The sequence below is a fragment of the Sebastes fasciatus genome, chromosome 4, assembly GCF_043250625.1.
Source record: "Sebastes fasciatus isolate fSebFas1 chromosome 4, fSebFas1.pri, whole genome shotgun sequence".
NCBI classification, from domain to species: domain Eukaryota; kingdom Metazoa; phylum Chordata; class Actinopteri; order Perciformes; family Sebastidae; genus Sebastes; species Sebastes fasciatus.
The window spans coordinates 14,095,785-14,224,033 of NC_133798.1; the positions used below are offsets into that span (position 1 = coordinate 14,095,785).

The 128,249-nt window shown below is 39.5% G+C and overlaps 6 protein-coding genes across 18 annotated transcripts in view; 3 read left to right on the top strand and 3 right to left on the bottom strand.

Moving 5' to 3' along the window:
• The first annotated feature begins 7,562 nt into the window (after positions 1–7,562).
• Positions 7,563–22,066, top strand: ano10b (anoctamin 10b). Of its 3 annotated transcripts, none has more exons than XM_074632149.1 (16): positions 7,563–7,696; positions 7,801–7,874; positions 10,065–10,330; positions 11,141–11,329; positions 11,511–11,648; positions 13,068–13,184; positions 13,379–13,495; positions 16,084–16,422; positions 16,529–16,711; positions 16,955–17,010; positions 17,341–17,415; positions 17,856–18,020; positions 18,097–18,288; positions 18,388–18,525; positions 18,709–18,825; positions 18,911–22,066. In XM_074632149.1, exons 3-16 carry the CDS (start codon positions 10,072–10,074, stop codon positions 18,932–18,934), a joined length of 2,109 nt encoding a protein of 702 aa, XP_074488250.1. In that variant the 5' UTR covers positions 7,563–7,696; positions 7,801–7,874; positions 10,065–10,071; the 3' UTR covers positions 18,935–22,066. The 3 variants fall into 3 exon arrangements, with proteins under 3 accessions (XP_074488250.1, XP_074488249.1, XP_074488251.1); XM_074632148.1 differs by having other exon boundaries at positions 7,569–7,700; positions 7,808–7,874; XM_074632150.1 differs by having other exon boundaries at positions 7,586–7,696; positions 7,808–7,874.
• Positions 22,067–24,131: 2,065 nt separating this feature from the next.
• snrkb (SNF related kinase b) lies at positions 24,132–43,661 on the bottom strand. The gene is made up of 5 exons (XM_074632145.1): positions 43,426–43,661; positions 41,200–41,613; positions 40,292–40,686; positions 31,349–31,490; positions 24,132–28,664 (listed from the first exon to the last, which is right to left on the bottom strand). Exons 2-5 carry the CDS (start codon positions 41,433–41,435, stop codon positions 27,551–27,553), a joined length of 1,887 nt encoding a protein of 628 aa, XP_074488246.1. The 5' UTR covers positions 41,436–41,613; positions 43,426–43,661; the 3' UTR covers positions 24,132–27,550.
• Positions 43,662–46,129: 2,468 nt separating this feature from the next.
• Positions 46,130–59,854, bottom strand: LOC141765884 (putative E3 ubiquitin-protein ligase HERC3). The gene is made up of 23 exons (XM_074632146.1): positions 59,532–59,854; positions 59,312–59,429; positions 58,877–58,953; positions 57,620–57,841; positions 57,436–57,527; positions 56,453–56,583; positions 54,995–55,119; positions 54,658–54,734; positions 53,626–53,744; positions 53,478–53,537; positions 53,286–53,391; positions 52,967–53,162; positions 52,336–52,484; positions 52,074–52,190; positions 51,855–51,953; positions 50,879–51,031; positions 50,597–50,737; positions 50,283–50,452; positions 49,824–49,887; positions 49,006–49,076; positions 48,713–48,896; positions 48,507–48,603; positions 46,130–47,030 (listed from the first exon to the last, which is right to left on the bottom strand). The coding sequence occupies exons 1-23, from the start codon at positions 59,752–59,754 to the stop codon at positions 46,810–46,812; spliced, it is 3,012 nt and encodes a 1,003-aa protein (XP_074488247.1). The 5' UTR covers positions 59,755–59,854; the 3' UTR covers positions 46,130–46,809.
• Positions 59,855–60,818: 964 nt separating this feature from the next.
• On the bottom strand, positions 60,819–68,821 carry LOC141765892 (DEP domain-containing protein 7-like). 2 transcript variants are annotated; one of them, XM_074632163.1, is made up of 12 exons: positions 68,623–68,821; positions 67,758–67,937; positions 67,432–67,576; positions 67,222–67,317; positions 66,838–67,022; positions 65,540–65,741; positions 65,123–65,274; positions 64,136–64,327; positions 63,845–64,011; positions 63,578–63,703; positions 61,972–62,047; positions 60,819–61,278 (listed from the first exon to the last, which is right to left on the bottom strand). In XM_074632163.1, exons 1-12 carry the CDS (start codon positions 68,687–68,689, stop codon positions 61,067–61,069), a joined length of 1,800 nt encoding a protein of 599 aa, XP_074488264.1. In that variant the 5' UTR covers positions 68,690–68,821; the 3' UTR covers positions 60,819–61,066. The 2 variants fall into 2 exon arrangements, with proteins under 2 accessions (XP_074488264.1, XP_074488265.1); XM_074632164.1 differs by having other exon boundaries at positions 63,845–63,987; positions 68,623–68,819.
• On the top strand, positions 68,671–97,217 carry ccdc73 (coiled-coil domain containing 73). 4 transcript variants are annotated; one of them, XM_074632159.1, is made up of 21 exons: positions 68,671–68,808; positions 73,035–73,124; positions 74,279–74,419; positions 77,014–77,085; positions 77,899–77,970; positions 78,067–78,102; positions 78,282–78,356; positions 80,783–80,821; positions 83,192–83,327; positions 85,852–85,931; positions 86,796–86,918; positions 87,046–87,105; positions 87,377–87,481; positions 89,068–89,178; positions 89,356–89,496; positions 90,371–90,590; positions 90,765–92,308; positions 92,837–92,936; positions 93,119–93,258; positions 95,145–95,215; positions 96,891–97,217. In XM_074632159.1, the coding sequence occupies exons 2-21, from the start codon at positions 73,080–73,082 to the stop codon at positions 97,066–97,068; spliced, it is 3,489 nt and encodes a 1,162-aa protein (XP_074488260.1). In that variant the 5' UTR covers positions 68,671–68,808; positions 73,035–73,079; the 3' UTR covers positions 97,069–97,217. The 4 variants fall into 4 exon arrangements, with proteins under 4 accessions (XP_074488260.1, XP_074488262.1, XP_074488261.1 ...); XM_074632160.1 differs by lacking the exon at positions 68,671–68,808 and adding an exon at positions 70,321–70,541 and having other exon boundaries at positions 89,080–89,178; XM_074632158.1 differs by lacking the exon at positions 68,671–68,808 and adding an exon at positions 70,324–70,541.
• A 26,464-nt stretch (positions 97,218–123,681) lies between these two features.
• The window catches only part of wt1a (WT1 transcription factor a), a 31,600-nt gene continuing 27,032 nt past the window's right edge, over positions 123,682–128,249 (top strand). For 4 of the 7 annotated variants that reach the window (XM_074632165.1, XM_074632166.1, XM_074632169.1 and 1 more), the window contains exon 1: positions 123,682–124,618. In XM_074632165.1, coding sequence (XP_074488266.1) covers positions 124,156–124,618 — 463 coding nt within the window. In that variant the 5' untranslated portion in view covers positions 123,682–124,155. The remainder of the gene's footprint in view (positions 124,619–128,249) is intronic. The other 3 variants (XM_074632168.1, XM_074632171.1, XM_074632170.1) reach the window with 2 other exon arrangements.

Here is a 128,249-nt window from a genome sequence, read left to right on the forward strand (position 1 = left end):
AGTACAATACCGCCAGTACAAAAAAATACACCCTCCACAATATAAAATATAAACTCTATACAAAGTGCAATCCAACAATCTTAGTATACAGAGAAACACCGTCCAAAACAGTATACAGTATCGGGTGGGCTACAGCTTATTTACCTCTCATTTAGAAGTCTAATTGCCGTCGGCACAAAAGATGTAGATGGAGAGGATGTGATTTATTTATTTTATTTTATTTAACCTTTATTTAACCAGGTTAGTCCCATTGAGATGAAGAACCTCTTTTCCAAGGGAGAGCTGGCCAAGATGGTCAGCAGCAAGAACACAAAGTTGCAGACACAGACACAAATAGAGATAAAATGCAATTCACAAACACTAAAAGCACTAAAATTTGTGTTAAAAGAGAACTATCTAAAGACAAATGGGGGGACAAAAAGGGAACTTTTCTGGGAGTCAGCTGTACAACAAGGGGGCTAAAAACATTGGCACGCCATAGAGTCTGCTTCTAAAGCCTTCATTTTTAGATTTAAAAATATTTAATGATACCAGCTCCTTGATTTTGGATGTAATTGAATAATGTGGGCTACCGATTAAAAGGCAAGGCAAGGCAGCTTTCAGCAACAGGGCAATTCAAAGTGCTTTACATAAACATTCAAGAACATTGTGACAAAGTGCAAAAAGAACAATAAGACATAATTAAAACAGTTATAAAAACATAAAAACATTAAAGATTAGAAAATAAAAACAAGCTAAAAATAAAAGCTAGGATAGAAGCTAAAATAGAGTATAACACACAAGAGTAAAAGCTCTAGTGCAGTATTAGATCATTAATATTGGTTTAATAAAAGACAGCAACAGCAAACAGGAAAGTTTTAAGCTTTGATTTAAAAGAACTCAGAGTTGGAGATGTCCTGCAGTTTTTTGGGAGCTTGTTCCAGATATTTGGTGCATAAAAACTTTACGCACCAAAAACTTAAAAAAAAACTAAAAACTTTACTTATTGCTAAGGCTTTCGTGCTCTGTAACCCATACGTGTACTATTTAAACTGCCTGTGTACTCATTATTGATACAGAATTATGCTTTGTTGGATTAGGTGGCATATGTAATCTAAACTTGTTTTTTTTAAATTGCAACATTTTCAGACAGTCCTGGAAGGCAGCATGTTGACCATCATGCTTTGCTGTTACCATGGATACAGAGTAGTGCCGACGTCACAGGCTTCATTAGCACAGCAGGTGAGTTGATGCTCCTGTCATAATCCCTTAATTACTACATTTCATAACTGTTTCATCTCAAGTTGTCTTTGTTTCATCAGGCTGCTGACACAATAATACATTACAAGTAGTCTAGGCCTAAAAGTATGAGTGAGTAAGTGTGACAACCTGTATAACCACATTCTGACCGTAATACACCTGTTAGGGCAGGTGACACCTCTATCATAATGCCTGAGCTGTGTGCTGTCAAAACAGTCTCTTGAGTATTGCACAAATAAATGTCAAGTTATGTAACCCGTAAAACACAATGCACAAATAAATGCAGAGTGATTTGTAGCCTATATCTTTAAATCTCTATCTTTACCTGTAAATCTCGATCTGTGCCTCTTATAAATATATAACATCATTTGTACATTCAAGATTCAAGATTCAAGAGTTTTATTTACCATTTGCACCTAATATAAGTACATCGGAATTCTGACCAGTTTACACCGAGTCAGCTTTAAGAAAAGAAAAAAGGTAGAAAAGGCACAAGGTAATTACAGTACAAAATAAGTAGCACATTCAACTCAACACTATAAATAAATCAATTATTAAAATATAAAACATCCTCAGTGTAGTCAATAAATAAACTAAACTACCCTCTGCATATGAACGATACCCCCAGAATACAAATATACAGTATATATATATATATATGCTCCATGACCATGTTAAAAGAACTTGTAGCTCTCAGAAAAATATTTAAAAAAAGAAATAATTAATATAAACTGGAAAAACAAAGTTCGGAAACTTGTGTTTGATGGATTATCTCTCTGTTGTTACAATGCTAATTGTCATTGTATTTTACATCGTTGGAAAGCCTGTTTATTTACCTTCGCAATAATGTCCAACTTGTAAGGATCATGCATTTGTGGGATGAGCAGCACAGCTGATTATGTGGGTAGCACCCAAGAAAAATTTGCCAAAATGCTCCGTCAATGGTAAACAGTGTATTCTCCTCTTGTTGTGAGTTGTTTGGTGGATTGGATGATTGAACTCTCTATCAGTAACAAGGAACAAACAAGACATATTGGCTATTTTACACTTTATTCATTTAATACAATATGTCAGGAGCCTCAGTAGCGGTGGAAGATCCATACAACAGCCTGGCACCTCCTCCTCATGCTGGTCACCAACCTGGTCACACGTTGCTGTGGGATGGCGTTCCATTCCTCAACCAGGATTCGTTGCAGGTCAGCCAGCATGGTTGTGTTGGTCACTCTAACACGTACAGCACGCCCAAGCTGATCCTACAAGTGTTGAATTGGGTTGAGGTCTGGACTCTTGGCAGGCCGTTCCATTCTCTCTACTCCCACATTGTGGAGGTAGTCTGTGATAACCCTGGCTCTGTGGGGGCGAGCGTTGTCATCTTGGAGGATGAAGTCAGATCCCAGATTGTGGAGATATGGGATCGCCACTGGCTGCAGAATCTCATCCTGATATCTCACTGCATTGAGATGGCCTTCAATGATGACAAGCCTTGTTTTGCCAGTGAGGGAGATGCCGCCCCACACCATGACACTGCCCCCACCAAAAGCTGTTACTCCATCGGTGCAACAATCAGCATAGCGTTCTCCACGTCGTCTCCATACTTTGACCCTGCCATCCAACTTTCGCAGACAGAACCTGGACTCATCACTGAACATGACATTCCCCCACATGTTCAGGTTCCATTGTCTGTGTTGTCGACACCAGCGCAAACGGGTCTGACGGTGAAGGGCAGTCATTGCAGGCTTCCTGGTAGCCTTATGACAATATACTGTTTACCATTGGCAGAGCATTTTGGCAAATTTTTCTTGGGCGCTACCGACATAATCAGCTGTGCTGCTCATCCCACAAATGCATGATCCTTACAAGTTGGACATCATTGCGAAGGTAAATAAACAGGCTTTCCAACCATGTAAAATACAATGCCAATTAGCATTGTAACAACAGAGAAATAATCCACCAAACACAAGTTTCCAAACTTTGTTTTTCCAGTATATTTCAGACAATTACACAGTGGAAGGCAGCATATTGCACAGCATTACAGTCCATTCAGTTCAGGTGTACTGTTTGTCAATAATGGTATGGAGGTGAGGTGTGGCGTATTTGTGTCCCTCTTTAACGTCCTTTGCCACCAGTCTTATTGTAGCTGGGAAGAAGCTGTTGTGAAACCGTTTAGTGCTCTGTGAGTGGAGATGCTCTCTGGCCTGTGGTGCCTCAGGTTGTATCCTGATTCCCTCCACCTGAACAGAGAGTGAGCTGGGTAGAGTCTGTCCTTCAGGATGCTCTGTGTACATACATCAACTTAGTATTGTTCGAAGGAAATCCTTTTAGACTCACAAATGTATTTCTTTTGAAAAATACTAAGTTGATGTACAAATGATGATATACGAGTTGTAAATTAGAGGCACAGATAGCCTATAGATAGAGATTTACAGATACAAATAACTCTGCATTTATTTGTGTTAGTTACATAACTTGGCATTTGTTTGTGAATACTGATGAGATTGTTTTGACACCATAATGGCATGGTAAATCAGTCTCAAAAGGATCCACAGGGATCCGTTGAAATTCACAACTACGTTTCCATTTCAAAATGCCAAATTGATGATTTTCAAATGAATATAAGGGTTGTGAATGTCATTAAGCCACACTAATGGGGATATTTTAGTAAAAATATGACAATGTATTTGTATAACTGTTGTATTTATTTACAAATGATGATATACGAGTTGTAAATTAGAGGACAGATACAGATTTACAGATACAAATCACTCTGCATTTATTTGTGCATTTTATTTTACAAGTAATGTAACTTGACATTTCTTTGAGAATACTTATTGACTGTTTTGACACCATAAGCTGTATCTCAACACAGAATAGCAATGGCAATTTTACTTTACAAAGAGAAAGCAAAATGTTTTTCCCCCAAAAAATATAATTAGCTCTTCGATTTCAAGAGCTTCCTCACTAACATCTGTATGTATATGTATTTTCATGTATTTCCTCTGTAAATCAAGCAGAATTATTATGCATGATGCCATTTTTTTGAGTAAATGTCGTTTTACTTGCACAATACTTGCTTGGAATTAGTATGTATGAAATTGGATGGTGATTGGTGATGGTGAAATGTGACCCATATCATGACGTTTGTGGCCTGTTGTTTGCTATGTTGTGGAGATGTAGTCTTGCAAATATTACTGTGAAAAACGTTTTAACCTCAACTCACTTGAACTCATTCACAAGAAAGAGGACTTACATTTTCAGCTGTCTATTGATTTTTGACCAAAAGACAAATCTCCCTGCCATGATGTCTGCGTAAATGAGTGGGGGATAGAAGGAGTCGACACTTGGACTGTTTTCCAACATTTACTTGCTCCTGCAGAAGACAATAAAACTCATTAGTTGTCTTCTGGTCATTTTTTTTCTGCACCTCTGCACCTTCAGCAATGCAAAACAACACTGTGTGGGGCTCATTTTACTCTACAGATACATTAAAATGGCATTAAAGTATGTATTTACCTCAAATTGACCTACAGTGAATTATAACAAAAAATCTCCTCAAAAGCATGAGAAACAGTATAGAACATGAAAACAGTGACATCTGGTGGGCAAAGTAAAAAGGCACAAGTGGCTGGATGACTGAACAGAAACAGACATTTCTCAAAGAAACACCTGCAGAAGACAATAAAACTCATTAATTTTCTTCTGGTCTCTGCAACATGCAAAATAACAGATTTAACATTACATTGCATACATTAAAACATCCTCTGAACTCATATTAAACTGTCAAAAACAAAAACATACAGCTGGCTAAGATAATAGCATCACCAGTAAACTTTAAATACCAAAGGTTACAACTCAAACGGCTCAATTTTCAAAGTAAATAACAAAATAGCAATGCAAAACAACACTGTGGGACGGACGGGAGGAGCTACGGAAACACAGGAGGTACAGAGGACTCAAAGTGAACAAAAGGTAATTTTCAAAGGAAACATAACAGTTGACAAGAATAACTCATTGAGATAAAATTCACAAATACTCAACAGAATTAAATAAAAAATTTAATTCTCAAATATAAAGTGCAAATCTACGAAAAAAATAAATAAACTATCTGAGATTTCGAGAATAAAGTCATATTATTACAAGAATAAAGTCATAGGTTAACGAGAAAAAAAGGTCGTAATATTATAAGAATGAAGTCAAAGGTTTACGAGAAAAAAAATCGTAACATTATGAGAATAAAGTCAGAAGTTTAAGAAAAAAGTCATAATATTATAAAGTAGTAATTTTACGTGTTATTTTAGAGGGGAGATAGAGCAGCGTGCCGGAGCATCTTGTAAAGTTATACTCTAGTATAGGTTTCACAAATAACGAAATAATTCATCTTTTGGCATCATCAGCACCACATTATCATAAGTATCAAGTATCACTACTAGGCTTAAATAAGGGCAAAAAAATGGGTTTTGAGTTCAGAGTTAAAGATCTCCACAGAATCAGACTGTCTGATGTCCATAGGGAGGTTATTCCAGAGGAAGTGTTGCTTCCCAACCAGGGATGGCAGTGTCTCTAGCATTCAAACATTTGATTGCATTTGCATTAGCATGCAAGCATGGCAATTTAGATAAATATAGTTAAATGATTCCTATGTAAATGTAGGCCAGAGGTGGTTAACATTTAACTAGGACAGAAAACATGATGAAAAGAAGAGCATACTTGTTCTCTGCAGCTATATTCACATGTACGTGATCCCTTGACTTCCCCTCTAGTTGTTTTGACAAAAACATCATAGAGAGGCAAAGTCCTGCGCCTTCCATTGGACCACCATCGGACCATATTAAAGAAATAATATGAACGGTAGTCAACGGTGAGAGACAATATTGAACCAACCAAAATTAAAAGTTGTTTTGTCATCATGTGAGCTGTACTGGTCAAAATGTTTGGGTGTTTTGTCATCATGGCAGTCAACTCTGGAAATGTTTCTTACATACAAATTTCTGTTTTGTTCTACTTTTTGTGAACTGCTTACTGTACGATACCACAATGTCTGCCTAGCTGAATGCTGTTGTGTATCACACTGAGCTTTTTAGATTCCCATTTCAACAGCAGGTAAAAGTTTACTGGGAAAAGTCAATACTGTCGTACCTACACAGAAAAAGGAAATGCACATTTGTATGTATACAGTAAAATTATTCGTGTAGAAATGTGTTACATATACTCGAACAGAAAATTCTCTTTTGATCTTTCATGTAAAGTCATATACTGTGGACAGAAATTTTGCCACAAAATGACATTAATGCCCAAAAAACAATAACAACCCTGCAACAATGAAACAACTTTGTTATTTCAGTTAAAAAACAACAATTTGTACCTCCTCGTCATAGATATTTATGGAATATATATGTATGTCTGACAGATTTTGATAATTGAATGAATTATTATTATTATTATTATTATTTTGCATGTGATGGCTGAAATGATGAATGAATGTTTAGAAGTTGTGAAGAGGACGACAGTTTCACTGAGAGTCAACTCAGTTTTGATCAATAAGTCGTGTAAGTGGTTCTCTCTTACACTAACTCTTTTGCTCATGTGCTAAAACACGTGCAATTTGCTTGAATGAATGAGAAATTTTAATCTGTTGTGAACGACAAACTAATTGTTCAGAGATTTTAAATTACTATTTTGAAAATAATGATTCTCATGAGCCAAAGTGAATGAGAAAAACTGTAAATTGATATGGATTTTTTTTTTTAGGTGGGCCTCTCTTTTAGGTGGCTAAAATACGTCTTGCTGCTGGCCCCGTCCACACCAGTACGTTGCTTTGCTCCAATCGCAGCACTCCTGTCTGTTTCTCCAAACTGGGGACCGTCATCAACTGTAGGTAATACACTGACTATAGATAAGTACATCGTACAACCCCACTTCAAAACACCCAAACTATCCCTTTAAGAAATTAAATATGCATATAAGCAATGGTTAGAAAACATAATGCTGTAGGCTAATATATTTTTTTCCTGTTGTTCCTGATATGATAATCATGGCATGACCTCATACATTCCTCTCCCAACCCCACAGGTTGGGAACCACCATATGTGGTAGTATGTGGTACAGTGTAATTTGTCTAAGTGTCACACATTAGATGTGCTTTTTATTTATTTAAAGGTCAACAGTGCTCTAATCTGGTTTACTTGACAGCAGGCAGATTGTCAAAGGTTTCAAACCAAGGTGTAGTTGCCCCGGAGCATCTGGAGGTGTTGTTAGTAGCAGAGACGGTGGAGCAGTAGGACCCGGCAGCTGCAGCAGTAAAACAGAGAGCAGGAAGCAGGGAGGAGCCTGCATATAAACCAAACAACCCTCCACACCCTGCAGTCTCTGGAAGTTCCTCCGCATTCCTGCCATATACACAGACACACAGACACTCACATACTCACAGAGAAAGCTGGGAGGCAGCACACGCTGAGGCTGGGTAAGTGTGTGCAGAGAGTGAGAGTGTGTTGTTTCTGGTTTCTTTTCAGGAAAACTGACTAGATGTTGTTGTCTTCATGCTTATGGGTGTGTGTGTGTGTTCAGACAGGAGTTTGGAGGGGGTGTGGGCCTGCTGTAGGACCAGAGACCAGAACCTCATCATCAACGTCCCCTGCCAGGTGTTGTATTTCCTGACTCATCCTTTTTCACCCTACATGTCTCTCTCTCTTTCTCTCTGCTACTGCCTGTTTAAACATGACAATCACATTAGGAGGGACCGTATCACTTTCACTTCTGTCTTCCTGTGTCTCTGTCAGTCTTATCCTGTCTTCCATGTGTTTCTCTGTATGCATGTGTATCTGTGTATCTATTTATATCTGTGTAAGCCCAGTTAAAAAAACAGAGGAAGTTCTTTTATCTGCTCTTAGTGCAGAAATAACCACCATTTCCCCCTGAGAAACTGAAACATTTCGTGTAGATTCACATCTGAAGGGTGCAGCAAGTAACTGATTTTACAGCCAGAGTGCGAATGACAAAGTACAATGTGCAGATTACATGAAAATGATGCCTGAAATTGCTGCCTTTTAAGTCTCCCATGCAAACCCAGGAGCTCTATTACCAGTCTAATGTTGTTATAATGTAATAGCTGGTGATGCAAATGCAGAAATTACAATTATAACTGCCAAGATATGACTGCACTCAAATATGTAAATGATGGATTGTAAAAAAAAGTCTGTTGCAGCATCTTAGAAAGGAGGTTACAAAGGTTTGGTGTTTGGTGGGACACTAACAGAGTCCTTAACAGGTTATCTACCTCTCTAGCTCTGACTAACAAAACAGTTTTTATTGCTTGGTGACTTTTATTCTGTTCGTTAAAAGATTATAGAGAAGTTATGACCGTGAATTTAACTAATATCTGCATGCTAACATGCTGATGTTAAGAAGGTTTAATGTTAATGACCATGACTCCATCTTAGGTTAGCATGTTAGCATTCTAACATTTGTTAAAGGGGACCTGTTATGCTTATTTTCAGTTTCATACTTGTATTCAGGGTTTCTACTAGAACATGTTTACATGCTTTATGTTAATAAAAAATGCTTTATTTTTCTCATACCGGCTTTGCTGCAGCACCTCTTTTCACCCTCTGTCTGAAACGCTGTGTTTGGCTCCTGCCTCTCGAAAAGCCCAGTCTGCCCTGATTGGTCAGTTGGACCACTGTTGTGATTGGTCAACTGAACCGAACTCTTCGGACTCCGCTCCAGCTCCGCTCTAACTAGCTTTGTTTGAAGGCCTGTCAAACTAGCCGCTGGGCAAAATGTGTTACTTGGTGACATCACCAAGGTTACGGTAGAAAAGGCAGGACTTCAAGCAAGATGTTTCAGGTAGTTCAGGAGCAGTGTTTCTGTGGGGGAGAGTAACTCCCTTTGGCGTGGACTTTGGGCTTTGTAACTTAACAGACTTTTTACATGCACAAAAAACTATATAACACACTAAATAAAAGGGAAAAGCACAAAAGCATAACAGGTCCCCTTTAATTAGCACTTAACACAAAGTACGGCTGAATTTTACTTGTCTGTAAATGTCATTAGTTTTGTAGGTATTTGGTCACAAACAGTATTAGGCTGATGATGATGCTAGATGAGTAGTTAAAGAACCACGGCCATTTTCAAAATTTATACACGTTATTCCTATGGTCTAAAACAGTCCAAAAAATATTAGTAAACATGAACAACTCTCCCAAATCCCAAAACTAGAGTGGTAAAACTCAAACTTGTGATGTCATTGTGTATAAATTGTGAAATTACTCTATTGACAATGAATAGGGAAAGATGTTCTAGATGACACTGAGAGCACCCAGGAAAATTATCTGAGTATATGGGAACTATTTTCAGTTTCACAACTGAGAACACTACAACAGAATAAAGCTCATTTGGGTATAAAAAAGAAAACAAACATTTTGTGGGTCCACGAAATCAGTCTCCCATTCATTGTCTATGGAGCAGCTCCACACTTTATACCCCATGACATCACAAGTTTGAGACTTGCTTCTCAGGTTTCTGGCTTTCAGAGAGAGCAGCTCATGTTCACTAATATTGATTGAACTTTCCTAGGCCATGGAAATAACTGGTGGCGCTAGATGTAAAGTCAGACTCTAAAGTCATTAGAATTCATCCTCTGGGGACCATGACGATAGTGCGTCAAAAAATGGAAAACAAGCACAAGTGCAGCAGTGTAACAAGAGGAGAAACCCTCACAATTCTTTTTCCAGTTTCATATGGACATGAAATGATGATGTGATGATGAAAAACTATGAACATAACAGATGGAAACCACAAACTAAAACTGTTTTGTTAACATCTCTCCTCAGTCTCAGCATGAGTAAGGCAGACGGTGATGAAGGTGGCGGTGGCAGCAGTGAAACAGCCCAGCAGCCGGAGGATAAGACTCCAGCGGAGGGGCTCCTGAGCAAACTGAGTGCTGCCACCATCGGACCAGGCTGGACTAAAGTCAATTGCCCCTGCTGTGTGTCGGAGCGGGTCGAGCCGCTGGTTCTGGTGAAGCTCGGAGAGAAAGTTCGCCCTGAGACAAAAAGGTGGCTCATCAAAGTGATCGGAGCTCCTCAGAAAGATGGAGGTGAGGGCTCGAACGACAGTGATGAGCTGCAGGAGTCTTGCAGAGCTCACTAATCTGTCTGCATTGATTGCAACGTTGATACACATCAAACCTTTCTCTCTCTCACTCTCTCTCTGACTGGAAGTCTGTTACTGAAAAGGAGAGTCATTGCCTGGAAGGTCTCTAGCATTTATACATTTGATTGCATTTGCATTAGCATGCCAGTTGGCAATTTAGATCAATATAGTTAAATGATTCATATGTAAATGTAGGCCAGAGATGGTTAACATTTACAGTTACTAGGTTCAAGGTTCTTTATTTATCATTTGTCAATTCCAGCAAAGTCATTGGCAATGAAAATCTTTGGTCTCAGGTTCCTTCAACAGTGCTCAGGCATGAAGTAGTGCAGTTCAAATAAATATAAACATAAGTAAATATAAAATAGTAATGTAAATGTTAATTTATAATTTTGTTAACAGTATTTCAGATGGGAAAACTGATAAACAGGATGTAGCATGTATATGCATTATGAGAAGTAATATGTAAACAGAGGTGTAGACAGTAATGTAGTATGTATAGAGAAGTGGTAAATATGAATATATTAGGGCTGTCAATCGATTAAAATATTTCATCGCAAATTAAAAAAATGTATCTGTTCAAAATGTACCTTAAAGGGAGAAAAGTATTTAATACTCTTATCAACATGGGAGTGGGCAAATATGGTTGCTTTATGCAAATGTATGTATATTGTTTATTATTGGAAACAAATCGGTTACAAATTACAAAATAAGAGTTTCCATACTACCTCTTTCCTCCACTCTCTCACCCCAGGTGCTGGTTTATTGGCCCATCCGGGCGAGGATGCCATTGGTGACATCATTGTGGTCTCTGTCCCACGCTGTACGTTACTTAAAGCCACTGAAGAGCTGGGTCTATGTAAGACTTACCGCAGCGGGGACAATATTAGCGGGGACATGGAGGCCTTCTCCTACCACGACAGAGACAACTTTAAAGATTCAGGTACAGCACTAGAGGAGTTCTGGTCTGTGTGAATGGATATCTATTATTTACTGTGGTCTTTAAAGCTGCAGTGGGTAGAATTGGAGCAAATATTAAAAACTGTATTTTTCGTTATTGTGTGTTTGTATTAATGCATCACTGGCTATATTTATGTATCTGTGTCTATCCATGTGTGTGACAGACAACATGGAGGTATTCCTGACCCTGGCGGAGCGGCAGTACATAGTGAAGTATGAACTGGATGGTCTGCGGGCGCAGAGAGACCTGAGGATACCCGGCCTGTCTGACAGCTACACACTGCATCACCGTGACAACATCTGTGAGTGCTCTCACTGTGTGTTCATATCAGTATTGGGGAGACATGAGGCACACACTGCAGAAATATCCATCAAGATAAATACTTTATTGGGAGGATTTCTGTTTTTGTTTTTTTATTATTTGTTACTTAGTTCAATCATTTCAATAAATGCCTCGGGACAAAGATGGAAATACACATATACATACACTGGACAGCTGAAGATCAACACTTGTTAAAGGTCCCATATTGTAAAAAGTGAGATTTTCACGTCTTTATTATTATAAAGCAGGTTTAAGTGCTATATAAATATTTGTGATGTCACAACTATACAATATTTATACCATTTCACAGTTTTAAACGTAAACATTCTAAATGTGTCCCAGATTATTTCCGGTTGCAGTGTATGTGAATGACATCAGCTGACAGGAAGCTGACATGGACCCAAGCTGTTGTCTAGCAACGCAATTCTGTTGAAATTTACCAAAACCAGTGGGCTACCTCCGGGTGTGAAAAGTGAAGCCAAGGAGAAAGTGGCTTAAACTTTCATTCTTTCTAATAGCCAGCAGGGGGCGACTCCTCTGGTTGCAAAAATAAGTCTGATTGTATAGAAGTCTATGAGAAAATGAGCCTACTTCTCACTTGATTTATTACCTCAGTAAACATTGTAAACATGAGTTTATGGTCTCAATCGCTATTTTCAAGTCTTCTTCAATACAGCATGATGTTCATTTAGTAAATTATGGTCCCTTGGTATCTTCTGGTTGCAAAAAAACAACATGGCGATGGCCAAATACCAAGATGGCGACGGCCAAAAAGCTGAACTCGAGGCCTCAAAACGTCAGTCCACAAACCAGTGGGTGACGTCACGGTGACTACGTCCACTTCTCATATACAGTCCAGGGCTAAAACGATGCGTTTCAGACAAAGGGCAAACACAGGCATATTCAGGCTGACAGTATGAGGAAAACAAAGTTGTTTTTTTAACATTACATTATGTAAACATGTTCGAGTAGAAACACAAAATACAAAATGAGCACGATATGGGACCTTTAAGTTATTGCAGTACACTCATCTCCTCACATTGTAGTCGCCCATCAAGTTCATATATTGTGTTTAGAGCAATCTAATCATCACTTAGGGTTTTGTGTTTTGGCCGTATTGACAGCCATGTTGTAAATATTAGCTGTTGACTGCTGTGTCCACATTCAGCCAGTATCCAGATGTACTATGTGTCTCTATGTCTTGCTGGCCTCAGCTGTTCTTCTCCTCACATCCGATCAAGAAATTGCTTCAGTCAGCATCGGCCTCAGTGTGTGAGACGTACTGTATAAGTGTGTGCATGTAACCGTATATAGTGTCCCTCTGTCATCCGTGATCTCAGGTCACTCTGGGTTGTGAGTGTTGTCTTTGTAGTGTGTGTAAAAGTGCATGCCATTGCAGGGCAGAAGCTTGTGTCAGCTGGTGTTATTGTGGACTCGTTTCCCCTCCACAACCCGGACCAACTGAAGGATCTCAGTGAGGCCTGGTACTCTGGGAATCAGCTGGCTCAGCCGCTGGGTGGGTGGAAATACAACACACACACACACACACACACACACACACTACCACATGATGCTTGTACACACAAACACATACACACATGCGATTAGAATTCACAATAGATGGCTGTGTGGTAGTTTCTATTTCCTGCCTGTGAGACAGTTAAACCATGCATTCACTTATACCAGTCACCTGTCTGCTGCTTCATCCAGATGCAGTCAATGGGTATTTTGGAAGCTCTGTGGCTTTCTACTTCAGCTTCCTCGATTTCTACACGTGGTCTCTGCTCCCACCAGCGATACTGGGCCTGGCCATCACATACTTCTCAGGTAAGTGTGCAGATTTATCATTTATTTTTGTGAACATACAGTCTATGGCATTTATGATTTAGTCCTCAAGAACACAATTTTACCATTAAAATTTAGACATATTAATTTCTTGTGCCAGCACAAGCTACTAGAGTGGCTTAAGCAGAAATCCATTCACACCTTGATACGTATCTTAAAGCTGCACAAAGCCATTTTTTATGTTAACAGCAAATATTACAATGAGCAGTTGTTTGAGCTTGAAATGACTCTGGCCGGTGTGTGATGCTTTACACCAAAAGATAACAAAGTGACAAGAAAGGATTGAATACTAAAAGTCTGCCAGGCTAATGGCCCTGTGAGGCTATCATGCTCATAGAAAGAGAGATGCCTTGCTAATCTTATCAATGGAAGCCAAGAATGGTTGTTGCAATTATTTTATTTAATCCTGTTATCTTTAAAACTATATAACAAGCTAATTATCTTGGGAAAACAACCTTTTGTTTTTTTAAAGATAATTATTCTGTATTACCAGAAAACTTAAACAACTTTCTTATCATGAGATAACAAGGTAATTAACTCATGATCTTGAGAAAATTAATAAAATAAAAGTATTGCAGCCCTTGTCTTCCATACCTATCTACGACGGCGCATTAGGGCCATTGTAGGGGAAAAAACAGAATTACGGAGCTGGTGGAGGGCGGTGACATTCTGTGAAAAAACTTGCATTCCGTTGTTTTTCTGATTTTTTTCTTGTAAATTTATGACTTTATAATCTCGAAAATGTGTCAGTTTTTTTTCTTGTAAATTTGCCACTTTAATCTCAGAGTATATCAACGTTTTTTTTCCTCACAAATTTACAACTGAAATCTCTGAAATCTCTGAGTTTTTTCTCAGAACATGTGCCGTCCTCAACTTCTCCTGGGAAAACATGTATTTTTGCCTCAGGGTTTAACAGAGTAAAGACTATTTTGTTAAGTGTTTGCATGTTAAAGCATGTTTACATGCCTATAGTTGGGTGAGTGTAAGGCAGCAAGGAAAAGGACCCAAATGCAGGCAGACCAGGCAGACAGGGAGAGTTAAGGGGTTTATTAATAAAATTAACGTATGTGAGCGTACTGGCATGGGTAGATAAGAAGCCAAACGGAAGTTACAGAGACCACATTTAAACAAGAATTCAGGATTCAGGACACAGGCTCAGATGCCTCGAAAGCAAGGCACAAAACAACATTGAAACTGGGGAAGTGGGAATGTGGCTGGACGGAGGGACAGAGAGGCAGAATGTGACAGTTATACTCTTAATATGCATATGAAAACATTAATTATTGTGTGTTAACATGATAACAGCAGATAGCTTTAAGCGTGCACATTTTTTGCATGCTAATTTGTAAGAATGCACAAACAGCGAGGTGTAGACTAGTTTGAGCGTATTTACAAGTCCATAAAAATTAAAACATGTCGCACAACTGTAGTTAATTAGTTCACTACGTGTTCAAAACAACATTACCATCATGTTTTTAAAATAGATTTTTGCACAATACTATATTTACTTCTGATGGTTACAGATATTTACAAGCATGGTAACATGCAAAAATGTAAAACAATTACACATAACATGCAAACTGTTAGCATATACTGTATGTTTATATTAGGGCTGTCAATTAAATTAAATGTTGATTAAATATTTCATTTCGATTAATCTCATGATGGTCCATAGTTAATCACACATTTGTATCTGTTCAAAATGTACCTTAAAGGGAGATTTGACAAGTATTTAAAACCCTTATCAACATGGGAGTGGACAAATATGCTTGCTTCATGTAAATGTATGTATATATTTATTATTAGAAATCAATTAACAACACAAAACGATGACAAATATTGTCCAGAAACCCTCACAGGTACTGCATTTAGCATAAAAAATATGCTCAAATCATAACATGGCAAACTGCAGCCCAACAGGCAACAACAGCTGTCAGTGTGTCAGTGTGCTGACTTGACTATGACTTGCCCCAAACTGCATGTGATTATCATAAAGTGGGCATATCTGTAAAGGGGAGACTCGTGGGTATCCATAGAACCCACAAGTTGAGGTCAGAGGTCAGAGGTCAAGGGACCCCTTTGAAAATGGCCATGACAGTTTTTCCTCGCCAAAATTTAGCACAAGTTTGGAGCGTTATTTAGCCTCCTTTGTGACGAGCTAGTATGACATAAGGTTTTATTAGTTGCATATGATGCCAGTATCTTCACTCTAGCTTTAAAACTGAGCCCGCTACAAGCTAAAAATCGCAGGTTAGATTAATGCATTAATGAAATTAGTGGCGTTAACTTTGACAGCCCTACTTTATATGTTAACTTTAGAGTAGTAACAATCTGGCATGCAAATTGTTAGGGGTTAGTGAATCCAGCTTTCTCTGGACAGAGGGCTTCTCATTGGTGTTTGGTGTTTACAACACAGTCTCTCATTCTTTACGCTTCAGTTTGATTCAGTGGTGTTCCAGTTATTGAGGATGGGACGCTCAGCACTATTTTGTAATTTAGGCTGACAGGTGATGTGTTTTAACTTGAGTGCAGCTGCAAGTTGGACACTAAGTTCTTCTTGCCCATCACAGGTGAGGTTCAGAAGGAGATGGAGGAGTCAGTCTCGGCCTCACCGGTCACAGATGTAGAAGAGGACTCAGGACCAACCGTCGGCGGTCACATGATCCAGGCGGTCTTCAGCATGCTTTGGTCCACGGTGGTTATGGAGATGTGGAAGCGTCGGAGCTCCACCCTGTCCTACCGCTGGGGTACCCTGCACCTCGCCGAGCGCTTTGCAGAGCCCCGACCCGGTTTCCACGGCGACGTCGGGGTCAACCCTGTGACGGGTCGCATGGAGCCTCTCTTTCCTGAATGGCAGAGAGACCTGCGCATGGCACTGGTGTCGGTCCCGGTGGTGGGGCTCTTTCTAGGTACAACTTGAATTTTAAATGTGAATTGAATGAACTCATCAGTGCACGTTACTGAGCTGAAAGGTACCACGATATTCCTCATGTGTCCTTCTGTCTCCTCCTGCAGGGTTGGTGCTACTGGGTATGCTGGGCTTCTACTGGGGGGAGGCCCAGGTGCAACAGCTACACACAGACTGGGACTCCCTGCTGTCTCAGACTTTGATCTACATGCCCTCAGTGCTTCACATCCTCTACACTAATGTGCTATCAACTCTTTACAGGACGGTGGCACAGTCTCTGACTGAATATGGTGAGTGAGACGGAGGGGATGCCATGGGGTGAATGATGAATTTATGAATACAGTGGGCATGATATTTGTCTTATTCTGATGATGGTAAGCATTGAAGAATTTGCAGCAAAGATGCAGTCAGGTTGACACAAAGAGAAAAGAGAATGAAAAATAGTCATTCAGCTGATCAGGTTGCAATCCAACCAATAGTATTGTTCATAATGCTTATGATTAGCAAATGATTTATCTTATATTTCCCTTTAGAGAACCACAGAGAGCAGTCTGCCTTCGAGAACCATCTGACAGCCAAAATCTTGGTGGTAAGTTCCTCTTCTCTCCTCTCCTCTCCCCTCCTCTCCTCTCCTCTCCTCTCCTCCTCTCCTTTCCTCTCCTCTCCTCTCCTCTCCTCTCCTCTCCTCTCCTCTCCTCTCCCCTCCTCTCCTCTCCTCTCCTCCTCTCCTCTCCTCTCCTCTCCTCTCCTCTCCTCTCCTCTCCTCTCCTCTCCTCTCCTCTCCCCTCCTCTCCTCTCCTCTCCTCCTCTCCTTTCCTCTCCTCTCCTCTCCTCTCCTCTCCTCTCCTCTCCTCTCCTCTCCTCTGCTCTCATTAGCTCTTCCTTCCTCTTAACCAGGCGCTTGTCTCTCTTCCCCCAGTTCACCTTCTTCAACTACTTTGCAGTGCTCTTCCACATCGCCTTCTTCAAGCAGGACGTGCCTTTGCTTCGTAAGGTAACTGCTAAGCTCTACAAATCTCACATTGATCTCAGTAAAGTGGTGCGTCTTCAAGCAGTGTCTTCAAGCAGTGTTATATATATATATGTAGATAAGATGTAGGCGGATATGAAAGATATATATACAGTATATATAGTGTGTATTTGTGTATGTGTAGGCAAGGTATATTGTATATATACCGTGACTACAAATCTTTGATTGGGCAATTGTTTCTCTAACCAGTGGAAATAGCTGTCAGTGAGCTCAACGCCAGGCATATTTGGGTCGCTTGATAAATCTGAGTTGTGGGCGGTAATTCAGAGAATTCAGAGCAGTACTCTTCATAAACTGATCTTCAGGTGTAAAATCGGTAGAGTGTGACCAAATAAGTCAGTGAACAAAATAAATAAGCTTCCTGAGTGGCAATGAGTTCACATATTCTGTTTGTCTGTCCAAAGCGTCTCGCGTCTTTGCTGATAGTGACCCAGCTGATCAACCAGATGACAGAGGTGGTCATACCCTTCCTGGTGGACCGGTTCATCAGCGCCCCCCGTAGGACAGAGAGTGAAGACGACCCACCGGAGGACAAATTTAGGAACCAAGGCACCCTGCCTGTTTTCCCTGTGAGTGTTCAGATATCAAAACAGGGATTAGAGAACTCTCTGGCAGTGTATGACACAGCTTCTTGTTTTGTCTCAGGGCTTGTTTGCAGAGTACATCGAGCTCCTGGTGCAGTTTGGGTATTTGAGTCTTTTCTCCTGCGTGTATCCTCTGACGGCCGTGCTGCTGCTCATCAATAACCTAACGGAGATCCGATCGGACGCCTACAAGATTTGCAAACTCTTCCGGAAACCCTTCTGCCCCCCTGTGGCCAACATGGGCGTGTGGCAGGTCAGCAGAAAGCACAACGCACAATAGAAATGAGACGCACCCAGCATGTGTCACGCTCAGTTGTGAATGAACAGCTCACGTCATTGTCTTGTGTTTCAGATTGCTTTCGAGGTCCTGAGTTTTGTCTCTGTCGTGTCCAACTGCTGGCTGCTGCTGCTGTCCCCATGGTTACAAGAGCTGTGTAAGGGGGGCGGGATGAACAGCACAAACGTCCTGCTGTTGGCTGTTTTGGTGGAGGTAATGTCTACCATACACGAGGAGACTTTGAAAAGACTTTTAAAAGACTGCAGTCTGACACCCTCTCACATCTAAAGACAATGTTTCTTAAGCCGCAGAGATTTTATATTATATAATATTTTGCAAAGACTGGGGATAACAATAATTACACCCTGACCTGTTTACCTCTGTGTGTGTTTGCAGCATGTGCTGATCTTGGTTAAGATGGTTATGGCGGTACTGATCCCTGATGAACCGGACTGGATCCGGAAAAAGAGAGAGCATATTGAGTACACGTCCATGCAGGCCCTGAGAGAGCAGGTTAACCCTCCACCATACATTTCATTATTTAGCATTTTGGTGTTCTCCTTCATCTGTGTGACAACTTTTCTCTCTTCTCTTCCAGAAACTGCATTCTGAGGAGTCTTGATTGCGTTGAGGTGTTGCTTCATGTAGTCCTGTGCTGGGCTGCTATAACCAGAAGAATAGTACCAACCTCAGTGTTGTGTGGACCCACAGAGGAGAAGAGGGTCCACAATGCATACTGCTGTGCCCCTAATACCACCCCTGTACACTTTAGTGTAACATGGTGCTTCTGCAATGTACACCATTTAAAATGCACACTCATATTACATGTGCAGTGCAAGTGGAATTGAAACAGCTGCTAAATTATAATTTTTTTTAAAAATATTAGACTGCAAATGGAATGTATTGGTTATGTGTGCAGATGTTATGATAACGGAAGTTCTCACAGGGTTTGTTCAGATTTAATGAGGGAAAACTGAAGTGCTCTTTAAACTCACTCTGGCTACAGCATGTACAGTCAATATTTAAAGTAGTAAGGGACAGACAGGACAGAGTATTTGATGTGACAGGCAGGGTCAAAGGCAGAAAGTGACAGTATACTTGACAAAACATTTTTTTTGCCTGGAGTCAGGAGCGTTTTTGCTCAGATTACCTAGTGATAAACTACAGTTAGTGATCAGGATTCATAATTAGAGGACAGTATCATCACTGGAGGGATTAGGCTATAAGATAAGATAAAATGACAAAACTGCTGTGCAGCAGTTGCATTACAAAGTGGGAAGAGTGCAAGTATAAAAATCTTTAAGTCTATAAGACAAAAAGCAACACATAAATGAAAGTCAGTCTTTAAAGCTACTTTTAAAGTGCTCTATTTGATAGTCAGAGCATTAATATAGCAGCAAACAACTATTGTCTATGTAAAGATATAGAGCAGTAATGTCTACCTGAGCAGAGAGTGAAGCCACTCTCCCTATGTGTGTGTTGCAATCCGAGCTTCTCTGTGCTTTGTTGACATAGCCGGGCCGGCCGTGCGTGCCTTCTAGTGCATCTTCTGCACTTCTCTCATACGTCGGTTACAGCTGATAACGCCGTCCCAGCCAACAGTGTCATCGTTGAAGCATAGCGCCCAGCCACCGGTTCCCCCTCAGGGGAACACTGTTAGTTCCATCAGCACTGTTACCATTGTTGGCACTGTTAGCTGCGTGCTGCCGGCTCAGCTGTTGCCATGTTGAGAGGCAATAGATATGCTCTGAATTTCACTTTTAGCACCTTTAAAGGTGCTAAATTCGATATCCAGAGCATTAATATAGCAGCAAAACACAATTTGCTATGTAAAGACATGGACGAGTAATGTCTACCTGAGCAGAGGATGAAGTCACTCTCTGTGTGTGTGTTGTAATGTGAGCTTCTCCTTGCTTTGTTGACATAGCCGGGCCGGCCGCGCTTGCCTTTTAGTGCATGTGAACGTGCCCCACTGGTTAGCTCATGGCCGCCGCTCTGCACTTCTCTCATATGTCGGTTACAGCTGATACGATGTCCTGACCGACGGCATCGTCGTGGAAGCGTAGCGCCCACCCTCCGGTTCCCGCTCAGATAAACACTGTTAGCTCTGTCAGTACTTTCGCTGTTGTTTGCGCTGTTAGCATTGTTTCGCCTGCGCCATGTTGAGAGCCATTGAGAGGCAATAGAAATGCTCCCAATCCCGTATTTAGCACCTTTAATCAATATTTTTGTGAAAGGGTTGGCTCGTAATAATGAAACCACAGAGAATTATCACCCAATATTGCAGTTCCGCTCAGCCCAACAGAGAATTTTAGCTCATTGTTTTGGTTTTCTGGCCTGCAACTTTACTGTTTTGATTGACTCTCACAGCTCTCATCAGCCAAAATCCAGCTGTTTTCAGTAAAACAGCTCTGATAAACCCACTGTATGCTACTAAACAGCAGACAGACAAAATTAGAGACTAGCTGGTGAACATAATGGAGCATTTAGCAGCTAAAGGGCCAGGTATTTCCCAGAGGAGCTGGTGGAGACCAAAAACAGAGCTAAAAGGGGAGTGAATATTGGATATCAGGTGGACAGAAACACAGCTCGAAATGAATGCTAATACTGCTCCGTAACTGCTGGATGCTTTGACGAGCAACTGTTTGCTTACAATTTAGCTATGTCAACTTTATATACATGTGTATAGTAGGCCATATGTTAATGTTGTGTTTACAGTTTGTCTATGGCTCCATCAAGTGGAGAAGCTTAAACTTGCAGTCTATATTTTCAGTAAAAGTATGGTACCAGGTGAGTTTAGTTCTCAGTCAGTATTGAAAAAAGTCAAATACTGAGTCTTTATAGAGGGAGGTAAAGACTTTTACAGTGGAGTATTTTATTTTTATAATGGGTTTCTCTGTTTATGTGCTAAATTCCCTTTCTTGCCTGAATTGATATTTCAAAACGTGTAAGAAATCATGAGCAACACAGATTTGCCTCTGGTTGAGTAGTTAGGAGAAAATGTTGCACTTGTACCGTCCGTTGATGGTACTGCCCTCTCCTTAAACAATCACATTATGGTTATAGGACACATCTGTACCACAAGATGAGTACAGTAAACTATCTACCAAGATTTGATTTGCATTGAAAGCGATGAGGAGCTACCAAAGAACCGTTATGTGCTTTGTTTTTAGAAATGTATAATTTTTTATGTGTGGATTTCAGTCACTTGCCAATCTGTTGTGTGCCTCTAAGAAAGACTGCTCGAGGTCACTGTGCTGCAACAACTAATACACACTTGACATTCATACTATTAGTGTTCATGTTCACTGCTGGCAGATTTGACTTATTACAATGAATGTGCAGATTAATCCCCGGGAAGTCCACCATTTCTTCCGTACATGCTTGACTGTGGTGTATTGTTTACTACATAAGTTATTGATTTTAGGAGTTAGTATTCTTTCCAGCCACCAGTAGGCACTATATACTTTCCATATTATTCCACATGCAGCTTTTCACCAGCCCTGGTGGCTGTAGAAAGACTGTCTCAGTAAAGATGCAGAGGGGTGGTGAGACTTCCTCATGCGGCTGTACATGTGCACTGCTAATCATAAACCTGTGTGTTTGTGTGTGTGCGTGTGCTCTGTTCTGAAGGGTTGCGATGAGTTAGTGAAGATAAACTTTTAGATAATCTGGTCCCATGATCAGGATTTCAGGTCAGAAACAGAGGTGGCAATGTTTGCTGGTTGTCCTGCAATAAACTCACAGAAGGAAACTGGTTGTTTGCCGTGTCTACTCTTTATGAAAAGTTAGTCGGTGGAAGGAATCAACCCTTACAACCCTGTTTACTCCACTGCATTTATTTGACAGCTGCACTTACTGGTTTCTAGAGCTGAAATGATTAATGGATGCATCACTTAGTTGATCAACAGAGAGTTAATCAGCAATTAAATATATATATAAAATAATAATTTATTATTTTTAAATGTATATTTATTTACGCATTTACGCATTTAGGTATTTATTTATATTTGCACAATTTTACCTTTGCATTTCACCCCTTATTTATTTCCCCAAACATATTTATTTCTGTATTATTTTTATTCTATGTATTCTTAAATAAATAAGGGATGAAATGCAAAGGGAAAATTGTGCATAAATAAATAAATAAATTCATAAATACACAAATATAAATGACGACTACTTATAATAATAGAAGTAATAGTAGCAGTAATAATAATAGAAATATGACGACTAATAATAATTACAGCAGTAATAGTAGCAGTAATAATAATAGAAATGAGGGTGATAATAATGATAGTAGCAGGACCACGATACAGGTGTAACCCCGTTCCATGGATACCTGCGAAATGAGAAATGACAAAGCAAGTTAGTAACATGCATGAATGGGACATGAATTCATACAGATGGAGAGAACGAGAGAGGAGCTCAGTGTGTCATAGGAAGTCCCTCGGCGGTCTAGGCCTATAGTACCAAAACTAGGGGCTGGTTCAAGGCAGACTGAGCCAACCTTGGGCCAGCCCTAACTATAAGTGACAAGTTGTACTCGAAGACTACAACCGATGGCCAGTTAGCACGTACGTTCTGCGTGAGACGAAATAACCCTCCACACCAGCAGGCGGCGGTAGTCTGTGTTTGTCATTCGAAAAGGGAAACCGGAAGACTGAGGACTGCGGATACACAATCCGTTGTTATGATACGTACATGAAACAAAGCGAAGTTTGTCGACCATTTTCACATCACTCTCACTCACCACTTAGCTTCATTCCAGATGGCCATGTCGTGGTGAAAACCCAGGTACTTCAATTCTGATACTCTCTCCATCAGTTTCCCATACAATGTTAGCCTCTGTGCATCAAGCTTCCTCTTCTTTGTAAATATGTATTTTATGTATTGCATTCCCGATGTTCTCTATGGCACATTTCTTCCCCTCATCCAAATGGCCCCATCATCTGATCTAATGCATTCGTCTAAATTTGCAAAAATGTCATTTGTCATGATGTTGAACCAGATAGGACTGATTGCATTCCCCTGACGGATGCCATTTTCTGTTTTGTAGACCTTACATAACTCAGCTCCAACCTTGACTCTAAATTTCCGACCTGTTAAAAATCCATTATCCAGTTCTAAAGCCTCCCTCTCATACCCATTTTACTTACCTTAATAAGCAACCCTTCCCTTCAGTCATGCCTTTTCGATATCAAAGCACACTACTGTCATCAGTCCTTTCATTTTCAGTCTTTTCAGCATCACTAGAGCATAAATTGTGGGTTTTCCATTACAAAACCCAGTCTGACAACTACTCAATAAGCCTCTTTGTTCAACAACATGTGAAACTATAATCCTCTGAGAAGTCAAAGCGATGGGCCTGTGGCTACCACGGTTAGCAGGTTCTTTCCCTGGTTTGGCATATCCCATGTTCTTGACCAAACAGAGTTGTTAAGATTAGCTCCACCTCGACCAACTACGACATTTAAATTCTGCTTACATGTTATTGCATTTACAAAATAATCCAATAACATAACGTGTACACTAATATAATACTGAAGAGCCATTCTGCTGCATAATGAATTTTGATAAAGTACATTTAGGCCTAGCTGATAATACTTGTGTACTTTTACATAAGTACCATTTCACTTGATATTGTGCTTTAGCGGTACACAGTCTCAAACATATGCAGCTGGGGGTCTGGGTTTGGTAATTCAGCCTCATCCAGAAGTTGATATTTAGTGTCCTGTGTGTTTGAGAGAAACAACACTGTACAGTATCACTGTCCACATTCTCTACAAAATCAGCACACTGCACACATTCATCCTGTTGATTTAATCCATTTTTAATAAATAAATACAGAAAAATAAGTTCATGGCTCCATGGAGACGTGGTCCTAGTTACAATACAGGTCAGTAGACACATGGAGGAGAGACAGGCTGCAATCACACAGGTACAAATGATGAGATTTTTATCCCTCTTCTGCACAGATTTTATGCTTCAATGGCTGATGAAATATGAGTGATAATCAGATTTCACATGACATCCGCTCTTTATATAGACGAGGACCGTCCGATCACAGGTCGCACGCTAAAAATCCAATTAGTTGTACCCATGAAGCACCCTTGTTCAGCTTTGGCCTTCTTTAACTTTACAAAATATTTCACTTCTTGTCTCAGCTTCAAAAGAGGAAAAATACAGTGTGTTTGAGAAAATATAGAAACACACAGAGGCATTCTATGGTAAAATGATACCATACGGAGGGATATGGTAGACGGAACCTGCCAAAATTCAAAATAAGGTAATAAACCAATAAATAAATGTAATTAAATGTAGCAAAACTAATTGTGAAAATAAATGTAGCCATTCATTGATTGATAAAATGTGACGACTTGATAATTCTGTTTTAATTTGCTTCTTTATTTATCTATGCTTATATTAATTGTCTTATTTATTTACTCTTCTGTTTAACTTTCCCTTTTATTTATGTTTTTATTTGTATTTTTGAATTTATTTATTTATTTTTGCATTTATCATTTTATTTATTTTAGATGTTTTTATTTATTCATGTATTAATGCAGTCATGTATTTACTTTATCTGCACAATTCTGCCTTTGCATTTCACCCCTTATTCCCCAAAGGGAAAATCATGCTGAAATAAATAAATAAATGCATAAATACACAAATTTAAAAAATAAATATAAATAAAAATAAATGCAAAAATAAATAAATACATTTAAAAATGTATAAAAATAAATACATAAGTAAATAAGGGAATTAATATAAAGATAAATGAATAAAGAGGCAAATCAAATTAAAACAGAAATATAAATTTATGTCACATTTTTATCATTTAATAATTTAATAATATTTTTTTATATTATTGTTGCTGCATTTAATGACATGTTTATTTATTTATCGAGTCATTCGTTTATTTATTTTGGCAGGTTCCGTCCTCCATAGAGACTCCTCAGCCACACAATAACATATCACATCATTCGCTCTAAATGACCACCAAATCTATCCATCAGTCCAAAGATACTGCTTGTAGAAAGCTACCAGCTACAGTAGTCGTATTGTGTGCAATTCATCATTCAGTGGGTTACCTCAAGGTACTTACAGTTACACAAGAACAATGTCCTGTCAGATCCAAGACACATGGAGGTATATTGGTGATAAATAACAGTAATAACATGCACAAAGTCACATATCTCTTCAGAGAATTAATATCTTTGTCACGTTATAAAAACAAATCCAAGAAATTTCCTATCTGAACATCCAAAATAAAACGGTCATGATCAAATATTATTCAACTGTTCAGTATGAATACAAAGTTCAAATACAACGGAAGACCTGCATCCCGATCAATGATCCTATCAATAGTATTATACAGTATGTTAGGACAAGCCATTTTATCAATTAGACTTTAGGGTTAAGAGAGAAGAAAATCATATCATCATCTCAGTCTGAGGCATATATTACACAGTATCATATCATATCATATCATAACAGTCGTTCTTTAATAGAGCTTATATTAAGAGCTTATAAACCAACGAGAGAAGCAGGCTGTGCAAAGGGAAGAGGAAATGAGTGCTACTCTGTAGCAGAAGCTGGTTCAAACTTTAGTCTAATTCATATATTATAAAATATGAAATCGTGGATCTACTGAGTGCCAGACCATTCAGACTTTTAGAGCTTTTTACAGTCGGACCCCAAAATGACACAGAGGCCATGTACAGTATGAAATCCATTTCATCATCGTAGGCACCTTTTAAACAAACCAAACAGACTATAGCTTATTCAGTAAAACTGTTGCAGTCTATCTCTTGTTGTCGTCATCCTTCCTGTAGGTCCAGTATTGTCTGAGGAGGTCAAATCTCCAGCAACACTTGTAGTATATAGAACAACTTTATTGTAATGGTGTGTTCACACCAAGAGCGAAGCAAACTTTTGGCATGGCGCAATTACATACAAAGTCAATGCAAAGAGGCGAACAGACGCAAATTCGTGCAACGCGAACATGCAAAATTTGCCTCATTTGCATGAGTTGAAATATTTCAACTTGAGCAAGAAATTTGCTGACGCTGTGTCGCGAAACCCTCAGTGTTGAGATTCTCCTCCGGTCGTCACTGACGTGGACGAAAAAAATTGGAGGAAATAAATATTGCTGCTCTCTGTGGGCACATAGAGCTACAATAGTTCATCATATTTGGAAAGAGACCGGACGAAACTCTGTGTATAAATTTATGTGTGTAAACCGCAGACTGTTTATGGTAGAAACAACAATGTCGCTCCCGTATTTATGCCTACATGACTTTATCTTGAGTGTTGATGGAGCAGCTACAAAGCCTGGCACTGATCGATCCGATCTCCATTCAGAAAACAAGCATTTTACAAGTCGTTTGCTTGTCGTCTTGCGGACAGACCTGACAAAGCATGAATTCAGACAAATCGGCATCATTATGTTGTCATATCAGCATCCTTTTGATATGTGTATTGAAATTAAATCACATCACAATGTGTATATTTTGGGTTCATTCCGCAGTATCGACGTGTGGCTCGCTAGATACAGTCAGTGCAATGGCACTGAATGTGAATACAGCTCACCGCCGGGTGGTTTTCTGACATATCTGGGACTTCCACAACATATACAGAGCAGCAACCGTGCTTATTTCTCCCATGGTTGATGGTGGAAATGACGGAAAGAAAAGTTGTTGGTATCTATGGCGACAACGCGTCTAGCGCAAATGAACACAAATGATACCGGCGGTCCAACTTGCGCGAGTAAATGCAAAAATTGGCTTCGCTCTTGGTTTGAACACAGCGTTAGACCAACACATTTCGGCCTGTGGCCTTCATCAGGGTCATCACTCATTGGTGCAGTATTGGTCCTAAGCTACAGATTGGACACAGTCTAGTCATTGTAATTCTATGGTTGCTCCTCGTAACAGCAGCAAATGCATGAGGTTCTACTAAGTCCGACTACTGTGCTGTACACCACCTCTAGCTTAACACAATGTTTATTACATGAGCCAATGCTAGAGCCGAGTGTTGTAGGTATGAAGCTGTACACGTCCCGTCCTGCACGCCTGGTGTTTGCTGCTCTCCTGCCTCGAGGTCTCTGCAGCAGAAAGGCTCAGCATGGAGCTCGGCAGTTTGCCACTTCACAAGGTGAAGCCAGCCACCTGCCCACTGCTAACCAGTCTGCATATCCCAAGTGAGCGAGCAGCACATCACAGGCTGGTTTCACTTATAGCACATGGCAGCAGTTGTACTGAGCCAGCGGCAGGATCTTGGGCTTGTTGTGCGTCGGTATGTTGAAGGCCAGAGCTTTCTCACACAGAGGGAACTGAAAGAGTCTCTCGCGCAGCTTTAAGCTGTGTCGTTTCCCCTGCTCCGCCCTGGGAGCAGCCTCGTCCCGGGTCCCTGATGCATTGTGGGGTTGAGATCTGTCTGTTAAGAGGTCATCTCTTCCCCCCTCCTCTGTTTTTTCGTCTTGTTCTCCTGCTCTTCCTGTTTTTTGCGCCTCCTTCTCGTTCAGGATGAGTCTGGAGGAGGACGCAGGGATGGAGGGCACAGAGGATGCAGGGAGGAGAGGAAGAGGTTTGTTGGTGTTGTTGTTAGGTTCTGTCTCCTCGTCCTGTCCTTCCTCTGGGCTTGTGGTGTATGACTGCCCCCTACAGCACGGTACCCCCAAACCAGGCAGAGACGATGGCGGGGCTTGAGGTGTCTGACTGACCGGCTTGTCTCCATGACTGACTGGCTGGTCTGAAATCACACACTCACTGTCTTCTTTCTTTATTTCCATCTCCATCTCTTCCTGCTCCTCCTCTTCCTCCTCCATTATCTCCACTAAGCTTCCTAATTCTTCTTTTTGCTCTTCTTCCCTGCACTCATGATCATCTGCACCATCAAGCATTTCCTCAGCTTCTTTTTCTGGCTCTGTTTCTAACAAAGACGACAAACCTTCACCCTCTTTAGCCAAACTGCCCTCCTCCTTCTCCTCCTCCTCTTCTTCTTCTTCTTCTTCTTCTTCTTCTTCTTCCTCACAGATCTGCTGTAGCGCAGGCAGGTTCTTGGTGACCGGAGGCTCTTCGGCCGGAGGTGGACGGAGGGTGAAGCTGATGCTGGGCTGCCAGGGGCCGGGGAAAGGCTGTTGAGGCGGGGGCCTTGCGGCGAGCAGATCCCCACACTCGGGTACTCCTGAGCGGGGAGAGCTGGGAGAGAGGGCCCCTGAGAGCCAGTGTGGCGGGGCCTCCGGGGTGAGCAGCGCGTCGTCCAGCCCCTGCAGCCAGTCGTGAGCTTCGATCTCCTCGAGTGAGGCGCGGCAAGACGGGTCCTTCTTGAGCATCCTGGAGATCAGGCTGACGGGGGAAAGACAGAGAGGTTTATTGTTTCATTGAAAGGATATAAGCTGCTGTTTGCATCACATTTTGGTTTCAGTCATTACAGAAATTGAATTGACACAGAGAATAATCTGATTTATAGCTGATCTAAATCAGATCTCCACACATCTTAACATCTTACTGAAATTGCTTAAAACCTGCATGAGCTTCTAATGTCCAAAAGGTTGTTCTGTTCTATTCTGCTCCTTTTCTGAAATCAAATACACCATCATGTGACCTGGGGCTAAGTCATATGACAAGTGCTGGTTCAGATGTTCCAGGACGTGCAGATTATCGAACAAACAACTTTGTTGAGGGTATTTCTGCTGGTTGCCTTCTAGAGAACAGGAAATCAGTGTGTGTGTGTTTTGGTTGGAGGTGTGAGGAGTGAAAGTGAAGCGAGAAAACACACGAGTACATGTGAATTGTATTTCGTTCCAGGGATGAGTCTGTGTGCCTCTGACAAAGATTGAAATACGGTTTAAGGAGACGATAGCAAATATTTGATGGACACTCACTGTTTAAAAGCAAAGAAAGTATTCACTGTTTGAGCAAGAACTGTATATACAGCAGGGTGCAGAAGCCTCTGAAATAACTAGGACACTAACAGTATCCACTGAAACGCACACTGATGAGATGATTTCACGGTCAGCAGTTTCTTAACACGGGGTGATCAACCATGTCTATTCCACAGCAGAAAAATCTCAGAATAATGAATAATCAGTCCACAATCAAGAACAGAAAACTTGCAAAGATAACCCAGTCTTTGTATTTTACATATAACTCTTCTTGTTTTCTGAAGCTGTGATCAGAGAGGAACCTTAATCATGTAAACTATTGTTATGGTCTAACACTAGGCTGTGGTGGAAAAGTAAAAATGTCTTAATATCTTTTCCTAACCACTTTTCCTGGACCTCAATGGAAAACGTCACGAGTTCAACGAAAGATGTGAAGGAGAATTCAAAAGGACTTAGGAAAAGACAACTGCGGTGTTAAGAGAATCCGACTGCACTTCACTAGGCTCTGTAATTATGATGCGCCGACGGCAGATGTTATTGACGTGGGTCTGCCGTGGTGAAACTACAATGTTCTGAAGATGGACTACAAAAGGCGCATGTTCGCCCTTAAATAGCTCTTTCAGTGACAGGCTGCTTCACCCGCGGTGTGTGAAAGAGAGATAACGCAGCTTCTTCCTTCCTGCTGCTGTAACACTTTACATCAGCATATAATAAAGGATTATTTTATCTTGAACATGTACAACCCGGTGAAAAATATTACTTCATTACCAAGGTTGGAATTGAAATAAAAAAGTAATATAGGCTACCAGTCACAAAAGTTAATATGATAAATATTAAGTTAATTGTTTGAGTTATGGGGAAGGGGTAGGACCATGTAAGTGTATAGGACTTCTTCCTACTCCTATTCGGACACAACATTTATGTTGATTATTTGTTTATTGACAGTTTGCTATATGTTTACTGTTCATTTTATTAGTTATTCTTGTTTCATTTTTTACTTATTTGTTACATGTTTGAAATAAATAGGGCTGTCAAAGTTAATGTGTTAACTCCAAAAAAAATGTAATGCCACTAATTTCTTTAACGCATTAAGGCAACTTGCACATTTTAGGTTGTAGGGGGCTCAAATTTAAAGCTAGAGTGAAGATACTGGCATCATATGAAACTACAAAACCTAAGGAATCCATTGGTACCATGTCATACCAGCTTGTCGTGAAGAGGCTAAATAGTGTTCCAACTTACGCTAAATTTTGGCGAGGAAAAACTGGCATGGCCATTTTCAAAGGGGTCCCTTGACCTCTGACTTCAAGATATGTGAATGAAAATGGGTTCTATGGGTACCCACGAGTCTCCCCTTTACAGACATGCCCACTTACAATAATCACATGCAGTTTAGGGCAAGTCATAGTCAAGTCAGCACACTGACACACTGACAGCTGTTGTTGCCTGTTGGGCTGCAGTTTGCCATGTTATGATCTGAGCATATTTTTTATGCTAAATGCAGTACCTGTGAGGGTTTCTGGACATTATTTGTCAATGTTTTGTGTTGTTAATTGATTTCCAATAATAAATATATACATACATTTGCATGAAGCAATCATATTTGTCCACTCCCATGTTGATAAGAGTATTAAATACTTGACAAATCTCCCTTTAAGGTACATTTTGAACAGATAAAAAATGTGTGATTAATTTGCAATTAATCGTGATTAAATATTTGAATCGATTGACAGCCCTAAAATAAATAAAAATAAAGAGCAACGAAATGGTTCACTCATATTTATCAATATGAATCCGAATTACTATATGACTGTATGAAAATAATTGTTAAATCTATGCAAGACAGGCCTATCGTTTGTTTTCATGAACAGCCGAATGGTGCGTCGCTTTGAATGTTGCAGCTGCAAGGAATTGTGGGACGACATTATCTCCTTTCCTTTCATAAGGATGGTCCAGTGTATCCTATGCTAAAGGAGATGAGAAAGGAAGCATTGAAGCACCTTTCATTAGCATTTAGAGAATTCGACCAGCTCTTATCATGGCTGCTACTTAAGTACTTCCGGGTCATTTCACTTCGTCAGGGAACTTTCCTAAGCAAAAAAAGAGTTTTCGACCACAGCCCTGGTGTCATTTATCGGTACTCACTCTCTGCAGTCGTCTGAAACGTGTTTGGGGACGCAGTAGCGACAGTCCAGAATCATGACCAGAGTCTCACTGTCGTTGGTTTCCTGGAAGGGAGGGACTCCACACACCAGCATGTACAGGATCACCCCAAGAGACCAGATATCTGGAACACACACACACACACGCACACATGCACACATGCACACACGCACACACACACACACACACACACACACACACACACACACACACACACACACACACACACAGAGAAAAGCAAAAAAATTAGCCTTAAATAGCAAATCATGTCAGGCCTTAAAAAAGCCCACAATCCCTCAGCTATCAGATCATATTTAGAATTCTGTGAGCCTCGTAGTTCATAAAGGATATTTAAAAATAAATGTCCCTTTTGAATTTGTCTTGAAAACACCCCTGTACTTATTTTCTAAAGCAGCCCACAGATGAGGTGAACATCTGATTCTGTCCTACAAATCTACAAAAAAAGGATCAACTCTGGGTCACGGTATAAATATCAGAATTATTTATACTCTCTGTTTTTCCCATGCCTCCTCCACATCCTCGACAGAGAGGTCAGAGGTCAGGGTAAGCAACAGGGCGGCGTTCCTGCCGAGTGGTACATAAGGTTACATTAGGGCATTCCTCAATGAAGTGGGAAAATATGAGAGGAAAGTGCATGAGTAACAGCTGAATGACCAATTTTAAAGTATGAGGCCAAAGCTGCAGACAGCTGGGCTTGACCCCTGACTCAAACACACACACAATGACACTCACACACACAGGCTTCCTGCTGCTGACCGACAGTGCTGACTATGTGTTCTTTTTCCCGTCTCCACCCTTTCCTTCCTCCTCTCCCCCCCCTCCCTCTATCGTCCTCATGCACATGCAGTGAGAGGAGATCCATGCAAACTCAGAACAGCCTGAACCAGGAGAGAACAGTGTGGCGACCGCTTCAAGGAAACACACACACACACACACACACACACACACACACACACACACACACACACACATGCAGGAGGAAAGGGAGCTGAGGGCTGAAGGCCATTACAAACAGAGGGTCTGTTGTGGTGTTGTGCTATTCTGAGAATGATCTTGCTTTCCCTCTTTTTTTCTGTCTCTACTTGTGTTTCTCCCAAACACTGGGAATAGGAACACTGCACATGCTGTTCACATTGTGTGTTACCGCTGATGTAACGCTAGAAATAAAGCCAGATCACATATCTAAGAAATGCCGGCTCTGCTAATATCACATTTGTTCTGCGAGTCAGTTAAAGGACATTTCCAGTTATATTTTTTACTTTTTCCTCCCAGTTTTTGCTATCTTAACCTTTCATCAGTTTAGTCATTATCACCGTAAAGTTTCACAAGGACCACTGCACTCCATGTATAAAAACTAGGGCTGATTAAAATGTTCAAGCAAGATTAATCAGACGATTGTCTTTAGTTAATTGTGATTACTCGCAAATTAATCACACATTTTGTATCTGTTCAAAATGTACCTTAAAAGGGAGATTTGTCAAGTATTTAATACCATTATAAAGTGGGTAAATATGCTGTTTTACGCAAATGTAGGTATACATTTATTATGCATGACAAATATTGTCCAGAAACCCTCACAGGTACTACATATAGCATACAAAATATGCTCAATCATAACATGGCAAACTGCAGCCCAACAGGCAACAACAGCTGTCAGTGTGTCAGTGTGCTGACTTGACTATGACTTGCCCCAAACTGCATGTGATTATCATAAAGTGGGCATGTCTGCAAAAGGGAGACTTGTGGGTACCCATAGAACCCATTTTCATTCACATATCTTGAGCTCAGAGATCAAGGGACCCCTTTGAAAATGGTCATGCCAGTTTTCCCTCGCCAAAATTTAGCCTTAGTGTGGAGCGTCATTTGGCCTCCTTCACGACAAGCTAGTATGACATGGTTGGTACCAATGGATTCACTAGGTTTTCTAGTTTCATATGATGCCAGAGACTTCCCTCTAGCTGAGTCCGCTACAACCGAAGAAAGATCGATATTGCAAGTTATGTTAATGCATTAACTCTGACAACCCTAATTTTCACTTCGTCTAAATACTTTGCTTTATGAGCAAATACCTGCAGAACTAATAACAATCCATCAGTCTTAGCTGTACTTGATGTTTAAGCTAACATGGTAAACTGAGATGGAGAACATGGTAAATATGACACCTGTTAAACATGAGCATGTTAGCATGCTGACGTTAGCATTTATCTCAAAGCACCACTGTGCCTCAGTACAGCCTCACAGAGCTGCCGGCATGGCAACATTGTGAGCATACCTAATCATTTCTTACATTTATTATTAGACTGCTGACAAAAGTGGAAATCATGCTATTTTTGCCACATGAATCTACTTTTTAAAAAAAGTTGATATCAACTTCCTTTTCTGAGAATATACATACCGAGCATTCGATATGATAAGAATGTGCATCATTGCTTGCGCAATCAACTTGCCAATTAGTTCACACATAACACATGTAATTGTGCAATATGCACATGTTTTAGAATACAAATAATCATTGGATTACAGTGATCTGGACACTTTACAGTGAGATTAATGAGCAATAATAAACAGTTGTACTTGTTTCAGCAAAAACTTGATAAATGCCAGATGATGTCCAACACCTTGCCTTTGTAAATTAACTTTTTCATTAGAAAAAAATTTCATTTTTTTTTTTTCATTTTCCAAAGCAGATTAGAGAGACCGATTTAAAAACTCTTCTCATTCAGAACACAATAACAATCCAAACACTGTGGTTCATTCTCACGTACCAGTCCCATGTGTGATAAGCCATTGTCCCTCATTATACTCATGATGGTCCAAACAACGGCCCTCAGTCCTCGGCATACAATATACACTCACGTGCACGCCCACGGGAACGCTCATTTCAGTCTAGAGAAGTGTTATGCAAACAGGGAGGAGAAGCTACTGAGTGCTGGGAGTGGACTTTTCTCTGCTCGCTGGGGAATATCACACATTCTCACCGTGCATTAGTGGCCTGCTGACAGCACAAACATCAACTCCACTCACACACTATAAACCAGATGTTGAGATACAGAAGCTTGTGCAGAGAGTTCAGCAGTACAGCAAAGAGGAGCGGAGTGACTGATCCCTGTTCTGTGTTTGGCTCCTTGGCTCTTTTTAAGGGCTGCCTCTTTGAAGTGCGCATTCCATGACCAAATACGTCATGAGGGGTCAACAAAGTCAGCCCCGTTCCAAAGGGACCTCCTAGTTCAGACAAAAAAATGAAGCCCTTTTTTGCCCACATTTGGAGGACAAAACTGCAGTATCCCAGCATTCATTGCATGGCTGTAGCTAAATTAAATGGTGCATTCAGGTCATCAGTCACTGATAAACATAATGTATGATATGAACTGGACCAATTATGAAGCTATTTTTTCTCATGATCTTGATTATTCTGACATGATTATCTTCTAACTGTGATATAATGATCCTGATAAAGCTGGGAAGCAGATGATTGTAAACATTTATTGTTTTCTTTAACTGATATAGGGATCATAGTATGAGTTTATGTAGTCACTTTATGAAGTCCCACTCTGGTCTGTCTAAGATTGCATTTTTTAAAAATTGGAAATCAAATGAGCTTCATGGATAATATAAGACATGTTGCATGTTCTTAAAATATGTGCACGCTCTCTTAAAACAGCAATTATAATCTTGCAAGATTTGACCACTGCAAGAGTTGATTTTAAAGGTCTTATTAATAACACTTTTATGTAGACAAATAAAAAAAAAATAAAAAAAACACCTTTTCCTGAAAAAAATAAATATGATTGTGAATAATCATTTAAAAAATGTTGGCAGGTCAAAAATGAATGTTTTGTTTATCTCTGTGGAAGATATCTGACATTTGGTTCCCATTTCTAACAAGGCTTGTGAACCAAAAAGTAAAACGACGTTGGTATCACGTGGTATCTCTGAGTCGTCAGTTAGTGTGGAAAAAACAGATAAATAGCTGAGATTGATGGTAACTGCCTGGCAACGACTTGTTGTGAAGTAAATGCAAAGGAACGGGGGAGGGAGAATGCAACATCTAGTGGCTGAATGTTATTAATAGCACCTTTAAAGGGTACTCTAGAAATTTAGAGTCACATCAAAGCAGGAGACTTGCGAGAGACAGATTCAAAGCTGATTCTGAATTTTAGTTTCTAGTGTGGGTTTAGTTCCAATATACTGGATGCTACATTTCCCATAACGCAACTCAGTTGCATCTATTGTTAGACTGTCCCTGATGACATCATCAGGGTTATTTTCTTAAAATTTTGAAATCTCCTCCATAGCCGCAGAAGACGTTACACAACTGTTTTTTTTCACAGGCTGAGTGATACTCTCCATGACAGGTCAACTGATCCTCTTATGTAAAATTGGTGGAGTGCCCCTTTAAAAAAATATGGGACAGACTTTGTTATGAACTGACTAAATGCAACATAGTTTTAGATTAAGCAGCAGATTTTGTGATAGTTTGTAGTTGGAATCAATGAGGTGGACAATTGGTGTCCACTTCCTTTACAAACTCACTCGCACATACTGTTCCCAAATGAATCATTTATCATTCGTGTTATGCAATTTCCCCCATAGTGATCACTGTTTTTGTATTTTGTTGCTAAAATGGATGATTTATATTTCTAACACGTCTAGGGGGTGTGCTGGTGCTGAGATTTGCGAGCTTTGGAAAAGTCCTTGTTGATATAAACACTCCAGCAGTCTTCAGGTTGATATGAAAACACTGACAAAAAAGGTTTTGTCTGAAAAACCTCTCTGGCGTTTGATGTCCTGTTCCCAGCTGGGCGACAAGCAACCATCACCCTCCACCAGTGGTGAAACTTTGTTACAGTAAGTATTTTTGGGAGTACTGTACATATTTTTGTTAACTTTCACATTTACTCCACTACATTTCCTAAATAAAATGTATAGTTTTACTCCGATACATTTCCCCTGAGCATCTTCGTTACTATTGCATGTCAGATGCAGGTGTAATGTAGCCTCCCTTTTCAAGGTGGTGTACATGTTAAGAGGAATAAACTTTATAAATCTCAAAATTCGGACTGCTTGCTTTTTTATTAACAGCATTTACTTGTACCTTACTTTCAATACTTAAGTACATTTAATATCAGAAAATTACTTTTGATACTTAAATAAGTACAGTAAATATCAGACACTTTGAGGCTTTTACTCAAGTAATGTTCTAATAGGTTACTTTAACTTCTAATAAAGTAATTTTCTGGTGAGATATTTGTACTTTTTCTCAAGTGTGGCTTTCGGGTACTTCATCCACCACTGCCCTCCACCCTGGGGCAGAGAGATGAGTATATACGATGTGACAGCCAGCCAAAGAGGAGGCATGGAAAGTCATTATTCTAAATGAAACTTTTTGCTGTGGTTCAATACATCACACTTTGTGGACACTGGACGGCATACCAGAGAGCTCTAACCCAACTCGATCTCAGATTTAATTAATGTGGCTGACTTACTTTCAGTCATCTTCTTCATCTTGTAAATGCTCTTTAAAGAATGGGACTATCACCAAAACCAGCCATCTACTGTTAGTTCGTTCTCCCATCGAACTACATTTTTGCTGCACATATAAAAGTGATGTTACATGTGATGGTTACAAACTATCCTAACCATAACTATTCGAGGTCATTGCCTAAACTTAACTATTCGAGATCAATGCCTAACCTTAACTATCTCGCGAGAGTTTCCCAACTTTGCGGGCACCCTTCTAGCCACTACCAAAAAAAAGGTGCTTTTTCAGGGACGACAGGGCTGGAAAAAAGAACAGTAGCGTGAAGTGTCCTGGGGCGGCACGTCAACAAGCGCTTACGTGCGCCTTGTCGCCTCCGGTGTGGGGAGTGTACATAGAAAACAATAGGGGAGGCTGTTATGACACGCGCCGGTGTGCGATAGCCTTTAAAGTCTGTGACGTGAAGCCTAATATTAACACTTAGACCTCAAAAACACACTTGCGCGCACAGTGAGATATTATGTAACTGTAGGCCGTGTTTAACGAGACCTAATTGACCCTCGTGTCTCTCCTCCACATCATATGACTATCATCAAACACACACACACACACACACACACTCTAACAGAGCACACATATACTGCAAAGACTCCCAGCAGCGAAGGAACCACAGTGAATTAAACTGCAGTCTGTTTATAGACAGAAATATCAAAGAGACACAGGGAACAGTCTGTGTGTGTGTGTTTGTGTGTGTGTGTGTGTGTAGAGACGGGTTTATGAGTCACCTTACTAAGCTGAGATCAATAAGGGACATCTCTTCCTCTGTGCAGCTCAGGATTATCACTCATACACATTATTGGTGTGTGTGTGTGTGTGTCTGTGGGTGAAGTGATGATATAATCGTGGAATCCACAGGTTGAATCGTGTTAAAATAGAACAAAAAAGTGCACTTGAGTTGAGGTGAAGCAGGAAACAGTCTTGGAGGATGTTAATAATAACACACACGGATGGATTTAAAGGGACGCCCTTCGTGTGGACGCTTTTAGAAACAGGAACTAACATGAAAAAGAGGAACTAATGCAATAGATAAGTCATGTTGAAGTTATGGATGCATGTGAGCAGTGTTTCTTCATCACCACTCTGTCCTTTTCACGCTCTTGGTTAACGAAGAACACCATCCCACCCAAGGCTATTATAAGCAGTCAACGACATAAGTCAAAATGAGGAAAAGGAAACTCAAGACTTTTAGTTTCTTAAATCACTTTCAGCAATTTTTTGATGTATCATGACTCTACAAGTATTGTGATTTATTGCAATTTTTGTTGACTTATTTAACACTAGACCATGGGAAAAAGTTGAATAATACACTTCTATGGACTTTTACTTTGGAAAATATCTAAATTAATGCATAGACTCAAATGAAGCAAATATATTGATTCTGGCATTAAAAAATGAATTGATTTCAAAGAGATTTTTTTCCTATCCCTAGTTGGGATACATTTGTATTCAGTGCAGATGCTTTTGTTGTCGCCAGAATAAATAGCGCACAAACCCTGCCAAAATCCATCATAGTCCAGCTTAGCAGATAAGACCACCAACCTCCCTGAAGTGGACATGCTGTGCGTCCCCCCCAGGAGACAGGGGACCAAACCCGTCAGTTTTCCTTCTGTTCCTATAATGTCAGATTGTACAATCTACCGGCCGGCCTCCCCTCTAATGTCACACAGATCCTAGCAGTGCAGACCAACCTTCCTACTATGGATGAACAGTGATAAACAGTGATGCATAGCACATTCCGTTTCTGCTATCTATCTCTGTCTTTCTCTCTCTCACACACACACGCACGCACGCACACACACACACACACACACACACAAATGCTTGCTATGCAGTGTGAGAGACCAGTGGTGAGCTGCAGTGTTTGGCTCCGCTGCAGAACGTGCCCGGTTGGCTCAGGACTGGCTGGCTTGCTTAGACTGACCCAGATACACACACTAATCCTTTATGGACATTGCACACACACATACTGTACAAACACACACACAGATCCGCAGATACACACAGTCAGACACAAACAAATACAAGCATATAAATATAGACGGGAACACAGAGCAGGAACACACACACACACTAAGATACAAGAAAATACAAAGGAATACACACACAGAGTCAAGGGGACAAATGTGGCCACACAAATCCTCTCACACACACACACACACACACACACACACACACACACACACACACACACACACACACACACACACACACAAGCTCATGCAAACAGGCACTATTAGAAAGATTACAGCCCTTCAGATGAATTTGGCATATGGACTGTTTATCATGGTATCAGTTTGTTGTTTTTGTTTCACAGTTCATTCACAGCAAATTACACTTAAACATTTTAACTGTACCTCATCTTCATCTGCTGATAGTGTCGTATGGTCGAAAGCTCCAGAACGGCTACTAAATGGACCTTTAAGTAAGACGTCTTTGTCAACTGCTCTATCTGAGGTCAAGTTCTTAAAGTACTCAGAAACAAAAAGAAAATTCAAATATTTACTAGTCCAACTGGGCAAACTCTGATGGTGGGATCTGATGAGGATTGTGGCATATGATAGAAAGCTCCGGATCAGCTACTAAAGGGCCCTCGAGGTAAGATTGCTCTGTTCAGGGTGGAAAATAATTGAATTACATCAGTTAAGCTTAAATGGATTTGAATTAAGATTTTAGATTTAGACAGATTTTCATCCATACTTCCTCGATAGCAATATTTTAAATGCTGATCTCAGAACAGAATGACTATTGTTTTCCATACAGCCTCTGGCCAGAGTCTGAAATGAACTTTTTTCACTGCCTGCCACTGTGGCCTCTCTATTATATATTTAATATTGATGTGAAAACATCTCCATCAAACAACTGAACATAACTTAATTTTGCAACATTACATTTGAACACATTATGATAACGTTAGAATTTACTTTTGCCCCATTTTCACTGAACAGAGTTTGACCATAATATAACTCAATGGCACCGCCGTTATGTTACTAGCTTTGTTTTTTAACCGAGCAGGACTGTGCTGCCCACCGGCTGCTTACAGGTAACGTTACTAACTCTCCAAGGAGATGCCAAGGAATTGGACAACTAGGAACTGGTTCTCAACAGAAACTGATTCTCTATTCCCATCCCTAGCATCCAAAGTGATGAATGGCCTGGCGATTTTATCCACCACTGCCAACAATTTACCCACATTTGGCAGGTGCTAAATTCATACCCTGACAATGGCTACGATTTGAATGTATGCAAGTGTGTTATGTCCGCATCAGCAACACAAGTAATGTGTGTAACTAGAAGCCTGCACATATTCAGTTTCAACACTCCCAAGATGCAAAAAAAAAAAAAGTCAACGTTTTTCTGTTTCTTACCCACAGCTGGAGCATCATATTCTTCTCCCAGCAGAATCTCTGGAGCGGAGTACGCCAGCGACCCGCAGCTGGTGGCCAACATCGTTCCGGGTTGGAATAAGTTGCTGAACCCAAAGTCTGTCAGCTTCACCGCCCCCTGCTGGGGAAAGAACACCACGTTCTCTGGCTTCAGGTCACGGTGCACCACGTGGAGCCGATGGCAGTACGCCACGGCGTGCACGATCTGGGCGAAATGACGCTTGGCGATACCCTCGGCCACACCTCCCTCGTGGCGGAGGATGTAGTCGTAGAGGTCGCCCCCTTCGGCCAGCTCCATGACCAGGTAGAGGGTGGTGGGCGTGTCGATGACCTCGTAGAGGCGGACCACGTTGGGATGCTGCACCAGCCTCATGCATCTGAAAATAATAAGTAATGTCGGTGAGATAATTGTCGGGGTAATTCAAGGAGAATATTAGCTTTTAATAGAGTTTTAAATAAGGATGCTTTGAGGTAACTCCGTCAGAGCACCTTACCACCACCTTATTTTCTTTTTTTGTTCCATATTTGGCTCAGATACAATTCAGATGGTCCAGTCTAAAATCAGTATGTCTGTCTGAAATCCCATTAAAACTGACCTAAAACAAATAACTGCAAAAATGCTCACACTTTTGTTCTTCAATCAGTTGTAACCTTTTTTCTAAACTTAAATGTCTTGTTCGTAACATTTTTATGTAGATATATATATATATTTTTAAAAAATACATCTACAGAGCTTTTAGAAAGGTGCCAAATAAAAGTATGGCTTTTCCTGAAAAAAAATATAGTGTAGTAAAAATATAATATTCAACATCTAGTGGCTGAATGTTATCAATGTTATCAATAGCACCTTTAAACTTTTCTTTCAACCTTAATGTTTCAGTGTTCTTTACCTCACTTCCTGTAAGAGGTGGCTTGTTGCCATAACATCAAGTTTTGTCTTGTCAATCATCTTGACAGCAACCAGTTGCCTGGTGCTGACATGACGAGCCAGCTTGACCACGGCGAAGTGGCCCCTGCCCAACGTCCGACCAAGATGGTACAGTCCGCTGAGATCAGAGCGCCCGGGGCTGCTCCTGGGCTCGAGATGTCCATCCTGGGCTGAGGGTATCTCTCCAGAGGAGTCCATGTTTGAAACAAAGGGGGGATTCAGAGGCAGGGGGAGGGACTGAACTGGAGGGCTTCCGGAAAAGATGGAGAGAGGGACAAAAAGGAAATAGGAGACGGAAAATAGTTGTGTCAAGGTGTCGGGGACAGAGGGAGGAGGGGGTGCAGGGCAGCAAAGTTCCTCACTGATGGGGAGTTGCCTGCAGGACAAAGAAAAGACAACACAATGAGACAAAATGATGATGATTTTGGCCTTGGCCCAAAGGGAAAAGAGCTTAGATGAGGTCAGCTGCTGCTAATGCCTCATCCTTTCAAGCACTAGACCAGATTGATATTTTACATCTTTTAACAAAAGCAGAGGAGACAGAAAGTTTAAATTAAGTAGTAGTAATGTATAAGATTATACATTATGCCATTATACATTATTCAATCATCTAAATCTGCATCCACTTTTAAAAAACTTTTCAAAACACATTTTTTTAGGATAGCATTCTTATAAGATCCCGATGTTTAATGTCTGTATATGTATATGTGTTCTTATGTGCCTATGTGTGGTGAAGCATGTGTACAGAGCATGTGTGTATGGGTATATATATGTATGTATACATCTGTTTGTGTATGCATGTATATATTCATACACATTAATGTACTGAATATATATTAAGGCTGTCAAAGTTAACGCGATAATAACGCATTAATGCAACTTGCAATTTTTATACTGGCATCATATGAAACTAGATAACCTAATGAATCCATTGGTACCAATCATGTCATACTAGCTTGTTGCGGAGGAGGCTAAATAACGCTCCAAACTTACGCTAAATTTTGGCGAAGAAGAAATAGCATGGCCATTTTCATTTACCTGTGAAGGTTTCTGGACAATATTTGTCATTGTGTTGTTAATTGATTTCCAATAATAAATATATACATTTGTTTGCATAAAGCAAGCATATTTATCCACACCCATGTTGATAAGAGTATTAAATAATTGACAAATCTCTCTTGGAGGTTCATTTAAAAAGATAAAAAAATGTGTGATTAATTTGTGATTAATCGCGATTAACTATGGATAATCATGCGATTAAATATTTTAATCGATTGGCAGCCCAAATATACTGTATATATATAAATATTTTTTATCACCTTTTTCTACAAATGTTCTACTTTATTATTATTGATATGTTCTGTTTTAACAGTTACCTTAGTCTTTACTTTATCTATCTGCTTTTATTGTCTTGTGAAGCACTTTGCAACATCTGTTTTGAAAAGTTCTCTATAAATACATTTATTATTATTATTATTTATTATTATTAGTACAATGGGAGCAGTTGAGGGTAAAATATTATTTTATTGTCTGTGATGTTGAGGGCTGTGTTTGGCTCTATCTCAAATAACACCCATCCAGCACAAATGGCAAATCAATACTGTAACAGGAAACCATAATGTATGTGTGTGTGTGTGTGTGTGTGTGTGTTTGTAAGTGTGTGTGCGTGTGTTTGTGTGTATATGTGTGTGTGTCATTAGTTTGGCTAAGAGGGTCAGAAGGTGGCATTAGACTTGATGATGTCATCATCAGACCTCCCCCAGGGGTAACAAGTTCATCATCATCTTCATCACCATGGTGATCATCAACTGTCAACTTCACTGCTGTTATCTGTTATCCTCGTCATCCTCATCACTTCTTCATCACTACATATGGCTGCATCACTGTGCAGCCCCTCTCTCTCACAGCTGCAGCAGGCCTCACCGTGTTAATAAGCTGTATACAGTAGTTATCAGACTCTAAACACTAAACACTGCGTAGTTAGATGCTGCTGCTGCTCTTGAGAGGGAAAGGCCAGTTTGTTCTCTACTTGGCCTCAACTGCAGTCCCGAGTTAGGCTCATGTAGTCCTCCTCCTGCTGCTCAACAACCTCCAGAACAACCCGACACACCGACAAGCTGCCGGAGAGAGAGACACCGACACACCGACAAGCTGCCGGAGAGACGGTGATGAGAAACACTCAACTTACCATCGTTGTGTAAATATCCCGCAGCCGTTAGTCAGCCGTTAGTCAGCTAACGGTTCTTAACGTCCGCTCCGCAGCCTCCTCGCACTCCGGTGAACTCAGACGTAGAAACCGACCGCGCCGCCTGCTCGCTCTCTTTCATAATACTCCATGTTCGCGGTCCATGTGTGAACATACTTTTCTCTCATGACCAACCGACTCGACTCATCCCACCGTCTCTGAGAGCTGAGTGTGTGTGTGTGACCGCGCTCCGCATATAGATAGAGAGGGGACTAGTGATGTGTTGGTTACGAACGAGCTGGTTCATTGAGCCGGCTCTTTAAAGTGAACAATAATGGTACGTGTCCACAGGCTCCGTGCATTCCACGCTCCCCATTCATTGTCTATGTAAGCAGCCGTGCATTGCATTCTGGTAGCGTGGCGTCGCGATTCAAGAAATGGAGCGTCACGACGCCCGCTCCTCATTTGCATAAAGTTGAGGTATAGTCTACTTTATGCAATCACGGGCGTCCAACGCGACTCGCCGCCTCTCGAAACTCCAGAGAATCTTTTAAAATAAAAGTTGTCGATCGAAAATAAAGACAGATTTAGAAACTGCATGGCTTATTTCTCGCCTCAAATGTTTTCAGAAACACATTTCGGTGAACTATTTTCGTGAAATTAGAGAAGAGCCTCCATACTGGTTCCGATTTGAAAGCTGGGAGCAGCAGCCAACGGAGGGAAAGAGTTCGTCCAATCAGGTGGGGGGAGCTCGTGTCTAGTGACAGCCCACCAAGCGTCCAATGCTGGCGATAAAAAACGCCCCTGTGGACACGTACCATGACTATGACTGAATGTTGAGTTAATGACGTCCGTGCGACCAATCAAGGTGATAACAGACAAAGATCTTAGCATCAAGCAGGGAGGGGCGGGTGTGCGCGGCGCACTGACGGTCTACAGGTACAGAGCAGGAGGGAGAGGAGGAGAGAAAGAGAGAGAGGAGTGAGGTGCATGAATAGCAGAAAAGATGAGTGACAGTCGGAAACGAGGCAGCATGTCAAATTATGGTATTCTGGAAATTATAAGATTTAGTATAATTATATTGAATAATTTAAGTGATATATATGTGCACACATACTAATCATAGGTCAAAACTGTGCTAAATTTGGCTGAATTAAAAAAGGCAGAAGTGGTTAAATGAAGAACCGTTTAGGAGCCGAAAGAGCCGGCTCCTCTTGGTGAGCTGAGCCAAATGATCTGGCTCACTAAAAAGAGCCGTAATTCCCATCACTAGTAGAGGACGGAACAGCTCGTGCGCGCGTCTCTCCTTCTGACGTCAATGCGATACCGGCTCGCTCCCGCGGAAGAGCAGCCAGCGTGAACGCGCCTCTTGCTGCTGCTGGTACGCAGTGGAGAGGAAAAGCTCTGAATGAAAGCTTCGGAAGTCCAAGACATTATATAACAAACTGACTAATGCGTGTTTTTGTCTAAACAGCAGGGAGGCACAATGAGCTGTGTCATAACAAACATAATAACGGACATTCCTGAGATAATTACTTTATTCATTTGGCAGGAATTCAAGGCCACGATGGAAATATGGACCTAAAGAAAAAAAAAGTTGCCTCTATTTATATACCCCTATTTGTTCTTAGACATTGGAATGTCCTGAGAACAATTCACATAGCATTCCTTTACTATCTCTAGGGGGCCAGAGCGTGTCAAATAGACTATAGGAAATAAGCCTACTATTTATTATTGAAGGTTAAAGGAATAAATACACATACTTGTAAAGGGACATACAGACAGCAGCAACAACATATATAAACAAAAAAACGGAAACATAAGAAAAAGAAAAGTACTACCCGTTGTAGTAGTGCAGTGTCAAGAGAAGTTCATATTCATATACATTCATATTCATATACATTCAACCAACCTCATGTATATATATATATACATACAGTACATACATATCTCTATATCTACACGCGCATTCATATACATATCCACTTAGACACATTCGCTTACACAATTATCTATTCTATTATACAGACAAAAAAAGGGACATATTTACATCCCTTTAGTTCACCTTTATCGACAAATTAATTATTTATTAATTTAGTTTAACTCCAATCCTCACCCTGGCTCAAAGTATCCCACCCACGCTCAAAAATGATATTCTGTTCTTTATTTCTAAATATTTATTCATGTTGAATAATTTCTATAATAAGCCTACTATTTAGGTATATTGGTGACCTCATCATGTAGCCTAAATGTAAGTTTTTTTTCTGTCTGCTATTAGCCTGTTTCCAAGTCCATTTATTTGATTTGATGTCACATGTAACATCACCTCACACTGATATTCACACTCTTGAACTGGCTGGCTTGAAAGTCTTTTTGTTGTTACATCTACTGCAGGTTTTAAGGCTTGTTATATAGAAAAGTCTGCACTGGTCTGCTGGATGAGCTCATCCTAGTTGCTCTTTGTCTCATCTAACCAGAAAACCTGCAGAATAATGGGGCCATCTAGTGGTCTCTTTCTTTCTTTCTTTCTTTCAATATCTATCTGCATCCCCCACACACTCAGGTTCAACAGTGTTTTAGTTTCTCTCTCTCTCTCACACATGCACACACACTCACACACTTTTCAGACCAAAGGAAACAGAACAACAAGAACAAAACACAAGGTTGATGGGCCCAACAAACACTAGACTATTAACCAGGAGATCCATGTTCCAGACCGTTGTTAACTGGCGTTTTATTTTATAAGTTACGTTAGTGACATTTGTTTGTTAGTGACAAGTTATTTCCGTACATGTTTTACTTAGTTCACATACTTATTTTAAGCCCAACCATGACGTTTTCCCTTACCCTAACTAAGTGGTTTTCTGCGGACGTTTGCATGGTGAACAAAGGACACGCGAAAAGGCTAAAATGTAATGTCCGTGTAATGCCGTGGTATTAATACACCTTCCAATGAGACCGGGTTGGAATTCTTGAGTTATGGCCAAAAACGTGTTTTGTGAGGTTACAGTGACCTTGACCTTTGACCACCAAAAATCAGTTCATCCTTGAGTCCAAGTGGACGTTTCTGCCAAATTCTAAGAAATTACCTCAAGGCGTTCCTGAGATAATGCAACATAACATATTAATAAAAATAAAAAATCACATATAATTTCAAAGTGCCTTTTGTTATGCTGCTACACCATAGAGCTGCTGGGAAGGAATGTCTGCAAATGCTGCTCTTTCGTCACCCGTTTTAAAGTACACTTACAATGTCAAGTCATGTGCATTCAGTACAGTGATTTAGTTTTAATCCTGAAGCAGCGCAGGAAAGCTGATCCTAAAGTAAAAACCTTTCTCAGCACTGATACAGTACACGCTCGTTGTCCAGCAGCTGTGGATCCACCATCACATGGAGAATCCTCTCTCTGTTATCAGGGCCTCCGTCAGCCTGTCTCGCATGATCTCCTTGGAGGAGTATAAGGGCAGGTACAGAATAGAGTGACATGTCAGAGCCTCGGGGAAGTGCTGATCGTAGCTCTGTCCGCTCTGGAGTTGTGTCAGTCGAACCTCCATCTTGACCTGGTCCATGCCAAGAATAGGAACCCTCCTAAAACCAGTCAGGAACCCTGAAGAACACCGGTGGAGGGAAAGTAAGGATCTTCAAGTTACTTTTTGTTTGTGCATCAGCATCATCTACTTAGCCATAGCAGCTATACCAGTTCCTTTGTTTATTAATTTAAACATCAACTAATGATGTTAATAATGGCTGCATGGTGTTGAGGTTCCTGTGCCCTGTTTCTGTCCACGCTGGCTTACTGGGACGCTGGGAACGGAACCATCATTAATATCGTTATTATTATTTACATCTGTACTTCCTGCAGTCTCCCTAAGAATTACTGCCATAATGGACAGTTCGGAAGCACACAACACCAAATGCCAACCTTCATTATTAAAGTAATAAGCATTTTTTTGTGGTGAGAGGGAAAGTAAAGGTGTGCAGGTAAAGCCATAGATATATTGATAAGAAGTGAAAGTCAATTGTTCGTTCCATTGCAACATCAGCGCCAAGCAGCAAAGCTACGCCTCCTCCATTTTGGACTGAAAGAAACTACCGGACGCCAGTAAAACGTCCGCCTACAAAGTATAATATTTAAAGTCTCTACCGAAATGGCCTGTGTTGAACTATACAAATATTGTTAATATGCATACTATTTTAACTATTTACTTATTTATTTATTAAACTTTTTGCCCGGCCGCTTCCCAGAGGAGCGTAAAGTGAGCGATGGACATAAATGGAAGTTATAAAAATCCAGCACACAGATTTTGAGAGCAACCTCAAACTTTTTCATGTCAAGGACCTCCTAAATCAATGTCCAATAGACCACAGACCATGGATGTAAAAGAGGTTGTGCCCTGTGAGTTTGCCCTGTGTGTTAGTACTGTAAATAGCCTTCAACTACATTAAATTTACGTTTTACTAGCACTACTAGTGGGTGTATTATAAGATAATAAAAGTGATGAATTACAGCCAGTATATCCATTATTACAGCTGCATACAGCTAGCAGGAAGCTGGCAGAACCAGATATGTCATATGAGCGTGCAGGGCGGTACAGTCCTGTGGGTCTGATGCACGTTCATTATGCCGAAGAATATAACTCTGAATTCAGCTATCAGTGAATTTTACAACTTTTAGGACATAACGATTTAAATGAGGGCTATTTAAGTGTTCATGCTGGGAAGTTGATTTACCTCAAATCACCTGATTTACAGACATCTCTTTATACATCCATGGCAATGGACTCATTTGCGTTTTCAGTCCAAAATGGCGGCAGCGCTACCGCAGCGCCATCTAGCTGCTGTTGTCAAAAAAGCAGGGGAGTTTTGTCTCTTTGCTTCTATACTCCTTGGGTAAAGTGGGAAACTGCCCCAGGGCCCCAGATATACCTACAACATGAAATGCGTCTTCCTGTTGGTCTTTTCCCCTCCACTACAATTAACCATAATGTTGTTTGTGAAAAATCTTTTTCAAAGGCTCATATATTACATGTTCGGTTAAAGGCTTCCACAATGAAACGCTGTTAACATTAGGTTAAATACTTACAAAGAAAATCTTTCCTCTGGTCTTCAGTGAGTTCATCAAAAACCTCCCAAAACATCTGTATGGTGGGGTAGCCGACACGAAGTTCCATCACTGCGTTCTAATTTAAGTAATAAAAAAAAGATAAATGTCATAGTAATATCAAGCATGTGAAGATGTGGTGACTCAGTTACAGTGAAAACCAGAGGAGCTTGTGTTTGGGACTGTACCTGTTTCAGCTTTGCCCAGTCATAGACGTCTTGGCCCACCAGCACTCCCTGCAGCTCCGCTGGCCGAAACAGCTTCACCAAATCCTGGTCACACACCTGGAAGAAGCCTCGCTTGAACTCCTGAAACACACCCTCCACTGATGTGTTGAAGGCATGACTCACGTAGGCATCCACAAACTCCTTCCTATTTAGAAGATTAAAGTTTAAATTCAACAAACATTTCTCTGAGACAGAGCTGATCCGGGTGCAGCTCACATACGACAACTTAGATTTAAATATTTTTAAAGTCTTACTTATTTTGACCCGTCACTGTTTTTCCAGGATTTTGGGGGTCAAGGTCAACGTCTGCCCGATCCCAGTTAATCTGTTGATCGATTATGAAAGAGAGGAGGTTAGTGGTATTACTGCAAAACCTTTGGAATACTGTAAGAAAGATAAACGAGACTAGGGCTGTCAAAGTTATCGCGATAATAACATGATAATAACGCAATAATAACGCAAGCAGGCTCAGTTTTAACGCTAGAGTGGAGATACTGGCATTATATGAAATTACACAACCATGTCATACTAGCTTGTTGCTAAGACGGCTAAATAACGCTCCAAACTGGCATGGCCATTTTCAAAGGGGTTCCTTGACCTCTGACCTCCAGATATGTGAACGAAAATGGGTTCTTAACAGACATGCCCACTTTATGATAATCACATGCAGTTTGGGGCAAGTCATAGTCAAGTCAGCACACTGACACACTGACAGCTGTTGTTGCCTGTTGGGCTGCAGTTTGACATGTTATGATTTGAGCATATTTTTTTATGCTAAATGCAGTACCTGTGAGGGTTTCTGGACAATATTTGTCATTGTTTTGTGTTGATAATTGATTTCCAATAATAAATATATACATACATTTGCATATAGCAGCATATTTGCCCACTCCCATGTTGATAAGAGTATTAAATACTTGACAAATCTCCCTTTAAGGGATTTAAGCAGATACAACATGCTATTAATTGCTATTAACTATGGACAATCATGCGATTAATTGCGATTTAATATTTTAATTGACAGCCCTAAATCCGGCACATTACTGGCTATCCTTTAGAGTAAAACACCAACCAAAAAATCCATTTCCAGGTCTTCTAGGTCATCATCTTCATAGTCCATGACATACTGCAGACTCCTTAAAAATAGCAAAATAAACAGAATTTACAATACTCAGTAGGGTTTCACAATTGATGAAATGTTATCGAAATCGCAATATGGTCTACTGCAATTTTCAAATCGCAGTATTTTGTTAAAATCGCAATATTTGTTAAAGATGAAATGTTTGTCAAAATACCATTTTAAATTACATATTGTGGTGCTGCAATAATCACACACCATAACCATTTTAATATGTTTTTCAATGAAAATTAGAATAATGATGTAAAAATCATCATTCCCTCTAATATCGCAAATCATATCGCAGTCACAATAATTACAATTAGGTCTTTATTTTGAAATCGTGCAGCCCTAATATTCAGGCATCAATTTAAAATGACAAATTTCTATTATTAATTTTAGATGAATACTGACTTTCCAACACCTGGGCTGAATTCCATCATATCCTCCATTGTCGGCTCCACACCGAGCAGCTTCTTAAACAGAGCCAGTGGGAAGGGTAAGTGTATGATGCTCTCGTTGTACAAGGCCAGTCCACACAGAAACCCAAACAGGAAGAAGTCTGCCTTGTTCTCCTCTGTTGCCTGTATTAATAAAAGTAGAAACAATGAAAATGTATGTTGACTGTATATTGCTCCATTGTTGCTTATCATCATTAGCAGGAACTCCATTACCTGAGTCTATCACTTAATGGTCAATGGTTTCTGTATGAGGATTTAGAGTCTTACTGTGGAGGGGAACCATGCCAGCGTTTCGGAGTCGTTGAACATGAACATCCCAAATTTGGTTGACACCATTTCATGAAACAAGTGGTAAAAAAGGTCTTTTTTGTAGACATCTGTGACCTTTGGGTCCTCATCGAAATAGACCTGAGAGACAAAAAGTTACAATTCTTCCTGTTAGTTGGACGCTTAGGTGAGAGTAAGAAAATAATTATAAGATAGGATACAAATATAAGTACAAAAACATTTGACTATGTTTCAACCATCAGGTCAAAACTAAATATTTACCACAAGTGGTTTCTTGAAGGCGCACTGACGAACAGCAGCCAGCTGTTTGAAGGTGCCTTCCAAAAGTGACGCTCGCTTCAGCTTCAGTTCAAAAAAAGGACTTGACTCGAGAAACCATCCAAAAGGCCCATCCATCTCACCCTGGTATTCTTTCTACAATACAATTCAACATTTTTTTAATTATTATTAAAGCTTCATAATTATTTTTGACTACTTGGGGGCAGTGCAACAAGCTGTAAAAACAACAGGGACTTATCACCATAAAGTTACCTATTTACACATTCAGCAGACAGAGCATTATTATCAGCCTTATTTCTATTATTATTACTGCTATTATTAGTAGTATTTTTGATTGAATTAGTATTTAGTATTTCACTTTATGATAATCACATGCACTTTTGGGCAAGTCATAGTCAAGTCAGCACACTGACAGCTGTTGTTGCCTGTTGTTTGTGTTGTTAAATGATTTCCAATAATAAATATATACATATATTTGCATAAATCAAGCATATTTGCCCACTCCCATGTTGATAAGAGTATTAAATACTTGACAAATCTCCCTTTAAGGTATGTTTTGAACACATAAAAAATGTGTGATTAATTTGCGATTAATCGCGATTAAATATTCTAATCGATCGACAACCCTAGTTGGGATGAGAACGCGTTGGAATAATAGGTGCTTGGGAACATTTGAGCACTGCGACGGAGTCCCTCTCGCTTTTGAGTGCACCTTCCATGCGTAAAAAAACGCGTCATGTGACCGGCCCCTAATGCAGCTTTAAAATGAGACTGCTAACATAAATAGGTTGTCAGTTTAAAATCTTTGCCACTTTGTCAATGTGATAGGACACCCACTTTCTAACAAACTATACATGAAGTGCAATAACTATGAATGTTGATTTATTGGCGATTTCCTGACGACCCTGGCAATATTATTTCAATGGTTTGGTTCCCATAAGTTCCAGGCTCAAGTTACCTGAGTGTTTACGGCATAGATGTCAAAAGCCATTTTCTTTGATTTCAGATCCATCACAAATGGGAAGTTAAAAAGGAGGAGTGGCTGATTATCCATGTCCTGAAAAAAGAGCATATCAGTCATTTACTCACAAAAATATAGCCTTGATTACCACCGATTGTTTTTAAGTGACTAACAAGGAGAGAAGGAGAAACTAGTATTTTGTTAATAGTTTGTTACCTTGATGTTTTCCATTGAACGCCAAATCTGCAGATCCTCTTGAAGAATCCTTTGGCTAACCTCCAAACCAAACGTTTTTTCTGGGATTCTCTGACGTCCTGCAAGCCTGTTATTGGCCTTTAAAGACGATATATTTAGGTAGAGTTAATTAGGTGGAAGATTGTTAGGAAATAGAAAACATTCTTTGTAGAAAAGGTGAGTAAGATTACATCTGGTTTGGTTTAAAATTCATAGGAAAAATAACAAGACAACTGATACTAACGTTGTACATATGCTGGAGGACTAGTAGCAGGTTTCTGACTCCAGAGTTGTGAGGATCAGGCTCAGAGGACAGGATCACTGAGAGGGCCCGCTTCCACGCCTTCACATGTTTAACCATGATGGAGGACGGCAGTGAGGACCACCAGTCCGCTGAAGAAGACAACATGGAGATGTGCAGACATTAATGTCAGTGAGCATTTAACAATTGAGCAGATGTCCCAGATATGTCTGGATTGTGCCACCAGAATCATTATTGATAATTATCAGACTTTACTAGTCTTAAATGATAATCAATCAATAAATTGATCAACTAAAAATGCTTTTAATGAATGCCTTAAAGGTACAGTGTGTAGGATTAGGAAGCATCTAGTGGTGTGGTTGCAGATTGCCAATTTATATACTCTTTGGTAGATATGAAGGGCTCATTCTAAGCTAACGAAAACACGGTTCATAGTTTCAGGTGATTATACACTAATTCATTCAGAGCACAGTAACAATTCAGAAAAATTGCAAAAACCCACTATTTCCCTCCATTTCCACCCCTAGTTTCTTGTCTGATGAGCACACCATCACATGATCCTATGATAGAAGTTAAATGAATCAATCATTCAAACAGTTATCTCTCACAGTACCTATGACCTGGAGGCTTTCAGCAGAAAGTCTTTGCACAGCAGCAGCGACCGCCTCAGCGAGCTTTGTGCTCGGTTGCAGTTGGCGTCTCTGGATCACATGCAGGAGCTCATTGAGAAGCAGGAAGATCCTCAGCCCCTCCACTCCCACTGGCCTCTCATCAAGAGAGGGAAGCATGTGCAGGACAGTAGCCTCAACCTGTTGAGTACATATTACGTAATAACTGATTATTACTAAAAGGTTTTGAAAGTAAACTTCAAACTCTTCCCTGTTAATTACTGATCAGATACCAAATATATAGTGTAACATTTTGTTTCATACCTCTGCCAAGACATCATTCTTTTCTGCCAGTTTCTCAAAAGCAAGTTGCGCAACTGACAAGTTCAAGCCGGAGTACTTTGGCGAGGTCTGGAAATGTTTATCTTTCCTATGAAGACAAAAAGTGAATGTAAATTTTAATGTAATTCACCAGATGCGAAGAAGTGAAGATCATCAAGCACAGATGGTGTTTACCTTTGGTCAAGGAAGATTTGATTCATACGGGAGGCAGAGGAAAACGTCCTGTGGATTTCCCTGTGAGGGTTTCATATGGTTGTACAGTGTTAATAGGTTTGGTCATAAAAAAAATTATATATAATAACTGCTACTGCATTATACTTACTGTTTGATCTTTTTCAATGGTTTTGAAGCACATTTAGAGACCAATTTGTCAATCATATCAACAATAGAGTCCTGTGTTACATTGCTGACACTCTCAGTGTTTGAGTCCTCATGAACTTCCTGTGAAAGAAACAAGAAAGAGTTAAGTAAATTGATAGTTAATTAAACTAAGTTAATAGTTATTTTACAGTTAACAAACAATGAAATTATAATAACGTTTACTAATTATTAATGATGTAATTTATTTTATTTTACCATTAGTTTGTGTAATGTGAAATAATTAGTTTATAAATTCTATATTATATCATAGATGATAAGAGACGATAACAATTACATTCTGATTATATTAGTAAACTATTTATTGACAGTTTATTGTTAAAAACATTAAAACGTTTTATATACTATATTATTTATTTGTTAGAGATTACCAAATAATTTGTAAACCTTTAAGAAATCATTTGTAAAAGATCTATTAACATTACATAGATAGATGGACCAGAAACCAATTATTAACCATTGATAAACTATTAACTATCCATCTAAAAATCCATCTTTAGAAAGTATTTATTAACCATTTAACAAGGAATTATAATTATCAGTTGCAACTTTATACTAGACATCCAAATAATATTTATAGATGGTTTACAAATCAGTTATTGACCATTAACAAAGTGTTACAAATATCTATCTATGTCATGTTCATGTTTTGTTTTGCAAACAATTTCTTTTACAAGTAATATCTTAATCACTGATAAATACTTATATAGTACATAAAATAAATTGTGCAATTATTATTGTAGCATTATTAATAATTAGTTAACATTATTAATCATCTTATCATTGTTTGTTAACAGTAAAATAACTATTAACTAAGTCTAATTAACTATCAATTTACCATTTATAAATGATGGTTATTATAAAGTGTTAATGTTGAAAAATGAAAAAATGACTTTACATGAATAAATAATTGGGTTAAAGTTATTATTACACCTTCCACAATTATGATCTGTACTGTATGTATATGTGTTGGTACCTGAACAGACGTGCACGTTGCAAACGAACAGTTTCCTCCTGCGTAGATGTTTCTAATTATAGGAACATCCGTGGTGTCTGGAAAGATAATAAAAAATTAAAGCTGCAAGCAGCGATGAATGGGCCCTTGCACCATTCCGCACGTCAGGGTACTGGCAAAACGCCGATGGACTCGGCCAGGCACAATGAAACCAAAACTCTGTTGAGTGAAATGACACCTCCCACAAGACTCTACAACAAACGGTTTGTGAGTTATGAAAGGGTGCGTATCTAATGTGTAGGGGCGGGGATAACCCATATAAATGAAACAGGTTCAGTTACTTTAGAAATATAGCTACCCTGTGTCAGTTGGACAGGTAGCGGCACCGACGGATGACTTTCCTCTCCGTGTCCCAGCTGCCCCTGCTCTCCGCACCCAAAGGAGTAGACCCTCTTGGAGTCTGTCAACACTAATGTGTGATGTCTGATTGAAAAAACAATATAGCACAAACAATATTTAATGTCAACAAGATGCTTTTTCATCAGTTTTGCAGTATAATAATAGTGTAGTAGTGTAATAATCTCTCTATTGTTGTGGGGCATGATCTAAATGTGAAATGCACAGAAATGCAACAACCTGAGATTATGAGCCAGTATCTGAAAGTTGTAGTCAAATGTTGAATTTCAAACAGGAAGAAGCAGTCACAAACCTTTCCTGTATCCTAAACTTATTTAAAAAATGTTAAGATATAAAGCCTGATATTCAATAATATTGTCACAGAGCTTCACACAATTTGACTGCTGTTCTCTTTAATTGTTCTCTGTGAATTTGAAGTGTTCAAAGAGGTCTGGCAAACTGATTAAAAAATTATATTTATTTGTGGCATTTGTAAGCAAAAACAGTCACAATTCAAAAAAGAAATCAAAAGATGCTGGAACTGCATTGCCGATGAACTAAATTGGAGACGTATGCTCATTTTTAAAAAAAATTTTGTAAATAGCCTACAACTACATTAAATTCTATTTATGTCATACTACTAGCACTACTAGCTACTGGCTGATAGCCAGTTGTTTGAGAACAGAGACATTAATACATCCACCACGGTACAGGTTTACAGCATACAGCCCATGGTGTATTATAAGATAATAAAAGTGATGAATTACAGCCAATATATCCATTATTATAGCCGGATACAAGTAGCAGGAAGCTGGCAGAACCAGATATGTCATATGAGCGTGCAGGGCGGTGCAGTCCCGTGGGTCTGATGCACGTTCATTATGTTGAGGAAAATAACTCTGGATTCAGCTATCAGTGAATTTTACAACTTTTAAGACATAATGATTTAAATGTAGGATATTTAAGTGTTCATACTGGTAAGTTGATTTACTTAAAAAAAAATGATCCTCTGATTTACAGACGTCTCTTTATTCATCCATGGCCATAGACTCATTGGCGTTTTCAGTCCAAAATGCCAGCAGCACTACCGCAGCACCATCTAACGGCTGTTGTCAAAAAAGCACCGGAGTTTCACCACTTTGTTTCTATACTCTTTGGCACCACTGCAACTCACTGGGTTTGTCAACTACACAGAGTTCAGCGGCACTGGTGACATCACAACCTTATGGAAGTCCTGACTCGTTTAAAAACACAGTTTATGAATACGGGCTGTTTGTATTTCTCCGTGCACTGAGCGTTTTATATAGCACCTAGACCTGCTTCATAGTAAAAAAAAAAGACACGGAAATCTCACTTTCTACAATACGGGTCCTTTAAAGTGTATAATGTATATACTGTATAATAATGTAATGTACTGTACCGTCCACATGCAATCTTGGTGACCTTTGCCCCCCAGAGCTCTGCAACAAGCCGAGGTCGTAGATCATCGCTGAATGAGTTGTGCCCAAGCTGTCCATATTGACCAGAGCCAAATGTAAACACTGCACCATCCTGAGGAAGCAACCATATAAAAATTTTTTTTCTCTCAAAATGCATCTATCAATAACATTTTTTAATCTCGCCTCTGCTCCCAAATAATTCTTAATGCCGGTGTACAATAAATAACAGTCGAATAGTATGATTTTACATTTTTTTACTGACACAGAATTGCTCTGGATAATCCAACCGTCCCCGTTGAATTTTATGAAGGACAGAACCTGCCAAATTCAAAAATAAATAAATAAATGACTCAATAAATAAATTAGGTCATTAATTGTAGCGAAAATAATATAAAAAATAAATGTAGCCATCAATGAATTGATAAAATGTGACATAAATTGAACATTAAAATTTAAATTTAAATAAAAGGGGAAATTAAACAGAAGATATAAGGAATACAAGGGAATACATAAGGGAATTAATACAAAGATAAATAAATAAAGAAGCAAATTAAAACAGAAATATCAATTTATGTCACATTTTATCAATTAAATAATGGCTACATTTATTTTTGATATTAATATGTTGCTACATTTAAAGACGTATTTAGTAAGTTAGTTAGTTAGCTAGTTAGTAAGTTATCGAGTCATTTATTTATTTTTGATTTTGGCAGGTTCTGTCCTCCATAATGTTTGTCTGTCAGTGCTTTGAATTCCTAAATGCATATTTTCTTTCATCAGTGAGTAAAGTTAGACCGCCACAGCAGATAGATACTGTACAGGTGGAATGAGCTCAGAAGTCAAATTACCAGATTCCATCATTTCAGTGTCATTTGTAGAACTGTTTGCTCTTATACATTTTGAGACCAGTGATAAGTGTGGTAGGATATAACATCAGAGTGTTAGACTGCGTTCGTTGTCTAACCTTTGTCAAAATGGCAGTGTGGTCCTTTCCACAGGAAATGTGAATGGTTTTCTTCATGTTCAGGTAATGAAGAGGAGTTGGTGTATGTCTGTCTATAGAAAATAAATTAACATTCAGCTTTACATGTAACAGAAACAGTATGTATTTTAATACGTGTAAGATATAATGACTACTTTTTGTTTACCTGTTGTGTCTCCCAGGCCGAGCTGTCCACAGTGGTTTCTGCCCCAGCCGAACACACCTCCAGAGACAGAGAGGGCGAAGCTCTGCTCTCCCCCTGCAGCGATCTGGACCAGGGGGATCCCTGACAGAGATCGGAGGTGTTGGGGTGAATTGGCGCCGGGCTTCCTCTTCCCCAGACCCAGCTGGCCCCTGGAGTCCTGGCCCCACGTATACACCTGACCATCTGTGGACAAATCCCCAGGACTTTCCTCACATGTTTGCCTTTTGCAAACCACATTGTAATCCCAGCTGTTTTAATTGCTAAACAGATTTTATAATTATTATTATTATTATTAAGGGCTGTCAAAGTTAACGTATTAACGCAAATTCGTTTTAACGCTACTAATTTCATTAACACAACTTGAGATTTTTAGGATCAGTTAAACCTAAAGAATCCATTGGTACCAACCAGCTTGTCGGGAGGGAGGCTAATCAAACACTCCAAACATATGCAAAATTTTGGCGAGGAAAATCTGGCATGGCCATTTTAAAAGGGGTCCCTTGACCTCTGACCTCCAGATATGTGAATGAAAATACCCATGAGTCTCCCCTTTACAGACATCTACAAGACAGCTGTTGTTGCCTGTTGGGCTTGAGTTTGCCATGTTATGATTTGAGCATATATTTATGCTAAATGCAGTACCTGTGAGGGTTTCTGGACAATATTTGTCATTGTTTTGTGTTAATTGATTTCCAATAATAAATATATACATACATTTGCATAAGGCAAATTATTATCCACATACATTTGCATAAAGCAGCACATTTGCCCACTCCCATGTTGATAACAGTATTAAATAAGGGACAAATCTCCATTTTAAGATACATTTTGAACAAATAAAAAATTTACCATTAATTTGATTAATCACAATTAACTATGGGCAGTCAATCACAATATTTTAATCGATTGACAGCTCTATTATTATTTCTATTATATTATACTTGGCCTTTATCTCAGCCACTGTTGGACTTTGAGTCAACTTTTACTATCCTGTGTCAACACTGGCTGAGGTGTATTTTTCCATCCAGTCAACACAACAGTCTTCACTACAGCACTGGTAGTATGTATGCAGGTAAAATGGATTGATTTCAGTTTATTGCCTATAACTCTCATAGCATTATTCTAGCATTTTCTGTGTTTGTGTCTAGACCTAAGGAAGAGTGGCCATGACTCTAGCTTTCAACATGTACATTAGTAGCAGTTTACACTTTACTGTACCTTTGGTCAGGGCAACTGAATGCTGGCTCCCACAAGCAACCTGAGATACCGGTATGTTACACAAAGCTTCCAGAGGCCTGAGAGCACCGGAAACACAAAAGAACAGAGCTCAAACACTTAGTCATCAAGATTCAAGAAGATTCAAGCTGTTTATTGTCACACCGGTTATACAAGTACAATCGTGTGAAATACTTTTTGCTGGGAAGCTCCATTAAGAAAACAGTAAGTTAAGAAGACAAAAAATTATAATAAAATAAAAATAAAAATAATAGTGTATTTGAAAATAATATACAGTATAATAATAAAGGAAGTACTTGGTATATGGTAACTGTAGAAGCAAATACAGTATATATCAGAGCTGACTAACTATATGCACCATTTTACACATTGTGTTGCACATTCAGGACATTGATAAACAGCTTAGTGTCTCCTTACCTTGGAATGTTACTGTGAGTTGTGTCCACACAGAGGACTTTTCCTCTGTCAGACAGCAGTGTGACCACATCATCACTACAACTCACAGCCTCTATCTTCTCTTTACACTTCACAAACTCTGAAAGAAACACAGCAGGAGTCAAACAATGTGATGCAGCAGCTGCTTCTACTGTCAGTCTGTCATCATTAAACACAGGTAGAAACATAAACTGATGCTCACTCTGTTTTCCTCTGACTCTTCTCCCATCTTTGCTCTCAGTTGTGCGGATGATGAACACGTCTCCATTAGTTTTGACGAAGGCGATCAGGCTGTGAGCTACTGACAGATCCGTGATGTGATAACTGAGGTTTAAATGATGAACTCCTCCATCATCATCTGTTGAGGTAATTGAGCCACCTGTCAGCCTAAAGCCCTGCTGGGAGTCCTCTCCCCATGAATACATGTCGGTGAAGTGTCTCTGGTGAACCGTCAGCTGCTTTTTATGACTCAGCTCCGTCAGTCAGAAACGAAACTTGCTGCTGTGAGCAAAGGAAAACGAAACTAAAAACAAACATGATGAAACGAAAGTAAAACACCCAGTGAGTCAGAGGCAGGAGGGGCTTTACAACTGAATCCTGTCAACTTCTATCCCTATTTAGTTTCAATTACAGCTGAAACAATTAGTTGACTTATCGATTAATTGATAAAATAGAAAAATATTATGCCTTAATATTATCATTTATCAAGCAAAAATGAAGATTTAGCCTGCTGCTTTTCTATGGGCAGAAATATTTGTCACTAGAAACTGAATTTGAATCGTTTATATTTTTATTTTAATTGCTCAACTTGAATACTTGCATTGAAAAAGTGAATCTTGAAATAAATTCAGTTGCTCTGAAACTGTGTTTGATCTATGGTCAGCATTGTCGTTGCAAAGTTGCAGGGCTGATTTAAAACAGTAGATGGCGTGTTGAGCCATTTTGAATACATGAAATGTCTATAAATTTGATAAGAACTGTCAATGTTAACACCAGCATTGATGTGTTTCATCACAGTACAGTCATATAATGTAGTTTACAGCTAAAAAAAAAAGAAATCTGGGCCCAGCAGTAAACTTTTGCCCTGGGGCCTTCAACAGGTTAATGTGCTTTACACAGATCTTACTAAAAAGAAATATCTCTTAGAGAATATTCCCACATGGTCCAAAGGGTTATTACATATCCAAGAATCTTTTTTTTTTTTAATAATTAATTGAATTAATACACAAATCAGGACACAAGATACACTTCATATCCAGACTGAGAAAACCTGGATACTTCACACAACCCACCTTTCTGTTGTAGCACATAATGGATTTAGTTTTTGACATTCCACCATTTTTCACAAATGATGGGCTACCTCTCTTCTATTCTGCTCCATTTGTTTTGCGCTAACCCACAAAAGAAAACACACGTTCAAGCTTAATCACAGGAATATCTTATTTATTTTGATATAAATGTATATTCAAGAGAAACACGGCTAAAAATTATATCAACAGTTTATTTATTTTGTTCAATAATAAAGCAAATACACACATACAAGTGCAATCATATGCTGGAGGTATCTTTACAATCTCCACTAAGATTTATTGTCAGTCACAAATATGTCTTTTAAGTCAGTTAGCTTGTGTCTGACACACCAACAATTAACCAGAAATTTAAAAAGGCAAAAACTAGCGACTGGTGAGATTGACTGTAGAGGACAGAGCGATGTAGACTATGTGCCTGTGTCATTGTCTACAGCACATTAACAGCAGATTCACCAAAGAACTGGTTAAATATCTCTGGGTGGGCTTGGTAAAACTGTCCGAGTAGGCGCTTTCTCTCCTTGGCAGACATCTTTGTGTCCTGTTGGATGCTGCTGAGTAGATCCCACAGTTCCTGGTTGGTGGTCTTCTTTGTAGAGTCCGTGTAAGTCCTGCTGGAGACCTGCTGACAGAATGTAAAGCCTGAAGGACAGAAAAAGAAAAACATAGTGTTAACAGGGAGTAAAAGGTAACCGTTGGCCTAAATCATGAACATTGCATTAAATTGAGTTTTGGCCACTCCGGGGCAACACAACATTGACACCATTGTTATAGGATAAGGAAAATGTGTTACCAGGCAAATGCCTGCTTACACATCCAGCAGAAATGGAGCAACATTAGCATCCAATTTCATTTTCTGGCCACCTGACACACGTACGTTCAATATTCACTTTGTTTTTAGCTCTATTTTGGTCTCCACCAACTCCCGAGAGGAATATCTGGCTCTATACCTGCTAAATACTCCACTCTATGTTATTTACTTAGTACTTATTTTATTTTGTCACTTGTGACTACAGTGGCTGTTCAGCAAGTCACATAAGAGCAGTTTGTTTTTAAACCAGGACATGGGCTAAGGAAGGGATTAAAAAAGTATATCATGTAATTTACTAAAAGAATAAGTGAATTTTGGAAGTGGATACTTTCTCTACAGTTTCTTACAGTTAACTGTTGCAGCCAATATTTGCTTTAAAAAAAATCTGTCATCAGATTGGGGTCGATGTTGAAAACATATGAAAAGCCTTTAAAGCAGAATGATGTTTTCATCTGTCTGTTATCAAAGTGTTTTGTGTTGGCACTGCTGTTGGGTTAACACTCATGAACAAAGAAGTCATTTACCAGTCACATCGGGCTGCTTCCCCTGTACGAGGACGGCCAGCTTGTCACTCACTCCTTTGTGCAGAGTCCCTGGAATCTGGAGCAAAGAGAATAAAGTCTTGGTGGCAAATGGTTTAATGTCAGAAAACGGTTTGTCAATGAAATTGCACTTGAAAAAAGTTCCCACTTATCCTTTTCACTGAAGCCCTTAAACAAACGTTTGAGAGCTTTTTCTGAACTATATTTTGAAACTCAAATTTGAGCAATTTGTTCACGCAACGATGAGTTACAACATGGCTGAATGTCAAAGCTCAAACAAATAATTTAAAGTCAACAAATCCTGGGTTGACCTTTTGATAACAAATTGTCATGGCCAGACTCTGGTTTGCAGTTTGAGGAGGAGTTCAAGGTGTCAGGTTTTTATTAGCCTAAATGTAATCAGACGTAACACGTGTGAGCTCTGGTCTTTATTTTATCTGGTAGGCACGGGGAATATTACTCAGCCTGTGAAAACAGTTGTATAATGTCTTCTGTGGCTGTGGAGGAGCTTCGTCAAGTCTGAGAAACCCTGATGACGTCATAATGATGTCGACAAGGTTACCCCAGTTTAGGCTTGGGACTACAAATCCATAACAGTAAGCTTTGTTACATATTGCGGGCGTGGAGTTTAAAAAAATACATGCAGAAAGCGTCTATGAAAAATGATATTCACTTGCATTATGGGAAATGTAGGCTCCTGTGTTTTTAGAGCTCGACCCATACGAGGCACTAAATGTTAGGACATCACAAGCTCTGCTGCTTAAATGTGGACTGTTCTTTTATTAAACTACTGGATGGATTGTTATGAAACTCTGTACGGACATTTGTGATCCCCAGAGGATGAATCCTAATGACTCTGGGTGTATTCCCATACTTTTTCTATCGTGTCCCCAGGGGTCCGCAAAATAATTTGCTATAAAATATAGAATTGTGCTGTATCAATAAAAGTGCATATCCACAGATGGGGATCATTTAAACCAATAATACAAGCCTAATGTGTCCATTACTCCCACCCACGTTAGCTTTGGGCCAATGACTCTTGATATGATTGTGACACACAGCAATAAGTTCATTATTTTTAAGTGGAAGCTCTTACTGAAAGTCAGACTGAATTGTAGACTACAACTGCTGTCAAGTTGAGCCCAAATTCAATTTGAATAAAATTACCTTCTGTTTAAAAAGGTATATAAATGGTATTAACATTCAACAAGATTGCAAATTCCCCACTGCGGGTCTAATAAAAGGATTATCTCATGTTAACATGATTCAATTTAAATGCTTTTCTGTTTATCACTATGAAATGTAACTAAAGTATGTGGTTGAAAAGTTTTAAAATAGAAATAGTTCCAATGGAATAAGAATAGAAATGGTAGTAAGCATATGCTTAAATCGGTGTTACGATTATGAGGGAGTCCTTGGACAGTTTTCTCCCCTATAAGGGGTCCCTGGCCCCAAAAGGTTTGAGAACCTATGCTAAAGGCTATAGTGCATTTTCACCCTCACCTTTAAGGAACTCGTGGCTCATTTGGTGAGTCGAGCTAAAGACCCAAAGAGAGGAGAAGTATGATGTATTGTGACATTCTCTTACCTTAAAAATGTCCTTTATGTTGCTGAGCATGAAGACCACCATCAGGTCCTCTTTCTCCTTTGAAAGAACCCTGCTGTTGAGGATTGCCCTGGAGAAAGACCTCTTCACCGCCTGTCTGTTCTCCATCTACACATTCAACAGCACATCTTTAAAGTCAAATTACAGCTGTGGAAACAAGCCCTCTCTTTTACCTGCCTCTTACTTCTCTACCTAAAGATTTTTTTTAAAATACATTATACCACATGAGGGATAGTCCCCAGCTCTCACCTCTTTGTCCAGTTTGATCCCTTGCGGGTCAGCTGCCAGAGCCATGAATGTAAGCAGCTTGCGTAGCTCCTCTCTGCAGCCAGGAGGCAGCAGCTTCAGACACAACTGCACAACTTCAAGAGCCGTGGCCAATTTAGCATTCACTGGGAAGGCAAGAGACACACTCACTTTGGTAGAGAAACAGGCTTAGTTACAACCCCCTGGTGTGTTTTTACCAGGACACTGTGCATCTAAATAATTGACTTTTCTTGTGAGAAACCACCATTTCTGAGTCACAATCCTAGCTCTTACCCAGCAGGCCAGTGATGGCTGAGTAGATGTCAGTCATGTGCTGGGGCAGCAGTGCAGGTCTGTCTGTGTGGCTGTAATGTTTCACCAGGGTCCCGTACAGCAGCAGCTTACACTGAGCCAAACCTCTCTGGGAGAGACGAGGCTGCTCATCACTGCTGTTGACTGGCCAGGACTCAGACCTCAGAGGCTGCACTGGAGCCAGAAATACAGAAATATTACTTAGATTTGTGTTGCTTTCAACAAGGGCTGTCAAAGTAACCGCGATAACACAAACTCATTTTAACGCCACTAATTTCTTTAACGCAACTTGCAATTTTTAAGTTGTAGCGGGCTCAGTTTTAAAGCGAGTGCGAAGAACTGGCATTGTATGAAACTAGAAAACCTGAAGAATCCATTGGTGTCAACCATGTCATACTAGCTTGTTGCAAAGGAGGTTAAATAACACTTCAAACTTATACTACATTTTTGCGAGGAACCACTGTCATGACCATTTTCAAAGGTGTCCCCTGACATCTGACCTCAAGATGTGTGAATGAAAATGGGTTCTATGGGTACCCACGAGTCTCCCCTTTACAGACATGCCCACTTTATGATAATCACATGCAGTTTGGGGCAAGTCATAGTCGAGTCAGCACACTGACACACTGACAGCTGTTGTTGTCTGTTGGGCTGCAGTTTGCCATGTTATGATTTGAGCATATTTTCTATGCTAAATGCAGTACCTGTGAGGATTTCTGGACAATATTTGTCATTATTTTGTGTTAATTGATTTCCAATAATAAATATATTCATACATTTGCATAAAGCAGCATATTTGCCCACTCCCATGTTGATAAGAGTATTAAATACTTGACAAATCTCCCTTTAAGGTACATTTTGAATCTGAAGATAAAAAATGTGTGATTAATTTGTGATTAAATGTTTTAATCGATTGACAGCCCTAATAGCCCTGTAACACTCTATTCTGATACTCATCCAAGCACTTGCCTCCATCCTGTGAACTGCTACCAGCTGGCACTTTCTCAAAGATGTCCTGATCTTGCGGGAAACAGTGAGGCAGCTCCCTGCTCAGCTCCACCACTGGCTGGTCGGGGAGGTAATCCAGACAACCCAAGGCTGCACAGAGCCACTCGTCCTCCCTGAGGGATGACGAGGAATACAAGACAATAAAGAAAATATATGGTTATACACACTATATATTTGGGAAATTTATGATTGAGATTGATACCACTCTCATCATTGTACTGTAAATATGACGCTGCCAACAGTTTAAAGAGCTGATAATCCAATACTTTTTACAATTTAAATATGCAATCACATCTGTCACAAGCTGCCTTAGTAATGCACCTTAGATGCTAATAGGTGTTAAGTAAGCAGCAAATTCTTTTCAAGGCCAAACCGTACTGAGAGTCCCTGAAGGCCTTGAGGATCTGCCTGTCCAGGTGGTTGCTGCTGTAGATCAGGTCTGGGTTACTGTGAGCCAGCAGGTTTGATGGAGGAGGAGGGGATGAGGTCTGGCTGCATTGGAGCACCCCTTCCAGCAGGGGGAGCTCCACCACGTTTAACAGCCTGAGCAGAGTCTGTTCCTGCCACACCTCGTCTACCACTGGGGAGCAGAGCAAGACAAAAATAAATACATAAATAAATAACTGTTGTATGGTTTTCTATTCCGGGGGAAACAAAGGCCCTTTTAAAAGATAAAATAACTAACTTTTCATCTCCTCAGTTTTTAGTCTTTGATTTAAAGATGTATATTACACCTGGGTGAATTTCAGTCGTACTACTGTATCAGCTTAAATATGTCAATGAGGAAAAGAGTAGGATGAGAATAACTAGTAGTAGTAAAATATGAAATGTGGCAGTAATTTGGGGTCAAATACTCTTTGTAGGCATTAAAGGTATAATATGTAGGAATTTTCTAAAAAACAACGTATAGCATGATACAAAAAGAATCCCTCTCTTCATTCACTGCTTAAATCAGGACATGTTCTTTGGTAAAACTCAGGTCTGCCTCTTAAAATTCAATCACAATAGAAATACAACCCTAGTGGTAACACAATTGACCCATCTTAAACATGGACAACCCGGTGAAAAATATTACTTCATAACCAAGATAGGAATTGAAATAAAAAAAGGAATATATTTTGATAAATATTGAGTTAATTGTTTGAGTTATGGAAAAGGGGTAGGACCATGTATGTGTAGGCTGTACTTCTTCCTACTCCTTTTCGGACATATATTTATTTAAGTTGATTTTTTATTTATTGACAGTTTGCTATATGTTTGCTGTTCATTTTATTCGTTATTCTTGTTTTTTTACTTCCAGTGTATCCTATGCTAGAGGAGATAAGAAAGGAGGCATCTCCTTAGCATTTAGAGAATTCAACCAGCTCTTATCATGGCTGCTACTGAGATACTTCGGGGTCATTTCACTCAGTTAGGAACCTTCTTAAGCAAAAAAAGCCTTGTCGACTGCAGCCCCTGTAAGCTATTCCACTGAGCCAGCCTGCACAATATCAGGGTCTCCCTAAGTGGAATGCAACCATCATTAATGTTATCAAATACACCTGTGCTTCTCCTACTAGGACTATGTCAAATTGTCTGCAGTGAAAAGAGTAAGATTAAGATAATTAATATATGCTTTAACAGAGGAAAAGTGGCACGACAGGATGAAACACACACACATGCTGACAGTGTCTTACATGATTGTGGTAAAACAGTGTCCGTCTGCACTCTGCTGGGACTCACACTGTCCACCTGAGGCTCCACTGTCAGGCTGGCGGCGGCAGGAGTGTCCAGTTGTTCGGCTTTTGTGGATGTCTGAGTAAATTTGACAGGGGTGGACATCTGAACATGTGGCCCAGTGGGACATGTCTGCTCTTCCTGCCTGGAATGCAAAACAGAGACAGCTGGCAGCTCATGCTGGTGACGTGTCAGAAAGCATTTTGTGGATTGCTGTAGTTAGTGGTGGTGTTGTATTGGACGGCATTATATATATATTTTTTTGAATGTAGATGTGACTAATAAACTGGTATATCAGTGTATGTAATGTATGCTATGAAAATTGAATGATTTAGACCGAGTACCTCTCTGAAGGAGCACTGCAGAAAAGTCTTTGGATCCCCTTTACAAGCACACCTCTTTCCAACTCATCAACCGAAGGAGAGCACGCGCCTACAAACCTGTGTTTTAAAAAAAGGCACCATGTTAACACCTTCACAGCTATTGTGAATGGACATTTTGACTGCCAGAAAAACAGGTGGCTTTATGAGTAGGTTTGTGTGTGTGTATATAACCTGTAAAGAGCACTCTTGCTGTCCTGAAACACATCCTGCTTCTTCTTGTCTTTGCCAAACACGTTAGTACCCACTGCCTCAAACACATTACAGTCCAGCAGAGCCTGGCACACACACACCACTTTGTCTCGCGTCACGTTGGCACCTTAAATTGTAACCAAGCACAAAGGGGAAATGTTGAGTATTTTGGTTCATAAATAAAAAAAAAAGAGAGCATGATGAGAAGATGGATTTGGTCAAATGGAAACATCCGATAGTAAATCTACAGAATTTTTTGATGTAAATTTAGAGAATATAGAAGGCTACAATATATAAAATTCACACACCCTCAAAGACTTTGACACAGTATTCTGTCACAACATCAACAGCCTCCGAGCCGAGGAAACAGTCGCTGTGAAACTTGAGGTGGACTCGTCGACGCTTCACCGTCACAGAAGACCTGAGGTGGGAGATGAGGCCGCTCCACATGGAGGAAGACTGGACTGGTTTACTGGCCACTCCATGAGCTAAGACAAAGAGGACATCAAAGGAGTCATATTTTACAGATGACCTGTGCCGGGCTGGAGTACAGCTTGGTATTTCCTCAACTGATCTCAACATGGCGGCCGTGTCACAAACTTTCTCATTTTACAGCTAAACAGTACACTACAAGATGTTTCTGAAAACGTTTGACGTGAGAAATAGGCATTACAGTAACAGAATATAAATTAATATTTGATCAGCACCAGTGGGCGCCCTTCCTCATTTTTCTTGATTGAGAAAATAAATAAATAAATACACCTTTCATCCCTGTAACTCTCTTTCTCACAACAACAATATCAGGGACCAATTGTTTATTTATATTATAATAAATAGTTATTTATGAAAATAAAAATCTTAACTTTTGTCTTAAAAACCATTGTAATGTCTGATGTCTGCTGCTGTTTACAGGGCTAAAAAGGGTTAAATAGGGCCATGGAGATGACAAAGCACAGAGAAGAGGAAAGACTAGTGGAAGAACAGAAGCCAGTCTAACTAATTATCTAACTACAGTCAGCAGTGGTGAATTGGGACAACTTTAGGAAGGATATTTTTGTGCGTTTATCGTAGTTGTCCAGGATAAAAGAAAATAGTGAGAGACAAGATGAAGGCCTCCATGTGCTGCAGAAGCTCCAGCACCTCGTTGAGATGCGGTTTGATTAATTAGCTCACCTTGAGGACGCACACACAACTTCTCTGCCAGGTTTAACGCCGCAGCTCTTTCTCTTATTGAAGACATGTCTACCAAGTGATGGAAGAGCAGTTGAGTGAGCACAGTTAGCAGCTGATAACAAGGTGGGTTAGACACGCAGGAGAAAGCAACCAGTCAGCAAGACACTCCTTCAGTAGGCCTACCAGGTATGTGTGAGTTTTAATATTTAACCACTAGATGGCGCCACTGGCTCATTCAAACTTAACTCAGACTGACTGTCCAACATACTAACCCAGGGGTCAGCAGCCTTTACTGTCAAAAGAGACATTTTAGACAAAAAAAATCTGTCTGGAGCCGCAAAACATTTGAGCATTGTGATGAAGGTAACACAGTTTTATAGTCTAAGTATATAGTAATAAGTCTAATGCAGTGAGGGCCAAAGTGCAAATGTACTACAGAGTATTAGGGCCACATTGAGGGAAAAAACATCTGAGATTTCCAGAATAAAGTCATAATATTACAAGAAAAAAGTCGTAACATTACGAGAATAAAGTCATAACTTTATGAAAAAAAGTCGTAATATTACGAGAAAAAAAGTCATAACTTTATTTAATTACTACTTTATAATATTATGACTTTATTCTTGTAATCTCAGATTTATTTATTTTTTCCTCGATGTGGCCCTAATAGTCCATTGTACTGTCGTACCATAGACCTACAACAATGATAAATAAAAATGAAAATGTAAACAAAGTAACAGTTATTCATTTCCACTCATTTTTTAAAAATCCACAGGGAGCCACTGGAGAGGAGCTGAAGAGCCACATGAGGCTCCAGAGCTGCAGGTTGCTGACCCCTGGTCTAAGGAGTTTAACCCTGTGCTGCCTGGTCTTTTTGAACATACTACCTTCTGTGTGTTGACTTGACTTGTCTTCATATGTACACACTGAAACAAATCCTAAGGATACTGTATTAATGAATGAGAAATGGACACAGTTCTGACTCCACATAGTGGCAAATAAAACAACAGTGTGGTAGACTAGTGCCCATTCTTTGAGGCTCTGTGCCCGGGGCTGCACAGTAAGATATTTGTAACTTTTCTGTGTTTTTTGACTACCGTATTTTGACCACTTATTTTTCGGGTTTTTAAAAAAAATTTAATTGTAAGAACATTGCAAGGCATATAATTACAGAGCAAATAAGTAGTCTTCTAATTTTCATCCATTTTTCCCTCTCAACCCAGACAATAAAGAAAGTAACCAATATATCATTAAAATTTGAGATAAGACTTAAGGCAGTAATGACCCCAAAATTAGAAACACACTAGACACATGAAATAATAAAACACATACAACATTTACATATACAAAAAAGAAAATAATAGTAATAATAATAATAATAATAATAATAATAATAATAATAATACAAAATAATAGAGATAAAAAAACCAAAAAACATAACAACGCCATTCCCCCCCCAAAAATAAGGAGGCTCAGTCGTCACAGCCAGGCAAGGAGGTCAGAGACTCAATATGGTTTAGAAGAGGTTTACAAGTCTTTTCAAAAAAATTGAGGGAACCCTTAAGGGAAAATCTAAGTTTCTCCAAACCAATGGACAGTAACATATTATTATTATTATTTTTCGTTTTTGAACACTTGTCATTGTCCTCTCTGCCAACAGTTAACTAAACTCTGGCAGTGAGTTTGTTCTGCCATCATATCGTTGGCCCAGAGAGGCCCCCCAAGGCCTATGGAAAGGAGGTTAGGTCATGCATCATCAACGCGTCACATCGACGGGGGTATTGGACATGCGCAGTAGAATCTGGCCGCAGCTTCAGTTACACTGCACATGCGTAATACCCTTCACCCCAAGACCCGTGACCCATCCTCCTTCTATAGGCCTTGAGTCTTTGCTTGCTGGGCTACCTACTAGCTTTAAGGTAACGTAGCAACATCAACAAACCACAATTTAAAACTGCATTGTAATTAACTTTTCTTTATTTCAGCCATAATTTAGTTGATTTGAGTCAAAGTGTAAAGCTCATCACTATACCAAATGTATTTGGAAAATAATGAATTCGGACTAAAAAGAGGGTTATCATTAGCTAAAGCTAAAAGCGACTTGGAAAGCTACTGATAAAGGAGTCAAAAGCTGTACAGTACCTTTCTGAATTACAATAAACAATACATAACTCAAACAATATTACAAACAATATTACAGCTTACAGTCATTTTTTATTTTGTATTTTTTTAAAGGGACTGTTTGTAAGAATCAGAAATGCTTGTTAACAGCGACACCTGTGGCCGTTAAGTCAACGAAAGTCAGCGGCGGGCTCGCGCTTGTGCTCGCTCTACATAGACATGAACGAGCATCGCTCAAAACAGTGAGGCGACACACGTCAGCTAAAAACCACAATATCACTCTATATTTCACCTGCTTGGCAGTAATGTTAGCCGACCAGACGAAGGTCTCTCCATGAATCACTGCTGATCCTAGTGTTTGCAAATTTCCCCACTGCGGACACCGGCACCTGGTCGGAGACGATAACGTTTCTCTCTGCGGAGCCCCGTCACTTCACAAGACACGGAAAACCTCTGTTGGTCTGGAGGAGCTGCAGCATTTATTTCTGCACAAACGTCCGATATTCGCAGAGCTACGGAGTCTTCTGCAGTGTGGAGTGTGCGCGCATGCACGTGAGGTGGAGCGAGAACGAGCGCGGTGTGTGAGTGAAGGCAAGCAGAGGACAGCAGAGACTCCGGCCCTGGAGATCAAAGCTACGATCTCCCCCGCGTCCTCCGACCGTGGCCAACATTGTTTTGCAAGACGGGCTTCACTAGATATAACTGAGGTTTTGGTGCTTCCGTGTAGTTTGTGTTGGAGTCTTGTCTGAACAGCGTAGCCGCACGTGAGCGCGCATATTCGAGCGCTCATATGCGATATGCGCGTGCGCATGGGACACCGACCCGGGTGATTTATACGTGTAAGAAGTTACAAACAGTCCATTTAAGTTTTAAAAACTTTCCTCAACATTTGAAAACACAGTACCTCGTTTTAAAGAAAAAGGTTAGCATTTATAAATAGCATATTTTTGCATTTAGTTGCAATATGTTCAGGGAATGGAGCAGTATTATATAATCTTGATAAATTGTCCAATGTGCTGTTTAATGGGCCTTTTCCACAGCAGACATTTTGACTTGTTTTAGTGGGGAAAGCACAGGTGTTACTAATAACATTTAGATGCCAAGTGTGACAGTGAGCCATTATGCACAATAACAGTACTCTGAAAGTGAAGCAGCTAAATGAAATTCAGCCATCCTTGATTTTATGTTTTACACCAGTGCTTTCCTTACTGTGACATGATAAAATGTAACAAAAAAAACAAGGCCTAATAATGAAGTAATTGAAGTAGTTCAGCTATTGTATTGCTGTTAGCTGTAATGTGAATACTTGTTACAATCTGTGGTTTAACTTTCTTTTACTCAGTGTGCATTACAGAACAGCAACTAACATAACTCAACCAAAGGTAATACAGACATCATGCTGCTTGATAGAAATGTTCCCATTTAATGGATGGCAGTTCTTTTAATTTGTCTTTTCATGGCTTGGAGATGGTGGTTAATACCTGCTCAACTGAATCACAGCAGAAGCAAATAAAGACATTGTGGTCTACTCCCTCACTCCCAGTCACATACACATTCACAGCGTGCACATAAGACACACGCACACTATCACTTTGACACACTAACACACGTTTGCTCATCCCCTCCCTCCCTCAGCCTGGGGTCACACTGTCATTTTATGATAGTAGCCAATTCTAGCAGGGATCATTTAATTCTCCAACATGATTGATACCAGCGCAGGTTAAATGGGAGAAAAAAGGTCTGTTCTATTAAGAGATCAGTGGCTAGTGGAGACCTCCCACTTAAATAGTCATATTTCCCCGCAAGTGTGTGTTTGCGTGTATGCAGTGTGTATGTCACTCAGTTTCTTGGTTATGTTGAGGGGACAGTTGCAGAGGACCATCCACGGGTCAAATTAAATAACCTAGATAATTTAAAAAGCATTGACAGTGCAATTTGTCCATTCAGTGTTATTGCTCTGACCCCTATTAGTGTCAATGGGCTGGTTCATTTGAACCTAGATGGCTTATCAAGGTGTTATCTTCTCACTGCAATGGAAGTGGTGTAAAACAAAGAAAGAAAAAACCCTAATGGTCATTTCAAAGCCATTAGGTTAGATTGTAGTGATTGAGAAACATTACGAGGCTTTAATGTGCTAGCCTATTATTTCTAATAAAATCATTTAGCAGTAAAAATTGCAGATGAGGAAGTGATTATAAGCATGTGAGTGGAAAGGCAGAGTATTACTGCTTATTAAACAGACAATTCTATTAACCTTTTCCGACAAAATGTTTTTTTTTCTTGATTAACAGGCAGCAGAGGCCCAGCGGGACCTTGGCCTGCCCTGAAACAACTCCATGGATCTCAGTGCCGACTCCGGGACTCTCCCCACCCACACCACTGTAAGTTACTACTTCTGAAAGTAGAGGACAAAGCAAAGAACATTCATCAGCTGATGTGTTTATTTATTTTAAGATTAAATTTAAACAAAAAACTTTTGATATAAATTAGGGCTGTCAAAGTTAATGTGATAATAACGCAGATTTGTTTTAACGCCACTAATTTCTTTAACGCATTAACGCAACTTGCGTTTTTTAGGTTGTAGCGGGCTCAGTTTTAAAGCTAGAGTGAAGATACTGGTAATATATGAAACTAGAAAACATCCATTGGTTTCATGTCATACTAGCTTGTCGTGAAGGAGGCTAAATAACGCTCCAATCTTGGCTAAATTTTGGTGAAGAAAAACTGGCATGGCAATTTTCATGTGGGTCCCTTGACCTCTGACCTCAAGATATGTGAATGAAAATGGGTTCTATGGGTACCCACGAGTCTCCCCTTTACAGACATGCCCACTTTATGATAATCACATGCGGATTTGGGCAAGTCATAGTCAAGTCAGCACACTGACACACTGACAGCTGTTGTTGCCTGTTGAGGTTCAGTTTGCCATGTTATGATTTGAGCATATTTTTCTATGCTAAATGCAGTACCTGTGAGGGTTTCTGGACAATATTTGTCATTGTTTTGTGTTTTAAATTGATTTACAATAATAATTATATACTAAAGCAATCATATTTGCCCACTTCCGTGTTGATAAGAGTATTAAATACGTGACAAATCTCCCTTTAAGGTAAATGTTGAACAAATAAAAAATATGCGATTCATTTTCAATTTAATTTTAATTGATTGACAGCTCTAATATAAATAATTTCTGGGTATTGTATTTGTCTTGGTTTTGTTCTCAGAAACAAATCATGGAGTTATTTCTCTGTGTTTATTGACATTTAGGTCAAAGAAAGCTGCAGGACACCTGCAGTAGTTATACTGCCAAACTGATGCATTGCTCATTAAAGTTATTTAACTAGTTGTTTGCTCTTTGTTGAAAAACTCTTTTTACTCTTTCTTATTGTATGCAGGAGGAAATAAAATTGAATGTGCACTATCTTTGTCCTACAGCTTCAACATATGGCCTAATTTTGTATCTTAAAATTGCCAAACTAAGTACTAACTTAGAATTAAAATAGCTAAATTAGAAGCATTCATTTTTCTTATGCAGGCAGGGGGAGCTGTGTTGGTGCAGGAGCTGTGTCTGTCCAATGCTCGCTGTCAAACAGAAAGTGGAGGCACTATCTTACTGAAGTTGTTGGAATTCAAAACCCATCTACTTGAGACTGTGGAGGAGCTTCACATCCGGAGGGTATAGTAGCAGTTGTACCATTTCACGTCAGTGTGTGGCTTTTTATAATGATGCAGTATTGAAAAAAAAGCAGTCAAGTTTCTGATGTTTGTACCTAATGTGATAACCAGCAGGTGTCTGGCTTTTGTATGCATGGTCTTTTGATGTCACAACCTAAAGCAGTGATTCCCAACCCTTGTAGCTTGTAATCCCTTGAAACTATGCAGTGTATATGCAACACAGTCTCACGGCGGTTCGTGAAATAGTCACGAAATTTAACCTATTTGATTCGTGGTCATAGACAAGAATTTCCCTTTTTTTCGTGAGGCTCATATTTTTCTACGAATGTCCAGCAACATGTGACGCACGTGGCAATTTCTGCTCCAGTCTTTTCAAAATAAAACGTCTTAGTCAGGTTTAGGAATAGATCGACCTGGCTAGGCTTAGGCAACAAACTACTTAGTTAGGGTTAGGAAGTGCCGTAACTTAGGTATGGAAGTTACGTGACAAATAAATCAACTTTGACAAATCAATAAATTTTTGTAAACAATTGATTATACAATTTTCCTACAATTTTGTGACTATTTCACGAACTGCAGTGCGACTGTGCTGGTATATGAGTGGCCCATCATCCCTGGTTGCGTATTTCCACTGGCCAAAAACACATTTTTCCCTTGTTTTATTTAATTTTTTTTACAATCCTAAGGGGGTCAAATTTAGTCATAATTCACAAGAAAAAAGCAAAGTTTAAAGGAATGCATCAATACGTTTTACATCATATTTTTGTAGCAGGAATATGTTTTATTATTATATGTTATACGTTTTCTCTGCTTTCCGATCCTGTTAATCATCTTGCAAACCCTAACATTTTATATAACAATGAAAACAATGCAAAACATGGTTAGTATAACATTTCATCCCTTAAATGTGTTTTGTTTTAAGTATTTCTTACTTCCTCTGTACCTCTGCGTCACATCCAGTATGATTTTATAGAAGTAGTAGGGGAGTCGGTATTGTAATGTCCTAGAGAAAGCCAGCTGCCTCTTTTGGCCATCTGGATAAGAGCCACCTAGGTTTGATGCACATTGCGTCGAGATGGGGGTCACATAAGCCATTTAACCCCTGACCAATAAGTAGAGAGTAAATTTGTTTGTAAAAGTAACAAAAAATAAATAATAATGCTTTCTACCCTCCAGCAAGTACTTTCAACCTGACAACACATTGCGAGTGTGCTTAAAGGTTAGGCGAGCAAAAATGGGATGTTGGTCGTTTGTAGCCATTTAGTTTTTATTGTTATGGTCATGTTAACTGGGACACAAGCGTAAGATGGTATATCAGTGTGATCCTCCTCAGGCGCTGCCGTTATCAAAGTAGCACTTTGTAGTTGTGGCGTTGACGGGTTGGAGAGGTTAAAAAGCGAGAGGATGTCACGATGGTGCCGGACATTCCTGAGCAGGTCAAATTCCAATGTGTTTTCTTTTCTTTTTTTTTAATACAGTACAGCCCACTGCTTGAGTTGGTGGGGATGTGGTATACTGGTAGACTTAACCCTAAATGGGAAAGCATTACATGTAGGAAACAAACATTGTCAAAGGTGAGTGCATAGGACATTTAGTATGAGCTGAGAAGCTTTTTACAATATTCAAATAGATACTAATTATTCAAAGTGAGTTGTAAATGAAGACACATTGTGATTTATCACAATAACACGTACACTGGAAAACTTCAGGATAAGCTATGTATAACTTCTTCCAACTAGACTATTAAATAAACACTCACTTTTTCATACTTGTTTTTTTCTTTTTTTTAATGCCCAGTAAAAAGCATCCACTCAGAGCAGCAATAAAACAGTAAAGAGATGAAAAGCCATGGCAAATATATGATGTTAACAGTCATGAATTTTCACATAATAAGTAAAATCATATATTATGAGCTATTGTTTAGTAAAGTATATATTAAACGGTCTTAGTACCCTCAGCACTAAGTTGATTTGCAGTTGCCTATTTTGATTTACATGGATTACCAGGCTTAATAAAGCTTTCTAGTGTCTTTTTAAACACACACACAATAATGATTCCTCAGTGGAAAAATAACAGCTTTATCTCCTGTGCACTCCTTTTTTTTTTAAAGTGCAGTGCCACGCTGGTAGCATAGTTTAATTGGAACTTATAAAATAAACCCAGTGAGTTAACCGGCTCCCACATGCACATAAAAAAGTCCCGTGGATATAGAGAGCAATTGACTTTTACCTGCCTTCTCCCAGGAAAGAGGGAGGATAGGGATGGCTTTCCACAAATATCACCTCCCCTCTAATGTTCCTCTTTCTCTGTGTGCTTCTACAAAAGATACGGAGAAATGAACCAGGGAAACTTAACTGCAGTTTGCAGTTTTGGCTCAACTCCAGACAGTTAACTGATTTTCAGTCTGTACCATGCCTGCTAAGATCACATTGTACCAGCCATCATCGCCTCATCTAAATGTACTCACTTGTTATTTAATTTAACAAATGTCTCCAGGTTGTCTGATTGTGAATTACTCCTTACTCACAATATGTAATTGGTCCTAGGATGGTTGAGAATAAGCTGTTATGTAAATCATGCCTTTCCGTTGTTCAGGATGCAGAGACACGCTTTGAGGATCAGATCAGTAAACTGGTGTTGGAGAAACAGGAGCTGGAGTGGGAGAAGGTACGACTGGGCTTAGCTGGCTTTACATAAATATGTTTAATATCTTTATTTTGGTACTTAGTAGGACTGTCAATCAATTAAAATATTTAATCGCGATTAATCATATAGTTAATTGTGATTAATTGTGATTAATTGTGATTAATCGCAAATTAATCACATATTTTTTATCAGTTCAAAATGTACCTTAAAGGGAGATTTGTCACATATTTAATACTCTTATCAACATGGAAGTGGGCGAATATGATTGCTTTAGTATATATTTATTATTGTAAATCAATTAAAAACACAAAACAACGACAAATATTCTCCAGAAATCCTCACAGTTACTGCATTTAGCATACAAATATGCTCAAATAATGCAAAACATGCAACAACAGAACCCATTTTCATTCACATATCTTGAGGTCAGAGGTCAAGGGAAAATTACCATGCCAGTTTTTCTTCACCAAAATTTAGCGCAAGTTTGGAGCGTTATTTAGCCTCCTTCACGACAGGCTAGTATGACATGAAACCAATGGATGTTTTCTAGTTTCATATGATACCAGTATCTTCACTCTAGCTTTAAAACTGAGCCTGCCACAACCTTAAAATCACAAGTTGTGTTAATGCATTAAAGAAATTATTGGCGTTAAAACTAATTTGTGTTAACACGTTATTATCGTGTTAACTTTGACAGCCCTGGTACTTCGATAGTAGATAGATTCACAAAAGATCATAGGTATTCTTATTTAACACATAATTCATTTTGATATTTTTTTATATTTGTTGATCATCAATTGTTTTTGATTGATTTTGTCCTTTCCTGTATGACAGGAATCCCTACAGCATCAAATTGAAACAACGGCAAACCAGCACACAGAGTCACTCATCAATGTTAAGAAGCAGGTATGTTTTTACTGTTTGGTTGCAGTTTTTATATCTAAACAAAGACTTTTAACAATTCATTAAAACCTTCTGAACATTTTCTTTTCTTTTCTTAAGCTTCAGGCCAAAATAAGAAACATTGAGGAGGAGAAGGTATGAAGGGCTTATTCCCAAAAACGTCAACAAGATACTCAGAGCAATTTATTCAATTAATGTTTTTAGTGGAGTAGTAAATTCCCTCATCTCAGTTGCACAATCTTGGCCCATGGAGTGGATTCTTTCTTGGTATTTATTGCTTTTTTGACACTCATAATAATAATCTAACATTTCAGGGGAAATACCAGGTCAGTGCTGAGATAAAAGACAAGGAGATTAACAACCTGAAAGAAGAGCTAAAGTCGCTACAGGTACTGAGATGTGTAACACTTACAGCCTCTTCTCTCTGTCTCTATCTCACACACCAGCACTCCCAGTCATCCCATCATCTTTCTCCCTTTCTATCTCTCGTTCTTTCTTTAAAATCATAAAAAAAGATTTAATCATTAAACTGTTCAAAGAGATAAGTAAATAAAGAAAGCTCGTGCCCAACCAGAGTCAAGGTCGCAGGGTGTTAGAGCACAGGCCTGACTCCGTCTGGCTCCCAGAGTGTTCGTCTTCAGGCTTGACACCCCAGAGGTGATATACAGCCATCCCCACGGTCCGCTGCACTTTAACAACCCAGCCGTGTTACAGAGACAATAGAGACTGTTTTTGATATTCTATCTGGGAGACACTGACTGTGGTGTTTGGCTAAAGTGAGGCCCAGCGGTGTTAATTCTTGTGACACGGTCTGGTGGATTCCTTTAATTTAACACATTTTCACATCAGTGGCAGTCGGGATTGAAGTGATTTAATTGCCATACCATGACGATCTGCTAAATTACAAATTTGAGCTCCATTGGAACGGTATGGTTCAATTAATTCTTAATTAAATCTAAATAATTCATCACAGCAGTGTATTTTAATCTCAATAAATAACCTGGCTGATGAATATCTATATAGTTAAGTATTTGTAAGTCTCAAAATCAAACAAATGATAGGGGCACATCTGCCCACAAATACATTGATTAAAAAAAGCAAATTTAATCTTAAAGGGACTGTTTGTAAGAATCAGAAATTGTTTGTTAACAGCGACACCTGTGGCCGTCAACGAAAGTCAGCATCCTGTTGCTCGCGCTAGCGCTTGTGCTCGCTCTACATAGACATGAATGAGCATCGCTCAAAACAGTGAGGCGACACACGTCAGCTAAAACCATAATATCACTCTATATTTCACCTGCTTGGCAGTAATGTTAGCTGACCAGACGGAGGTCTCTCCATGAATCAATGCTGATCCTAGTGTTGGCTGTTCCTGCCTCAGCCTCCTGACCGCGGTCAGAAAGAACAGGGGAGACCGGGGAGTTTTGGTTGTAGACGATAACCTTTCTCTCTGCGGAGCCAAGTCACTTCACAAGACACGGGAAACCTCTGCTGGTCTGGAGGAGCTGCAGCAGTTATTTCTGCACAAACGTCCACTGTACATTCACTAGATATTCTCAGAGCTAAACTAACTCTTCTGCAGTGTGTAGTGTGCGCGCATGAACGTGAGGTGGAGCGAAAGAGCAAGAACGAGCAAGAACGAGCGTGGTGTGTAAGTGAAGGCAAGCAGGCAGAGGAGCAGAGTACAGCAGAGACTCCGGCCCTGGAGACCAAAGCTACGGTCTCCTCCGCGTCCTCCGACCGCAGCCAACACTGTTTTGCAAGACGGGCTTCACTATGATTTATACGTGTAAGAAGTTACAAACAGTTACAATTTACATTTACCATTTTCAGCATTTATTGATAATTAAGACTATATTTTGGGTCATCATTTAGTCCTTGTGGACAAAAAATGTGTTTGAAACAGTCATATTACCCTCTAAACGTTAACATTAATTGCTGCTGTATTGTCTCCTGGTCTCAAATAATTGGTTGTCTTTTTAAGCAGACTGGCAGATGTAGACCGTGCTTCTCAATCAGACCCCCCGCAAACACATTAAACAAAACCTACTTTCCAACCTGCATCACTGGCTGCATACACAAACAATGAAAAATATTCCCCCCTTTGTGTTGCTTTATGTGATTATTCATTATATATACTGTATCATCAGAAGAGGTGATTAAATATTTCATTAAGAAGAAAAACAAAACAAACAAAAAGGCTAGGCCTAAATATATTTTTCCCCGTCCAACCCATAAATCAACTTGCGACCCTTTAAAAGTTATCTGGTGACCCCCCCTGGGGGTCTGGATCCCCAGAATGAGAACCCCACTGATACTGGTTAATGAAGTGCTGGTTGTTTGATAAATGATCCCCAAAATCTGATAACATCCAGAGCAGCCGATCATGTCAAAGTTTCAGTGCACACTTGACAGCTAACTTTGAGACAAAAATATAATCATATTGCCCTTACAGAAAGACAGCGTTTTTATTATTATTTCTGTTGAAAGAAAATTAATCTGCAACATTTTTCATAATCGATTAATTGTTTAACTGCCAAATGTTCTGGTTCCAGCTTCTCCAATGTGAAGACTTGAGGATTTTCTGTTTTATATCACTGTAAATTAAATATCTTTAGTTGGTTGGACAACACATGACATTTGAAGATGTCACCTTGAGTGCTTGGAGACTAGCCAATAGACAAAATGATTGATCGAAATATAGAAAGAAGAAGGTTAGAAAACCACAAATTCACTCAGAGAACGCCACAATGCTTGGATCATCAGAGTGTAAACCTTTTTATCTTGTTGATTTTCTTTTACTTCTGTTTTACAGTTACTGAAGTACAACTTGGAGAAGAAATCAAGTGAGTTGGTAAGGAAGGATTTTCTACTTATACAAATTGTTGACAGAGGATGGGTGGGAGTGAGAAATATCAAAAGAGGAGGATGAGGGAATGGTGCTAAGGAGGGATGGGTTTGGAGGGAAGAGCTCATCAGGAGTAACGGATAGGGAGTGTGCGACACTTTGAACTGCCAGCCCAGCAGAGAAAATATCTCTATTAAAATGTTTTATAACTGGGCCTCGCTCGGTTTAACCTTCTTCATATAACAGCGGCTCAGCAGAGTGAGAGGGAGTCGATTGAGCTGGTGTGTTGGAGAGAGGGATAGGAGGGAGTGAGAATGAGAGTGAAGGGAGTGAGCGGGAAAACGAAAGTGAAGAAAAGAATCTGCTCAGCTTGATACAGACAATCAAACTATAATGGCAGTTTGAAGAGCGATAAAGCGCTCTGAGGCATGCGTTGAGTTGATTCCTTCATCCCACAGAAAGAGACAGGCCCTAGCTAAGTTAAACCATGATCATCTCAATCACTTGACAGCTGTTTCCCCTGTACTAACAGTATACTATATCTGACAAAATGTGCCTCCTCTTGTTTTGTGCCTGCCTTTAACCTACATGGAGCATGCTTTGTTTTTAAAAGGCTAACTCCTTCCCTAAAAGGAAAAGTTTGACATTTCGGGAAAAACATACTTAACTGTTTTTGCTGAAGTTTAGATGAGAAGATCGTAGGCCCTATTTAAACGATCTATCGTGTCCAATTCCACTTTTGCTAGTTAAACGGCGCACAATATGGGTGCAAAGTAAGGCGCAAGAGACAACAGGGTTGTATTTAGTCTCTTAATCATCGGTGGGTTTTGGGCGTAACATGAATCAAATCAATCAGTGTCATCTCCCATTCCCTGTAAAAGGGATCTCTTGGTGCTTTATAGCAGATAAATTCCCAAACTGTAAGACCTATTGCTTAAAAGGGCACATCATCTGAAAGAAGACAAAAATCTACGTTTATTTTTTATCTACGTCTCTCTACGTTTTGATGTATTAATTGTGTTTGAGGAGTGGAAGTTGTGGCACCAACAAGGTTTTTTGCCAGAAAATATTTTTAACAAAGGAAAAACGCAGGGAGGGTTAGAGTATGAGTGATGTCATCACTGTAAAGCAGCGCAATACACACCCATTATAAACTCAGAAAAAGTCTGAAAAAAGCATAAAACTTAAAGTTTAAACTTAAAAGCTGAATCATAGCTTAATAGTTCAAAGACTTGTAACCCGTTTAAAGTTTGAACGGAGTCTGTAGCTGAAAGTAGGCAGAGTATGTTTAAGAGGATTTGAAGACTTTCTCCATTGAGTTACATTGTAAAAAAAAATGTGGAAAAAGCTTAATATTTTAAAAAGTATAAATAGTTGAAACGAGAAAAGTCAAGACACTAATGTCCTTAAAGAGCTGAATATTTTGATAGTTGAACGGTGTCTGTAGCTGAAAGTATGCAGGAGTAGTTAAAGTCACAAAAACGTACGGAAGAAATAGAAGTTGAAGAAGTTGAATAAACCTTAGAAGAACAATACTGGGAATGCTGAATCAGCATTCTACAAATAGCATTATACTAATAATATTAGTGTAGCTTGATCTTTATCTGCAACTGTGTAGAAATACCGAGTTTAAACAAAATTAATAGACATGCAAAAAAAAGCTGTGCATCATTCACATGTTGATTTAGGATTACAATGTCACCGTTTTGAATGAAGCTTTGAATCTTCCAACTATTCGGTACAGACCTAGAATTGTCTTATATTGATGTGTTTCTATTTGTTGCTGTCCATTGACGGGGGGGGGGCTGAATTAATGTTGTCTAGGCATATTATGAAGGGCAAGAACGGACAGGTATGCGGTCCCATCAACAACTCCATTTGACTGCATATGAGCAAACCAAAACAAACCAGCCCACCAGAAACTCTAATGCTCACTAATTTACATGTTATATCGTGTTTGTTCAATTCATATAAAAACCAGAGTGTGAAAACGACAAGTTTGGGTTTTACAGGAGGTTATGTGTGAGACAATTTCTTGCCGGTGACTTCCTGTTACCTTTGGACAAAGCCAGGCTAGCTATTATGCTAGGCTAAGCTAACCAGCTTCTGGCCATAGCTTCAAATTTAAAAGACAGACATGGGAGTGGTGTTGATCTTGCCATCAATCTCTCAGCAAGGATGTGCATAAGTATTTCCCCCTTTAAACTGTTGCTTTAAGAACAGAAACATTTTACAGTCAAAGCATTTTTCACCTTTCATCCTCATTCCTCTGTGTTCATTCACTGTTTCCTTTTTGCAACATGTCTGTGCTGAGCACGTCTTGTAGTGTAGAGGGCACTCATTTCTTTGTCTGTTTTAACTATACCTCTTCCACAGGAACAGAAATTATCCTTGCAGAGCCGGTCGAAGGACAGCCACTTGAACCAGCTGGGGGAGGTTGAGAAACGTTTCAGTGGTCTGTCCAGGCAGTGTGCCATGGTCAAGCAGGCCCACGAGAAACTAGAGCAAAATGGTAATTAATGGATGTACGTATGGATGAATTTATACACAAAAAGGCAAATATATCATCTCCCTGTGGTGTGGATGCAGGTTTACAAGTTATACCAAAGACACAATTTGCCAGTCAGACAGAACTGCACTAATAATGTTCTAAAAGATAGTTAGTTAGTTCTTTTATTGACACAAAAAGATAAAACATTTGGGTCCAAACAATACACAAAACAAAGAAAAAATATAATAAACACAATAAACCCATTAGTAAAAATAAAGAAACATTAAAAGGTAATACAACTACCACCCCCAAATCCCATCAGTCAGTCTGAAGATACTTGCTGGTGCTCCAATGATGCAAGGCAAGCGTGTAATATATCTAAAAATAAAATGATCAGTGCAACAGTGATACATACTGTACAGTACATCCGTACGTGCTATTGAATGTTACTGAGGTAGTGTTCCTAAAACGGCACACAGTGTTCACTTTATTAGATCCTACCAGAAGGGGCCCTATTTTGCTCCAAGAACAGCCTGAATCCTTTAGGGTCTGAATGTAACAAGGTGCTGGAAACAATTCACAGAGATCTTGGTCCGTGCTGACTTGATAGAGTAGTATGACTCAGCTTCTGCAGAAATTTTAGCAGCACATTAATTCCTGCAAATATCCAGTTTCACTTCATCCCAAAGATATTATTTTGGGGTCGATATCTGGGTAATGAGCGAAGGTCACTGTCATGTTCCTTTAAATGCTCCTCCAGGAAGAGATCTCCCAGGTCAGCGACAAGGTTTAGCGTTAGACAGTGCTCAGTTGGGGCTTTATCTGAGCCAATAAAACATTCCCACAACATTAATACCATGCGCCTGCTCTGTTGACGTGGCTCCATGCTGTTGACAACAAATATGCATCTTGCTGTTAAATTAGACCGAGCAAGTCTCCAATGTAGCTTACTCTACATGTTGTCAGCTGACAGTAGAGTAACCAGGCATGATTTTCTGCTGCTGTAGCCCAGGTGCTTCAAGGTTCAAAGAGCTGTATGTTCTGAAATTACCTTTTGCCCAATATCATGTTGTTTCGGGGCCAGGACATACACTTAGTGGATCATTTTAGTGTTTATCATTATTAACGGTAAGCTCTAAACGATTTAGTGTCAAATCCCAGCTTTCATATTCGAAGTTGCTTAAATCATAAATAAATCTTGCCCATCATATGGTTCAGCCAAAGAGTAAATAAAACTCTGCACTCTGTTATTAAATGTATGTGTGATCAGGGTCTGAAGTTAGCACCTGCCACCTGCCAAATGTGGGTAAACTGTTGGCTATGGCGGGTAAAATCGTCAGTCCATCCGCCACACAAAACGCCAGGGATGGGAATAGAGAATCAGGTCCCGTTGAGAACCAGTTCCTAGTTTGATTCCTCGGCGTCTGCTGTTTGCTTTGATATGCAACGGCATACGTATGCTGTATCATGTTTCAGTTTGTTTGGGACCGGAGCCATGGCAGAGAGAGAAAAAAAACACTCAAAAGCATGGCGCTACTACTACTACTAAACCTGAAGGGCGCACCCTATTTTGTCCGTGATTATTCAACACTGAACAACAAATCCATGTTGAAATCGGCAAGAGGAGAGTTAGTAATGTTACCTGTTAGCAGCCGGTGGGCAGCACAGTCCTGCTTGGATAAATAACGGAGGTTCCAGTGAGTTACATTATGGAGTGTAAGTGGTCCTGATCAGTAAAAATGACAATTGGGCGAAGGTAAATTCTAACTTTATCATTATGTGCTGAAATTTAATCTCATCAAATTTAGTTTTTGACGAGAAACTTGAAAAAAATCCAGCTGCATAACAGAGAGGGAATTAGGACCTGTTTAACTTCCTAACACGAGCTCTAAGCTGCTTATAATACATCATTAAAACTACTGATGCCAAGATTTTTTTTTAATCAATGTTATTCACTTCACCTGTCAGTGGTCCTAATGCTGTTAATGTTATAGCTGATAGGTGTATATCTTGTCATGGATGTTGACAATAGTAGATAGCAGCTTCTCTGGAGGCTTACAATAACATATACAGCGCGACATATACTCTGTTGAAGTACATTAGCTTGCTTATTGTTGTCAGGACAAATGTGAATATGAAATATGGGCTGATAACAGTAGAAGGCTTTACATTATCAGGTAACCGTTGTAATCTCAAATTGTAGCTAATTACATGGTCACAGCTACATTTCCCATTTGTAAACACACTCAAATTCTATTTCTATTTCAAATTCACTATCTCTGTTTATGTAAAGGGTTGATTCAGTTGGCTCACTCTGCCTCGGTTGTTGCTAATTTAAGAAAGACTGACATCCCTGGAAAGTGTTACCCTCATCATTTACTGTAAGGGACACAGAACAACCAGAGAGAAAATAGTAGTAGTAGTAGTTATTGTTGCTTATCGGTATCCCTTCCTGTCTGCGCTCTTGTGTGTCACTCATTAACAGTAATGTAGTTTTGTCATAGCATTATGTATGATGGTGTCTTACCGTGTGTGATTGTTACAGTTGATGAGGCCATGAAAATAAAAAAGAAACTGACTACTGCAAATGAAAAACATGAAGCAACCATCGCGTCACTAAAGAAGGTATGTGGGAAAGTGTTTTAACATTTGTGGGTCAGACAAAATACTTTTGCTCCTGAAGTTTGCACCCATTGTCTATCTGGGTAACACTTCATTTTACAGGTCCGCAAATTTCATGGTAATTAGGTGATAATTAACAAGTAACCTATTTGAAATTTCTTTGGAATTACTGCCAAAGTACCCCAATATTTACCTCAAAATGTATCGAAAATTACTTTATTATAAACAATATTTAATAATTATATGCTAAAATAGCGTATAATGGTTAAAATAGGGCCCTGAGGCTTGAGAAGCGGCTGTGCGCTGCTCTTCATCGGAGGTGGAAAACCAAAACTAATAGAAGACACTTCTGATCAGGAACAAATCTCACCACTGTGTGACTTATTGTCGACACAAAAATGTAACCTGGTAGCTGATGTCAGGATTCAGGGAGTTTCAAAGAAGTTATTTGCTAATTATCATCTATTTATCAGCAGACATGGAAACAAAGCATATCAATTAACTTTGTATTCTTTTCCTGGAAATGTATTAAATAAATTACCAGCTATTGGGAAATAGTGGAATATAATTATTAAATAATGTTAATAATAAAGTAATTTTCGATACATTTTGAGGAAAATATTGGGGTAATTTGGCAGTAATTCCAAAGAAATTTCAAATAGGTTAATTACTAATTATCACCTTATTACTATACAATTTTGTGGACCTGTAAAAAAAAAAGTGTTACCTTTATTTGTTATACTGTATCAGCCAATACAAATCCATAAAATAGTATTAAAGAAATACTATTGGAAGTATTTGAACAAAGTAATCAACTTGGATAATTCTGTACTTTCTAAAATGTTTGAATGTATGGTGCTTTCTCAGGAGTTGGAGGAGGTCAGTAACAAGCTGATCAAGGCCAAGATGTCATCAGTTCGACATGACAAGGCCCATAGTCCTACAGGCAGAGAGCAGCATTGTCAGCAGCTGCACCAGAAACTGATCATGGTAAATGACAAGCATTAAATAGGATAATAATAGGAAGATAATAGATCATCTCTATTACATCAAAATCAAATTGGCCAGAAAGCTAAAAATGGTTCATTATTTTTCTGTACTTCTTTTGCATGTTTAGGAAACTGAAATGAACAAAACACTCGGGGAGGAAAATGTAGCTGTAAGAGCTGAAAAACAGGTAAGCAGCTAGAAAAAAAGGAAGGAAACCACATGTGACCACTACGTTAAACTCGATGTTCTTTCTCCATTGATGTGTTCGTTTTGGTTGTCTTGGAGGATGCTTTGCTGTTCAAAATAATACTGAAAAAGGTGTCTTTTCTTCCACCCAAAAAGAAATTGTAATTACTTTTTATGATTTCAAGGTAAAACCAAGCTTAGCCGGTCATATAATTGCAATATATGACTTCATTGTGGATACCTATATTGCATGTACTGTATGTGTGTTACAGGAGGTGATGAGGTCTCTGCAGCACACCCAGCAGCTGTTGTTGAGTCAGACACAGACAGTAAGCAGAGTAGAGCTGGAGCTGCAGACTCACAGAGAGCAGTACCAGGTCAGAGACTTTCATCCTTTGCTGGTTTATGGGCATAATTGTTCGTCTGGTATGCATATACATCAGCACAGATTTGCTCTCACACTATATACTAAATAGACTTATTTTTAATACTTTTTTCTTGCCGTCTGAGCCTAGATTTATACAATGTTGTCCTGTCCCCCACCATATCATTTACTGATGTGTTAGTATAGATACAATTTTAATTAAAATGCTATTTAATTTTAGAGCTGGAAAGGAGCTCAAAAGCAGATAATAAACAAAAAAAGAATAGAAACAAAGCTTAAAAGTTTTTTTTTTTAAGCAATTTGCAGCAAAATTGAAACATTTTACATTTAGCTGTTTGATATGCAAAAGTAGCAACAATTGGCTGCAATAAATAATAAAGATAATAAAGCAGAAGAGGGAAGGAGTTAATCTCATAGACACATGCAACTGTCTAAAATTATACTGTCATGATTAACAGAAAACATAGAATGAAATTCCTGCTTTTAGGTCATCTGGACACACATAATGTGTATGTAGCAGTGCAGCTCGAGTTGACTGCCTGAACTAGCTCGCAGGCGTCGCTCCATAAAGTGGGCATGTCTGTAAAGGGGAGACTCGTGGGTACCCATAGAACCCATTTTCATTCACATATCTTGAGGTCAGAGGTCAAGGGACCCCTTTGAAAATTGCCATGATCGTTTTTCCTCTCCAAAATTTTGCATAAGTTTGGAGCGTTATTTAGCCTCATTCATAACAAGCTAGTATGACATGGTTGGTACCAGTGGATTCCTTAGGTTTTTCTAATTTCATATGATGCCAATATCGTCAATCTACGCCTGCTACAACCTCCAAAAGATCGATTAACGCGTTATTATCGTGTTAACTTTGACAGCCCTAATATATACATACATTTGCATAAAGCAAGCATATTTGTGCACTCCCTTTTTGATAAGAGGATTAAATACTTGACAAATCTCCCTTTAAGGTACATTTCGAACAGATAAAAAATGTGTTATTAATTTGCGATTAATCCCAAATTTGCTATGGACAATCATGCGATTAATCGCAATTAAATATTTGAATCGATTGACAGCCCCTGTCACAATAGATGTGAATGATAGAGAATGAGGTGTATTTCTCAAGGTAAAAGCCTGCACCACTTATTGGCCCCACACGCATCAGGGATTTTTCAGGGTCTATTTAAATGATTATGGAGTGAATTTACACAAGGACAGAAATAAATAACGGCCATCGTTCCTTCTCATAAATATGATGAATGCGATGTTGTCTATCACAACATATACATTAGTGAATATGGTCCCCTCCGCAACTGAATGATAGTGTGTTTATTCTCCATTTATGACTTGACAGTTTATTATTCGCTTTTCTTCTCTCTGTACCCCCGTCTCATTTTTAATTCACATATTCATTCATTTATTAAAATCATTATTAAAATGACACAAGCCAACTGATTTGTATTAGCAAGCAGTCCTCTCTCTCTCTCCCTTCCCTGTTTAAGACCTTCTGTTCACGTTAAATAAACACATAAAAATTTAGTATTGCATTAAAAATCCTATGGGTGATTAATTTTACTGCAGGCCCTTAAGCAGGAACACAGGGTGATGCGAGAGAAAAGCACGGCAATGGAAGACAAGGTGGCCCAACTGATGGAGAGCTACGCTGCTTCCAAGAACAGCTGGGACAAAGAGGTAGAAGAAAAACTGTAGTGTGAGAGAACGCAGTATGATGGTGACATTTTTATATAACAAAAGCATTCGCCAGGTTAGATTGTAATGCCAAAAAACGTGAAAATGCAATTGATGAATTGTTCTTCATAGTGAAACATCTGAAGAGTTCATTTGTCTCTGTACATTTGTATTAAACAGAAGACAAAGCTTCTGGATTGCATCAAGAGTGAGCAGCAGGACCTTAAAGCGGTGAAAGAGGTGTACGACGAGCTTCATAAGGAACACACTGAACTGTCCTCGCAGGCCAAAGTGCAGGCTCAGCATATATATGCATTGGAGGTACAGACATGTTACGACAAAGAGACTCATTTATACAGAGACACAGCTATTTCGGTGTTGTCTTGACAACCTTGCATGTATTTTTCCTGACTAAAATTAATGAATGATGGTACCTTAATTGACCCTTCGCTAAGTCCCGCTCCTCAAATGCAGACTGGCCAATCATAGCGTAACTTCGTCCTGCTCTGACCAGGGTCCGACAACTATACGGCTCTGCACCATAGACTCTCCTCCAATCGTTTCAGATTCTCTTCATTTTCAGGCTGGTTTTGTGGATTTCGAACCAGTCATGGTTTAATGTTGTGCCGGGGGCACGTGTGATAGTGATATTCGTTGCCAAGGCTCTATCTGGTTCGTGTGGAGAGGAGGTCATGTTGCTCTGGCTCTACCGGTTTGGTGTCGAGAGGAGGTCGTGTTGCTCTGGCTCTACCAGTTTGGTGACGAGAGGAGGTCATGTTGCTCTGACTCTACCGGTTTGGTGTCAAGAGGAGGTCATGTTGCTCTGCCTCTACCGGTTCGGTGTCAAGAGGAAGTCGTGTTGCTCTGGCTCTATCTGTTTGGCGCCGCCTGGAAGCTGCTTGACATCCTCCTGGATCCACCTTCTCACATATGTTCACATTACATGTATTATTTTTTCGTCATATGGATTGTCTATGTTGTATTTTCATGATGTTGTTACTCTGTACACACAACATCTATTGCACGTCTGTTCATCCTGGAAGGGAGATCCTTCCTCTGTTGCTCTTCCTGAAGTTTCTTCCTTTTTTTCTCCCTGTTAAAAGGTTGTTTTTTTGGTTACGTTTTTCCTTATCCGAAGTGAGGGTCATACTGTAAAGGACAGAGGGTGTCATGTACTGTATTTTTCTCTACACAGATGAGAGACAGCAGTCAGAACTTCGGTGTTTCTACCGAGGTCTTCCCCGCTTTCTTGGAGGAAATCAGAGGAGAGGAAACTCTTGAGGAACCCATCTCCAGCTCTGAGCTGCCTAGCTTTGGCAGTCTGCAGCACTTGGCCTCCACTCAGACCAAAAACCCAGACTGTCTGGAGGACACGGGAGCTGTGACTAAGCTAGTTGCCACTGGAGCAGCTGGAGGTCAGCCAGCTAAATATAAACATACAGCAGATAAACATATATTATCACTTGTTATACTGAGAATTCATCAAAGCATTTTACTCAGAACATACAAGCTGTATTGCTTTTATTTATGAAGCTATGGTATTTTTATGACGAGTACAATTTGACCAGCTGACTTATTTTTTTCAACAGTATCAACTGTATCAAGCCCTGGCCACAGGTCTAACAATGGATCTGTAGACTTACTAACCAAAGAAAAGAGTGATGAAGGTAATGGAGGAATGAGTGAGGAAGAACAGGGATGGAAAGATGATGTGAAACAAGTGAAAAACGACAGAGAAGAGAGGGAAAGGAACGAGGAGCAGCAGTGGAATAGAGAAGAAGTCGAAGGAGAAGGAGGATGTGCTGGAGAAAAGAGAGGAACGCTCACGGCCCAAACAACAGATAGAGCAGACAGACGAGAGGATAGCCAGGGGTCAACAGAGGATGCAGGCGACCCCAAACAGCCTGGAACAGAAACACAAGATAGAGCAGAGGGAGAAGGGACATGTGGAGCGGAGGAGAGAGGAAAGACAGGGCTACACACAGCAGAAACCCAGATACCGGCCCAGACGACTACTGATACGAATACAGGGAAGAGCGACAAACAGCAGGTCGTTGACTTCATGGACACTGAGCCACCGCTGGCTGCATGTGAGCCCTCAGACTGCTCACAAAGTCTCTCTCAGAAAGTCAGTGAGAAGGATTCTGACTCCAGCCATGTGAGCAAAGGATATGAGATTAGGGGAGAAGTACATACCTTCTGTTCTGATGAGCAACAAAGTGTCAATCATGGGTCAGACTCTGTCATTCGAGAGGTGGTACGCCCATGTCATGATGAGGCCCAAACCGTTGCTGAGTCACTTACTCAGCTGCCAACCCATCAAGTTTTTGAGAAAACCACAGAAGAGAATCCATCAGCAGCCAATATACCCACTGAACTTTCTGGACCGCTGACGCAGTCAAGTATTTGTGGCTCACAAACCAAAACAGCACCAGTAGCTGCTCAGTCGATTGATATTGTCAGTATCCAAGATATGGAGACAACACAAACGCAACCTAGTAATCCTTCTGACATTACCAGCGACATGAAGCACACAGATGAAAAGTGTGACACACATGTGAATGAAGAATGTGCGTCAGTGACAACAACGGTTGAACCACAAGCATTACTTCAAAGTCAGGAAATTTCAAAGCAGAGTGGACAGCTGAAGTGTCCGGTAACTGATGGTGATTCTAGTGTATATAAGAAGACGGAAGGTCAGTCAAATGTAGACACGCGTGAAAAAGATGCCTGTCAGACTGCCCTGGAACCTGTGGAAAAATCTAATGTGAAGGACGCCTGTGCTGATATCACGATAGATACTGCGGTCCTTGAATCTCGGGTTGAGACTGGCAGCAGTCAGGAGCACACGGAAAATTACAAAATAGAAGACGCAGGAAATGCAAAAACGACTAAAACTGATCTGAAGCTGTCTGTCCATTCAAGTCATGAGAGCGATGCATCACCAGAGACTGGCAGCACAAAATGCTATGAGCAGTCTCCTGCTAAAGAAATGCCACTTGATGATACTAATGAGTTTCCTCTGCTCAGCAATAAGACTTACAGGTCGTCATTCGACTGGGGCAGTGCTCAGAGAAAACCAGAGGGCTCCAGAACCAAGTCAGATGTCTCCATCCTACATCAGTTTGTTCAGGTATTACAATTAAAACATGCTAGCATTACCATTTAGTGGCCTTCAAGAGAGCCTTAAAGGGACAGTTCACCACAAAATCAAAAATACATATTTTCCCTCTTGTAGCGCTTTTTATCAATCTAGGTTGTTTTGGTGGGAGTTGCCAAGTGTTGGATGCTTTTCACAGCTTTATTATAATGTATACAGAGCAAACTAAACTTATATTTTAAGCAAAAATAAAGGTTAAATGAACGTTAAGGTTATCACCCAAAATGTTAGATGTAAACATCCACAATTTTGCCCATTTTCAATTGATGTTTTTCAAATAAGCGGTTTAATAAATTGAGGTAAAACCCATCTGATCATGTAATTGCTCATGTTGCTTATCCTACTGGACTAGATTCTAAACCTGTGTCTACAGGTATTATGGTAAATGAGTAAATGTGATGCACAAAACAATCAATTAATTGTTATTATTAATTGATACAATATATGATCAGCATTTTTACAATGTTTTTTCGGTCTCTATAAAACATTGGTGTTTTTCAGGGATCCTCTATGTTTGAGCCAAATACAAGTGGTCCTAGTGAACTCCTCAGACATCCTCCCAGCACAATACCCATGTTCCTCAAAAGCAAGCACAACAAAGGTGATTATTGCATTTGTATGATCCCCTCCATTAGATAAGCATTAAGCCATTGTGTAACACAGTGCTCCACTTTTAACCTCTTACATAGTGAACTCAGTGCACATCTGTAATTCATACCATCACTAATAATCATTCATTCTTACCCTCTTGCTGTTCTTGCCATCTCACCTCATTCTTCCTAGTCCCCTTGGTGATTACCAGGGCGTCGGACCTGTTGAATGCCTCCAGTGTCTCTGGGACTGCAGCTTCCACAAGGAGAAACCCGCAGGGAGAGCCGAAGGCTCTGGGAGAGACTTGCAGAGAGACAGCAACAGCAGACAAGGTCAGTTACAGAACCTGTTTGATGTAACAAGCTGCTCTTTTCTGTCATGCTCTTGTGACATACTCACAAAATGATACTCAAAAAGTATACTAAGCTCCGCACACTATAAACCACCAACCCACATGGAACGGAGTTCAGCTTGAAACTAATAGCAATATTAAAGGTAACAGAGGTAAAACAGCACTGATGATGTACATGCTCCTATAGCCGGGTTTCCACCCAAAGTTTCTGGAACTTTTAGTCCCCAGAACTACTTTTCAAGGAACTAAAAGGCCCACTGTTGTCTGCGTTTCCACCGTGGTCTAAAGACCTGTGAAGATTAGGCAAATTAGTCCACTGATGTATGAAAAAGCAACATGATATGAGACGAGGGCTGCTGGTGGTCACAGCAGTAAACACACTCTGCAGCCTGCAGTTCAGTGTTGCCTCCTGTCTAAAAAACACGCTGGAAAAAAAATGTAGGTCACTGCGACGATATTTACTGCTGCATATATTTACTGATGCACGTTGGATGTAATGAATGAAATGCAGAGGAGGAAAATGAAACTAAGAGTGTCTCTGGTGAGACCCTGGTCCCTGCGGTCGAAACACAAAGAGTTCCTCAAAAGGTTCTTAGTTCCAGGGGGAAAGTTCCTGCTGTGGAAACGAGGCTTTAGTCTCACATCATGTAGGAATAATCTCTGAATATGATCTCAATTTAAAGCTATGTAGAAAATGTTATTTCTGTTGAAGCCCAAGTATATGTCATCACGGTAAAGCCACAACATTGTTCTGCATTAGAACTTGATGCTGAACAGCAGGAAATGGCCACAGCATGATGTTCATGTAGAAACATATGAACCGCCTCAGAGGAAGTTACAATGACCCCTATAAAATAGTTCCTCTATCAAATAAATTGGTTTGAGGTCATTTCTGTTCCACAGATTGTAAGCTTCATCATTTTACAAACTGTGTCTGAGTGGACCCCTGGGGAAATTTGGGCTAGAGCTTAATAAATATGTCTGTTATATCAACCTGACATGTCCTTATAAGAACTAGACATTATAATGCTTTTTCAATATTTTGTGGTCCAAAAAGCTCAGAATGTGAGAGCAAGCAAATATTAGCTGAGGCCAACACATTTAACAGCCTGTACAGAAAATCTGAGAGAGATTTTAGAGGTATAAAACTTTGACAAATGTTAAGTCATGTGTTGAGTGAAAGGATGTAGCTGATGTATGCTGAACTCATAGACGTCCTGCAGACAGCCAGACAGACAGAGAATGAATGACCTGTGGAAGAAAATCTACCTAATGACGCCTGGGTACCTCTCCTCTCTCACTTACTCAGTCTTTATCCTTCTCCTCACTCTCTCTCTTCCTCTCTCACTTCATCATCCGTTTCTCACTCACTCTCTCCATCCTCTTGCTTGCTGTTTCACTTTTTCACACTCACACACTCTCATTCTCTCCTTTGTCACCATCACCGCAAACTGTCACTCTGTGTTTTATAAGATCCAGGTGCTGGCAATTGAGGGAGATAGAGTGCAACATGCCTAGAGTATGAGAAAAAAAACTGGTCTGATAGTTTAACAAATTATAGTGAGGGCCAAAGCCTTTATTTTCTGCAGACTCTGAACACTGGGAACGTCACACAGAGTTCAGTCTGGGCCTGGCTACTTTCTCTGGACTGGATACTGTTACATATCAGTTGCCACTGGTTATTGTCTGCTCCGCATTTGTTTATCGCTTAATGTTCCTTTTACTCAAAAAGTTTCGGCTCCTCAGGAGGCACTGAGGTTTGAGAAAGAATGAATCCTCTAAGTGCATTTTCTTTGCAGGCTAAATAGTTCACAGTAGGTAGTTTGAGCTCTACTATTTGTACTTTTTGGTGTCATTTTCACATAGGAGAGCAGAGCTTCTTTTCCATTCTCCTCATCCATCACAGTCAGCAGACTGTCATGGCAAACCACCCCAGGGTAAGTCCATTTACCCTACATACACACAAGAAGGATAGATGTTCTACTTAGGTGTTTTTATTTTGAATTTTGAGGGGAAACTCTCCTTAAAGGGACTCAATGTAAGAATCAGAAACTGCTGTGACCGTTTAGTCAACGACAGTCAGCGTCCTGTTGACGCGAGCGAGCATCGATCAAAACAGTGAGGCGACGCACATGAGACTGAACGTGATTAACAGGCATCATGTTAATTAACTTTAGCAACATTAGCAAGCTAAAACCACAATATCACTATATATTTCACATCCTTGGTAGTATTGTTAGCTTACCAAACGAAGGTCCCTTCATGAATCGACGGCCTGGCCGATGTTGATACTAGTGTTAACTTTTCCTGCTTCAGCCTCCCGACCGAAGGCACAGGGAAGACACCGTAGTTTTGGTATCCGGGGCCGGAGTCGGTAACGTTACTCGCTCCGGAGTTAACCCCCGTCACTTCACTCAACAGCAGGGAAACAAGACACGGGAAACTTCTGATGGTCTGGAGGAGCTGCAGCATTTATTTCTGCAAAAAACGCAACTTCCACTGTACATTCACTTGATATTCTCAAAGCTAAACTAACTTCTGCTACGCTGCTCGCTCGTTTTCTCACACACTCGCCGCCGCTCTCGCTCTCTTGCTTCACCACTCACTTCCCACGTGCACACACACTCTTCGCACTGGTTCTGCTATTCTCCCACAACACCAGTTTTCCCCCGACATCGGTCACATTCCTGTTTTTCCAGACGGGCTTCACTAGATATAACTTTGTCTTCTTGTGCTTATTTGGAGTTTGTGTTGGAGTCTGAGTTGTGGTGGTGGCTGGTCGTTTGTTGGCGTTAGAGGACTCCATTTCTAACCAAACGTTAGCTATGGTTGCACACTGTTAGCCCTGTAAGCGTAGCTGAAATTAAAGGCACTTGTGAGCGTACATGACGTCATATCCGTTGGATATGGACAGAAAGTCACGGAAGGTCTCATTTTTTTAGGTTACAACCTGTTCACACATTGGCACTAAAAAAGAATTACAACATTTTTATACATGTAAAAACTTGCATACAGTCCCTTTAATGCTAAAATCCATAATTTCACACATCGTCAGGAAGAGGTTACTTGAAATGACGTTCGAACTACAGAGCTAAAACAGAGGTTGCAGATGATCCAAAATCACCCTTGTAATGCGGTTTCATTTTGTTGTGAATACACAGCTATCTAGCTAGCTGAATGATAATGTCCTTGACCAGCTGGGTTGCGTCCTTGATGATTCATTAGTCACTAAAGTGATGCAATTAATCACTAAATTAACGTATAATTAGATAACGATTTAGATTTTACACTATTGTAGTATTCCACAGACAGTTATATTTATGTAAAGCAGAGTTTATTGGTGTTATCAGCCAGAAAGGTAGCTGGCCGCTAGCTACTGCCCCTACCCAGTGAGAGTGAATAACAGTATAGACAATGAGGACAACAATGCTGGTTACACAAATATGACGTTTTAACAAAGTGAATTCCAAATTTCAGTTTTAACTCATTATTTTTAAAATATGAATGTGATTTCATAATGCTTCATGTCAAGTGTGTATATCCAAGAGCTGTATCATTGGAAATCATAGTGTAGTTGCTGACTAAAGCTAGCTAATGCTGGTTTCTCCTTAGGTGTAGCAGAGCTCCTACCTCAGCTGCAGGTCCTAGTTCAGGGTCAGACTGGGAGCCCTCTTGTTCTCAGGAGAGGGAAGACCAACAGTCATCATTCAGAGCCCAGATCTCCAAAATCGAACAGTTCCTCAACACAGAGAGGCTCCGTCTTCCCAAGAGACCAAAAACCGACAACTAAACCACCAAAACGTACTGTTCTGTTGAGGGATGCTACTGTATTTAGTTACATTACAAAAGTCTTCTGTAGCACTTATTTGGTAAAGTAATAAGAGCCTCGGCTGTGAAAAACTGTGCAAGGGTGTCTAGTTTTTGGCTTTAATCATTGCCTGTTCACATTCATGTTATGGAAAAATGTTCCACATTTAATTTGACTGGAAAAATGCTCTGTTCATTTGTTGTTGTTGCATTGACATTGTGTATTTGTAGGTAAGCAGGAGAAGAGATGATTGGTTATTCCACAGGATGTTTATATATTTATGTTATGTTTTAATGATTTTATTGAAACATACTGTTGTGTGTGTCTAAAGCAGTGTTATAACGTATGTATTGTCATATAAACAAGAATAAAACATTTGGCTTACATTTGGATTTGGACGTCATTTGATAGCTTGTTGTCAGTTGTATCAGTGGTTTTCCCAATAATCAACATAAAAGACAGTACTGTGTTGACACTAAGGAGTGGATTTGGTTCTAACCCTCTCTCCACAAGTACATTTTAATAAACAAGTACAGCCCAGCCAGCCTTCTACTGCCTCACTGACCAGAGCAACATAACTTGGCAGAGCAAACCCTACAAACAGCTAGCTGTCCTTTAATAGGCTAATTTATTGAAACAACTAAACAGAATGTGTTTCATCTGGTTTATTGGAAGCATGTGTTCACAGTATGTCATGCATTTCATAGCAAACAGCCAGATACATATACAGTGAAGGCCAAGCACTGCTGTTAAAAAGGCCTGTAACTGTTAACATGCTAATTAACATTAATTAGCGTCATGGCCAATCAGGGTTGTATGTCTCCAAGGAGCTCTAATTGTGAAGGCACCTTTGGTTGACACCATGTTGTGTCTACTGCTGCTGCTGTTGTTGTTGTTGTTGGGAAAATTACAACTGGTTTGTTGCCACCTATTAACATAAATTAAGAGATAACAATTAGCACCTCCCCACCCCTAATTAACAAAAATCAATTAGCAAACACACAGTCTAATTAACACATTCTAACAAGCCTCTCGTTAACTTTATGTTCCCTGTGAGGAATGAACATATGGCCCTCATGTGAGCATGAAGCAGCAGCTGACCACAGATACTCTGCTTCTCATTAATTTGACTGCTACATATGTTCGTATGTGTAGTACACGTCTGATGTACTTTAATGAACTAACAACGCTTTCGAAGTGGAGTTTTGGTTACGTGTAAACTCACGCTCATGTCACCCTGGTGTAGTTTGTTTATAGTCTAACGTTAGCTTTTTACTTCTGCCGATTGATTTCACACTTCAAAACTCATAGAAATGGGGTTCATTTGTGAAGATTATCTTGCTGAAACGCGTACGTATTGTGTATATATGTATATATATGTACATATATACATATATACTGTATATGAATAAACCAGTAGCAACCTCAGTGTTCATCATATGTTGGACTTTTCCCAAAATAGATACATGTAAGAAAGGGGCTAAATAGTATACTGTTGCAATGCCGCTTGGGGTTTCAGTCAAATGAGGATGTGAATAGCAAAAAAAAGGGGATTATAAAAGTATGAAAGTCAATTGAAATACTTTTGTATAAGAAAGGTCAAACTACTTCTGTTTTTCTAATGCAGAAACACTAGGTTTTCAAAATCCTGCAGTAGGCCAGGTACACGGAAAGGGAAGTTCCTGTCAGTGGCTGCAAAGTGTATCCAAAGAGTGTAGAAGCAAAGAGACGAAACTCCAGTATTTTTTTTTACAACAGCCGAAGCTGCCATTTTGGACTGAAAATGCTTATTATATTTATAATATTTTGTTCAACACAGGCCATTTTGGTAGAATATGACAATAGAATTGAAATAATTTTGTTTCACTTTTGTACGGCACTTTTTAGGCGGATGTTTTACTGGCGTCTGGTAGTCGCAATTGACTTTCACTTCTTGGCAATATACGTTCTTTGGTGTATCTACTAGTAAAGATCCAAATCTGTCCCTGTTGACTTGATAAAGAAAAGACCTCTGCTCCGTCGAGCTCTCACAAACATTCTGCTCACGTACTAAAATTAACAGCGCACATTTTGATGGTGGCACAAGGTCTCCGCTTGGTCCATCTTACTACACTTACTGATAATGAATACGCCTGAATGTTAATGTGCTCATAAAGAAATCTGGAGCGTTTGAGTGGCTCTGCCCACCACTGCTGACCCTTATCCTTATTGGGAGGAAGGGAGGAGAGGTGGGGGAGGTGTGGAATATAAAGGAGTTAATTTTAATACACTCGCGCACACAAACACGCATTAGGTTTCTCTCTCACATACAGTTTCTGTCTCTTCCCCTCTCTCTTACACACACACACACACACACACACACACACACACACGCACACAGCCTGGGTTATGAAGTGTTGGCGCTTTGAAACAGTCAATTACCCTCCGGCTGGGGAGGATACCTGCTGTTAATTACTGCTCAGTGTTTTATATGGAGAGTAAATAAAGAGTCCGCTGACATTCACATTCCATCAATGTGTCCCCCAGCACACTGTATTGTGTGTGTGTGTGTGTGTGTGTGTGTGCGCGTGCGCGTGTGTGTGTGTGTGTGTGTGTGTGTGATTTGATGTTGAAATAACCCCTCAAAGGTGGGCACCATGGGAAAAAACTTTAGACAGGACTTGTATCAAACACATTATTCCTACTTTATTTCATGTAAGTTTCAACAGAAGTTTAAGCCTTGCATTGATTAAAAAGTAGGGCTGTCAAAGTTAACGGGATAATAACACATTAACACAAATTCGTTTTAACGCCACTAATTTCTTTAACGCATTAACGCAACAAAAATGTTTTGGTTGTAAGGGGCTCAATTTTAAAGCTAGAGTGAAGATAGCCATGTTGGCATCACATGAAACTAGAAACCTAAGGAATCCATCGGTACCAACCATGTCATACTACAGTAGCTTGTGGCAAAGAAGGTTAAATAACTCCAAACTTGCGATACATTTTGGCAAGGAAAAACTGGCATGGATGTTTTCAAAGGGGTCCCTGAAGCTGTTGTTGCCTGTTGGGCTTGAGTTTGCCATGTTCTGATTTGAGCATATTTTTTATGCTAAATGCAGTACCTCTGAGGGTTTCTGGATTTGTCAATGTTTTGTGTTGTTAATTGATTTCCAATAATAAATATATACAATCATTTGCAATAAAGCGAGCATATTTGTCCACTCCCATGTTGATAAGAGTATTAAATACTTGACAAATCTCCCTTTAAGGTACATTTTGAACAGATAAAAAATATGATTAATATGCAATTAATCACGATTAACTATCGACAATCATGCGATTAATCGCGATTAAATATTTTAATTGATTGACAGCCCTAATAAGAAGCAAATGACGACACAGTACAATGCAGTAATGGACAGTACATGCACCCACACAACCACAACACCCCATCCCCCACCCAGCTCAAATACAGAGGCCTATACCATAAAAGAGCAGTCACAAGTTTGAATTCAAGCCTGATTTACTGCCCCATTTTATTGAAATTCTGTACATGAGAAGGGAGGAAAGCAATATATTTGCCAATCCTCCAGCTAAATGGGACTCACCACTAAACATTGTTGAATATCCCGGGGTTATAGGGCCGTGTTTTGTCATATTATACCTCTTTGCCTCAAAAGCCATCACAGTAAATCTGGCCGGGAAGTCGTATTAAACGGTGCAGTAGATGTCTTCTGAGACAGAGGCTGAGTGCAATCCTGGCACTCTGAGTGTACTCTGCAGTCTTAAACTGAAGAAGTGCAGCTGCTCCTTTGGCCCTGTAAAAATACTTAAATGAGCAGATTATTATGGAGGGGGTGGATACTGCTCCTCTTACCTTGCCCTGTAGAGTGGAGCTTCCTTTTGTGTTTTTTTCTTTATATGGAAACTCTTCCAACATGTATCAATTTAACATTTATAATGCATTTAAATGTAAGAGTAATTTCCTGTTTTGATGAAGACAATTAACCTGGGTATTGGATAGATCCCTTTGTAGCTGTGAAAACATCTCTTCTTCTTTTCATTTTCCCTTATTGGTTCCAAGTCTAGATATACTTCTTAAAGGACTATACCACTATGTATGCACATTTCTGACTCTCAACTACAAATTATGTGCATGTAGGTTATGTATATTAGGGCTGTCAATGGATTAGAAATATTTAATCGTGACTAATTGCATGATTGTCCATAGTTAATCTTGATTAATCACACCCTTTTTATCTGCTCAAAAATTTACCTTAAAGGGAGATTTGTCAATTATTTAATACTCTTATCAACATGGGAGTGGACAAATATGCTTGCTTTATGCAAATGTATGTATATATTTATTAATGGAAATCAATTAACAGCACAAAATACTGACAAATATTGTCCAGATTGTCCACTCAGCCTGTGCATTAACACCACAGGCTTTAAGACATGCGCAGTGTAACTGATGTCGCGTTCATGACGCGTCACCCTGCCTCTTTCCTTCTGCCTGCAGAGAGAGGGACAGAGAGAGAGCAGGGGGTTGAGGGAGGGGGGGACACCTAATCAGATAATAGAAAAAGATTCCCCCCAAACCATATCCGTGAAAATCTCCCAGCAGCTATGCGATATGTGTTAGTTTATCAGTGTTTGGAGACGTACAGCAAAACACAGAGGCACGAAACTGTTACTTTTAAAAGGAACTTGTTACATTGCAAAAAGTTCATACAATGTGTACGTTTTCCAATTTAACTGCAATGTACATGAAAGTAAATAGAAAACCTTGAGGGTACCTGACAGGTGGCACCTGTGCAACCTTTTGACTGCTAACAATCTGACAGCGAACTGGGCACCTTGCTAGCTGAGCTACACACGCACACTGATTGGATACCTTCCAATACGTAACTAGCCAACCCGTCAAGAAAGAGTGCGAATGTGCCGGGGGGTTTGTTTGATTTTAGTGGCAACAAAAGAAACAGGGAAATACGGTAATATTTTAACAGTAACGGATTGCTTATTTGAAAACATAACTAAATAACTGATGATGATACTTCAATTGCAAACTAACGCATTACGGTACTCGTTACAACATAAAAAGTAAAGAGAGTTTATACACACAATAAATCTGTAAACTACCCCTTTAACAGTTGATCACATTAGTAGAATTAAAAGAAAACAACAGACACCTAAACTAAAAGCTCTCAGTGTTTTACTGTTTTCTTCTCATAGCATTTCTTATTCTCAGGTTTGAAATATAGTTGTGCCGTTTGTCTTCTGTGGTCTGTATCTCTGCACATTTTTACTGCGGTGAAACCTCACGACGCTGATAAATAACAGGCTTCACCTTTTCTTAGCGGGGCTCAGCATGACTGACTGCACTCCTAGTCTCTCTGAGAGTGTGTCCTCAGCTGTGAATCACTTGTGTTCAACACACACCTACGCTCACAAGCACACACGCAGTCCGCTCGTCTTTCACCCGCGAGGAGAGAGCAGAGCAGAGCAGATAATCTCTGAAACGTCGCCCTGTTGTCAAAGGTCGGCAGAGTTGAAAGGTCGCCCTCTACATCATTTATTGGCTCTTAAATAAGCCCAGGCCTCATTCCAGCCAACTCTCCCTTTTCAAGCAGTTATCAGAGTAAGTTATGAATTATCTTCACGTCTGTGTAGTGAGAGATCAGAGAAACAGTGAAAGAGAAAGAGAGCATTGTGGGAAGAAGAAGAGATATAAGAGAGAGACGGAAAGAAAACAATTACAGCAAAAGAAGGAGACAAAGATGGGAGATACAGGCCAGTGGTTCTCAAAGTCCAAGACTCTTGTCTGTCCCCTGCTCTATAGTATTTTATGCCATGAAGTAGGGCTGGGACGATACGCCTATCTCGTGATTCGATATTATCACGATACTTGGGTGCTGATTCGATATGTATTACCATTTTTAAGTATTGCCATTCGATATTATGATTTATTGCGATTTTTGTTAACTTTTTTAACACTACACCATGGGGAAAAAGTTGAATCATACACTTCTGGGGACTTTTACTTTGGGAAATCTCTAAATTGTTACAGTAAAAATGTTCAGCATGTATATAGTCAGAAATGTCCTGAAGTCAAATATATCAGTCAATGTCAGGCATTATTTAGTTCGTTTTTTTCCAGCAACTCAAAAATCAAAAATAAAGACATTTCCCTCACAAATAAGTGGTATATTCTCTTTAATTTATAAGGGACATGAAATGTTTTATACTTCCGGTGACTATAATACCATTTCACCATATCTTTTCCACTTGATTTTGAATACATTAATGTAAATATCATAAACAAAGCAATCCGTTTGTTAACTAAAATATAAGGCAGTAGTTGGATAATGGATGAGAATAGGTGTTCCCAGACTCATTTGCATGCTTACTTCTGCTCCTGCATACTATTGCCCACTGGCAGCTGTAACTATGGCAACAACCAGGGGGAACATGTTGATGAAGTTGAGAGCATTCATTACAGCAAAAAAAAGAAAAGGTGTCGATGTTTTCACATAGAAGAAGCTGAAGTGTCCAGAGGTTTTCATGATGGCAAAAGATAGAACAAATTAAAGCCAGATGTTAAATAGTTTCCAACATGTTTATCCTTCATCATTAAAGTCACTAAAGTGAGCAACATTACCTCTGTGACAGGGCGCATAAAGGTTTATGAAAAATACTTCACCCCCAAAATTATTTGTATATCAATTATTCACCCCATGTTACCTTGAATTTGTAAAGACAACGTTGTTTTTCTCGCATGCCTCCACGCTTAACAAATAATCAAAAAACAGAGAAAAGTCTTGATTAATATAAGTAAATGGGGGCCGCGTTTAACAACCGCAAAACATCCATTTACAAACTCTCACACAACTCATGCAATATTATCCAAGTCTCATTTATCCAGTCGTATGCTCAGAGCAATATGTAGCACTGACAGCTAGCATTTAAAATGGGTAACAGCGGTCCAAATTCAAAACAATGGACCCATCGTCTGTCGGCTCCGTTTTCGCATTTGAGGGTTACCTTCTAGACACGACCGCGTTTGCCTCTGGCCAGCAGTAAAGTTAGTTGGAATCAGGTCACTGGCTGTGTGTCTCAAATACTCTCTGCTTTTCAGGTCGGGTAGAATCTAACGGTAACGTTATCTCTGTTGATCCAGTTCATTCGCTTGCTTCCATGGCTACAGAAGTCTGTGTTTGTGTGCCAGTTTGTTTCATATGTGGCAGTGGGATGTTGAAATGTGCAGCGGACGGGATCACACTGGCCAAAACAAAAACAGACGTTCTGGACCGGAGCGGAAATTTCAAAAGGAGAACATACTGGCTGTAGCATTGTTGTCAGAGCAGCCAGTATTTCAATTTAGCATGTTTCCTTAATCTCTGATGACACATCATGGTCATTTTATGATTTATTACAGTCAATATATTACATACTGGTCCTTTAAAACACTTCAGCATAAACAGTACTCGCACGGACGAGTAGCACAAGGCTAGCCCTTGAGGGGAAAACGTTACCTAAAAGGGCTCTGTGACCTCATGTATGGTAGGGGTCTGTGCCATAAAAAAGCTTTGTGAACCCTTAAAAATGTGTCAGACACACAGGCAGAGAAGGGATAAGCCAAAGAGAGGTAAAGATAGGATGAAATGAGAGATAGACGGCGATACTCTGTGGACTGTGGCTGTGACTGAATTATCCTCCGCGGAGGACCACCGTGGCGGCAGACATACGTTTCTGATTTCCTGGGAAGGCTTTAACTTCTTATGGGTACATGGTCCTCCCACAGACCAACACTGTCACTGATGCCTATATATCTACAGGAATGTGTGTGTGTGTGTGTGTGTGTGTTAGAGCATGTGTGTGTGGTTGCACATGCACTCCGCTCCAGAAGATGAAGCCATTTTGTTATTGATGGAGTAGGGGCCTAAAGCCTGGGTCACACAGACACACACACACAGACTGCAGGAGGTGTTGGTGTGTGAGCCCCTCCCTCAGCGGGTTGCTCGCGGTCGGTATGATGGAGAACTCTTTTTCACTCCAGGGGATCCTATAAACCTGTCACAACCATGATCTCTGTCTCTTTCTCTCTCTCTCTCAGTCTCTTTCTCTGCTTTTCTTTGTCTTGTCTCTTTGCGTTTGTGAGTAAATGTTACTTTTCAAATGTTTTAACAGTGAGACGCCTCACATGAGATCAGAAGTCTCTCTCTCTCTCTCTCTCGGTCTCACACACATGCACACGTGCACCTCTAAATCTCAGGCCCAGAACGACCTGCCAGGCTCCATTATGCTACAAATGTATTTAATTACCGGCCTCGAAATGTCAGAGATTGGAGGCCTTTCTCTCCGTAACAACACTGTTGTGTTCGTCTTGTTTTGATGTTGAACCATAGCTTGAACTCACAGATAACGGCTGCTATGTTTGACCTTGTATTCTTAGATTTTGTTTCAAATAGATGGGACCTGTGAGGCAGAGACAATGAACAGAGGGTGGTATGTAACGTGTGATTTGCGTATACTCCTGACTTTGAAAAATGTGTATGAATTTGAACAGTGCACATTGAGCATAGCAGTATTAACCATTAATAACTTTAAAGCATTGAAAGGAGAGTGTGAAGGAAAAAGGTGAACCCATTCAAACCTCAGGACGAGCAGGAGTTAAAAGGCTTGCATACTGTAGATCTGATGTAGCTGGATTTATGTCTCTTCTTCTCTATACATACAATAAATTTAATCTGTACCAATTTACATGTCCTATGAATAGGGACTGACCTAAGGGGACAAGTGACGTGAATTATTAAACGACAAACCACCTGAGGCTATATGCAACATTAAAGCATCTGTGCACCAAACCCTCAACTTTGGCTTCTTCCCAACAATAAGAGCGTGTGCCAGATTTGCCTCTTAAAGCTCCCTCCAGCCTATTTTGCTATTTCTATGACACAGTGGGAGAGCCTCTCGTAGTAGAGCTGCTAGTTCAGCTACAACACAGGTAGCCACACAGCGACTCTCTCAAAGGGGCTTAAATGTTCTTCTAATCGAAGCGCTGCTGGACTTCCAGTCTTTCCAATGGAGAAACAAAGATCCTGACAGTAGCTGCTCATGGCATAGCCACGCACGTCACTATCCATGCTACACTGAGCAGTGGTTGGTCAGTGTCCCCGCTTCTCCTCATCCTCCGCATCGTCACACACGTGGTTACAAGACGATGCCTCACACAGATGTTTACCCCCAACTTCTCTGTTGCATTTTTAAAAAAATTACTGAAAGGGAGGGTCCTAGCAGAATTTGAGGGTGGATTTACTCTTTAATGATTTGGGTCGTTGGTCGTCGTAAATCAGTTGTCCCAGACAAGGATTGACCACCTAGTCACCTTTAAATCTGGTGAGCTGCCCCCAGTTAGATCCATCACAGTTTAAGTTTATTTCTGTTAACAAACCTGTTAAATGTGTATTGAGGTTGCACTACTTCTCTATGTTCTCTAGTCAGTATGTCTCTGACCATGTCTGGGGCTGGTTTTGTTGCCATTAAACCTGTCTTTTATGTGTTTTTACTCTGAATACCATTTGACCACTCACGTGGTGCTAATGACAAGTACACATGGACTCACTGATGCTGTATATTCATAGAAAATCTTACACAGGTTCCATTTCAGGGCTGCATGTGGAGTAAAGGAGGCAGGAGAGCAGAAAGTGATGGCAGTCATGATTAAAAATGGACAAGTGATCCCACTGACTGGCCCATTAACTGCTCAGATACATCTCAGGTCTGTTTGTTTTGATAGTAAAGCAGTGCGGACACAGATGAATGTCTTTCTCTATTATGATTCCATTAGAAGAGCTAGTGTCCTTTTCCCACTCTCTTCAGCTAGTGGCCTCTGTGGTTTTCCATGGACTGGTCTGCCCAGAGACCCACTGCCCTCGAACCAGAAAGGGCTTTCCCAACTGGGGGCACGCCTGGATGACCCCATGTTTGAGGGGCAAGACCCAGGAGATAAAGAGCAATTGAAAGGACAAAACAAGTACAACCAAAGTGGAAATTTTACGATCTCACTAGAGGGATATATTTTTTGTCAGTTTCCGTTTGAACAAGGTCAAAGATAGAAATATAGAAATAACAGGGAAGTAGGCCCTAGGAGATAATGTTTAAATTCCCTCTGTGGACGCTACTGGTCTGATGATTGCAATCTTGTGTTTTGAGTAGACTTCAAGAATGGTGGCATTAGTGAGGACACTGTTAACTTCCTCTCACATTTGTGTTACCATTGGTAAAGTAGTATATAGTAAGTGATACTAAGTGGGATCCAAAATGATATTTCAAAAAGTAAGTTAACATTACAGTGAAGAAGTATGTGACTTGCTTATGTATTTCTGGTTGAAACAAGATGTTGGGGTGGGACATAATGCAGAGAGGGGCTGTCCAACCGTTGGCAGGCCAGGCCACACATGTAGAAAATGACAACAAATTATTGAGCTTCGCAAACACCATATTCTGAAGATGATCCAGGCAGCAGCACGGGGTTACACTTGTTATTTGTAAATCCAAGAAGGGGGGCAAAGTCATTGTTTTGAAATGAATAAGTAAGTCTCAAATTTCAATGATGTCCTAAGTCAATACCAACAAGTTCCAAGTCAAACCCCAAGTCAAGACCAACAAGTCCCAAGTCAGCGGTCTAGTCAAGATCAACAAGCAACGAGTCAAGCTCTATGTCAAAACCAATACGACCAACAAATCACATGTAAAGGTCCCAGATCAAATCTCTGGTCAATACAAAGAAGTCCAAAGAGAAGTCCCATGTCAAGACCAATGAGACCGAAGTAAGGGATCTAGTCAAGACCAACAAGTCCCAAGTCAGGGGTCTAGTCAAGTTCAATGAGTCCCATGTCCAGCCCCAAGTCAGGACCAACAAGTCCCAAGTAAGGGGTCTAGTCAAGACCAACAAGTACCAAGTCAAATCTCTTGTCAATACCAAGAAGTCCAAAGTGAAGTCCAAAGTCAAGACCAATGAGTCCCAAGTTCAGCCCTAGTCAGGACCAACAAGTTCCAAGTCAAACCCCAAGTCACCAACAAGTCTAAACTCCAAGTCCTAATCAAGTAACTATGTGCCCTTAATGAAATGTAATGTCATTTTAATTTAACAGGACTCATGAAGGCTTTTTAACCCCTTAAAACCCACATGCCTGCCATCGGGTTAGGGTAAAAAATAATGATTAACACTGTTTTGAATGATGGTATTAGGGTTAGGGTTATTTTTTAAAAAGGGTTGGTCTTAAGAGGTTAAAAATTGCATTTGATACAGTAAGAAAATAGAAATAAGAAGGTTTTCCATATGTTATTAAAAGTTTTGATGTGGATGCTTACTGAAGGTGCGGAAGTCATTTTTCATTTCATTGTTGCCTTTAGATAGTTTGACCTCAGACTCATAGTGTGGGTTGTTATGGTTGCATATTACCCACCACAACACTGCATGTTTAGCAAAGGGGTGCCACGACAGTAGCTGGACCAAATAATACGAACTTACTCACCCTTACCAACTCCAACAGACTATGGGTCCATGATTCCAACAAAATACTGCTGGTCTCACTTATCAGTCTAGATGGAATCTGCAGCTGTGTGGTCGTTGTGTGGCATGCATTGCTTTTGTTGTAGAACACTAGGTTCTCTACAGGTTGTGTTTTAGCTGTGGTTAAATTGTCTATTTTGAGGCTTAACGTCACACATTCTGTTGACCAGTAATTTTTAGAAACGGCTCCAATGGCTGATTTACTGATACACAGAGGTCAGCGCTTTGATTTACTTACTTCCTGTCATGCCTGACTATTTGTTCTCATGTTTTTTTCCTCTCTTAATGGTTTTTCATTACTGGTAAACATTTTCCATTGTAGATAACTCATTTTCCACTTTTAGCTGATAGATGACCATTAATTCATGTAACTTTAGCTCTTTTTTTGAGAATGATATACGCATTAAGATTCTATAAAACAAACGTTTCAGAAGGGTAGATAAAGGTCACAAGGTTGATTGCTGTCATGTACCTGCAGGCCCATTTTTTTCAGAAAATAGTCTTTTGATAACTAATTATGGATAAAGTGTTTTTGCTTTCAAATAACTATTTGGTGGGAGGTAATAATGTGAGTTGATGGTAATCTGTTAGTTGTTGATTGATGGCGTTCAGTCCAGCCCTTAATGACCTGTCAGATGGCGGGAAAAATGAGGTCAAATGTCATCGGATTCAGATCAGCGGAGCTCCTGCCCACTGCCACTGTGGTCATCTCTCCCTCTGCGTCTCTGATAAAGACGAACAGTGTTTGTTTTTTCGTGTGGTTCTTCATGTCGGAAGTGAAGTTGGGCCGTCCTCCAAGAGCAACATGTGGAACTAGAAATAGAAGGTTGAGATCTGCAAGGGAGTCCTGATGGAAAGTAAACAGATAGAAGATAGAGAGATGTTGAAAAAACTGAATGAAAGTAGAACAATCTTCCACTTGGCTGCATAGTCTCTTCTTATTTTTCCTCAATTAAAGTCTATGAGGAACGATAGTCTGCAATGATTCTGCTGACCTCACATGTTCCAAATGTTTTCGACTAAAAATGTATTGTAACTTCCCATCATCAAAGCTTCGACATAGCATGAGATACATGAGACTAAACCACAATGTTAAAATAATCTATTATTACGCTTGATGACTGAGCCCATACCCCACCATCATCATTCCCTGTCAGCCCATTTGTTATTAAAGTGCTGGAATGTGTCTGGTACTTCATCATGGTGGGCAGTGCTGAGCGCTCACTCTGCAGCAGGAGGCCGCATGACTGAGCTACGTCCTTATACCCCCCCATTTAACACACACACACACACACACACATGCTATAACATAAACACAGGTACAGACATACTTCCATCCAGGTATGGAGGACGGAACCTGCCAAAATAAAAAATAAATTAATAAATAAATAAGTGACTTGATAAATAAATATGTCATTAAATGTAGCAAAGTAATATTAAGGGGTAAAATGCAAAGGGGAAATCATGCATAAATAAATACATACTTTTAGAAATTGATATAAAATAAATAAAAAATAGTGCAAAATAAATGAATAAAATTAAATGCAAAAATAATTAAAACAATTTTAATTGAATAATACCAAATAATTTAATTAATAAAAATAAAGACATTAATTAATAAAAGGGAAAATTAAACAGAAGAGTAAATAAAAAAAGGAATTAATACAAAGATAGATACATAAATATGCAAATTAAAACACAAATATACATTTATGTCACATTTTACCAATTAATTAATGGCTACATTTATTTTTGATATTATTTATGCTACATTTATTGACATTTATTTATTTGTAGAGTCATTTATTTATTGATTCATTTATTTTTGATTTGGCAGGTTTCATCCTCCATATCCAGGGACCACAGGACACATCAGATTAAAAAACGACAGTTGTTTAAATTAACCAGAATAATTGAAACCGCATACATTTTGTTAAGCAAAAGTAGGGAGCAAAGGAAAGGACATGGTTTCATTGGTTTACGAGATTAATCCTTTTCTTGTAGAGAAACCCCTCTTTTATGTGAGGACAAGCCAAGAATGTTGCTTTTTTTCCTTTTGGTGAAACACTTTCAACTGACCAGCCGGTGAACCCAACACACACACATATGCAGTCCTTCCTCTGTCTCATATCTGTTTCGGTGTTCTTCTCAGTTTTCTTGCCAGCACAGTCATCTGTCCCGCTCTGACTCCCTGTTAGCTACTTTACTTTGCTGGTTGGCTGACTGACTCTGGCTCATTATGAGCAGGTGACAAGGACAAGATGAAGATGGAGGGCAATGTTAGATCACTGGAGCCTGAGAGTCAAGTAGTTAGTCCACTATGGGAGGGTGGGAGGAAACAGACTCTTTTTTGCTTTCTACATGTATGTTGAGTGCCTTTTATTTACCAAATGTGTCACAGTTTATTTCCTGTTGTAGTCTATGGTTGCTTAAATTCCATACTAACATGCTATTTAGTACACTTAAACAGTATGCGAGATCTTTTGTATGTCCGCAAACTTAGTATGCATACTATTTCATGTGAAATATTACAGTACGCAACGCTGGACATTACGGCGGCATGAATATCCCACAATGCAATGCAGTAATGATGTTGGCAGACAGCTCTGTGACGACAATAACGCTTCATTTTAAAAGTAAGTGTAAGATTTCACTTTGCTAGGCATAATATATATTTAAAATTAATTCAGACTATTGATTCTCACCAACCGTTGTTTTGATCACATGATGTTGGCACGGGTTACCATGGCTACACATCTCCAAGCGGCAAGGAGGCTCTCATCATTTCATGTTTTTTGGATTTAATTATTTTCTGTTTAGTTTGGTGGTTGTTGGCCTCATAAGTATGTCCAAAAATGTAAAAAAAAAATGTAAAAAGTCACAGTATAGTATGTTAAAAAAGTAAAAAGAAAAGTCATAGTATAGTATTTTGAAAAATGTCATGAAAAAGTAATATTATAGTATGTCTACAATGTTATGGTATAGTTAGTATGTCAAATCAAAAATCACAATTTACAATCAAAACAGCCTCCGCAGCCTCTCCATCACCACCCAGCCGTCATATCCTGCTGTAGCCTTGACTGGGTTACTTTCACTGTTCACACTTTGTTGCATTTCACTTCATTATCTAGGTTCTTTTATCTTTACTATTCCTGTATATATATTCTGTGCCTAACAATTTGCCATGGCTTAGAGATGGTTGGATTAGATTTCTTTCTTTTTGTTGCTCTTTTTAATGTGGTTTAGGGAACAGACATAAATTATCAGAGCCTGTTGTACCGCCTGAAGAAACTTGGGAAGAGTCAAGTGTTGGCTGAAGGCAGAAAGAGGATGATCTCACTCTGTTTATTCCTCCTATTTATAACCTTTGTTTTACCAGTAGACTATCCTTATCAGAGAAGAGTCTATTCTGGTTTTATGTGTTTATATGATGTCTCTTTTGTATTATTTCCATCCAATGTTCTGCACTTCCTCTTAACATGACCTGTGCAAATACCAAACAGCACCTACATGTTTCCTCACAGTTTAAGGTTGCAATAAATGTTCTCATGGAGATTCACAGTATACACAGTACTAAAAACTGATGTAGGTTACATGGGGTTAAGATCTCTGTTTTTAATTAATTGATGGATGGTATGATGATGACTAACACAAGACCATTAACCGTTAACAAAACATTTGACAAGAAACTGATGAATCGCCAGTTCTTTTCAAGCTGTTTTAGCATCAGACTGAGTTTCATCAAAGGCATCTGAAGTGGATCTATTTGTGTCTATTGGATATTAGCTTGTCTGCGACTTCAGATTGTCTCAGTGTATTTGGCTCGATATTAAGAAGAGAGCTGTGATTTGTTGCTCCAGTATTCAACTCTGAACATATATATATAAATATATATATATACATACTGATTTAGAAGTTCTTCCTTCAGCCGTTCATGCAGAGACAGAGATAGTATCTTTGAAGAATTGTCTGCAACAGCCAGAACATAACTTACTTCACACAGCCTGCTCGAGCTGATAGCAGGCCAACATCTGTGTGTGTTTGACTGTCTCTGTATAATTCTACCTCTCCCTCTGTCCTCTCTTTTACATCTGCCTTGACAAAAACATCTGTAAAGTCTACGCGTTTATTCTTGGAAATCAACACTTCTCTTTTGTGGGAGGATATTTATTATTCCATTACATTTGCTAAGATCGTTTTCATTAGAAAATTAGTTATCTGCGACCTGATGAAAAAAAGACCTTAATAAACAATCTTGACCTTGATAAACAACAACGCATAGCGGCGATGTATAGCAAGCGGCAACTCAACATTTACGGAGGAATATTAAACGATCCATCGCTGACGTGGTGTCCTGGGACCTGGTGCAAAGCAAAAGCAAAAACGTAACTCAGGTGTTGGTGGAGACCAAAAACAGAGCTAAAAGACAGCAAATGTTGGACATACATTCATCAGGTGGACAGAAACATGACTCCAAATGAATGATAATGTTGCTCAATAACTGCTGGATGTGTAAATAAGCAACTGTTTGCTAACAAGTTCAACTTAAATGGTTATGATACGTCAATGTTGTGTCCACAACTTTTTTGAGTTGCCCAGAAGTGGCCCAAAAAAATCAGTTATTGCAGGTTTAAACAAAGAGCAAGTTAAGACTGTTGCTGACAACACTATTACAGGATGGATTCAATCTATTAATTACATTTTTTTTTAGCTTTTTGCAAATGACACCATGTGTGGCATTGTTTTTTAATGTCGCCTCTGCTGCGATATTTATTCATATAACTTGGAAAATGGAGAGTAAACGTATGAATGATCCATCCCACTCAATTCCAGCTGACAAGAATTATTTCAAGCAGTAAATCTTTTTTCTTTGTGTATTTGTGTTTGTGCATGTGTGCGTGTAGTTGATTCAAGGTTGTCTGAATACCAGTGTGTATTAATAACTGAGACTGCAGCTGGTAGTACCACTTTCTCACTCTCTCTCTTTCTCTCTCGGATGTAGTCCCATATCTGCTGACTAAGCTCCAATTGCTCCCTTTTATATTATTTGCAAGGTGGCCGGTGTTTACTCAAACATGTTCAGAGAGATAGAGAGTCCAGCGGAATCCGGTCCACCACCTGTGTTTGCAGGGAGTGTCTCTATCCTCTGCGGGTTGTGAATTTGAGACCAACATTGACCAAAGAAAACATTATTCAGAGGTTGAAGGTCATAGCAGCTGCACTTAGTTCACTCACAACCATTAATTATCATTGTCTGTGAAAAGAAATGTCTGAAAGCTTAAAAAAAGGTTAATACCAACTTTTGATTCTGATTCGGTTGTTCAGAGAGTTGCTTTTCCTTTGTTTATTTTACATTAAATTCTAGTTTTCTGCCTGTCACTTGAAATGGCCATCATCTGTCGTTAACCTGCATTTTCTGTAGAGTTAATTTTGTCAGCATTTTTTTTTATTTAGTCTTAGTCCTGTGTCAAATGTCTTTTTTAGTTTTATCATATTTAGTCAACTTCAGCCTATTTTTTTAGTAGGCTACAAGTCCGGGCATATCAGTCTTATCTTAGTCAAAGAAAACAGTAACTATTTTAGTATGGTTTTAGTCAATGGAAACTGTTATTAACTGATAAGCGTTTTCAAACGTCACAGTTTTAGGAGCTCGAAAACGCTGGAGTAATGTGGACGCTAGGTGTAAATGTAGCAAAAGTTATGCTTTTCAAAACGAAAACGTATTAGTGTGGATGAAGCCTTAGTCTTGTCTTTTTTCGTAAACAATATTGCACATTGACATAGTCACAGTTAGTGTTTAATGACATACATATTTTCTCGTCTTAGTCAAAAAGGTTGTTGACGAACAAATTTAGTCATAGTTTTTGGTCACGAAATTAACATTGGTTCTCTGTGTGTGACCAGTCCATAACCTCTCCTCATCCTCATCTCTCTGCCTCTTATCTGTGAGTCATCAAACCGAGGGAGTGTTTCAGCGGAAATGTGCACACTGTGAGCCAACTTTAATATGCAAAGTGTCCAACCGTCTCCAAAAATTGTTGCTGATTGAGTTTTGTAACACCGGTAGCTCATCTTTCTTCATAATCCTGCCTCCCTCTTGCTCACCCCGTTTTTTGGACAGTTAATAGAATTTTCCTCTCTTTCCTCTGAGAATTAAAACATAAAACAACATGAGCGTTTTCTCATCTGTTGGACCCGCTTTGGTGTTGTAACCTGCTGTATCCTCTGATATCCAAATGCTCATTATGTAATGGTACAATAGGGGTTTGTGGAAGTTACTTTGGGTGTGTCTTTGTGAGACGTGCCGTTTCTCTCTATTGTTCAGCTCAAGGTCTGCTGTGCAGCATGGCCAAGACCAACAGCAAAGACACGGAAGAGAGAAACATTTTTTTATTGGTGTTTTTCCATTATAAACAGAAGATACTCAAATTGTTACATTTTTTTTTAACCATATGTTACAAATACATACATACATGAACACATACAGACATTCATTAGACAATCACAATGTCACATTAGAACTCTAACTGCAGAATATATTACAATATTATAATATGTATGTAAAACATTTCCGGTATGCCAAGTAATATTATAGTAAGTAATTATATATTGTAATTTTAGAAATTCATTCAAAGACATACAGTGTTTCAAAAGTACACCGAAGCATCTTTTTGGATGAAATGAATGCTACGGAAACACTTTATAATAACTGTAATTTATAAATGGTAAATTGATAGTACATTAAACTTAGTTAATAGTTATTTTACTGTTAACTTACAAGGAAATGATAATTAATAATGTTTCCTAATTATTAGTAATGCTATAATTTCTGTTATTTTATCATTAGTTTGTGTAATATGAAATAATTAGTTTATAAATTCTATATTGTATTATAGCTGATAAGAGACGATAACAATTACATTCTGATTACATCAGTGAACTATTTATTAACAGTTTATTGTTGCACACATTATAACATTTTATATACTATATTAAGTATTGATTAACAAATGATTTGTAAACCTTTAACAAATTGTTTGTAAAACATCTATAAACATGAAAAAGATAGATGGACCGGAAACCACATATTAAACAGTGACAAAGTATTAACTATCTATCTAAATATTGTTTATAGATACTTTACAAAGTATTTAATAACAATTTAACGAAATATTATAATCATCAGTTGCAACTTTATAATAGCCATCCAAATAAATGTTTATAGATGGTTTACAAACCAATTATTAACCAATAACAAAGTGTTACAAATATCTATATATGTAATGTTTACATATGTTTAACAAGGTAATTATTTGCAAGATTTACAAATAATAATAATCATGAACAGATACATAGTATATAAACTGTTATAATGTGTGCAACAATAAACTGTTAAATAACAAATTATAGCATTACTTAGTAATTACTAATTAGTAAATACTATTAATTATCATTTCGTAGTTTGTGAACAGTAAAATAACTATTTAAGTTGAATTAACTATCAATTTACCACTTATAAATGATGGTTATTATAGGTGTTACCAAAGCTACCTGTACAATAGAAGGATTTTATGTTTAAGAAATATTTCTTTCCGTCTGTATGCGTGGAATTAGAGAGGGAAAGACCTGACAAGAAGAGGCCCACTGACAGTCCTTAGTTTATAGACGTTCCACCTTAACGTGAGTCCGCTGCGTATGGAAAAACAAAATATTTCCCGGGTCAGTGGGATCTCTGTGTTTCTAGAGAAAGCACTGGGGGTAAGGTAGTGGAGTTTTCATTTGAAGATAATTTGTTGTTCATTCAGCAGGAATGTGTTCCGTTGGCCGTGGGGGCCATCAATCTTCAAACCAGATTGGCCGACTGGTCAGATGCCTTAGTGCTCCTCTGGGACAGAAGGCAGCCATGTTAATATGGAGAGTGGAAGGGTGTGTGATTGTCTTTCTTTATGCATGTATCTGTGTTTATGTGTTCCCGAGGAAGAAATAAGAAAAGACAGAGTGGAAGGAAGAGGAACAGCAGACTGAGTGTGGCTGTCCGTCTCAGCGCTGCTGGCTTATTTCTCAGCCTGAGTCCTATCGGAGATCACAAGGCTTATCATGATGGATCAGTGTACGTTTATCAGCAAAACACAGGACAAAAGACACAAATGCGTCTTTGTGTTCAACAATCAACCCCGCTGAAGCTGAAAGGAGGTCGTGAGGACATTATTTGCTACACCAAGAGTACGTGGTGTGTTTTATATGGGATAGACCAGCCTTTGCCCTTGGATTGTAAAATGCACAAAACATGCTTACAGTAGCATCTTAGGCTTTGGATTTGGTCGAACTAATTCTCATTATATTCAGGCAGCTATATAACAGTAACATTAACCATGGCTCCACCTCATTTAAAGGGCCAGTTTGTAGCATTTAGGGGGATCTATTGGCAGAAATGGAATATAATATTAATATGTTTTCTTTACTGTAGAATCACCTGAAAATAAGAACCGTCGTGTTTTTGTTAGAATGAGCCGTTTATATCTACATATGGAGCGGGTCCTCTTCACCGAGTCCGCCATGTTGCACTGCCATGTTTCTACAGTAGCCCAGAAGGGACAAACCAAACACTGGCTCTAGATAGGGCCATTTGCATTTTTGCATCGACCACCATAGTTCTCCAACATGCTTGGCACTCAGGAGAATTTTTAGTTGGTTGCAATCTGCAACCTCACCACTAGATGCCACCAAATCCTACACACTGTGTCTTTAAATGCCCCAGTAAGCATGCCCATTATTAGTTACACCTGTGGTTTTCCTGCCATAACGTCAAAATGTTGCATTGTTGCTAATGCTAAATATCCAGCTCTTTTTCAGTTTATCCTGCATTTGGTTACAGGTCACAACTTGGGGTTCTTTTCTTACAACAACGAAAAATAAATTGCACTTTAAGCACTCTTCTAGCGAAGATGATGTATGATTTTTCAAACCCAGACCATTCTCATTCCCAGGGCGTCAAATACCGACGCTTTGTCACGGCCATCTGCGTTCGATACCGCCGCAAGAGGCACCCTTGTATGAGACGCACCGGGCTTTTCATTAACTACCATGTAAACCCATCCGTGGCCACAGTAAACGCACAGGGAAAGTGCTGTGGTGATGTAGTTTAAAAAGCAAAAGAGACACACCGGGCCGGCAGAAAGGGAGGTGGATGGGTTCAATAAACACAAAGCTTTCATCCAAGAGACCGCCGTTCGTGTCCAGTGCGTTAAGTTTCACTTTCATGTTATAATCAGCTGTTCCACTATATTGAGGAGGTGAGGCGTCACAATGCGCTAAGGAGGTCACTGCTACTTATCCAACGCAACACTCCCATGACAGAGACCCCGTCGCCGGTGTATGTGTGGCCCAACCTCCCCACTGACCTTGACAGCACTTCAACTGTGTTTTTGTGTTTTCATCTGGATGGAGATTTTTTTTTTTAAAAACTATGCTTCTGTGGACATTATTGTTTTTGTGAACGAAGGAGGAAAAAAACACTGTTTACAGAAATACCTGTGTGGACTAGGCCTTAGTTGTGTTAGCATTTCCTCTCAAGTCGTGGTACATATGCTGCATTTACCTATTACATGTATAACTATTTGCATGTTTTATGCAGTATATTGTGCAGAGAGAAGAGTATGTCAGTCATACAAGCTCACACTTCATTAAAACAACATTTATTTTATTCCCTACATGTCAGCCACTGTCTGGCTCTGAGGGAAACAACATCAGTCATGTACGCGAATAACAGCGAGCAGACTGTGTGTGTGTGTGTGCGCACATCTGCGTGAGTGTTTATGCATAAGTGCACATGTACTCTTATTTCATGGACAAGCACTTTTAACACCGCGCGCCTCCTGCCTCCCTCGTCCTCTCCTCCTTACCCTCTCTCTCTCTCTCTCTCTCTCTCTCCCTCTCTCCGTTCCTTGCGGAGTTGAAGAGTTGAATCATGGGTCAGCAGTTTTTTGCACCGAGAGAGACAGACTAGATTTCCAGATGGTGAAGTCACCATCTATCTCCGCTAGATACACCCAAACTCACACTTACGTGCGCGCACACAGTATGCACACACACATGCACACATACACACAGAAAATGCCCACACAATGACTGTAATTGCATAAAAGCAGTAAACAACAACACACACTGCTGCCATCTAACTGTACCTGCCCTGCTTCCTCTGACGTACAGAGGCGGTGTGTAAAACAAATTGAGACATGTCAGTGCTGTAATCGGTTCCAGGGGAAGAGCATGATGGGAAGAAAAGCGCTGAGTGGACACTTCCGTTAAGAGGGGGAAAACCCACTTTGACTGTGATACTTGAATGCTTCAGGCAGTTCGTGTGTGTGTGTGTGTGTGTGTGTCCACCAGTGGCAGTTTGCCAGCGTCTTTGGCCTGTTGAACATCCATTCGTCTTGAATGGGAAGCACACAAGCTCAGGAAAATACAAATGTGTCCCAAAATCAAGACATCGTGTTCAAGTTGGAAGAGTTGTTTGAGAAAGTTTCCGTTAATAATGCTGAAGACTAAATGTGTCCGGCCGTCTGACATTGACACATCTGTCCCAGTGGCTTTGTAGATTTCCATCTCAGTCCAGTTCTTTTGCGTTGTGTTTGTTTTCCAAATGTGATCTGAAACAATTTAAGTTCTGTGGATGGTTCGGTTGTTAAAAAAAATTCCCAACGAAGTGAAAGTTACTGAGAATGGTGTCTGGTACTATGTGGGTTGGTGTTTGTTGGTTGCCATGGCCACAACACAGCTGGCAAAACCAGGAGCATCAGTCGGAGAGAGAGATGAGCTAAAATAGGAGATCAGAAGCTGTGCCATTGCTCAAGGACAACACACAAGTATGTATGAGAGGACGATATTGACACAGGAACTGAGAGAAGCCAAAGGTCAGAAAACAATAATGTGATTCTTTTCAGTTTGGTTACAAACTTTCCCAGTTCATATGGAGTTCTCTAAAGCAACAAAACGCTCTGTTCTCATCAGAGAGAGCACTTATCAAACCCAAGGGTTAGCCAGCTGATTGTTAATATGTTTGGATATTGTAGGCTAAATATTTAATGCTACCTGAAATAGAAACAGTGTTATAAACTAGCAGTTTGGCCCAGTATCCCAGGTAAGAACATTAAAGATTAACGTTAGGCTTCAAATGAACTACACCACGGTCGCATGAGTGCGAGTATACACAACAAGGCTGTAAAGGCAGACGAGTTGGCGTTATGACCTTTAGTAGTCTCGTTCATCCGCCTTATTTAAGACAAGTAAAAGCTTCAAAATTCATGAGTGGGATATTTCTTTGACGTATTTTATATCGTAGAATAAAACGTTAAAATCTCTTCAGCTTGTGTTAGCCACAAACCTGATTTCAGGCATCTAACTAAAAACCCATTGACTTCCAGAGGAGGGAACTCTTTTGGACTTGTTCCTGTAGTACTCTACGACACGTAAAGTATGGATGTGGAGGTCAGAGTTCACGTCCCATCACAGTCCACCGATTGATTACCTTTACTGTAACCGTGATCTTTCCCCAACCTTACAACCTGACAACAGCCTGAGTTTTGGGCCTCAAAAGCTAATTTCACTTTCAGGAGATTAAAAAGGCTTAAAGTAAAGTATGTTTGGGGATGTGATTGCCTTATTGACAGGTGTCTCACAGCCTATCACAGACAGCTGTGGTGGATCCTCCTTTGTCCACATTTAGATGGTCTGACTGTGCCAAGTGACAACGATGGCAATGAGCAGTAAACCACAAATCTCAGCTTGAAAATGTCCCTTGACATCAGAAACATTACCTCACTGTTTTTCTAACCGAGGAGCTGACTCTTCTCAAGTTAAGTTCAGACTGCTGTGTCACAGTAACCTTAATTAGGAAACAAATAGCTTATCAGGTCAATTATACTAAAAACATTTCAAAATGTTCACACACCACAGCAGTCCATCAGGCAGGCTGGTTCTAGACTCTATTTCTCGTTCACTCGGACATTATTTATGAGGGAAAATACGTTTTAACTAATATGATGTGAATAAGCCACGTTAAGCCAAAGGGCAACTTTTCATTTTGGTTAGAACATCCATCATAATTATTGTGTTGTGACAGCCCAGTCGCACAGCAGTTTGTGAAATAGTCACAAAATTGAATGTATTGATTCGTGTACATAGACACGAATTTCACGTTTTTTTTTTGTGATGGTCAGCACAAAATCAATTCGTATGTAATCCACTTAATTGTGAACCGGGAAGTATAAAGAGCGGCGAAACCACAAGTCAAAATACATTTGTCACGTAACTTCCAAGTTACAGCACTTCCAGGGTTATTGTAACTCAAACCACAATCTTTTCCTAAATCTAACTAAGTCGTTTTTTTGCCTAAGCCTAACCTAGTCGATCTTTTCCTGAACCTAACTAAGTAGTTTTATTTTGAAAGATTGGAGCAGAAATTGACAGGTGAGTCACGTGTTGCCGGACTTTCGTCGGAAAAAGCGCAAAAAATATGTTGTTGAAAGTAATTTCAAGATGTTTATTGTCACGCCGGTTATACAGGTAAAATCGTTTTTACAAGGGCATATTAAGAATATATACATTAAGAACGTATACAGTATATACAGTATATACAGTATATGCATGATGAGCGACACAAATAAAGTGTGTCTATGTACATGAATCAAATAGATTAAATTTTGTGACTATTTCACAAACTGCTGTGAGATTGTGTTGGGAAAATATGGGATAGTATTCACAGCATGAATTATGAGTAAATGAGTAATTTTTAACAACAAAAAAAATCTGTTTGCATAGTGTAGGATGTGTTGTATTTTGCTAGAGAGCTTTCAGTGTGAAGATGTGTGAAGATGCTTCATCATAGTTGTCCTCCCCTCTCATATGCACCCCTCCCTCTGAAATGATGTCTGAAGGGTCATAAACAGCCTGTTTCTTGTGGGTCAGCCTTTCACTGTAACATGATGAAGTTGGTACAGCAACAAATACTTCTGGAGGAAGGAAGTGTTTTAGACAAGACTGTAGAAAAGAAGAGCTGCTCTCTTTGATGACTGAAAGTGTTATAAAAAAAACAAAACTAAACACGCAGAAGCATAATTATATCAGTATTTTCAAAGTAAGACAGAATTAATGGTCACTTGTATTGATAATTTAAAAATTACCTAATTGGTTTGAAGTGAGTTTATGTAGACACATTAATGAAGCTGACATCTGATTATTGACGCAAGTTTTCGGCGCATAATAAGAAAATTATACTTTTTTTTTTTTTTTTTTTTTAAGTTTTTCAACATCTGCAGCTCGCGCATTTTAATTAATTAATTGCTTTTGTTATTATTATTATTAGGTAAACTGGAGGTTAAAGTCTGCCTGTAGCCTACATCTATTTTATTGGGCGCTTCAACACTGCTGGTAAAATATGATATTTGCATTAAATGAGCCGTTATCCTCCTTTCACACACACACACACACATAGAGAGAGAGATACTGTAGGTTGTAACAGAAACGGACTTTTCAGCAGGACTTTATTTACATTTATCATCACAAGTAATAATGAATAATGAACAGAGAACAAAGAGCGAGAGAGAGAGAGAGAGAGAGAGAGAGAGAGAGAGAGGATTAACGGGCAAACCGTCAGGAAGGTTTGGAGCTGTAATAATAATAATAATAATTCATCTTTTAGTTTATAATAATATATAGTGTTGAAATAAATAAATAAATGTATGTTTTTTTTTGCTGCCCAGTAGTGAGAAAAACCCATTTGGTCCTATTTAATTGACACTAAATGATGTTTCCGCTTCACCGTTTACTTTAATATATGTCCGAGGTTTTTTACGGTAGTTTTCAGGCCACAATAAATCATATTGGTAAATAATAAACGTTCCAGGGACACTTGGATTTTACTCATCTACATTTTACACATTTACTACTTCATTTCATTTTTATTTTAAAAACAAATTATAGTAACTTGCACACTTTGCTAATGTAGTACGTTATTCCATGTTTATATTTTGTTAGTTATAGTAGTCAGGTGTATTCAAATATGCTTTATATTGTGTATTCTATAGATATATTTCTCTACTGTTGATATGTACATTTTATTTATTCAGGTTCAGGTGCAATTTTGGATCAATAAAGTACATCCATCTATCTATCTATCTATAAAGGCAATTTTACTATGATTTTATTTTGCATTTTGCATGGAAAAATCTAATTTTGTAGGCAAAAAATGAATAACAAACAAACGAATAGACCCGTCGAGGCCTTGAAGCCTAAATCCGCAAGATTCAATAACAATTAATCTGCTAACAATTTAAAATAGACCGTTATCCGTTTTTTTCTAAGCATAAAAAATATATATTATTTAAAAGGTAATTATAGATCTACTTTCTAATCGGAGGGACACGTTCTAGAACCTGAATAAACCGCAGAAAGAGTCGAATGTATTTAATGTTGCGTTCTGTATCCCTGCGCGCTGCCGGGCCTCGTTTCTCACCTCTATATTCTGTCCAGGTGAACATGAGGGACTATATTCAGCAGGCTATCACAGCGTGAATACACACTGTCCTTTTTTTGCTATTACAAATGTCTTAAAATTGCTTTTATGATAGTTCTTGATTAAAAATGATAAGCCCATGTGTATATAACCCAGAAAAAAAAATAGCTGAAATATCCAGCACATCAGCCTCTCAGCAATAATAAAGTAGATTTATAGCTCTCCAACCTTATGAAACAACAGAGCAGGATATTTTTTTTTTCTCAACAAGCTGAGAGAAAATTTCATGATGCGTTTTACCATTTTACCCAAAATATAATAAATCATTTTATTTTTGTGTTAGTCACTGATGCCAGAATTGGGATTTATTTTCCTGTAAATGTGTATGTGTGTACTGTTGTGCATACAGTAAATGAATGAAGTCAGAGGGCTCCTGTCCTTCATCACCTTCTGACTCCACCTCCTACCCTCCTCACACACACACACACACACACACAGGCTGAGAGCATGAGGGCTACTCCTCCTCACTCCTCCTCACTCCTCTTTCTCCATTCACTGAGGAAGCTCTGAGCAGAAGCCCCTCTCCTCCTTGAATGGACTCCATCTCTCCGATCCAAACAATCATTTACCGCTGCTGTGGAGGGAAACAGTGAAGATCACAGCCGATCATTGCGTTTAATCTGCCTTTATTTCTCCTCCTCGTGCTGCTTCTGCTGCTGAGAAAAGTTGACTTAGCTGTGTCGCCATGAACTTCTGTTGGACTTAAGGAGTTTCCAGATCAGCTGCGTGGTGTTGTAAACAACTGATGGGCAAAAACTGAACCAGAGAAGACTTGAAACAGTTCTTACAGTAAGAGAAAGACTTTCTAGACTCTCAAGGATTTAAAGGTTGGTGGCTGATTTGGGTTTGGGTCAGCCAGACACACAGACAGGTACAGGGAGACAGATCAAATTTAAAAATAGCCTACCTTTGTCCTAGTTTTGTCCCCTGGACCACAATGGGTTCAGACGTCCGTGACTTGAACTCCCTACTGCCCCCGCTGCCAGCGGGCCCCAGTCCCGGCTGCCCGGCCCTGCCCGTCAGCACGGCCCCTCAGTGGGCTCCCGTCCTGGACTTCCACACCGCCGCCTCCCCTTACTCCTCCCTGGCCGCCCCCCACACATCCCTGGGGCCACACTCCTTCATCAAGCAGGAGCCCAGCTGGGGGGCCACCAGCGACACCCTCCACCACGACGCCGACCCCCACTGCGGCCTCAGCGCCTTCACCGTCCACTTTTCTGGGCAGTTCACCGGGACCGGGGCCTGCAGGTACGGGGCATTCGGGGCTCCGACGCCGGCCACCAGTCAACCGCCATCTGTGACCGCCCCGCACCACCACCAGCCACCCAGCAGGATGTTCAGCAACCCACCGTACCTGACCAACTGCATGGACACACAGCAGGCAGCCCGCAACCAGACAGGTAGGGCTGGAGGAGGGCAACCGGTGTGTGTGTGTGTCTTCTTTTTATTTCACGGAGGACAGTGTAGAAATGCAACAAAGGTCCGAATGCTGGAATCTGACTCCGGACGTTGTAACCGTTCGGCTACCAAGGCACTCTGTGTGTGTGTTTTCTTTTTGGGTGTCAGTGAGTCGGTATCATCACCCATTTTAGAGTCACTTTTGTTACCAGAAGCATTAAAGGGGCCTCATTCACTAATACCTTCCTACATTTTTTTCTTAAAATTGTTCTTAGAGAAGTCCTAAGAAAAGTCTACATCAGATTCATGACGTGTTGAATTGTTCGTACCTTTGTTCTAATAGTGATGAATCCCGTTGTCCTCATAAATTGAAAGCGAGTGCAAGTTGATCCTAATTAGCAGGTAAACACCCTGCCAACCGCCATATAAGGGCATGAGACTGCAGGGTCGTGTGGCACATAAAAGAAATTGAGAATTAAGTCAACAATGCCCCACACCGGACTCCTAACGTAAAAGAAAGGCCTCAATAGTTCTGAAGTGGAGGTACTGCTGCAGGAAGTAAACGCCAAATGAGCTGTCATATTAAGTAGCGTCAGTAGGCCTGTAAATAGCATGATCAATCACGAATTATTGGATGGCATGGTTCCCAATTAACAGAACTGAAGTGTTAGTGTAGTGTTTATTTATTCTAAAAGACCATAATGCTTTGTAAAAAAAAAAAAAAAAGAATTATTAAAATATATTATAAAAACTATTATTGTAATTCAAATTCTATAATAAAAATAATAATAAATATATGTATACAGCACCTTCCATACATAAAGTGCAGCTCAAAGTGCTTTAAAAAAAAATAACATAAATAAATAGAAACAATAACACAGGTGTTAAAGTCAGATGTCATCAGGAGCATAATGTACCAATAAATAAGACCAATAAAACAGTAAAATACATAAAAACAATGATGTTAAAAAAGGTCAAAATTAATCAAAAGAAAGATCATACAAATAAGTCTTGAGCTGTGTTTTAAAACCACCAACCGAAGTTGCTTGTCTGATTTGTGATGGGAGTTTATAAAATATGATACAACTGTAGAATTGAAGAAAACGCAATTACCAGTTAATTAGCACAAATATGTCTTCACTCAAAGGTGCGTGAGTGTCCTCTTGTGTGTGCGTACTGTAGATTATGTTCTTACCAATAAGAACAAATCCCAAATAAGAAAACATTGGTTTCATCTGCACTGTTTTTGCTTCCTTTAGTTCTTCTCCACACATCCGTCCTTTTCTGAAAGCTTCACTCTCTGTTCATAACAAAGTTCACTTTTCCATAACAGGAAAATTAAATGAAACGTAGAAGCAGGACGAGTAACTGCTTGATATAATTTAATTTACTCTATCAGTCAACAACCACCTGATGTAAATCTGAAGCATGATAATCCAGAACACAGTCACATATAGATATGTCAGTATTGCACCTGTATATGACACATTACTTGATGTGGTTTAAACTGGCATAATTTGGCACTGCGTCACTGAGTATGTGATAAACAAGGAGATTTAAACCTCATAGAGGACTCTGAAAAATCCTGTAAAACACCATTGCATGCTTAGTTTGTAGATAGGTGATCCAGTTTAGACACTCACAGAAAACTGATGGTTCTTGTTTGTTTCTTAATCCAAGCAAGTAAATCCAAATCCAATCACTTACAAAGACATCACTTTAGTTCAGTATTCAGGTAGACCATTAATGTTTGAACCGATGTTTGTCGTGCTTGAGGTGTCGTGCTGTTTGTGCAAGTGACCCCCTAAACAATTGCAATAAATCATATTCATGAACTTGTTTTGACCCTAAACGAGGGATGCACCGATACCGATACAGGATCGGATATCGGGCCGATACTGACTCAAATAGCTGTATCGTTTATATACTATATACTGTACATGATATACTGGAATATAAAAATTCCTGTTCAAGTTTTGACCAATTTGAATTTGAATTGTATTTCCTTTTAATTTTGAATATCTTTTACCAAGTTGCTGGTGTAGGATTTATTATTTTAATAATAAATAACAATTCAATTTATATCTGTATTTGTTAAATTTTGTTTTACAAAGTTAAGAAAGCAATGTTTAAGTCAAGCCTGATGTTACTTTACACATAATAGAATGATCCCAGTATCTTCCACACAGCGAGGCATACAGCCTATTAATTAAACACTGGTATCAGATCGGTACTCGGTATCGGCCGATGCCCAAAGCCCAGGTATCGCTATCAGGAATGAAAAACTTGGATCGGTGCATTCCTACCCTAAACTGACTCACTTTGATTCAGAGTCACTGTGATGCTTCATGAGGTTTATAACTTTTATTTTGTTATTCTTTCATGGTTTTCATTCATGTAGGTTATTTGCTTTTGAAATTAATGTTTTAGGATTAAATAGTCAAACTAGAGTTTTGTCAATGTAGATTTGGAATATTTGATGCTCAGTATCCCAGAGGTGCACACCCACATAGATCCCAATAATTCCAGACTCAGGACTTTTATATATAACAACTATTGAGTGATGGAGGAGAAAACGTTATTCTAAATGAGCAGCAAGTCAGATTGTTTTATTTTTTTATGTTTTTTGAGTACTAAGGCTTCTAACACTAACAAACCACGGCAACATCTGTATCTAAAATGTGTCTGCTTACGGAACTCAAAATAGGTTTTTCTCCTTTAATTATTTTTACTACAATATGAGTGATAAAAAAAAACTACTTCAAACATATGGGTAAGTAAAATGCATGACTGAGGGGATGTATGACACATAAGATAAAGATCATCATTTTTTCTGTCCTGTTAAAGGAAAAACGCTACAGCTGTTGAGGCATCGCTGTGAATCCTAATTTGTCATTTTGGCTATTACAGTCTGGTATTCCTCACACTTCAGAGTGTTCCACATTTGTAAGCCACAGTAGTAATTTAGTCTAAATAACTCTTGATCCATATTTTAAAAAATACATGCTGAAAAAAATTATTGTGAAATGAAACTAAATGTTGGTTTTATCTGTTATCTCAGACTGAATAGATGGAATTCTTTGAGACACAAACTTTGTGTTGGAGTGAAAATGAGACTCTTATAGAAAATGTATTTCTATTCTTTTCTGTTGAATGGAATTGAGATAATTGGGTTTAGATGTGAGTGAATTCGTCTCTGCTTTATTTAATTAATTATTAGTGTCTGCAAGATCACATCATACACATTTATACTTTGTTAAAGAATATGTGATGCATTGTTATGGGAATCATAGTGGAGAAATGTGTTAATAATGGGATTCATATAACATATGATACGTTAAACCCGCTGCTAATCCCTGGTCTTTTCCATGCAGGATAATGAATGTGTTAGTGGTTTCCCAACAGATTAATTAGTAATAACATGCTTATCAAGCAGATAATTTAGGAATAACATTATAATCAAAGAGCCGAACCGACCTCTAACCTGTTTTATCTGCTCCCCGCTGTGGCTGGACGAGCACAGACAAACAAACTCACAGCAGGACTCGGGTCACCCAGCAGAGCTGATAGCAGAGCAGGGTCACGGAGACTATCACTTTAAACTCCCTCCAGGACGGCTTTCATTTTTATATC

Excerpts from the sequence above, each read along its gene's own strand:
- ano10b (XM_074632149.1), top strand. The coding sequence starts at position 10,072 with ATGAGTAAGGCAGACGGTGATGAAGGTGGCGGTGGCAGCAGTGAAACA. Across the intron at positions 13,185-13,378 it reads TCAGCTGGCTCAGCCGCTGG|ATGCAGTCAATGGGTATTTT; the intron begins GTGGGTGGAAAT and ends TGCTTCATCCAG. Across the intron at positions 18,826-18,910 it reads TGCAGGCCCTGAGAGAGCAG|AAACTGCATTCTGAGGAGTC; the intron begins GTTAACCCTCCA and ends CTTCTCTTCCAG.
- snrkb (XM_074632145.1), bottom strand. The coding sequence starts at position 41,435 with ATGGACTCCTCTGGAGAGATACCCTCAGCCCAGGATGGACATCTCGAG. Across the intron at positions 40,687-41,199 it reads CACCTCTTACAGGAAGTGAG|ATGCATGAGGCTGGTGCAGC; the intron begins GTAAAGAACACT and ends TATTATTTTCAG. Across the intron at positions 28,665-31,348 it reads GTTTCAGACGACTGCAGAGA|CCTGATCTCCAGGATGCTCA; the intron begins GTGAGTACCGAT and ends TTCCCCCGTCAG.
- LOC141765884 (XM_074632146.1), bottom strand. The coding sequence starts at position 59,754 with ATGTATTCATGGGGAGAGGACTCCCAGCAGGGCTTTAGGCTGACAGGT. Across the intron at positions 53,163-53,285 it reads AGAATGATGTCTTGGCAGAG|GTTGAGGCTACTGTCCTGCA; the intron begins GTATGAAACAAA and ends TGTACTCAACAG. Across the intron at positions 51,954-52,073 it reads GTTCAATGGAAAACATCAAG|GACATGGATAATCAGCCACT; the intron begins GTAACAAACTAT and ends CTCTTTTTTCAG.
- LOC141765892 (XM_074632163.1), bottom strand. The coding sequence starts at position 68,689 with ATGTCTTCAATAAGAGAAAGAGCTGCGGCGTTAAACCTGGCAGAGAAG. Across the intron at positions 67,938-68,622 it reads GTTGTGTGTGCGTCCTCAAG|CTCATGGAGTGGCCAGTAAA; the intron begins GTGAGCTAATTA and ends TCTTTGTCTTAG. Across the intron at positions 67,023-67,221 it reads TGCAGTGCTCCTTCAGAGAG|GCAGGAAGAGCAGACATGTC; the intron begins GTACTCGGTCTA and ends TTTGCATTCCAG.
- ccdc73 (XM_074632159.1), top strand. The coding sequence starts at position 73,080 with ATGGATCTCAGTGCCGACTCCGGGACTCTCCCCACCCACACCACT. Across the intron at positions 78,357-80,782 it reads AAGAGCTAAAGTCGCTACAG|TTACTGAAGTACAACTTGGA; the intron begins GTACTGAGATGT and ends TCTGTTTTACAG. Across the intron at positions 83,328-85,851 it reads CGAGAAACTAGAGCAAAATG|TTGATGAGGCCATGAAAATA; the intron begins GTAATTAATGGA and ends TGATTGTTACAG.